At 45.8% G+C, this 126,694-nt stretch overlaps 2 protein-coding genes across 3 annotated transcripts; one reads left to right on the top strand and one right to left on the bottom strand.

Annotated features, from left to right (window-relative positions):
* The first annotated feature begins 43,782 nt into the window (after positions 1–43,782).
* Positions 43,783–108,637, top strand: ACSBG1 (acyl-CoA synthetase bubblegum family member 1). 2 transcript variants are annotated; one of them, XM_003413745.3, is made up of 14 exons: positions 43,788–43,986; positions 68,388–68,488; positions 84,859–85,079; positions 85,494–85,582; positions 85,936–86,056; positions 96,481–96,561; positions 96,651–96,800; positions 97,151–97,327; positions 98,059–98,240; positions 99,176–99,406; positions 100,127–100,344; positions 105,248–105,387; positions 105,913–106,156; positions 107,649–108,637. In XM_003413745.3, exons 1-14 carry the CDS (start codon positions 43,853–43,855, stop codon positions 107,732–107,734), a joined length of 2,175 nt encoding a protein of 724 aa, XP_003413793.1. In that variant the 5' UTR covers positions 43,788–43,852; the 3' UTR covers positions 107,735–108,637. The 2 variants fall into 2 exon arrangements, with proteins under 2 accessions (XP_023408730.1, XP_003413793.1); XM_023552962.2 differs by lacking the exon at positions 105,913–106,156 and having other exon boundaries at positions 43,783–43,986; positions 107,649–107,751.
* Positions 108,625–126,241, bottom strand: IDH3A (isocitrate dehydrogenase (NAD(+)) 3 catalytic subunit alpha). The gene is made up of 11 exons (XM_003413843.4): positions 126,165–126,241; positions 122,006–122,068; positions 119,639–119,722; positions 116,911–117,025; positions 115,795–115,982; positions 115,166–115,299; positions 114,167–114,269; positions 113,969–114,033; positions 112,508–112,592; positions 111,892–112,044; positions 108,625–110,202 (listed from the first exon to the last, which is right to left on the bottom strand). Exons 1-11 carry the CDS (start codon positions 126,189–126,191, stop codon positions 110,119–110,121), a joined length of 1,101 nt encoding a protein of 366 aa, XP_003413891.1. The 5' UTR covers positions 126,192–126,241; the 3' UTR covers positions 108,625–110,118.
* Positions 126,242–126,694: the final 453 nt, after the last annotated feature.

The following is a 126,694-nucleotide window of genomic DNA, read 5'->3' as shown; positions in this document are numbered from 1 at the left end:
ATGGAGGAAGGGCATGTAGCACAGACCAGGAAGTTAGAATCCCCTTGAGCAGAAGTGGGAGAGAAGGGAACCACGTGGAAGGGACAGCAGAATAAAAGCAGAGCAGAGTGTCAGGATGGATGGAGACTCTGAGTCTGGAGAGAAGCAAGGATAGATACACTGGAGCCCCAAATGTCTTGGGAAAGAGTTTGTTCCTCCTCTGTTGGGTGCTAGGGAGCCATTGAAGGTCTCAGAGCAGGAGCTGCGTCCGGGGTGGAATAACCAGCAGCAACCATCAGAGGCTGGGTATGTCTGGACCTCCTAGGAGAGGTCTTAATTGGACATGCAGATTTCAGAGTTCCTACAAAGAGGAGTCAGGCAGTTGACAGGCTGGCCCAGAGAGTGGATATAGAGAGAGGAAGAAAGTGCCTTGAGAAGCACCCACCTTGAGGAAGTGGGAGCAGAAGAGAAGCGTCAGAGAAACAAGAGAAACAATGGGAGAGTGGAGAGGAACTAAAACTGTGAAAGACCAGAGCAGCGAGCAGGAGCAGAGGGGACAGGGTACGGGCAGAGTGAGGCAGGGAATAGTGGAGTTAGTGCTTTCAGGGGAGCTCACCTTTTCTCCAGTTAAACCATACTCGTTGCCATGGAGTCAATTCCGACTTGTAGTGACCCTATAGGACAGAGTAGAACTGCCTCGTGGGGTTTCCAAGGCTGTGATCTTTATGGAAACAGACTACCACATCCTTCTCCCATGGTGCAGCTGGTAGGTTCAAACCATTGACCTTTCCGTGGGCAGCCAAGTGCTTAACCACTGTGCAACCAGTTCTCCTTTTGAGAGGATATTAATTTGCTGGGCCTCTATGATAGCAGTTATCACTCCAGGCCATTGTTTCAGGATTGCGGGAGACTTCTGCTTGGAGAGACCCTGCTTCTCAGTGGCCGTCTGACTTTGGGCAAATTACCTCTCTCTGAGCCTCAATTCCCTCCTTTGTAAAATGGGGATAAGAGAAAGCACCTACACATCACAGGGTTATTGTAAGGATTAATGAAGACAGCGTGTGTAAAGTGCTTAGCATGTGCCTGGTGGAGAGCAAGTGCTCACAAAATGGCATTTGTAGATTTCATCATTCCTGACACCTAGTGGGTACTGGCTGTGTGCCAGGCTCTGTTTAAGGTAGTGCCTGCCCTTAAGGACCTCTCAGTTTAGCCAAGGCTGACCACCTGAATCTAGCCACTCCATGTAACCCCCAGCACTCCAGCCCCTGAAAATTTCTAAGAACTCATATTGAAATAGCTAATTATTGCCACCTTGCTTTAACAGACAAAACCCAAGCTCCCAGTGACATTACTGTGGGATAGGGTATGGTCTCCCAGTGGCCACTTCCTCCTGGAACTAGGCCTTCACCTGGAGCCGTTGCCATCAGAAGTTGGAGGTGCCCCGGACTGGGGAGAAAGAACTAAGAAAAGTGAGGGGGGTGGTCACCCTGCTATATATGTATGCTTTACACACAAGACCCTAAGGTCCTACAGACAATAAAAACACATATAGCCCATAGGATGAGGGGGGCCCTGGTGGCACAGTGGTTAAGCATTTGGCTGCAAACCAAACGCTCCTTGGAAACCATATGGGGCAGTTCTACTCTGTCCTAGAGGGTCACTATGAGTTGGAATCAACTAGACAGCAACAGGTTTATAGCCCTTAGGATAGTATTTGGCATAGCTTTCAATACATTTTGGCTATTGTTCTTGATGCAAAAAAAAAAAAAAAAAAAGGTACATACATCATACATGTGTCTGCCTAGAAGTATCACATTTGGGACTATAAAAAGCCAAATAGTGTAGAAGGCTGAAAAACCTCTCGCTTGTCTGGGGGAATTGAGCGGTGACATCGACCTTAATGGTATCACTGTTCTAGGGTGCCCTGTGTGTCTAGTTAATGTTACACTTATTTAATGATCACTTTAGATCTTTCCACGGACTTACTTGGCCATTCTGTCTCACCAGTAATGTCCCATGTTAAAATATGGTTCCTGGCTAATTAAAGAATATTCCAGACCAGGAGAGCAGGGTTGGTTTCACTCTCAGTCACTCAGGCTCAAACCTCAATGCACCTCATCTATCCTTCCCTCTCTCCTCCATTACCAAGTGTTGTGGGTATTCCTCAGAAAATTCTCCCAGGTCTGTTGTCCGCCTTAATATAGGCCCTCATCCTCCTCCACTTGATCCCCCCTCCAATCACTGTCCTTCCAGCCCAGCTGCTTATGCAGCAGCCAGCTTACAAAACTCCCAGAAGCTCAATTCAAGTCACAGCCCTGCTCTAAAACTTTTGATGGGTTCCTGAATAGAAGAATCAAATCCAAGTCCTTCCCCTAGCACTGAAGTTTCTCCGTGATCTGAACCCAGCTCACTCTACTTGGCTCCAGGCCTTGCTCAGACCCTTATTTAGCACAGTGGAGGCTGAGAGAACAAGGCTGGAATGACTAGGGCTGGACTACCCAATAAGCAAGGCATGCACGGGCTGACTTGTGTTTATTTACTAATCTGTAGTGAAGGGTTATAGCAATCACGTGGCCTCCTGTGTCAGGAATGGCAACTTGAAGAGGGATGGCATTGTATTCGTCATCAAAGAGAACATTTCAAAATCTATCCTGATGAACAATGCTGTCAGTGATAGGATAATATCCATACGACTACAAGGAAGACCAGTTAATAATGACTATCGTTCAAATTTACGCACCAACCACTAAGGCCAAAGACGAAGAAATTAAAGATTTTTACCAACTTCTGCCATCTGAAATTGATCTAACATGCAATCAGGATGTATTGATAATTACCAGATGACATGATCTTATACACAGAATACCCTAAAGAATCCTCAAGAAAACTACTGAAACTAATAGAAGAGTTCAGCAGAGTATCAGGATACAAGATAAACATGCAAAAATAAGTTGGATTCCTCTACACCAACAAAAAGAACATTGAAGAGGAAATCACCAAATAAATGCCCTTTACAGTAGCCCCCAAGAAGATAAAATACTTAGGAATAAATGTTACCAGAGACATAAAATTCCTATACAAAGAAAACTAAAAGACACTACTGCAAGAAACCAAAATAGACCTAGACAAGTAGAAAAACATACCTTGCTCATGAATAGGAAGACTTAACATTGTAAAAATGTCCGTTCTACCAAAACCCATCTATAGATATAATGCAATTCCGATCCAAATTCCAATGACATTTTTTAATGAGTTGGAGAAACAAATCACCAACTTCATATGGAAGGGAAAGAGGTCCCGGATAAGTAAAAGAAGAACAAAGTGGGAGGCCTCACTGTACCTGATTTTAGAACCTATTATACCGCCACAGTAGTCAAAACAGCCTCGTACTGGTACAACAACAGGCACATAGACTAATGGAACAGAATTGAGAATCCAGACATAAATTCATCCACATATGAGCAGCTGATATTTGACAAAGGCCCAAAGTCAGTTAAATGGGGAAAAGACGGTCTCTTTAACAAATGCTGCTGGCGTAACTGGATATCCATCTGCAAAAAAATGAAACAAGACCCATAGCTCACCCCATGCACAAAAACTAACTCAAAATGGAACAAAGACCTAAATATAAAATCTAAAACAATAAAGATCATGGAAGATAATTACCAGTGATTGGAATGGGACAGCTGGAAACAAGGAGGATCAGCATTTGAAAAATAAGGCCTTGGTGATAGAAACGATGCCAGAGATCACATGATAGAATTTTGCCAGACCAATGGCTTCTTCACTGAAAATACCTTTTTTCACCAGATAAACGGCAACTATACGCATGGACCTCTCCAGATGGAATACACAGGAATCAAATCTGTGGGAAGACAATGGAGAAGGTGATTATCATCAGTCAGGACAAGCCTAGGGACCGACTGTGGAACAGACCATCAATTGCTCATCTACAAGTTCAAGTTGAAACTGAAGAAAATTAGAACAAGCCCAAGAGAGCCAAAGCACAACCTTGAGTGTATCCCACCTGAATTTAGAGACCATCTCAATAACAGATTTGATGCTTTGAACACTAATGACCGAAGACCCGATGAGTTGTGGAATGACATCAAGGACATCATACATGAAGAAAGCAAAAGGTCATTAAAAAGATAGGAAAGGAAGAAGAGACCAAAATGGATGTCAGAAGAGACTCTGAAACTTGCTCTTGAATGTTGAGTAGCTAAAACCAAAAAAAAACCAAACCCACTGCCGTCGAGTTGATTCCGACTCATAGCGACCCTATAGGACAGAGGAGAACTGCCCCACAGAGTTTCCAAGGAGCACCTGGCAGTTTTGAACTGCCAACCCTTTGGTTAGCAGCCATAGCACTTAACCACTACGCTAAAGCAAAAGGAAAAAATGATGAAATAAAAGAGCTGAGCAGAAGATTTCAAAGGGCAACTCAAGAAGACAAAGTATTAAAATGACTTGTGCAAAGACCTGGAGATGGAAAACCAAAAGGGAAAAACGAGCTCTGCATTTCTTAAGCTGAAAGAACTGAATAAAAAATTCAAGCCTCAAGTTGCAATTAGTGAAGGATTATACACGGAAAATATTAAATGACGCAGGAAACATCAAAGAAGATGGAGGGAATGCACAGTCATTATACCAAAAAGAATTGATCGATGTTCAACCATCTCACGAGGTAGCATATGATCAGGAATCAATGGTACTGAAGGAAGAAGTCCAAGTTGCACTGAAGGCATTGGGAAAAAACAAGGCTTCAGGAGCTGACCAAATACCAATTGAGATGTTTCAACAAATGGAACTGGAAGTGCTCACTCACCTATGTCAAGAAAACTGGAAGACAGCTACCTGGCCAACCGACTGGAAGAGATCCATATTTATGCCTATTCTCAAGAAAGGTGATCCAACCAAATGCAGAAATGATCGAACAATATCATTAGTATCACAGGAAAGTACAATTTTGCTGAAGATCATTCAAAAGCAGTGGCAACAGTATATCGACTATGAACTGCTAGAAATTCAAGCCAAATTTAGCAGAGGACATGGAACCAGGGATATCATTGCTGATGTCAGATGAAGCCTGGCTGAAAGCAGAGAATAGCAGAAAGATGTTTACCTGTGTTTTATTGACTATGCAAAGACATTCGACTGTGTGGTTCATAATAAATTATGGATGACATTGTGAAGAGTGGGAATTCCAGAACACTTAATTGTGCTGGAGAGGAACCTATACAGAGATGAAGAGGCAGCTGTTGCAACAGAATAAGGGAATACCGCGTGGCTTAAAGTCAGGAAAGGTGCGCCTCAGGGTTGTATCTTTTCACTACACCTATTCAACCTGTATGCTGAGCAAATAATCCAACAAGCTGGACTAAATGAAGAAAAACGGGGCATCAGGAGCTGGAGGAAGACTCATTAATACCCTATGTTAATGCAGATGACACAATCTTGCTCGCTGAAAGTGAAGAGGACTTGAAGCACTTACTGATGAAGATCAAAGACCACAGCCTTCAGTATGGATTACATCTCAACATAAAGAAAAGAAACATCTTCACAACTGGACCAATAAGCAACATCATAATAAAGGGAGAAAAGATTGAAGTTGTCAAGGATTTCATTTTACATGGATCTACAATGAACACCTATGGAAGCAGCTGTCAAGAAGGCAGAAGATGCATTGCATTGGACAAATCTGCTGCGAAAGACCTCTTTAAAGTTTTGAAAAGTGAAGATGTCACCTTGAGGACTAAGGTGGGCCTGATCAAAGCCACAGTGTTTTCAATTGCCTCATATGCATGTGAAAGCTGGATGATGAATGAGGAAGACCAAAGAAGAATTGACGCCTTTGAATTATGGTGTTGGCGAAGAATATTGACTATACCATGGACTACAAAAAGAATGAACAAATCTGTTTTGGAAGATGTACAATCAGAATGCTCCTTAGAAGCAAGGATGGCAAAACTATGTCTCACATACTGTGGACATGTTATCAAGAGGGATCAGTTCCTGGAGAAGGATATCATGCTTGGTAAAGTAGAGGGTCAGTGAAAAAGAGGAAAACCCTGAATGAGATGGACTGACACAGGGGCTGCAACAATGGGCTCAAGCATAACAATGATGGTGAGGATGGCAGAGGACTGGGCAGTGTTTCTTTCTGGCGTACATGGGTGGCGTAGCTATGAGTTGAAACTGACTCAACGGCACCTAACAGCAACAACAAAGTGAATGGTTTCACCATACGAGCAAATCCACCCATGCATACCTTGCTTTACTGGTTAGTCCATACCTGCTGGAATCCATTCAGAAGCAGACAGACACCACAGTTCTGTTGTCATGACGATGGTGAGGTAACATAAAAAAAAAAAATGCATCTAAGTAGGTAGCTTTGAATTGTTCTTAGAATGGGAACTGTCTTTGGAAAAATATGTTGATGAGCAGACTAGATAGAGAAGAGTTTGAGATTCGAAGGTCAGGGCTTCAAATGACAGTTAAATCGCCCGGCATGACAGAAGAAGGGTGAATTTCTTATGCTCTGTGAAAAGGGTATGGAGGAAAATGAGAAGAGAGGAGGGAGAAGGAAGAGAGAGGAGGTGGAAAGATAGGCTTGGACCAGGTGGGTCTGTGAACCTTTCCTCTGCCTCCTCACCTCACCTCCACCCCATCTTCAGCATAGTCTGCTCAACTCACAAATATTTGGGATGGGTGTGGGGAGGTGGAAGGCAGATATGAAATGAGGCCTGGGATGTGCAGAGGAGACCATGGGATCCTCAGCCCCTGGAAGGGCCTAGAAATTGTGGGAAGAGCTTTGGAGTGCTACAGGCCATCAAATTTGGGGGATTCGGTCCAATTTTACCAATCTCCGTGAGCATCTAATTCCATTTACTATTGTTACTATCACTGTTATTACAAAAATGTACACCCCCCCCCCCAAAAAAAATACTCCCTCCTGGGAGAAGCATAGAAGAAAAAAGAAAGGATGCTACAAAGAAAGATCCTGTAGAAAGCCTTGCTTGGCAGAAATCTACCTTTCCCTTCTGGTTAACTGACAAGTGGTTTGTGGAACATGGCCCTGTGAAATGTCAGGCTCCCAGCAAAGAAATGGAAATGGTCAGGAATCATATTTCAGAAGTTCAGTCTCACTGTTAATCAAAGAAATACAAATTAAAACCAACACGATGCCATATTTTTCCAGTGAGGGCTGAGAAGGGGTCGAGTCAGTAAGGGAACCATCGGTCCCTGCACATTGGAGGGAGAGAGCTCCCCACATGTTCACCAGTTGCAGGCCCCACGGAGGAGGCCAGCAGGGCCGGTGGGGACCTGGAGACAGGTGTCCCACCCTCTAGTCCAAGTCCAAACCCCCAGCCTCCACGAGGAAAGAGTAACTGTCTTTATATACCCAGAAGCCCTGGGAAGGAGGGCCTGGGGAGCCAAAACTCAGAAGTTGAGTATCTGTCTGAAAGGACCATTGCAACCTGAAAAGAGGCCAATTTGAATTTTTTAAATTTTCATAGTACTTGTTTAAAGTACAAAGTACATATAGTAAAATGCACAAAACTTAAATGGATTGCCCATGACTTTTTTACAAATGTGTATATCCATGCAACTACCACCCAGATCAAGATCTAGAATATTGCCTTCACCCCAGAAAGTTTCCTCATTATTCCGAGTTCTGTAACCGTAGATTGGTTTTACCTGTTCTTGAACTCCGTATAGGTGGAAGCATACAGTAGGTATTCTTTTGGCCTGGTTACTTTGGGTCCAAGTAATGTTTTTGAGATTTATTCATGCCCTTGCTTATATCGCTAGTTCATGTGTATCAATGAGTGGCCTTCTATCACTTTGACCGCAGTTTGCTTACCCATTATCTTGATGATGGGCATTTGAGTTGTTTTCTGTTTTAGCCAATTATGGATAAAGCTGCTTGTACAAGTCTGTGTGAACACAAGGTTTCATTTCTCAAGGGGAAATACCTAGGATTGGATATACTGGGCTGTAGAGCAAGCATGCGTTTACCTTTATTAAATAGGTTTCTGTCGAGTCACTTCCAACTCATGGCAACCCCCTGTGTGTCAGAGTGGAAATGTACTCCACAGGGTTTTCATGGCTCTGACTGTTTGACAGCAGATTGCCAGGCCTTTCTTCAAGGTGTGTCTGAGTGGACTCGAGATGCCAGCCTTTCAGTTAGTAGCCCAGCACTTAACCATTTGCTCCACCTAGGGGCTCCTTTAACTTTATTAGAAGCTGCTAAAAAATTATCCAAAATGGTTTCCCTACTTTATACTCCCTCCAATAGTGTATATGAGTTCCAGTTGCTCTATATCCTTGGCAACACTAGATAGTATCAGACACTCTAATTTTAGCCATTTCTGGTGAATGTGTAAATCCATTTTGTGGATTTAATTTGCATTTCCCTGATAACCTACAGTGTTGAGCATTTTTTCCTGTATTTATTGTTTCAAATGCTGTTGGAGGTGCATGTCAAGAACCCGGTAATCATAGAGTGAGGACCCTAAAGGCAAAACACCTTCAAACTGAGGAATAGGGGGTGAAATTTGCATTTGTAGACTGTCTCCTTCCTACCCCTCTTGCTAGTTATTAAGGGTGATGGTTTGTTTTGGTGATGGGGGAAGGCTGGGAAAGCTCTCTTGGCATATTCGGGGGCTGAATACATAGCAACCTTCGTGAGACTTTGCTGCTTTGAGCTACCTTGGGACTGACTCTACATGGCTCCTTTCCATGAGGCTATGGGACAATTTCATTTACCAGAGTGGCTTCTGGTTCTCCCCCCCGCCCACCCTATTGCTGCAGAAACCCTGTGAAGGCTATGGCCGCTGGGGTGGAGGAGGGGGCAAGAGGGGCAGGAGTGGCAGACAGAACAGGGGCACAGGCCCAGTAACACTGTACTATAGTGAAATATACAATATTAAAGATCGGTTTTTTGACTGTCCAGTACAAGCCCACTTTCCCAACAGCCCCTCAGAAAATTGTCTTGGTCTGGGTTGGGGGTGGGGGACAGGGCAAGGGGGGACAATGCCAGCAGAAGGAAGAATTTGCCTCCCCATGCCATGGTGAAGGAGCCAGATCCAGCCTTCCCTGGCCCCTGCTGCAGCCAGGGATGAGGGCATGATTCAAGCTTCACCAACCAGGTGTTCTCTTCTAGGCTACTGGATCCCAAGAGAGTAACACTAGGAGCCCAAGGAAGAAATGGAGGTCATTCTTGGCAGCAGTGGTGGGGGTGGAGGCAGTGGTGGGGCCCTGCCTGGCTACAAGGTGGTTGCCATGTTTTTTGTTTCTTGCTTCTTGGCACCTTGGAGTTCCTTGGAGACTGCTCAAACCTGGTGCCCAAGCCTGTCAATTCTGGAGTCCTCTAACAGCCTTCCTGTTAGGTGTGGCCATGTGACTGCATTCTGGCCAATGGAACATGAAGAAAAGGCATGTATACCAGTTGAGTCCAGCAAAATCCCCCCACATAGTTCTCCACTCTCTCTTTTCCTCTCTCTGCTGGCTGCATGTTGATAGGTAACCTAGGAACCATGTGTTGAATGGGTGCAGCCACCTTCAGCCTGGGTTCCTGTATAACTGTCTAACTGCGTGACACAGAGCTTCCCACCACATCCCTCCACCCATCAGGAACAACTGTTTGGGGCTTTATGTGAGCAAGAAATAAATTCATTTTATGTAAAGCTATTGTGGACCCTGAATGGTGTAAACGGATAACACATTCAGCTGCTAACCAGAAGGCTGGCTGTTTGAGTCCACCCAGAGGCGCCTAGGCTGAAAGGTCTGGTGAGTCCCTTCCAGAAAATCAGCCACGGAAATCCCTATGGAGCACAGCTCTGCTCTATCTAACACAGGTGGGGTCTCATGAGCTGGAATTGACTCAACAGCACCTGGACAAAACTATTGTGATTTTTGCATTTCTCTAACACAACAGCTAACCTTAGTAATATAGGTAGCCAGAGCTATGTAATAAAATATATCTATTTAATGATTATGTATATACATATGAAGAATACACACAAAAATGTTAACAGTCTCTAGATGATGACATTGAGAGTGAATTTTATTTTCTTATTTTACATTCCTTAATGTGTTTCAAAATTTCTTGTATGAACATATATGTATACATATAACATATTTGAAAAAACTAAGTGTTATTAAAAAGGAGATTTGGATTTTCTGAGAGAGTCAGGGATGGAGAAATAGTAGTCTCAACACAAAAGGCCAGAAAATCCAGAGAGCCCTTTGGATTTGCAAAAGCGATGACCCCAGGCCTCTTGGGTCTTCTCTGAGATACACTGCCCACCTCTAGCAGCTTCTCCAGCTGTCCATCATGTGTCAGAGTCCCCTCCACCCCCATCCTGGGACACTCCTTGAACACCCCCCTCCCATTTGTCAACAGTCTCTCACAGCATGGAGCCCAGAGCTGAACATAGTATCAGTGACTCTGTTGAGGGACACTTCACTGGCCACTGGAAGGACCATCCGGAGAGTGAAGACAGGCCCTCTTCCCAGGGTTAACAACACCAGCCCACCCACCTCCCCTGCCAGAGAGCAGTCCTTTCACTCTGTGGTCCCTCTCCTAGCTCCACCTCCCTGGGCTTCACGGCAAGAGCAGGGCTGAGCCCCCTCTCCATGACCTTCAAGGGGGAGAGGCTGTCCTCCCCAGGCTCCCAGGCTACCTCTATTTTATTCATTTAGTTTGGATCACCACATTGTCAGGATGATCAAATGTCTTCTTTGGTCTGGTCCCAGCAGGGGATTCACTTAATTTAGGGGCCTTACCAGGCATAGACAAAACAGCAGCACCTACCTAAGGGTGGGCACTTTTCATTTAATCTTTATGTCTGCCCATTCCGACTACAGGACAGAGTAGACCTGCCCCATAGTGTTTCCAAGGCTGTCAATCTTTATGGAAGCAAACTGCCACATCTTTCTCCCTCGGAGCAGCTGGTGGATTCCAGTTGTCAGCCTTTAGGTTAGTGGCCAAGTGCTTAACCACTGCACCACCAGGACTCCTAGGGCAGGCTCTGCCACCTTCATATTGTTGTTGTTAGCTACTGTTGAGTGGGCCCTGACTCATAGCAACCCCATGCACAACAGAAAGAAATGCTGCCTGCTCTTCAGATATCCCTATGACAGGTTGTGGATCAGGCAGTTGTGATCCATAGGTTTTTCACTGGCTCATTTTCAGAAGTAGATTATCAGGCCTTTCTTCCTACCTTTGTATTACCAGCAAGGAAGCTGAGACTCAGAGATGTTACGTAACTTGCCCAAATTCACACACTACTAAGATGAGGGCCCTGCCAGGACTCTGACCCAGACTGAATGATCCCCCAGCCCACCATGTTCTTTCCAGTCCGCCACACACCTGCCTCTCTGCCAAGGTCAAATAACTGGGGTGTTAGTAATGCAGCCAAATCGTAGCATGACAACCCTAACAAGGAAACAGGAAGCACGTCCAGTTCCAACCCAGCCTTGGGTTCTTTCTGTTTTTAACGAGGACTCAGGTTAGCATCCAGCATCCTGCAGAGTTTCTGCAGAAATCCTATAATCCGCATACCAGACCAGCTGCTGCCGAGTCAGCTCTGACTCATGGCAACCCCACGTGTGTCAGAGTAGAACAGTGCTCCATGGGGTTTCTTTGCTTTCTTTTTTTTTAACTAATTTTGTTGTTGTTGAGAATACCCAAAAAACCAAACCCAGTGCCGTCGAGTCCGATTCCAACTCATAGCGACCCTATAGGACAGAGTAGGACCCCCCATAGAGTTTCCAAGGAGCGCCTGGCGGTTTTGAACTGCCAACCCTTTGGTTAGCAGCCAGAGCACTTAACCAGTACGCCACCAGGGTTTCCTTGTTGAGAATATACACAGCAAAACACACACCAATTCCACAGTTTCTACATGTACCATTTAGTGACATTGATTACATTTTTCAAGTAGTGCAACCATTCTCACCCTCCTTTTCTGAGTCGTTCCTCCCCCATTAACATGAACTCACTCATCTTCTGAGTTGCTATTATCACTTTAAACCCATAGAGATAGTTATTAAGAGAGCACATTTCTAGAAAAAAAAAAATTTTTTTTTTTTGAGGCAGACATTTTTTTTCTAGCTAAGCTAAACTATTGTTTGGTTTTAAGACTTCAGGAGCTCTTTTTGGTTTAAGGTTTAGAGACTATCTCAGGGCGATAGCTTCAGGGGTTCATCCAACCCTCATGGCTCCAGGATATCTGGAGTCCATGAGAATTTGAAATTCTGTTCTGCATTCTCTCCCTTTTGGCTCAGGATTCTTCTATAGAATCTTTGATCAAAACGTTCAGTAATGGTAGCCAGGCACCACCCAGTTCTTCTGGTCTCATGGCAAAGCAGGCAGATGTTCATGGAGGTGATTAGGCACATATTCCATATCCTCCTCCTATTCCTGACTCTTCTTCTTCTGTTGCTCTGGGAGACTAGAGACCAACTGTGCCTTGGAAGATTGCTTGCAAGCTTTTAAGACCCCAGGCATTATGCAAGGAAGTAGGAGGTAGAACAGAAGCACTAAACATGTTGTTAGGCCAATTAACTGGGATGACGCATGAAACCATGACCCTAAATCTCCAAACCAAGGAACCAAATTCCATGAGGTTTCTGGCTGTACATAACCAGCCCCAGCAGCTACATTTTTTTGTCATTGTTATAAATATGTCTATCACACACCTTTTGCCAATTCAACTTTTTACAGGTGTACCACTTATTGGCATCAATTACAATAATCATCTGTGCAACCCTACCCTTAATTAATGCAGTATTTCCATCACTTTAACACCTTTCACTCCCTGTCTCTTGCCTCTGGTAACACTAATAAACTTTGTTCTCTATACATTTGCTTTCTCTTGTTTTTTTTGTTTTCTTGAATATAAGTGTGGTTATATAATATTTGTCCTTTTGTGATTGACTTATTTTACTGAGCATAATGTCTCCCAGCTCCATCCATATTGTAGCATGTATGAAGATTTCATTTCTCTTACTGGCTGAGTAGTATTCTATTGTATGTATGTACCACATTTTGTTTATTCATTCAACTATCGGTGGGCTTTTAGGTTGTTTCTACCTTTTGGCTATTGTAAATAAGTGCTGCAATGAACACCGCTGTACAAGTCTCTGTTTAAGTCTCTTCTTTCACTTCTTTTAGGTATGTACCCAGGAGAGGAATTGCTGAGTCATATAGTAGTTCTATTTTTAGTTTTTTGCAGAACCACCACACTGTTTTCCGCAACAGCTGTACCATTTTGCACTCCCACCAGCAGTGGGTAAGTGTTCTAATTTCCCCCATATCCTTGCTAACATTTGGAAACTCTGGTTGCGTAGTGATTAAGTGCTACAGCTGCTAACCAAAGTTCAAATCTGCCAGGTGCTCCTTGTAAACTCTATGGGGCAGTTCTACTCTGTCCTATAGGGTCGCTATGAGTCGGAATCGACTTGACAGCACTGGATTTGGTTTTTTGGTTTGGTTTTGCCAACAGTTTTTTTTTTTTTTTTTATCTTAGCCATTCTAGTGGGAGTGAAATGGTATCTCATTGTGGTTTTGATTTGCATCTCTCTGATGACTAATGACACTGAGCATCTTTTCATGTGTTTGGTGATGATTTGAATATTCTTTGGTGAAATGTCTATTCAAGTTCTATGCCCATTTTATGAATGGACTATTTGTCTTTTTGTTAAGTTCTTAAAGTTTTATATATATTTTCGTTATTGGATTCTTGTCAGATATATGGTTTCTAAAGATATTCTCCCAATCAGTAGCTTGTCTTTTTATTTTTTGGTAAAGTCTTTTGATGAACAAAAGTTTAATTTTTATGAGGTCCCATCTACTTACTTTGTCTTTTGCTGTTTGTACTTTTGTTATTATATTAGATAACCCATTGTTAAAAGCTAGGCCTGACAGCGTTGCCCTGTTTTTTCTACTAAGAATTTTATGGTTTTAGTTTGCACATTTAGGTCCTTGATCCACTCTGAATTTGTTTTTGGGTATGGTGTAAGGCATGGACCATGTTTCATTTTTCTGTATGTGGAAACCCAATTTCCTGGCACCATTTATTGAAGAGATGCTTTTTTTCCCATCAAATGGACCTAGTACCCTTGTCAAAAATCAGTTGACCATACATAACATAGTTTATAAAGAAAATGTTCTACATCTTACTTTGATGAGTAGTGTCTGGGGTCTTAAAAGCTTATCAGTGGCCATCTAAAATACTCCACTGGTTCCACCCCATCTGGAGCAAGGGAGAATGAAGAAAACCAAAGATACAAGGGAAAGATTAGTCCAAAGGACTAATGGACACCACAACTACCACAGCCTCCGCCAGGCTGAGTCCAGCACAACTAGATGGTGCCCGGCTACCACCACCAACTGCTCTGACAGGGATCACGTTAGAGGATTCCAGGCAGAGCTGAGAAAACTGTAGAATAAAATTCTAACTCACACACACACACACAAAAAAACGGATACATAGACCAATGGAACAGAATTGAGAATCCAGACATAAATCCATCTACATATGAGCAGCTGATATTTAACAAAGGCCCAAAGTCTGTTAAATGGGGGAAAAGACAGTCTCTTTAACAAATGCTACTGGCATAACTGGATATTCATCTACAAAAAAGTGAAACAAGAACCATACCTCATACACGCACAAAAACTAACTCAAAATGGATCAAAGACCTAAATATGAAATCTAAAATGATAAAGATCATGGAAGAAAAAATAGGGACAATGCTAGGAGCCCTAATACATGGCATAAAGAGTATACGAAACATTACTAACAATGCACAAACAGCAGAAGAGAAACTGGGTAACTGGGAACGCCTAAAACTCAAACACTTAGGCTCATCCAAAGGCTTCACCAAAAGAGTAAAAAGGTTACCTACAGACTGGGAAAAGGTTTTTAGCTATGACATTTTCAATCAGTGTCTTATCTGTAAAATCTACATGATACTGCAAAACCTCAACAAAAAGACAAATAACCCAATCAAAAAATGGGCAAAGGATATGAACAGGCACTTCACCGAAGAAGACATTCGGGCAGCTAACAGATACATGAGGAAATGCTCACGGTCATTAGCCATTAGAGAAATGCAAATCAAAACTACAATGAGATACCATCTCATCCCAACAATGCTGACATTAATCCAAAAAACACAAAATAATTGTTAGAGAGGTTGTGGCGAGACTGGAACACTTATACAGTGCTGTTGGAAATGTAAAATGGTACAACCACTTTGGAAATCGATTTGGTGCTTCCTTAAAAACCTAGAAATAGAACAACCATACAATCCAGCAATCCCATTCCTTGGAATATATCCTAGAGAAATAAGAGCCCTCACACAAACAGATATAGGCACACCCAATTCATCACAGCACTGTTTACAGTAGCAATAAGATAGAAGCAACCAAGGTGCCCATCAATGGGTGAATGGATAAATAAATTATCGTATAGTCACATAATGGAATACTACTCAATGATTAAGAACAACGATGAATCTGTGAAACATCTCATAACATGGAGGAATCTGGAAGGCATTATGTGAGTGAAATTAGTCAGTTGCAAAAGGACAAATATTGTATGAGACCACTATTATAAGAACTCAAGAAAAAGTTTACACACAGAAGAAAATATTCTTTGATGGTTATGAGGGCGAGGAGGGAGAAAGAGGGGTATTCACTAATTAAATAGTAGACCAGAACTATTTTAGGTGAAGGGAAAAACAAAACACAATGCAGGAGAGGTCAGCACAACTGGGCTAAAGCAAAAGCTAAGAAATTTCCTGAAGACAGCAGAATGCTTCAAAGGCCAGAGTAGCAGGGGATCTGGGGGCTATGGTTTCAGGGGACATCTAGGTCAATAGGCGTAACAAAATATATTAAGAAACCGTTCTGCATTCCACTTTGGTGAGTGGCTTCTGGGGTCTTAAACACTGGCAAACAGCCATCTAAGATGCATTAATTGGTCTCAACCCACCTGGAGCAAAGGAGAATGAAGAACACCAAAGACACAAGTATGAGCCCAACAGACAGAAAGGGCCACATAAACCAGAGACTCCATCAGCCCGAGACTGGAAGAACTAGATGGTGTCCAGCTATGACCAATGACTGCCCTGACAGGGAACACAACAGAGAATCCCTGATGGAGCAGAAGAACAGTGGCATGCAGACCTCAAATTCTCGTAAAAAGACCAGGCTTAATGGTCTGACTGAGACTGGAGGGACCCCAGAGGTCATGGCCCCCGGACCATCTGTTATCCCAAGAGTGGAACCATTCCTGAAGCCAACTCTTTGGACAGGGATTGGACTGGAGTATAAGACATAAAATGATACTGGCGAGGAGTGTGCTTCTTAGATCAAGTGGATACCTGAGACTGTGTGGGCAGCTCCTGTCTGGAGGCAAGATGAGAAGGCAGAGTGGGACAGAAGCTGATTGAATGGAAATGGGGAATATAGGGTGGAGAGGATGAGTGTGCTGTGTCATTAGGGGGAGCAGGTAGGAGTGCATAGCAAGGTGTATATAAGTTTTTCTATGACTGACTTGATTTGTAAACTTTCACTTGGTGTTGGTGAAGAATATTGAATATACCATGGACTGCCAAAAGAACGAACAAACCTGTCTTAGAAGAAGTACAACCAGAATGCTCCTTAGAAGCAAGGATGGTGAGACTGTGTCTTACATACTTTGGACATGCTGTCAGGAGGGATCAGTCCCTGGAGAAGGACATCATGCTTGGCAGAGTACAGGGTCAGTGGAAAAGAGGAAGACCCTCAATGAGGTGGATTGACACAGTGGCTGCAACAATGAGCTTAAGTATAACAACGATTGTAAGGATGGCACAGGACCGGGCAGTGTTTCATTCTGTTGTGCACAGCGTTGCGATGAGTCGGAACCGACTCAATGGCACCTAACAGCAACAACAACTTAAAGCACAATAAAAATATATATATATATTTTTGAAAAGACTAAATTTACTGGTCTGACAGAGACTGGAGAAACCCTGAGAGTATAGCCCCCAGATACACTTTTAACTCAGTACTGAAGTCACTTCTGAGGTTCACCTTTCAGCCAAAGATTAAACAGGGCCATAAAACAAAACAAGACTAAATGAGCACACCAATACAGGGGCAAGGAGAAGAAGGCATGAGAGGACAAGAAAGCTGGTAATGAGGAGCCCAAAGTCGAGAAGGGGAGAGTATTGACATGTCGTGGGGTTGGCAACCAATGTCACAAAACAATATGTGTGTTAATTGTTTAATGAGAAACTAATTTGTTCTGTAAACCTCCATCTAAAGCACGCACACACACACACACACACGAAATCAGTTGACCATAGATGTGTGGGTTTATCTGGTCTCTCAATTCTATTCCATTTGTCTACATGCATTTTGTTATACCAGTATCCATAGGGTTTTTAGTGGCTGATTTTTCAGAAGTAACTCACCAGGCCTTTCTTCCAAAGTGCCTCTGGGTGGACTTGAACCTCCAACCTTTCAGTTAGCAGCCAATCATATTAACCATTTGCACCACCCAGGGGTTCCATGTACATACCTTCCCAGTTTTTGGAAGACAAAACTGAGATCCATGGAGGGGTTGTGACTTGCCCAGGGTCACTGAGCCTCACTGAGCCAGTTGGAGCTAGAACCTGGGCTTCTAACTCCAAGCCAATGTCCCCTATATCTCATAACCACCAAAATACTCCAATCACTGCAGTACGCTCATCAACATTTTTAAACTTAACCTTTTATTGCGACAGAGTGTACACATAGAAAATGCACAGACCGTAAACATACAGCTCAATGAATGATCACAAAGTCACCCCTCCTATTTAACCACTGTCCGGAATTAGAATCAGAACATTTCGGCACCCTGGAAGTCCCCTGTGTTGACGCCCAGTCACTGTGCACCCACCAGGGCAACCCCTATTCTGACTTCTAACCCCGTAGCTTAGCTTTGCCGCTGTTTGAACATTATATAAATGGAGTCATGTTATAGGTATTCTTTTGTGTCTGGCTCCTTTTACTCAATATAGGTTTGTGAGGATTATCAGTGTTACTGGATTGAACAATGATTTGTTGATTCTCATTGCAGTTTCGAATTCCATTATATGAATATTTAGCCATCCATTCTACTATTGATGGGCATTTGGGTTGTTTCAAGTTTGGAGTGTCCAAATGGTTAATGAGCTCAGCGGCTAACGAAGGGTTGGAGGTTGGAGTCCATCCAGAGGTGCCTCGGAAGAAAGGCCTGGCAGTCTGCTTCCAAAAAGTCAGCCATTGAAAACCCTATGGAGTACAGTTTTACTCTGACACACATGGGGTCGCCTTGAGTTGGGGTCAGCTTGGTGTTAACTGGTTTTTTTTTTTACAGTGCTGCTGTGAACAGCCTAGTGTGTGTCTTCTGGTGCACATCTGTTCATGTTGGATATCCCCCAGGAGTGGAATAGCTGAGTGATTGGGGGTGGCACTTCATTGCCCCTCTTGTGTTCCCTCCAGCACACTCCCCTCCCCCGACTGTCTGTGGAGATTCCTACTTGGTGCTTTGAGAATCTCCCATGGGCCCCCTTATTGCCCATGAGGCCCTCAAACTGCCCCCCTGGGAAAGGTCAGTGGGCAACTGTGGGCACAAACTTGCCACAGCCACATGGCTTCCCGGGCTGGCCCTGGCACACCTGCTGGAAGTGTCCGCCTCAGAGCCGTTCAGGCAAACCCCTTTTCTGTTAGACCGAGGTCCTGTAGCTGCCGGTTGGGACCTAGCTCTCTTCAGGCTGCCAGTCAGTGAAAATCTGCTTATCTTGACTGGTTTCTAACCCAAGATGGCAGCTGGAGCAGCCCTAATGACACTGAAACTCCGCCCAGGGCAGCGGCTGCCTCTTTCTCTTTTGCCATTATCTCCACTGTGGCCTGGGGCCTAGAAGGTGCTCAGTTAACTGTTTGTGGAATTACATCCTGCTTTCTAAAATACCAATCAGACAATGTTGCCTAAAGCCCCAACGTGCCACATTACGCTCAGGCTAGAGCACTGTGGTAGTTTTGTATTGCTGCTATAACAAGTTACTACGCTTCGTGGCTTAAAATAAGACACGTTTATTATCTTACAGCTCTGCAGGTCAGGAATCCAAAATGGGTCTCACTGACTAAAATCAAGGTCTTGGCAGAGCTAGCTCCTCCTGGAGGCTCTAGAGGAGCAATCCATTTCCTTGGCTTTTCCAGCTTCTAGAAGCTGCCTGCATTCTTCCTTGGCTCATGACCACCTCCTCCATCTTTAAAGCCAGCAGCATAGAATCTCTCTCTCTCTCTGCTTCTGTCATCAAGTCTCCTCTCTCACTCTGGCCCTCCTGTCTCTGCATTATAAGGACCCTTGTGATTACATTGGGTCCACCTGGAAAATCCAGGATAATTTTCCCATCCCAGGATCTTTAACTTAATCACACTTGCAAAGTCCTTTTTGCCACATAAGTTAATATAGTCACAGAGTTTGAGTATTAGGACACGGACATCTTTGGAGGAATATTATTCTGCCTACCACAAGCCCCAGACCCTTAGCCTGGCATTCAGGGCCACTAACAACTGCATTTCCCTCCAGTCAGTCTGCATCCACACACTGCTCTGGTCACCCTTCCTTGGTCACCCTACATGCCTTGTACTCTTTTGCCTTCCACACCTTTGTTCCGAGAGTTTTCTCTCCCCAAAACTCAGTGCCTCCGAATCCAATCCCTCCTTCGAGGCACCACTGAAAAAGTCACCTTCACCAGGAAGCCACTCCTGACCCCCTCTCTGCAGTTGAGAATGGAAGAGTGGCCTCCTCCTGGCCCCCCAGATGATAGTGGCCTCCTTCTGACCCCGCATATGAGTGATCACTCCCTGACCCCCCAGATGAGAATGGCCTCACCTGATCCCCCAAATTAGAACGGCTTCCCTCTGACCCCCTCAGACGGGAGAGGCCTTCCTCTGACCCCCCACCAGATTGCAGTGGCTTTCCCCTGACCCCCCAGATGAGAATGGCCTCCCCTGGCCCACCCCAGATTAGAGTAGTCTCCCTCTGACACCCTAGATGAGAATGGCCTCCCCCTGACCCACTCCAGATTAGAATGGCCTCCCTCCGACCCCCCCAGATGAGAATGGCCTTCCCCTGACCCCCCAGATGAGAATGGCCTCCCCCTGACCCATCCCAGATTACAGTGGTCTCCCTCTGACCCCCCAGATGAGGGTGGCCTTCCCCTGACCCCCTAATCAAGAAGGGCCTCCCCTCATGAGTCCTATACACCATGATCATTTGCTGCCTGTGTGACCTTGGGCAAGTTAACATCTATGTATCTTAGTGTCCTCATCTATAAAAAATAATAGTAGTGGTTTTATAAGGTTGTTGTATGAGAGCTGACTGAGAGAATGTGCATAAAACACTTCACCACAAAGCCTGATACACAGTAAAAGCTTGACTTGACAAAAGTGGTACTGTTTTCATTGTTTTTGATGTCTAAGGCTCTCTTCCTAGCTGGGCTGCAATCCCTGACAAGTAGACAGTATTACTATCCCTATACTCCCAAGGTGCCCACTTGGCACAATCAGTATTATTGTCAGCTGCTGTCAAGTTGGCTCCTGACTCATGACGACCCCATGCACACCAAAAGGAAATGCTGCCATATCCTGGGCCATCCCCACAGTCTGGTGCGATAGGATGGCTGTGATCCATAGGGTTTTGATCCATAGAATTTTCGTTGGTCGATATTTGGAAGTAGATCTCCAGGCCTTTCTTCCTATTCTGAAGCTCTGCTGAAACCTGTTCATCATCACAACAACACACAAGCCTCCACTGACAGACAGGCGGGGGCTGTGCTTGAGGGGCAGTGGCCAGGAATAGAACCCAGGTCTCCGGCACAGAAGATGAGAATTCTGCCACTGAACTACCACCGCTGCCCTCGACACAATCACAGGTGCCCTTTAACATATGGAGCCCTGGTGGTGTAGTAGTTAAGAACTCTGCTGCTAACCCAGAGTTCAGCAGTTCAAATCCACCAGTCACTCCTCGGAAACCCTATGGGGCAGGTGTACTCCATCCTATAGGGTTGCTATGAGTTGGAACCTACTCAAAGGCACATAATAACAGCAACAACATTAATATATGTTGGAGGGATGGATTCATGGATGCGTGGCCACACTGACTTGAGCTCATCTAGCTAAGTATGCAATTAGACCTCAGAGCCAGCATCAAAGCCAGGCTCCCATGGCCCCATGCTGTGCAGCAGTGGCAGTTTAGCTGACAGTGGGAAGGATGTCTCATTGGAATATGCCAGAGGAAGTTGGGGAATGATGAGGCATCTGGGAAGGCTTCTCAGAAGAGGTGATCATGTCAAGCCTGGACTGGAGGAAGGCAGCACAATGCTGGCCCACTCTACCCGGGCTTAGCCCTTGAGGGTAGCACCTTGAGGACCCTCCCCACCCCTCAGTCCCTTTGCATCACCTTCTTCAGGCTCCCACTACCTTGCAGTGTGAATATTCTTTACAAAGATGGCAAAGCCCAAAGAGAAGTCACTTACAGGTGCTGGCGATGTCACTGGGGATAAGGTGGCTCCTCTGTGACCCAAATCAAGCCTGACCTCACCGATTCCCAACCACCAAAGAAGGGGTTCGTCCCTCATAGGGCTTGTCTTTGCATTCTTGTGGGGAGGGAGGGAGTCAAGGCCTGTCTGAGTTCTGCCTGAGGGAGACACCCTACAAAGAATGTTGTCACTGTTTTTGGGTGCTGTCAAGTCAATTTTGACTCATAGTGACCCCATGTGAGAGAGTAGAACTGCCCCATAAGATTTTCTAGGCTGTCATCTTTATGAGCAGATTGCCAGGTCTCTTCTGCAGAGCTGCTAGATGGGTTCAAACCATCAAACTTTCAGTTAGCAGCCAAGCACTTAACCACTATGCTACCAGGACTCCTTCCCATAAAGAATGGAGGGCCTGAAGTCCTACCAGGAAAGAGTGCTCCATTGGGGCGATCAGAGTCCTGTTTGGGAGAAGAAAAGAAAATAACGTTTGAGGCTCTTCAGCAATGTTACAGAACAGAGTGCCAATTCATTCAGCTATGACTATGCCCTGGACGCGACTTCCACCAGGTTCCTTGTGAACAAGCGGGGCAGATACCACCCCCCGCCCTCACTCCCCAGGGTCCACCAATAGTCTGAGTCAGGCTCTGTGTCTCTTGGGGAGGATTCTCTTTGCCCCCAGGACCCGGCTCAGAGTGACGTCCCACACTCTCACCGCCCAAGGGATGCAGAGGCCTCCTCGGAGCACCTACCCCACAGCTTGGCTGGCCCTTGGCACTGGGGGGAGGCCTGGGTGGGAACTCAGGCTCCCCAAATTGTAGCCCCATGTCTGTAACTGGCTTGCTATGGGACATTGGCATGTCTCTGCCCTCTCGGACTGTCTCCACCCGTAATATGGAGTTATAACGCTGCCTCCTCTTAGGACCATCAGGAAGCACATGTGAAACCTTGGATGCGAATGCCAGGCATAGCTTGGAGCCACCGGCACTGGTGTAACCTCCCTTCTCTCCCTTGTTCCGGAAGGCCAGGCTCCCAGCACCACTTCACCACTAGGCCAGGAAGCAGCCACCCAGACCTGAGTGTGAACTTACCTGAGCACTTCATTTTTCCCCAGCTGGTGTCCCCTGGACACCAAGCAGCATCAAAAGGTGGCAGAGGAACCTGAGAGGGCCCCAGGTTGGCTCAGCTGAAGATGCTCCGTCCCCATGCCCCACTGACTGGCTTAGAGCATCATCATTAAGCAGGACACAGGATTGGAACAGGACATCGTATTCTCAACGCCTGGATGTTCTGCCCCTGTGGTGAGCGGAGCCGACCTGCCCCGGCCTGCTTTTACCCTGCCTGCTGGCTGCTTGGGCCACTTGCCAGGACTCCGAGGGCTGGGCCTGGTTTTCTGTGCTCCCCATTCCCAGCCATCCCCTGGGGAGGTCACAAGCAGAAGCTGGGGAGGTCCCCAGACTCAGAGTAGAGTCTGGCTCCCTGGCTCCCTGACATTGGGGGCTGTTGCCAGAGGAAGGTACTCCCAGGCCAGCTCTCAGGCTCAGAGAGAGTGGCTTGTATATGTGCCCCTTTATCCCTGTGCAATGTCGCAAGTCCTTTCCTTCACGTTTGCCAGGTTTCTTCTCCCCTCTAGGCCTCCATTTCCTCATCTGTAAAATGAAGTCAGTGGGCTAGAAGAAACCTGGTCTCCAGACCCTTTCAGGTCTGACATTCACAGACCTGGCAGGCTCACTGGGCTTTTATTGAACTGATTTTCAAAGCTTTCTTGACCCCTGCACCTCTGCCACCCCAAGGGACAGGCATGAATATGAATGTAGTTATCTTACAGGTGAGGAAACCGAGGTGCTGAGACATGAAAGTCCAGGTTGTGTTGACTCCCCATCTAGTGCTCCTTCCCAGCCTCAGCCCACTCCCCCAACTTTGGGGACAGACAGCCCAAGGGAGGTGCAGCCTGGGCAGCACCAAGCACCCTCAGTCTCAAGGCTCTGTCACTGACAAGAGCCCTAGAGAAAGTGGCCCGAACTCCATTCTGTCCCTGCATAATGTACCTCTGTCCCAGTGTCAAGAGGTATTGTTTTGTAATAGCAATAACAAAAACTCTTATTGAGAACTTCTGTGCTGCTCACAGAGCTTTCTGGATATTCAACTCACTACAACCCTGCGAAATAGGAATCATCGCCCCGCAAAACCCAGTGCCCTCGAGTTGATTCCGACTCATAGCGACCTTATAGGAAGGAGTAGAACTGCCCCATAGAGTTTCCAAGGAGCTCCTGGCAGATTCGAACTGCCGACCCTTTGGTTAGCAGCCGTAGCACTTACCCACTACGCCACCAGGGTTCCCGGGAATCATTAGGATCTCCATTTTATAGATGAGAAAACTGAAGCACAAAGAGGTTAAGTGACATATCCAAGGTCACACAGCTCCCAAGTGGCTATCTTATCCCAAGTTCCCTAGAAAACAGGGCCCAAAACAAAGCTGATACCCTAAGACTTTGGTTGGGAGCACGTTCCCAGGGCACAAGAGTGAGGGAAAAAAGGAAGGAAAACAGAAAAGGAAGGAAAGCAAAATACAAGGTACCACGTGTTGCTGTGGATTCTGTCTCGTGGAGACCCCGTGGGTGTCAGAGTAGAGCTGTGTCCCCAGGGTTTTCAGTGGCTGATCTTTCAGAAGTAGATCACCAGGCCTTTCTTCCAAGGCACCTCTGGGTGGACTTGAACCACCAAACTTTCAGTTAACTGTTTGTGCCACCCAGGGAGTGAATGTTTTTTTGAGTTGTTCATCATTTCACAAGAAACCATAGCTCTCTGCTCTGTCATGAATGGCATCTAGACAGGCCCTGTGCACCACACTTTGGGCCATTCTGTTGAGAGGAGAAAGGGAGAGGAATTTCCTGTGGTCTTCTTCCCATCTCCTGTGTCTCCACAGGAGGGAGCCAGTCTGCAGGGAGTAAATGAGCCTGGCAGGAAGGGAGAACGGACCAGAAAGGTGGAGAGTGTGCGTCCAGGTGGCTGACCTGGTTCCAGTCTTCCCCCGCCTCCTATGCTTAGTTGTTCAATCCTGCCTTGTACTTAATGAGTTGTTTTATTGTCCTTTATTCCTTGTTAGAGTCTCCATCCCTTGCAACCAGGTGGAGTGCCCATTCTACAGATGAGGAAACTGAGTCTCAGAGAGGCGAGGTGACTTGGCCTAGGTTACATAACTAATCCCAAAGCCAGTGTGCTCAGCCTTTACCCTATACTGCCCAGATCCAGTACATACACCCTCGATCTAGATCTCTCCAGGCAAGAGAAAAAGTGCCTCTGCTGCAGAGGCTGGACAGGCTTCTGGGTTTGCTCCCTTCCCTCTCTTCTTCCCTAATTTTCTCCCCTAAAGGACTTGGTCCTGGGTGCCCCCTGTCCCCGTCGTACACTCCCAGCCCTGTCCCCACTCATTAGTATCCTCTATGCACCCACCTTCTGCCCCTGCTCATAGGAAAGCTCTACCCTGTGGCCTAAATTTAGGAGAATCTGAGGCCTTGGGAAAGGAGTTTGAGCCTCAGAAATCTCTGGGTTCTATTTAGAGCTGGCATAAACTCAGCTCTGATCCTGAGGCCCAAAGACTACCCCTTAAGTATACAAGGGGCCAGAGAGGACACAAATCCAGCCCAGGTCCCCATGCCTTCAGGGACACAGGGATCTTGCAGCTCTGGTTGGGACACAATGTCCAGGGCACACTGGGGTGGTTTACACAGATGTCTTGGGGGTGGAGGATCAAGGAAGGACATTTCTGGGTGTGGAAGTGGCGTTGGCAAGATCAGGTAGGTGGTTTTTGGGAAACTGGCTGGCAAAAGTCTCTGAGGCCAGCAGGGGTCAGCAGAGGCCTGTTGCGCCTATGGTCCTCCTGCGCTCTGGGACTGGATTGTGAGGCTTCAATCCCTAGTCCCTGGGAGAAAATTTAAAAAAAAAAAAATTTTTTTTTTTTTAATACCCAAGCAGTACAAGCAGGAGCCCTGGTGGCACAGTGGTTAAGAGCTTGATTGCTAACCAAAAAGTTGGCAGTTCTAAGACAGGGAACAGATGGGCTCCCAAATCTGCAAACAAAGTACAGGAAATAGGCCGGGGCGCAGAAACAAAGCCATTCCCCAGAACAATGGGACAGGGTACCAGAAAACAGCCCACGAACTAATTTAAAGTTGTCCTTCAGAAGCAGCTGGATAAAACCAGCCCCAGGGACATGCGCAGAACGTACACCTGTGACCGCTGTGTGACCTTCCACCAGGGGCAGTGAGGGGCTGCATCCGTAGCTGGGGAATCGAACTCAGGGAACTAGAGGCTGTGCAGGTGCAACACCCCATAAGTCCTGACAAGTGCGAAGAGCTGGAGATGGAAAACCAAAAGGGAAGAACACGCTCAGTGTTTCTCAAGCTGAAAGAACTGAAGAAAAAATTCAAGCCTCTTGTTGCAATGGTGAAGGATTCTGTGGAGGAAATACTAAACGTCTCAGGAAGCATCAAAGAAGATGGAAGGAATACAGAGTCATTAAACCAAAAAGAATTAGTCGATGTTCAACCATTTCAAGAGGTGGCATATGATCAGGAACCGATGGTACTGAAGGAAGAAGTCCAAGCTGCTCTGAAGGCACTGGCGAAAAACAAGGCTCCAGGAACTGATGGAATATCAACTGGGATGTTTCAACAAACAGATGCAGCACTGGAGGTGCTCACTCATCTATGACAAGAAATATGGAAGACAGCTTCCTGGCCATCTGACTGGAGGGGGTCCATGTTTATGCCTATTTCCAAGAAAGGTGATCCAACTGAATGTGGAAATTATAGAACAATATCATTAATATCACACACAAGCAAAATTTTGCTGAAGATCATTCAAAACCGGCTGCAGCAGTATATCGACAGGGAACTGCCAAAAATTCAGGCTGGATTCAGAAGAGGACGTGGAACCAGGGATATCATTGCTGATGTCAGACGGATCCTGGCTGAAAGCAGAGAATACCAGAAGGATGTTTACCTGTGTTTTATTGACTATGCAAAGGCTTTCCACTGTGTGGATCATAACAAACTATGGATAACATTGCAAAGAATGGGAATTCCAGAACACTTAATTGTGCTCATGAGGAACCTTTGCACAGATCAAGAGGCAGTTGTTCAAACAGAACAAGGGGATACCGATTAGTTTAAAGTCAGGAAAGGTGTGCATCAGGGTTGTATTCTTTCACCATACCTATGCAATCTGTATGTTGAGCAAATAATCCAAGAAGCTGGACTAAATGAAGAAGAATGGGGCATCAGGATTGGAGAAAGACTCATTAACAACCTGCATTATGCATATGACACAACCTTGCTTGCTGAAAGTAAAGAGGATTTGAAGCACTTACTAATGAAGATCAAAGACCACACAGCCTTGAGTATGTATTGCACCTCAACATAAAGAAAACAAAAATCCTCACAACTGGACCAATGAGCAATAAACGGAGAAAAGATTGAAGTTGCCAAGGATTTCATTTGACTTGGATCCACAATCAACAGCCATGGAAGCAGCAGTCAAGAAATCAAAAGACGCCTTGCATTGGGTAAATCTGCTGCAAAGGACCTCTTTAAAGTGTTGAAGAGCAAAATGTCACCTTGAAGACTAAGGTGCGCCTGACCCAAGCCGTGGTATTTTCAATCGCATTATATGCATGTGAAAGCTGGACAATGAATAAGAAAGACTGAAGAATTGATGCCTTTGAATTGTGGTGTTGGAGAATATCGAATATACTAAATTATGGACTGCCAAAAGAACGAAAAAATCTGCCTTAAAAGAAGCACAAACAGAATGCTCCTTAGAAGCAAGGATGGCGAGACTGCGTCTTACATACTTTGGACATGTTGTCAGGAGGGATCAGTCCTTGGAGAAGGACATCATGCTTGGCAGAGTACAGGGTCAGCAGAAAAGCAGAAGACTCTCAACGAGGTGGATTGACCCAGTGGCTGCAACAATGAGCTCAAGCATAACAACAATTGTAAGGATGGCTCAGGACCGGGCAGTGTTTCATTCTGTTGTGCATAGTGTCGCTATGAGTCGGAACCTACTTGACAGGACCTAACAAGAACAACAACGAATCCCTGAGGCCTCCGGGACAGGAGCCATCTTAGAAAGCTACTTCACGCACTCCTTAGTTAACCTATCCCCACCCGAAATGGGCTACTTGCCGGAAAACCCCGTATGCCTCTGAATAAACATGAATCTTTTCCCACCCCAAAGCCTTTTAAAACCCATGCAAATCCTTTTTTCCGTGAGTCAGGGGTAAGGGTAGCTTAGGCCCTCCTCGTCTCCACTTGCAAGCCTCTTCAATAAAGCTTTGCTCGTGTGGGAAAGTCTTCGTGCCTTACCGGCTCATTCTAAACCAGTGAGAGGCAAGAACCTTATTCGATTCCGGCAACATTTCCAATCCTTGGAGACACTTTGGGGGCAGTTCTACACTGTCCTATAGGGTTGCTTTGAGTCGGAATCAACTCCACCACAATGTGTTTAGTACAAGCACTAAACCGTAAAGTGGCCCAGAAGAGCTGATGCTAAAAACATACAGCAATGCTCCCCTATCCAAGCCCTGTTGCTGTTGTTAACTGTTGCAGATTTGGCTGACTCAGGGCGATCCCGTACACAACAGGATCTGACAGTCGTGATCCATAGGGTTTTCATTGGCTGATTTTTGGAAATAGGTTGCCAGGCCTTTCTTTCTGGTCTGTCTTAGTTAGGAAGGTCTGCTGAAATCTGTTCAGCATCACAGCAACATGCAAGCCTCCACTGACAGACAGGTAGTACCTGACACATATAGTACTTTCCACCCAACAACAACACAGTATACATTCTTCTCCAGTACACGTAGATCATTGCCCACACAGGCAATATATTAGGTCACAAAGCAAGTCCCGATAAATTTAAAAAGACTGAAATCATACAAAGTATCTTTTCCAGCCACAGCTGAATGAAACTGGAAATCAATAACAGAAGGAAAATTGGAAAACTAATCCATACTGAAGGCTGTAGTCTTTGATCTTCATCAGGAAATGCTTCAAGTCCTCTTCGCTTTCAGTAAGCAAAGTTGTGTCATCTGTATATTGCAGGTTATTAATGAGGTTTCCTCTAATTCTGATACCCCTTTCTTCTTCATATAACCCATCTTCTCAGATTATTTGCTCAGTACATAGAGTGAATAAGTATCGTGAAAGGATACAACCCTGAGGCACACCTTTCCTGATTTTAAACCACGTACTATCCCTTTGTTCCTTTCAAATAACTGTCTCTTGGTCTATGCACGGGTTCCTCAGGAGCAAATTAAGCATTCTGGAATTCCCTTTCTTTGCAATGTTATCCATAATTTGTTATGATCCACACAGTGGAAAGCCTTTGCATAGTCAATGAAACACAGGTAAGCATCTTACTAGTATTCCCTGCTTTCAGTCAAGATCCATTTGACATCAGCAATGATATCCCTCGTTCCATGTCCTCTTCTGAATCTGATTTGAATTTCTGGTAATTTCCTTTCAATGTACTGCTGCAACTGCTTTTGAATGATCTTCAGCAAAATTTTCATTGTGTGTAACATTAATGATACTGCTCTACAATTTCCACATTCTCTTGGATCACCTTTTTTTGGAATGGGCACAAATGTGGATCTCTTCCAGTCTGTTGGCCAGGTAGCGGTCTTCCAAATTTCATGGCATAGATGAGTAAGTGCCTCCAGCACTGTTTCTGTTTGTTGAAACATCTCAATTGGTATTGTGTTAATTCCTGAAGCTTGTGTGTGTGTGTGTGTGTGTGTGTGTGTGTGTGTGCACTTTAGGTGAAGGTTCACAGTTCGGGTTAGATTCTCATACAAATATTTATACACATATTGTTATGTGACCCTAGTTGCTATCCGTATAATGTGACAGCACACTCCCCCTTTCCACCTCTGATTTCCCGTGTCCATTCAACCAGCTCCTATTCCTTTCTGCCTTCTCATCTCGCCTCCAGACAGGAGCTGCCCATTTAGTTTTGTATACCTACTTGAACTAGCACACTCTTCATGAGTATTATTTTATGTTTTATAATCCAGTCTAACCTTTGTCTGAAGAGTTGACTTCGGGTGTGGTTTTAGTTCTGGGCTAACAGAGTGTCTGGAGGTCATGACTTCTGGGGTTCCTCTAGTCTCAGTCAGACCATTAAGTCTGGTCTTTTTACATGAATTTGAGTTTTGCACCCCACTTTTCTCCTGTTCCATCTGGGACTCTCTGTTATGTTCTTTGTCAGGGCAGTCATTGGTGGTAGCCAGGCACCATTTAGTTCTGGTCTCAGACTGATGAAGTCTCTGGTGTATGTGGCCAGTTCTGTCTCTTGGGCTATTATTTTCCTTGTGTCTTTGGTGTTCTTCACTCTTCTTTGCTCCTGGAGCCTTGTTTTTGCCAATGCCTTCAGCACAGCTTGGACATCTTCCTTCAATACCATTGGCTGTTGATCATATGCTACCTACTGAAACGATCGAACATCCATCAATCCTTTTCGGTACAGTGACTCTGTATCCCTTCCATCTTCTTTTGATGCTTCCTGCATCTTTCAATATTTTGCCTATAGAATCCTTCAATATTGCAGCTTGAGGCTTGAATTTTTTCTTCAGTTCCTTCAGCTTGAGAAACGCCAAGCATATCCTTCCCTTTTGGTTTTCTAACTCCAGGTCTTTGCACATTTTGTTATAATATTGACTTTGTCTTCTCAAGCCACCCTTTGTTCAGCTCTTTTACATCATCATTTCTTCCATTTGCTTTAGCTATTCTTCATTCAAGAGCAAGTTTCAGCATCTCTTCTGACATCCATTTTGGTCTTTTCTTTCTTTCCTGTCTTTTTAATGACCTTTTGCTTTCTTCATGTGTGATGTCTTTGATGTAATCCCACAACTGGTCTGGTCTGCAGTCATTAGTATTTACTGCATCAAATCTATTCCTGAGATGGTCTCCAAATTCAGTGGGATATACTCAGGGTCATACTTTGGCTCTCATGGACTTGTTTTAATTTTCCCCAGCTTCAATTGGAACTTGCATATGAGCAATTGATGGTCTGTTCTGCAGCTGGCTCCTGGCCTTGTTCTGACTGATGATAATGAGCTTCTCCATTGTCTCTTTCCACACATGTAGTCAATTTGATTCCTGTGTTTTCCATCTGGTGAGATTCAAATGTATAGTTGCCATTTATGTGGTTTAAAATTGGCATTTGCAGTGAATAAGTCATCGGTCTTGTGAAATTCTATCAGGTAATCTCTGGGTTGTTTCTATCACCAAGGCCATATTTTCCAACCACAGATCCTTCTTTGTTTCCAACATTTGCATTCCAGTCACCAATAATTATCAATGCATCTTGATCACATGTTTAATCAATTTCAGATGGCAGAAGTTGGTAAAAATCTTCATCTTTGGTATTAGTGGTTGGTGCATAAATTTGAATAATAGTTGTATTAACTGGTCTTCCTTTTAGATATATGAATATTGTTCTACCCCTGACAGGGTTGTACTTCAGGACAGATCTTGAAATGTTCTTTTTAACGATGAATATGATACCATTCCTCTTCAATGTGTCATTCCAGGCATAGTAGACCATATGATTGTCCTATTCAAAATAACCAATATCAGTCCATTTCAGCTTACTAATGCCTAGGATATCAGTCTTTATTTGTTCCATTTCATTTTTCCTACACTCATACTTTGTACATTCCATGTTCTGATTATTAATGGATGCTTGCCGCTGTTTCTTCTCATTTCAAGTCATGCCACATTAGCAGATGAAGGTCCTGAAAGCTTTACTCCACCTATGTCATTAAGGTCAACTGTGCTTTGAGGAGGCAGCTCTTCCCCAGTTGTATTTTGAGTGTCTTCCAACCTGAGGGTCTCATCTTCTGGCACTATATCAGACAGTGTTCCGCTGCTATTCATATGGTTTTCACTGGCCAATTTTTTCAGAAGGTGACTGCCAGGCCCTTCATGCTAGTCTGTCTTAATCTAGAAGCTCCATTAAAACCTATCCACCATGGGCAACCCTGCTGGTATTTGAAATACCTGTGGCATAACTTCCAGAATCACAACAACACAAGCCACCACAGTAAGACAAACTGACAGGTGAGTTTAATATGTTATGCAGTAGGAAATATGCATGTATGTGTAGTCCCTGGAGAAGGACATCATGCTTGGTAAAGTAGAGGGTCAGTGAAACAGACGAAGACCCTCTGTGAGATGGACTGCCACAGTGGTTGCAACAATGGGCTCCAACATAGCAACGTTTGTGAGAATGGCATAAGACCAGGTGGCATTTCATTCTGTTGTACGTAGGGTCACTACGAGTTGGAACTGATATATATAAATATACGTGTATATACAGATACACATATGTGGGTATGTATGTGTATATATTGAAGCCTTTAATTTGTGATTTCACAAATCTGTTTGCTTAGGATGAAGCTGGAGTTGATTTTTAAATTTTAAAAGTGAGTTGACATTGCAAACACTAAACACCATTAAATTGTATCTTCTCAATATAATTATATATTATGTGAATTTTACCTTGATTTTTAAAAAAAATGTGCTGAGGTGAAGAAAGCTATTAAATGATGTAAAATACTAAAAGTATGCAGCTATGGCAAAAATCATAAAGAAGGTTAAGAGATTGATTGGGAAGCAGTGATCTTGGTGATCTTGACCCTCAAAGTTGAAAATTAGTGAGAGTGGCAACTACTTTGTTATGTCAATATCATTCATTGCTGAGCTGAGCAGCTTGCCATGACCATTTTTTTTTTTTATTATTGTACTTTAGGTGAAGGTTTACAGAACAAATCAGTTTCTCATCAGACAGTTAGAACACACATTGTTCCATGACGTTGGTTAACAACCCCACAACATGTCAACACTCTCCTTTCTCAACCCTGGGTTCCCTATTACCAGCTTTCCTGTTCCCTTCTGCCTCCCAGTACCTGCACCAGGGCTGGTGTGTTCTTTTAGTCTTGTTTCATTCCATGAGGCTGTTCAATCTTTGGCTGAAGGGTGAATTTCAGGAGTGACCTCATCACTGAGCTGAAAGGGTGTCAGGGGACATATTCTCAGGGCTTCTCCAGTCCCTGTCAGGCCAGCAAGTGTGGTCTTTCTTTTTGAGTTAGAATTTTGTTCTACATTTTTCTCCAACTCTGTCTGAGACCCTCTATTGTGATCCCCATCAGAACAGTCAGTGGTGGTAGCCGGGCACCATCTCGTTGTGCTGGACTCAGTCTGGTGGAAGCCATGGTAGATGTGGTCCTTTAGTCCCTTGTATCTTTAGTTTTCTTCATTCTTCCTTGCTCCTGAAGGGGTGAGACCAGTGGAGTATCCTAGATGGCTGCTCACAGGCTTTTAAGACCCCAGACGCTACTCACCAAAGTAGAATGTAGAACATATTCTTTATCAACATGTTTTGCCAATTCAGCTAAATGTTCCCCAAGAGCCATGACCATATTTCCTTCACCCTAAGGCCAGTGCCACAGATCCGGAGCTACACAAGAAGCAATATGCTTGGCATCAAGGACATGTGAACTCTATTTTCTCAAACTCGAGGGCTTGTTTATAATCATGCCACAAGTTAGTTCGGTTCATATTTGTACCATGGCTTTTTTTTATTTTACTGTAGCAAAACACACATAACAAAAAAATTGCCATTTTAACCATTTTTAAGGGTACAATTCAGTGACATTAACTACACTCACTCTGATGTACAACCATCACCACCATCTATTTCCAAAGTTTTCCATCACAGAAACTCAGTACCCCTTAATCACTCCCCTTCCTCTCTGCCTCTGATAACACTAGAACTTTGGTCTCTATGCATTTGTCTGCTCTAGATATTTCCTATCAGTGGGATCACAGAATATTTGTCCTTTTGTCTGACTTATTTCACTCAGCATAATGTTTTCAGGGTTCATGCCATATCATGTATCAGAACTTCGTTTCTCTTTATGGCTGAATAATATTCCAGTGTGTGTCTATACCGCATTTGTGTATCCAATCATCTGTTGATGGACACTTGGGTTATTTCCACCTTTTGGCTATTGTGAATAATGCTGCAGTGAACATTGGTGTACACGTATCTATTTGAATACCCGGTTTCAATTCTTCCGGGTATGTTCCTAGAAGTGGAATTGCTGGGTCATATAGTAATTCTATGTGCAACTTTTTGAAGAACCGCCAAACTGTTTTCCACAGCATTATACATTGCACCATTATATGTTCCTTCCAGAATGCACAAGGGTTCTAATTTCTCCACATTCTCACCAACACCTGTTATTTTCTGTTTTTCTAGTACAAGCCATCCTAGTGGATGTAAAGTGGTATCTCATTGGGGTTTTCGTTTGACTATGACTTATTTTTGCAAGTTGCTTGTAATCACCTTTTATTTTTTTCTTATCAACCGAACACTAACGTGGTTTCAGCATATCTCCAGGTTGAGTCATCGTCTCAATCATCCACCTATTGCAGGGAGTCCCCCCTTCTCCCTGGAGACACCCAGGACCCATTTCCAAAAGGAGCTATTTGTTATGCAACAGTGGTTGTGGGTCCACACTCACAGGTCATTGGACATTCATTTGACAAATATTTATTGAGCATCTATTCTACATCAGGTACTCTTTGAGGCACCATGGATAGAGCAGGGAACAAACCAGATGGAAATTCCTGCCTGCAAGAAGAACCCATTCTAGTGGGCAGACAAATAAAGGATAGAACACTTGTTATTGTAGGATTAGATGATGGCAAGTGCAATGGGGATTCCCTGGGTGGCACAAACGGCTAAGCACTGAGCTACTCTCTGAGAGGTTGGTGTTTCTAATCCACCCAGAGGCACCTCAGAAGAAGGGTCTGGTGATCTGCTTCTGAAGGTCATAGCCATTGAAAACCTTATAGAGCACAGTTCTACTCTGGCACACATGGGCCCACCATGAGTCTAAATTAACTGAACACCAAGTGCACTGGAAAAAAATAAATAGAAAATGGGTGGGGACTGTTGGGTGGGGTGTAGTTTTAGATTGGATGGTCAGGGAAGGTCCCATTGAGAATGTGAATAAAGACTGAAGGAGGTGAAGGACAGAATCATCTGATAGTTGGGGAAAGTGCATTCCAGGCAGAGGGAACAGCCAATACAAAGGCCCTGAGACTGGAGTGTGCCTGGCCTATTTGAGGAACAGCAAGGAGGCCAGTGTGACTGGAGCGAAGTAAGAGAGAGGGAGAGTTGAGGGGCTGAGGTCAGAGAGACGGTGGGGCCAGATGACTTAGGGCTTTATAGGCCACTGTAAGGACATCAAGGAGCCCTGGTGGCCCAGTAGTTAAATGCTTGGCTGCTAATCAAAAAGTTGGTTGGAACCCACCACGCACTCCACAGGAGAAAGATGTGGCAGTCTGCTTCCACAGAGATTTATAGACTTAAGAACCCTATGGAGAAGTTCTACTCTGTCCTGTAGGGTCGCTATGAGTTGGAATCAAATAGACTCGAAAGCATGGGGTTTGGTTTTTTTTTTGGTAAGGACTTCGCCTTTTATTCAGAGAAGGGAAACCTGCGAAAGATTCTGGAAGAAGAAAGATGTGTTCTCAAACTTTGGTTATAACAGGTCCTTTAGGGCCTCATCCCTGCACAGGGGGCCTGAAACCACATTCTGTTCAGGGTGGCTCACCTGGGTCCAGGACATGAAGGCAAGGTATCTCCACTCACAGGGGACAGGGATCCACCCTCAGTACACACTGTCCTGAGATCCTCCAGCCCCGTCCCCTCCCATTTCAAGGACTCCTCACTCTCTGCTTCCCCCTTCCACTCTCCTTCTCCACTCTATTCTCACCCGCCTCCTCTCTCCTTTCCCAGGCCCTGTCTTACTTATCTCTGCTCTGGGAGAGGAAAGACTAGCTCTGCCCACACGTTTGCGTCATCCCTAAGCCAGGAGTTTCCAAAAGTCTTTGTTTCTGTCTCAGTGTGGACAAAGGGAGGGAACCTGGTCCCCACAGGGCACCAATGAGAGCAAAGAAGGCAGAGAAATATGCAGAAAACCTTGCTGTCACACCAAGGTACAACAACACCCCAGGGGACTCCCCCTGACCCCACCAACTGCTGGTTCTGTGCCAGGCACCATCTGACTGCCTCATTCATGCCTCACTAGCAATCCCAGGAAGCGGCTACTACTACCTATCCTCATGGTGACAAAGCTCAGGATCAGAGGGGTGAGGTCCCTTGCCCATCCAAGATCAAACAGCTCATAAGCAGAAGAGGCAGGAGTTGAATCCAGGTCTGTGAAACTCCTGCCCACTGTTCCACTGTTCCTGTGGTTCCCTGTCTCAGGTACAGACTTCTGGGAGGATCTACAAACAGATAAGAGCTTTCCACATCAAAAAAGAAGAAAGGGACAAAATCAAAACATTGGTTACACAACTTGAACAAATAGAAGGAGAACAGCAAAAGGAGCCCACAGCCACCAGAAGAAAGGAAATAATAGAGATCAGAGCAGAAATAAATGAAATAGAGAATAGAAAAACAATAGAAAGAATCAACAATACCAAAAGTTGGTTCTTTGAAAGGATCAATAAAAGCAACAAACCACCAGCCAAATTGACAAAAGAAAAACAGGAGAGAACACAGATAACCCAAATAAGGGATCGGGGGGTGGGGGGGGGGGCGGGGTGTCATTACAAGAGACCCAATTGAAATAAAAAGGATCATAAAAGAGCATTATGAAAAACCATACTCCAACAAATTTGAAAACCTAGAGGAAATGGACAAATTTCTAGAGACACATGACCTACCCAAACTAACACAAAATGATGTTGAAAATCTGAACAGACCCATAACAAGAGAAGAGATTGATAAGGTAACTAAAAAAACAAAAAACAAAAAACTCCCAATAAAAAAAAGCCCTGGCCCAGATGGCGTTACTGGAGAATTCTACCAAACATTCAGAGAGGAGCTTACACCAGTACTACTCAAACTGTTTCAGAACATAGAAAGGGAAGTGATACTTTTAAATCCATTCTATGAAGCCAGCATAACCCTGATACCAAAACCAGGCAAAGACACCACAAAAAAAGCAAATTACAGACCAATATCTCTCATGAGTACAGGTGCAAAAGTTCTCAACAAAATTCTAGCCAGTAGAATTCAATATCATATCAAAAAAATAATACACCACGATCAAGTAGGATTCATACCAGGTATGCAAGGATGTTTCAACATTAGAAAATCAATCAACTTAATCCACCATATAAATAAAGGGAAAGAAAAGAATCACATCGTCATCTCAATCAAGCAGAAAAGGCATTCAACAAAGTCCAACACCCATTCTTGATAAAAACTCTCAATAAAATAGGCAAGAAGGGAAATTTCTCAACATAATAAAGGGCATCTACGCAAAACCAACAGCCAACACCAGTTCTAATGGAAAGAGGCTGAAAACATTCCCCTTGAGAACAGGAACAAGACAAGGATGCTTGTTATCACCACTCCTATTTAACATTTTGTTGGAAGTCTCAGCTAGAGCAATAAGGCAAGAAACAGAAATAAAGGGCATCCAAATTCGTAATGAAGAAGTTAAATTGTCCCTATCTGTGGATGATATGATACTAAGAAAATCCGAAAGACTCCACAAGAAAACTACTGGAACTAGTAGAAAAATTCAGCAGAGTTGCAAGATACAAGGTAAACATACAAAAATCCGTTGGATTCCTATACACCAATGCAGAGAATGATGAAAAGGAAATCAGGAAAAGAATACCATTTATATAATAATAAAATACTTGGGAATAAATCTACCAAGGACGTAATGGACCTATACAAGGAAAACTACAAAACACTATGGCAAGAAACCAAAAGAGATCTACATAAATGGAGAAACATACTATGCTCATGTATAGGTAGACTCAACATTGTGAAAATGACAATTCCACTCAAAGTCATTTACAAAAACAATGCAATACTGACCCAAATACAAACAACATTCTTTAGAGATGGAAAAACTTAACATTTACCTTATATGCAAAGGGAAGAAGCCCTTGATAAGTAAAGCACTATTGAAGAAGAAGAATAAAGTAGGAGGACTCACACTACCTGATCTCAGAAACTACTATACAGCTATGGCAGTCAAAACAGCCTGGTACTGGCACAATGACAGATACATTGACCAATGGAACAGAATTGAGAACCCAGATGTAAATCCATCCACCTATGGTCACCTGATCTTTGGTAAGGGCCCAAAGTCCATCAAATGGGGAAAAGACAGTCTTTTTAACAAATAGTGCTGGAAAAACTGGATGTCCGCCTGCAAAAAAATGAAACAGGACCCATACCTCACACCATATGCAAAAACTAACTTGAAGTGGATCAAAGACCTAAATATAAAGCAAAAAACTATGAAGTTCATAGAAGTAAAAATAGGATCAACACTAGAAGCCTAATACACGGCATTAACAAGATACAAATCACAACCAACAACACCCAAGTTCCAGAGGATAAGCTAGATAACTGGATCTTCTAAAAATTAAACAATTATCCTCATCAAAAGACTTCACCAAAAGAATAAAAACAGACCCTACAGATCAGGAAAAAATTTTTGGCTATTACAGATCAGACAAAGGTCTAATCTCTAAAATCCACAAGAAAATCCAACATCTCTACAACAAAAAGACAAATAATCCAGTTAAAAAATGGGCAAAGGAAATGAATAGGCACTTCACCAAAGAAAACATTTGAGCAGCCAACAGACATGAAGAAATGCTCACAATCTCTAGCCATCAGAGAAATGCAAATCAAAACTGCAATGAGATACTAGCTCACTCCAGCATTACTGGCATGACTCAATAAAACAGGAAATAACAAATATTGGAGAGGCTTTGGGGAGATCGGAACTCTTATACACTGCTGGTGGGAATGCAAAATGATTCAACCTTTTTGGAAAACGACATGGTGCTTCCTTAGAAAGCTAGAAATAGAAATACCATTTGATCCAGCAATCCCACTCCTAGGAATATATCCTAGAGAAATAAGAGTCACCACGCCAATAGATATATGTACACCTATGTTCATTGCAGCATTGTGCGTAATAGCAAAAAATGGAAACAACCTAGATGCCCATCAACAGATGAAAGGATAAACAAACTGTGGTACATACACACAATGGAGTATTACGCAACGCTAAAGAACAACGATAAATCTGTGAAGCATCACATAACATGGATGCATCTGGAGGGCATTATGCTGAGTGAAATAAGTCAGTTACAAAAGGACAAATACTGTATGAGACCACTGCTGTAAAAACTAATGAAAAGGTTTACATACAAAAAGAAACAATATTTGATGGTTACGAGGGAGGGGAGGGGTGGGGATGGAAAAACACTTAATAGACAATAGATAACTGGTAACTTTGGTGAAGGATAAGACAGTACATACTACTGGGGAAGCCAGCACAACCTGTGCAAGGCAAGCCCATTGTAGCTCTATAGACACATGAACCTGAGGGAACGAATTGCTGCGCTGAGGGCTGTGGGGACTGTGGTCTCAGGGAACTTCTAGCTCAATTGGCATACAGAGTTTATAAAGAATATGTTCTACATTCTACTTTGGTGAGTAGTGTCTGGGGTCTTAAAAGCCTGTGAGCGGCCATCTGGGATACTCCACTGGTCTCACCCTTGGGGACCAAGAAGGAATGGAGAAAACCAAAGACATAAGGGAAAGACTAGTCCAAAGGACTAAGGTACCACATCTACCATGGCCTCCACCAGACAGAGTCCAGTACATCTAGATGGTGCCCAGCTACCACCACCGACTGCTCTGACAGGGGCCACAACAGACAGTCCCAGACAGAGCTGGAGAAAAATGTAAAACAAAATTCTAACTCAAAAAAGAAAGACGAGACTTGCTCGCCTGACAGAGGCTGGAGAAACCATGAGAATATGGCCCCTGACACCCTTTCAGCTCAGTAATGAAGCCACTTCTGAGGCTCACCCTTCAGCCAAAGATTGAACAGTCCCATGGAACAAAGCAAGACTGAAGGGGCACACCAGCCCTGGGGTAGGGACTGGAAGGTAGGCGGGAACAGGAAACTGGTAACAGGAAACCCAGGATTGAGAAGGGAGAGTGTTGATATGTTGTGGGGTTTGTTAACTAGTGTCATAGAATCATGTGTGTACTGTTTGACGAGAAACTAATTTGTCCTGTAAACCCTCATCTAAAGTTCAATTAAAAAAAAAAAAAGATAAGAGCTTTCTCTCTAGAAAAATGCACAGGCATGGACCCACACATGCGCGCGCGCACACACACACGTTGCCTGTGACTTCAGAGGGTTCTCAGATGCCAGGGAAGAACCATCCTGTGCCATCCATTAAGCTGCCTCAGGAGAATGTTCCCTTGGGGCTGAAGCCCACCTTGCCAAACTGCAGTGGGCCCTGGAGCCACCCTACTCCCAGCTGGCAAGCTCTCCTCACTCCACCCGTCCCCCAAGCTGCCAGGCCACAGAGCTTCTAGCTGTTGCAGAGAAATTAGTTTTGACCCTTACATATGTTGTTGTATGCCTTTGAGTTGATTCTGACTCATAGCGACCCCATGTGACAGACTGGAAATGCCCTGTAGGGTTTCCTAGGCTGTAATCTTTACCGATTGCCAGGTTTAGTAGATTGCCAGGTCTTTCTTCCACGGAGCCTCTGGGTGGGTTCGAACCGCCAGCATTTTGGTTAGTAGCCCAGCGTTTAACATTATGCTACCAGCGTAAGTCCAGACTTCTGCTGTTAACAAACTCAAGTGAGCAAAATTGCAACTGTATTTTTCTGTAACTCAATGAACCCTGTTTTTGTGCTCGCCCTCGCCCCTTTCTCCTAACGGCAGAATATGTAATCTGTCCATTTCACAAAAGCTCTGTCATTTTCAGGGTCAAACTTGGTCAGGTCCTGGCAGCTCCAATGGTAGGAATTTATCCTACAGCTAGACTAGTTTGAGCAAACGATGCCGGGATAAGGTTACTCATTGTAGCGTTATCTGTAACAGCAAAGGCTGAAAACCTAAATATTCATCAGCACCAGAAAAAAGCTCAGCTGCCATCGGGACGATTCTGACTCATGGCGATCGCGTGGATGTCAGAGTAGAACTGTGCTCCATAGGGTTTTCCATGGCTGATTTTTTGGAAATAGATCACCTTTCTTCTGAGATGCCTCTGGGTGGACTCTAACCACCAACCTCTTGGTTAGCAGCCAAGCGCGTTAAACACTTGCACTGCTCAGGGACAGGGCTGGTTACATGCATCACAGCCCAGTCCTTCAGAGCAATGCTCTGCACCCCAAAAGTGGAACCAGGAAGCTGTCAGGGCAAAGATAGGGGAAGCTCTCCATGCACACGGTCAAGCGTAAGAAACGCAACAACGTACAAAACTGCATATGCCGTGTGCTATCATTTGCATGTGTCCAGAATGTCTCTAGAAAAATGTGAAAGAATTTTTTAACAGTGGTGCCTCTGCGGAGAGAAAATGGGGGAGGGAAGGGGTGAGAAGACCGGGAGAAATTTTGACTTTTCAGTGTGAAGCCCTTTGTACCTTTTACAGTTCTACTCTATTAGTCCCTGGGGCGTTAGTGGTTCCCTGGTAGAATTCTCACCTTCTATATGGGAATTCCCGGTTCCCAGCCAAGGCACCTCATGCACAGGTACCACCCAGCTGTCAGTGGAGACGTCTGTATTGCTACGATGCTGAACAGGTTTCAGCAGAGCTTCCAAACTAAGACGGACTAGGAATAAAGGCCTGGCAATCTACTTGCGAAAATCACAACAGTCCAATCTGCAACCAGCCATGGGAGTTATAGCTCTAAGAGGGATGCAGCTGCTTCCAAAATGCAGCCAGCAGGCGGGGATCGAGAGGAGTGAAAAATCCCAGCTCTCTTTCTGTCTACTTTCTGTTCTCCAGGCGGTGACCCACATTGGCCTAACTCAACCAGAACCCAGGGGTCCGAGGAGTGGGTGATGCCCACACTGGTCATCTCCAGGGCACAGAGCGGGGCGGGGAAGGGTGGAGCGGAAATGTGGGGACATATGGAGAATAACCAGCACAGGCTTCTATTTTCCCACTCAAGATTAAATTAGCCCACCATTTTATAAAAGCTACGTCACACTCCACTACCCCCTGTACTTCTCTTTAGCATCTGTCCCTGCATCAGTCGTTTGCTGAGATGCACTTTGGTCCCGGTCCTCAGGTGGGGTCAACCCTCTGCCTGGTAACCAGTGAGATGACTGTTTGTTCCCATCAGCCTCTGTTGCCAGGCCCCCGACTCCACCTTCTCTTTGTGGGGACCATGAAAACCCCACCCACACTCACTGCCTGCTCTAAGGGCCCAGGATGCTGGAGGGAGAGCCCCTGGCCTCTGTGGAGAAAGTGTGGTTTCCAGGCCTTCTTACCCTTGGCTCCCTGGGACCATCTGTCCTCTGTGGTCACATCAGGCTGGCCCATGCTGAACACCTGAGGGCCTCGTCACCATCTTGGGCTCACTTGGAGGCAAGCTCGGGTCCTCACCACCTCAGATCTCCATACTGATCTAGACCTGGCCCGAGGGAGTTCTTCTCCAAACCTTCCCCTGAATCCCTCCTGGCTTTCCTTTGAACTCTCTTCCCTTTTCCAGCTCCCAGGACCCATAAAAATCTGAGCGATGGAGACAACAGGGGAGGAGTGAGGGACGGGGTTTGTTCTGCCTCACACACTTCTTTCCAAACTTTTGCAGGCTTTCATCTTCACCAAGCCTTTTGAACTTGAAAGTTCAAAAATTCAAGAATCTTAATTTTCTGATTGAGTTTCTCTTGGGGTGGGGGTGCACCGATTCATCACTCACAGTGACGTCCCACTCAGCACAGCCAATCAGTCCACGGGCACAGCTCTCCCCATTTCCGTCTCATGTCCAGTTGGAACTGGTGGCCACGTTGGCTGGCCTCCAGGCCAACACTCTCATGATCCAAACAGTTAAACCGAGGGCCAGAGAAAGGCAGAGATCTGTCCAAGGTCACAGGGGAGGGGCCAGGGGAAAATCCAGGCTTCCTATCCAATGTACCATCAGCAGTACTGGGGAGGCAGCATCCAGGGGCCTGAGGCCGTGCCCTCAATTTGCTTGGACACAGCCCAGCTCTTTCTCAGCCCCTTGCCTTCACCACAGTTAGGACAGCATGACCTGTGGCCCGGTTGGACCCATTGCCCCTTTTGGGGGACGTCTCATAGGAATGCCCACCAAAGCCTCCTGTACACAGTGAGCCTTGGAGGGGAGATTTCTGGTCCTCAGAGAAAGCCCTCTGTTCTCACAGCCCTATAGAATCCCCCACATCTGTTTATGGGTGCCTCAAATCCCACCATTAACGTCCTTCTTTCCTGTAACTGAAGGGTCAGATTTGTGCTTATATCAGGTGCCAGAGGAAAATCACATCTCAAAGTCCTAAACCAAACCCAGTGTCATCGAGCTGATTCCAACTTATGGCGACCCCATGTGTTTCAGAGTAGAAGTGTACTCTATAGGGTTCTTTAGGCTGTGACCTTTTGGAAGCAGATCGCGAGGCCTTCTTCTGAGGAGCCGCTGAGTAGTCAAGCTCTTAACTTTTTGCACCACCCAGGGAACCTCCAAGGTCGTAGGTCTCTATTAGGCCTGCTTCGGTGTGAATGCTGCTACCAACTAGATAAGAGCCGCTGGTGTTGGAGACAATCTTTCCTTCTACCAGACGAGGTCTTGTGAGGGCAGGAGCCATGGATATCTCCTCCTTTGGTGTCCAGTCTGCAGCGCAGGGCCCGCGGGAGGTTGGCTGAACAGGTGACCTCCTTGCCAGGGGCTGTGTCCAGCTACCGTTGAGGCAAGGTTATCACATGTGGGCAGCCGAGTTAGCAGCCACCTCAGGTGCGGGGTCCAGATTTGTGCTGAGAGCCCCTTTTACTCCAGTGTGGCCTTTTAAAGCCAGGGGGAGGTTTCCTGGGGGCCCAGATGCCCAGAGTCCATTGGCCAGAACTCCTGGGAGAACAGAAGTGGATTTGCATCAAAAAGAACACAGACTTCATTGAAATTCTCCTCATCCTGAGTGAAACAAAACAACAAAGAAAAGGAAAGTTTTAATCCTGAGCAACTTCACCGCTGAAGAGTGTTTTGAGCTTCTAAAAATAAAGAGGAAATGAGTCTTTTTGGGCCTTTCCAGTCTCCGCCTCCCCCACCCCCGCTGCCCCATGCCCGCCCCCACTGCCCACTCAAGGCCAACTTCTTGCCACTGGGCAGCCAGAGACCAAGCTGTCTTCAGCGGATGTCTGCAGCAGATGCCACACAGTTCTGGAGCTGGACGCAGCTTCTCCCCTCCCAGGGACCCCAGCATGCCTGACAGCAGAGAGGCCCCACAGGAGAGTGGGCAAGACACAAGCCTGGGGACCACGCAAGAAAACTTGGGGACCAGGTAAGCAGGTGGTCAGGTCTTCTGTACACTGAGCCTGTGGGCCAAGTTCTGGTCTGGACTCTGCTGTGTGAACCTGGGCTAGCTGCTTCCTCTCCGGGCCTCAGTTTCTTCACCTGGGAAATGAAGGAAGGGTCCAGATGATCTTTAAGGTGGAATAAGCACCGGACTGGGACGCTTGATGTTTGAAGCGGCAACTTAGCATCTGCTCTTCTACAGAGGGGAGGAGTTGAGGGTCTCAGCCCAAGAATGAGTCACATCACAGAGGTATGAGTTGGGGGCTGCAATTGGATGGGGGAAGGATTTTTCAGTCAGTAAGAATTTTCCCTGTCTCCCCAGTGGGGCCTTTGGCAGGAGGGCCAATGACAGACAAGGACAGGAACCAGAAGTCCCATCTCCAGCTTGCTGTGTGACATTGGCCAGTCCCTTACCTCTCTGGGGTGCAGTTTCCCTGTCTGTACATGAAAGCAAGGTTGGAGGTTTCCTGAAGCCCCTCTCCTGTGGGTCTCCTGCTAACCCATGGTCAGAGACCAGATGCCGTTGAGTCAATTCAGACTCATGGCAATCCCATGTGTGTCAGAGAAGAACAGTGCTCCATAGGATTTTTAATGGCTGGTTTTTTGGAAGTAGATTGCCAGGACTTTCTTCCAAGGCATGGCTGGGTAGACTTGAACCTCCAACCTTTGTGTTAGCAACCGAGCGTGTTAACTGTTTGCACTACTCAAGGACTCCTATGATTCAGAGAAAGTTGATTCAATTTGTCAGGCATTCACCAATGCTCATTCTGCCCCAAGTGCTGTCCCTCCAAGGAGCTGGGGGTCCTGAGAAGATGGGGACCTAGTCCTGGCCCTGGGGACTCCCAGGCCAGGAGACAGGGAGAAAGCAGATATAAATACCTCTGGAAGCTAGACATCTGTGATCCATGCCCGGGAGGGATGCAGACCCCAGTGGAGGAGGGGAAGAGATGTAACTGGGGTACTTGAGATGGGCCTTGGGTGATCAGGGGGCGTGGACAGCCAGAGAGGAGAGCAGTGCGGGCAGAGGGAAGAGCTTAGACAATACACAGAAGATTCAGAAGAAGACAGGAAATCCAGGGATGGGGGTCTAGGTGGCTGGAGTGCAGAGTGGGAGAAGGGCTGGAATAAATGCCCTGGTCTGAATCCTCTGTGGCGATAGGGAGAAATTGCCAGTGTTTGAGCTAGGCAGTATCTGGCTGCTGGCTCTGATGGGAGGTCATGAGGCAGGAAGGAGGACCCAGAGGAGTCAGTGCTGGTACGCCTCAGGGGTACAGTGGACCGGCCTTCCAAGGACTGGGGCTCTGAGTCCCACCCTGGGTCTCCTGAGACACCCGCTAAGCCATGAGTGGAATCCTGGCCTTCCGGAAGCAGCAGTTGCTCACCAGCAAGGCCTCCCAGCGTGTGAGGCCCAGCCCCCTCCCTGGACAGGCACAAAGAGGCTGATCCCACTGAGGGTCAAGAAGACCCAGGAGGCAAGCTGGCCAGCCAGGGGTGGATTCTGGATCTACTCTGGGGCCTGGGTATCCTGCCATCTGCCCTCCTCCCTGGGGACCCAGGGCTCAGGGAACAGGGGGCACAGGCCCCTCTGCCCCCATGACACTCACAGGCCTTTCTCAAAAGCTGTGTGTGTGGAACCAAGAAATAGGGTTTGCTGGTTCGCAAGGTCTCCTCCCCCCAGTGGTGAGGCAGGACTCCAGGTGGGGGCCAAGGTGGGGGTCAGGAACACCCCAGTGTTTTTTGAAGCCCACCTCTCAGGCCCATGGTGATAAGCGGTGGCAGAGGGGCCTGGCCACCCACAGGACAACCTGCAGGAGGCGGCACCTGGGCTCACAGAGATTTGGGCCCGCTTTGGGGACCACTGAGGGGAGGCTGCCGGTGCTAGGGCAGAACCGCAGCCTGGTGCAAGGAAGGACTGCCTCGTGAAGGGTTAATAGGTAAGGGGCTCCATGAGGGGAAGAGAAGGGCTGAAAGCCCAGAGACAGGTTTCCAGTCCCACTACTTTTTTGCTGCTTGACTTTGGGCAAGCTGTTCAGCCTCCCTGAGCCTCGATGCCATCCTCTGTGCAAATGAAAATGTAATGCCAGCCCCTCCCCACTGACCTTACAGAAAAGCTGGGCAGATTACATCTGCTGGTGTGTATGAAAATGTTCTCAAGACCAAGAGATTATCTGTCACAGACAAAGTAACCTTCATAGCAACGCCCTGGAACTCTCTTAGCAGCAACTGGAAGGACTTGGGTTCCAGTCCAGCTCTGTTCCTGGCTGACTCTGTGACCCTGAGCCTCAGTTTCCCCATTTGTCAAGTATTGTTGCTGTTGTTAGCTGCCGTTGAGTCAACGCTGACTCCTGTCGACCTTACATACAACAGAACAAAACGTTGCCCGATTCTGCGTCATCCTCACAGTCACCGACATGTTTGAGCCCCTCGTCTCAGCTGTTGTGCCAATCCACTCACTAAGGGTCTCCCTCACCCTCCTTGGCCCTCTACTTCACCAGGCATGATGTCTTACTCTAGCAATGGATCCCTCCTGATGATGTGTTCAAAGCGATCAAGTTGGACAATATTCTGTTGTGATCCATAGGGTTTTCCTGGGTTGATTTTTGGAAGTAGATCACCAGGCCTTTCTTCCTAGTCTGTCTTAGTCTGGAAGTTTCCCTGAAACCTGTCCATCAGGGGTATTTGAAATGCAAGTGGTATAGCTTCCAGAATCCCAGCAACACACAGGCCACCACAGCATAACAAACTGAGAGATGGGTGGTGGGTCTGTCAAGCAGGGGATGATGATACCTGATCTACTTGCTCTGCAGAGGAGCTGTCAGGACAGAACTTTAAACCTTTTGCTAAACTTTGCTCTAAAGTCACCGAGATGGTGATTGCTGCGATGCCCCCCTCTCCTTCTCTGCCCTCCAGGCTAGCCCCAGCAGCGAAGGACTCCATCGCAGGCTTACCCATCTGCCCTGGCCTTGTGGCCATGGAGGCTATTCCTGGGGGAGGTGGGCCTGTATTTTCCAGTAGCCTTATAGGGGCTTCTCTTCAGCCTCTGCCCCTGGCATTGTAGTGACCAGGGGCAGGGGGAGGCTGAGAGCTGGAGGAGGGTTTGCACCCTGGTCAGACCCACCTACTTGCTGGGCTGGAGCCAAGTGGTATGGGCAGTGTCTGGAGGCAAGGAGCCAGGCTGGGGCCAGGATAGGCAGAACCCATTGGGCCCGAGTTGACACCAGCCTGGCATTGGTCTGGCAACTCGTATTCTGTGTCCTTTGAGGCCGAGGTTGTAGACCATGCCATGCATCAGGGGCACCCATGGAGCAGATCCAGGGGCAGGCCTGAGGCTGGGCCTGGGCCCTATTCCTGTCCAGCCTTCTGCCCAGTGGAGAAAGGGCTTCACAGGAGCTGGGATGAAAGGTCGTGAGTGCCCAGGATGGCAGGCAGGAGTACCTTCGTGTGCTTGCAGCAGAGGTGCAGGTGGCCACCAGGCCCCTCAGGTTGGAGCCGGGGTAACTCCTAGGTCTGAATAGGCTGGTGTGGCCAGGCTGGGGGAAGTAGGGGGAAAGGCATGTGGGCAGACAGGGCCACAGGAGACAGAGGGGGAGCATCTGAGGTGTGGAAGCAGCAGAAGCCTGGGGAAAGCCTGGTTTTAGGGAGGTGAATCTGGCCATGTTGAGTACAGGATGGACTAGGGGTTGGCTGCAGGCAGGAGGTCAGGAGATGGGAGCCTGCAGGGTAGAGTCTGGCCCAGGGAAGGATGAAGGATGATGAGGCTCTAAATCAAGCTCACACCTTGGGCTCCAGCACTACCTGCCCAAAGACTGAGCCCAAAGAGGAGCCCTTCAGAGCCAGGGATGGGGGCAGCCACAGGAAGCTGCTGCCAGCTCAGCGAAGAAGGCCTTTCTCTCTGCCAAGCCTAAGAGGAGCAATCATAATGCGAACCCTACCAGAGGATGGAGGCAGTGGTGGTTCAGTGATAGAAGTCTCACCTTCCATGCAGAAGACCCTGGTTCAATTCCTAGCCAACGCACCTCATGTGCAGCCACCACCCATTTGTCAGTAGAGGCTTTTGTGTTGCTGTGATACTTGAACAGGTTTCAGTGGCTTCCAGACTAAGATGAACCAGGAAGAAAGGCCTGGTGATCTACTTCCAAAAATTAGCTGATGAAAACCCTATGGATCACAGTGGGTCCATCTGCAACCATTAATGCAGGTGGCGCAGGACTGGGCAGCCTTTGGTTCTGTGGTACGTGGAGTTGCGATGAATTGCGGGTAGACTAGATGGTAGCTAACAATAACAAAAGCCAAGAGGATACAGACATTTTTAAAAATATGGAATATTCTGGATCTTCTAGTTCTGAGATTCTCCCTCACTCCACCCCCACCCCACTCTCCTGTGGGATTCCCCCCCCCAATTTTTGATAGCTTGACAGCTTCTCTGTTTTCATACACACGCATTCATTTATTTATAAATTATTTATTTTGAATATGTGAGACACTGTGCTCAGCACTGGAGAACATCTTAGAAAACAAGACAAATCTCTCCTTAAGGAGTTCACATGCTTGCAGCAGAGACAGACATTAAACAAATAATTATACAATTACTTGTTAAGCTATAACTGTGATAGGTGCCAGGAAGGAATAAAAATATATGGAGGGAATACAACAGGGCCCTGACTTAGTCTTGGCGTCAGGGAAGGCTTCACTGGGGAAGCAACATTTAAGTCAAGACCTGAAAGATAAGTAGAAGTTGGTTAGGGGAAGAGCTTTCTAGGAAACGGGAAGATCATGTGCAAGGAGTGAGAAGGAGTTTGTAGTGTTTGCAGACCTAAAAGGCCAATGGGCACAGGGCAGAGGATTTGGGACTGTAATCTAAGAGCCACAGGAAGTCAAGGTGCTGGTATCAAGAGTCCCAGGACAAAGAGCAGGACACATTTGGGAAGCCTGTGGCCCTGGGGCTGACTAGCCCTGATCCCAGACATCTCATTAAAGATCTGGATGCCTTCCAGAGGCAGGTCAGCCTGGGCCAGCCCAGGGTCCATGTAGGTGCTGCTGACTTGTTAGCTGGGAGCAGCAGAACCGGAGCTGACCTGGAGTCAGGATGCTGGTCCTGGAGCTGACTCGCTCTGTTCCCAGGAAAGCTCCTGAATGGCAGACTTAGCCCTGCAGGGCATTTTAGGTCACTGAGCCCAACACACTCTACCACGACATTCACGTATCATCATCCTGCTCTGACTCGAATACCTCCAGAGATGGCGAACTTACTACTTATCTCTTCACCTTTGCAAAAGGTGTGGTTCCATCTAGAGTCAGTGGTGTTGGGAGAGAGCCCTATCTCACACTGGGCCCTATGAGAGACCCCCAGGTCTTGGGTCTACTCACTCCTCTCCAGAGACTCCTTGGCTCCTTGCAAGGGAGTCTGTGAGAAACACCTGAGATCAGGGCTGGGAAGATGCTTTGGAAACTGTAAAGATAGTGACTGTGTGAAGGCTACCTAGAGCCTAGCTTAGACTCGAGCCCCAAGAAGCTTTGAATAAAAATTTTCATTTGGAAAATTTCCATCTGCAGAGTTAATAGCTTGCTTCTTATTAATGGAAGCAAGTTTTTCACATGGTGAGTGGTACAGACATTAAGAGTAAAATCTGATGACTTTTGACAAATGTATGCCCCAGTGCAATCAATAACCCAATAGAAACACAGAGCTTTTTTTTTTTTTCATTGTCCTTTAGATGAAGGTTTACAAAATAAACTAGCTTCTCATTAAACAGTTAGTACACACACGGTTTTGTGACATTGGTTACCAGTGCTATGACATGTCAACACTCTCCTTTCTCGATGTTGGATCGAAAGAGGGATATTACCAGCTTCTCTGTCCCCTCCTGCCTTCTAGTCCTTGCCCCTGGGCTGGTGTACCCCTTGAGTCTCATTTTGTTTTATGGGCCTGTCTAATCTTTGGCTAAATGGTGAACCTCAGGAGTGAATTCATTTCTGAGCTAAAAGGATGTCCCGTGGCCATAATCTCAGGGTTTCTCCAGTCTCTGCCAGATCGCTAAGTCTGGTCTTTTTTTTTTTTTTTTTTTTTCTGAGTTAGAATTTTGTTCTACATTTTTCTTCAGCTCTGTTGGGGACCTTCTTTTGTGATCCTTGTCAGAGCAGTTGGTGGTGGTAGCTGGGTACCATCTAGTTGTGCTGGACTCAGCCTGGTGGAGGCTGTGGTAGTTGTGATCCATTAGGTCCCTTTGAACTAACTTTTCTCTTGTGTCTCTGGTTTTCTTCGTTCTCCCTTGCTCCACATGGAGTGAGACCAGGGGAGCATCTTAGATGGCCACTTGCAAGCTTTTAAGACCCCAGATGCTACTCACCGAAGTACAATGTAGAACATTTTCTTTTTGAACTATGTTATGCCAATTGAGCTAGATGTTCCCCGAGACCCTGGTCCCTACAGCCCTCAGCACAGTAGTTCAACTCCTCAGGAGTCTAGATGTGTTTATGGAGTATTCGTGACCTTGCCTTGAACAAATTGTGCTGGCTTCCCCAGTACTGTGTACTGTCTTACCCTTCACCAAAGTTACTCTTATCTATTGCCTATTTTGTGTTTTTCCATCCATACCCCTCCCTTCCCTTGTAACCATCAAAGATTGTTTCTTTTTTTGTGCAAACCTTTTCATGAATTTTTATAGTAGTGGTCTCATGTAATATTTGTCCTTTCATGATTGACTTATTTCACTCAGCATAATGCCCCCTAGATTCATCGATGTTGTGAGATGCTTCCCAGATTCATCATTGTTTTTTATCATTGTGTGTATGTACCACAGTTTGCTTATCCATTCATCTGTCGTTGGGCATCGAGGCTGTTTACATCTTTTTGCTACTGTGCACAAGCTGTAATGAAATGGATGTGCATATATCTATCATGTAACGGCTCTTATTTCTCTAGGATATATTCCTAGGAGTGGAATTGCTGGATCAAATAGGATTCTTATTTCTAGCTTTTTAAGGAAGTGCCGTATCATTTTCCAAAAGAGTTGGATCATTTTGCATTGCCGCCAGCAGTGCATAAGAGTTCCAATCTCCCCACAGCCCCTCCGACATTTGTTATTTTCTGTTCTGTTGATTTGTGCCAGTAATGCCGGGGTGAGATGGTATCTCATTGTGGTTTTGATTTGCATCCTTCTAATGGCTGGTGATCTCGAGCATTTCTTCATGTGTCTGTTGGCTGCTAGAATGTCTTCTTTGGTGAAATATCTGTTCATATCCTCTGCCCCGTTTTTTAATTGGATTATTTGTCATTTTGTTGTAGAGGTGTTGAATTTTCCTGTAGATTTTAGAGATTAGACATTAGATTTTAGTAGGATCTGACATAGCCGAAACTTTTTTCCCAGTCTGTAGGTTCTCTTTTTACTCTTTTGAAATCTTTTGATGAGTGTAAGTGTTTAATTTTTAGAAGATCTCAGTTATCTAGCTTATATTCTGGAGTTTGTGTGTTGTTGGGTATGGTTTATATCCTGTTAATGCCTTGTATTAGGGCCTCTAGTGTAGATCCTATTTTTTCTTCTATGATCTTTATAGTTTTGGGGTTTATATTTAGGTCTTTGATCCATTTTGAATTAGTTTTTGTGTGTGGTGTGAGGTATGGGTCCTGTTTCATCTTTTTGCAGATAGACATCCAGTTTTGCCAGTACTGTTTGTTAAAAAGACTGTCTTTTCCCCATTTGATGGATTTTGGGCCCTTGTCAAAGATCAGATGACTGTAGGTGGATGGATTTACAACTGGGTTCTCAATTCTGTTCCATTGGCCAATGTATCTGTTGTTGTACCAGTATCAGGCTGTTTTGACTACTGTAGCCATATAGTAGGTTCTGAGATCAGGTAGTGTGAGTCCTCCTACTTTATTCTTCTTCAATAGTGCTTTACTTATCCGGGGCTTCTTCCCTTCCCATATAAAGTTAATGATTAGTTTTTCCATTTCTTTAAAGAATGCTGTTGGTATTTGAATCAGGATTGCATTTTATTTGTAGATTGCTTTAGGTAGAATTGACATGTTCACAATGTTGAGTCTACCTATCCATGAGCACGGTTTGTTTTTCCGTTTATGTAGATCTCTCTTTTTTTTTTTTTTTTTGCAGTAGCATTTTGTAGTTTTATTTGTATAGGTCGTTTACATCCTTGGTTAAATTTATTCTGAAGTATTTTATTTTTTTAGGGGCTATTATAAATAGTATTGTTTTCCTGATTTCCTTTTTGGCATTCTCTTTATTGATGTATAGGAATCGAACCCATTTTTTTATGTTTATCTTATGTCCTGCTGCTCTGATGAAGCTTCCTACTAGTTCCAGTAGTTTTCTGGTGGAGTCTTTTCGGTTTTCTATGTATGGCATCATATCATCTGCAAATAGGGGCAACTCTACTTCTTCCTTACCAATTTGGATGCCCTTTATTTCTGTTTTTTGCCTTATTGTTCTAGCTAGGACTTCAGCACAATGTTAAATAGGAGTAGTGATAAAGGGCATCCTTGTCTTGTTCCTGTTCTCAAAGGGAATGTTTTCAGCCTCTCTCCGTTAGGAATGATGTTGGCTGTTGGTTTTGTATAGATGCCCTTTATTATATTGAGGAATTTTCCCTTCTACGCCTATTTTATTGAGAGTTTTTATCAGGGATGGGTGTTGGACTTTGCCATATGCCTTTTCTGCCTTGATTGAAATGATCATGTGATTCTTTTATTTATGTGGTTGATTATGTTGATTGATTTTCTAATATTGAATCATCCTTGCACACCTGGTATGAATCCCACTTGGTCGTGGTGTACTATTTTTTTGATATGATGCTGAATTCTATTTGCTAGAATTCTGTTGAGAATTTTTGCATCTATATTCGTGAGAGATATTGATCTGTAATTTTCTTTTTCGTGGTGTCTTTGCCTGGGCTTGGTATCAGGGTTATGCTGGCTTCATAGAATGAATTTGGAATTATCCCTTCCTTTTCTATGTTCTATGTTCTGGAATACTTTGAGTAGTACTGGTGTAATCTCTTCTCTGAATGTTTGCTAGAATTCTGCAGTGAAGCCAGCTGGACCAGGGCTTTTTGTTGTTGTTGTTGGAAGGGTTTTTTTTTTTATTACCTTTTCAATCTCTTCTTTTATTATGGGTCTGTTTAGATTTTCAACTTCAGTTTGTGTTAGTTCAGGTAGGGGCTAACACACCCAGATAGGTGTGTATCTAGAAATTTGTCCATTTCCTCTAGGTTTTCAAATTTGTTGGAGTATGGTATTTCGTAGTATTCTGTTATGACTCTTTTTATTTCACTTGGGTCTGTTGTAATGTCTCCCATTTCATTTCTTATTTGGGTTATTTATGTCTTCTCCTGGTGTTCTTTCATCAGTTTGGCCAGAGGTTTGTCGATTTTGTTGGGTCTCCCAAAGAACCAACTTTTGGTTTTGTTGATTCTTTCTATTGTTTTTCTATTCTGTATTTCATTTATTTCTGCTCTAATCTTTATTATGTTCTTTCTTCTGGTGGGTGTAGAGTTCTTTTGCTGTTCTCTTTCTCTTTGTCCAAGCTGTGTAGCTAATGTTTTCATTCTGTCCCTTTATTACTTTTTAATGTGTGCTTCTGTTGCTATAAATTGACCTCTGAGCACTGCCTTTGATGTATCCCAAAGGTTTTGGTATGATGTGTTTTAATTCTTGTTCAATTCTAGGTATTGTTTGATTCCATCTTTGATTTCTTTTATCATCCAGTTGTTTTTAAGCACAAAATTATTCAGTTTCCATGTATTTGATTTTTTTCCTTGCTCTTCCTGTTGTTAATTTCTACTCTGATGGAACTGTGATCAGAGAAAGATACTTTTTATTATTTCAGTGTTTTGGATTTTGTTGAGGGCTTCTTTGTGGCCTAAGATGTGGTCTATTCTGAAGAACATTCCATGTGCATTGGGAAAGAAAGTGTACTTTGCAGCTGTTGGGTAGAGTGTTCTATATATGCCTATGAGTCAGCTGATTGTGCACTTTAGATCTTCTACATCTTTGTTGAGTTTCTTTCTAGATGTTTTGTCCTTTACCGAGAGTGGTGTGTTGAATTCTCCTATTATTATTGTGAAACTGTCAATCACTCTTTTCAATACCGATATTTGTTTTTTTTTTTAATGTATTTCGGGACCCTGTCATTGGATGCATAGGTATTTATCATGGTTATGTCTTCATGATGGATTGTCTCTTTAATCATTATGTAATGCGTTTCTTTGTCTTTTATGGTGGATTTTGTTTTTTAAAGCCTATTTTATCCGAGATTAGTATTGCCACCCCTGCTCTTTTTTGGTAGCTGTTTGCTTGATATATTTTTTCCATCCTTTGATTTTTAATAAATTTATGCCTTTGTTTCTAAAGTGTGTCTCTTATAGACAGCATATTGATGGGTCTTGTTTTTTTATCCATTCTGTCACTCTCTGTCTCCTTATTTGTGCATTTAGGCCATTTACATTCAGTGCAATTATTGATAGAAAAAAACTAAAAAAAATTTTTTAGGTGTGAGCTTATTGCTGTCATTTTGTGGTGCTAATGTTTTCTTTGTTCCTCTTACTCTTTTGTGCTGGATTCCTTTTGTTTGTGGATTTTTTTTAAATTTCTTTCATTTTTGTAAATTTTGTGTTTACTGAAACTTTATGTTTTTCTCCTTTATTTTGATGAGTAGGTTTGTTAACTTTCTTTGTGGTTACCTTGAATTTTACCCTTATCTTCCTAAGTCTGAACCAGTCTGTTATTACTTGGTATCACCTTGACTTTCTTTCTTTTTGAAAGTTCTATACCTATGCCATTAGTCCCTCTTTTATTGTTTTGTTGTTGTTGTCATTTACAGATTAACCTCTCTGGTTCCTTGTTGAAAATCTTTTAGTTTTGTTTTATCCTTGAGAGTTCATTCCTAGGTTGGTATCTGGCTGATGTGGCCTTGTGTCCTAGATTCAGGCTGTTGTCTGATGTTGTTTGTTCTCTAACTTAAGGACTCCCTTAAATAATTCTTGTAAGTTTTGTTTGGTTTTTACATATTCCTTTAATTTCTGCTTATCTGGGAAGGTCCTAATTTCACCATCATATTTGAGCAAGAGTTTCACAGGATATTGTTCTTGGTTGGCAATTTTTTTCTTTCAAGGTTTAATATATGTCATCCCATTGCCTTCTTGCTTGCACGGTTTCTACCGAGTAATCAGACCTTAGTGTTATGTTTCCCCTCTGTACATGACTTTTCATTTTTCTTAAGCTGCTTTCAGGGCTCTTTCTTTGTCTTTGGTTTTAGTGAGTGTGATTATGATATGCCTTGGTGATTTTCTTTTGGGGTCTATACTATGTGGGATTCATTGAGCTTCTTGGATGGTCAGATTTTCATCTTTCATGATATTAGGGAAGCTTTCAGTCAGCAACTCTTCAATGATCCTCTCTGTGTTTTCCAATTTCTCCCCCTATTCTGGAACTCCGATCACTTGAAAATGTTTGCTTTTGATTGTATCCCACATTATTTTCAGGGTTCTTCATTTTTCTTTGTTCTTTCCTCTGATTTTTCCTCAAACAAAGTGGTACCCGAGGATTTGTCTTCAGTTTCACAGATCCTGTTTTCCATTGTTCCATACCTGCCCCTCAAACCTTCTGTGACACTGTCCATTTCTGAAATCTTGTTGTTTGTCTTTTGGATTTCTAATTGCTGGTTTTGTATGATTTCTAGTTTTGAGTTTATTTTGACATTTTCTTCCTGTATTATTTTCCTGAATTCTGTCCTTCTTTTTTGTGATTTTTTTCTGTATTTTCCATGATTTTGTCTATTTTTTACTCATTTTTGACTGCTTTTTTCCTTTATCTCTTGGGTAGCCCTGAATATTAGAGATTTGAATTCCCTATCAGGTAGTTCCAGTGCCTTTTATTTTACTGGAAGGTTATCTGCTGTTTTATTTTTGGATGTCTACTGGAACCATCCTGTCCTGCTTTTAAAATATATTTTTGATATTGTTTGTATATTTGTTTTGTCCTGCTTTTTTGTTTTATTTGGTTATATCTGAGCAGGCAGGCTGGGAATTCTTTGTTATTTGCTTGTCTGTGGGCATGATACTTCTCACCATCTTGTCCAATGGGCAGGGCCAGTTGCTCAGCTATGGTGCAGCAGGAGGTCCAGCTGAGGAGGAGGACCTGGGCTGGGTCGTTTGCAGCATGTGCTGAGGCCAACAGGATGTGATCAGAGGGTAGTGCAGGGCAGGTTCTGATAGGCTTTTGTCACTCAGGGGTGCAATGCTCAGTGCATGGTGCACATAAGTAGGAGGGAGGGGGGAGGATGTGGTGTGTGGAGCTCAGTGTTGGAAAGAAGAGAAAGAGGAGAAACAGAAGCCAAAAAAAAGTGCTAAAGGAGCTTGCTGTTGGAGAGATGCAGACCTGAGGAATCTGTGTGCCAATGGCTTTCTAGCCAGGCAGTGCAGCACAGTCCATCAAGAAGGGGCAGATACAGCACATGCAGCTAGGTGGGTGAGAGAAATAGAAGGAAGGATGAGAGAAAGAGATAAGAAATTAGATTTAAAAAGAGAGAGAGAGAGAAAGGTACACTTGGCCAGGTGGTCAGGAGAAGGGAAAGGAAGGAAGCAAGCAAGAGACAAGAAATCGAGAGGGGAAAAAAAAATGCCAGGTGGTTGGAAGGAAGGAAATAGAGAGAGACAAGAAACCAAGAAAAAAAATGTCCTAAGGGAACTCACCAAAAGCAGGTCCCCAGCCAAGTAGTGCTGCACACCCCATGGAGAAGAAGCAGAAAAGGCACACAGTGCAAGGTGTTCAGGAGAAGGGTAAAGAAGGAAGGTAGATAAAGACAAGAAACAGAGAAAAGAAGAGAAGAAAATGCCCGAGGGAGACCACTGGTGTGGTAGGGCAGACCAGGGACGGGGCTCCCTAGCTGAGTGGTGCTGCACAGCTCATCAAGAAGGAGCAGAGATGGTGCATGGCACCAGGTATTTGGGAGAAAGGAAAAGAACAAAGGTAGAGAGACAAGAAACTGAGAAATGAAGAAAAACAAAAAAAAAGTGCCCCCAGGGAACCAGCTGACATGGTGATGTGGACCAGGGAAGTGGCTCCCCGGCCAAGCGGCACCGCACAGCCCGTTAAGAAGGAGTGGAGATGGCCCAGAGTGCTAGGTATTTGGAAGAAAGGAAAAGAAGGAAGAGATAGAGAGACAAAAACAACAACAACAACAAACCTATTGCTGTTCAGTCAATTCCAACCTTTAGCAACTGTATAAGATGAAGTAGAATTGCCGCATAGTGTTTCCAAAGAGTGTTTGGTGGATTCGAACTGCCGGCCTTTGGTTAGCAGCTGTAGCACTTAACCACTATGCCACCAGGGTTTCCAGAGAGAGACAAGGAACTGAGAAATGAAGAAAAACAAAAAAGAAAAAAATGCCCTCAGAGAGCCCACCAGCGTAGTGGTGCAGACCAGGGATGTGGCTCCCCAGCTGAGCAGCACTGCACAGCCTGTCAAGAAGGAGCAGAGATGGCACATGGAGCCAGGTATTTGAGAAAAAAAGAGAGGAAGGAGGTGAAAGAGTGAGAGAAGAAACGAAAAGAAGCCAAAAAAGTAACAACAGCAACAAAAAAAAAATGGCACTGAAGGAGCCAGCCAGTGTGGGCAGGGCAAATCCAAGTGGCAAGGAGCTGGCGTCTCCCTGGCCAAGCAACTGTGGTCCACCAGGAAGCGGTGGAGACCAAGCAGTGGGAGGAAGGAAGGGAGTGGGAAAGCATATATCACTGGTTTCTGGGTGCTCTGTCTCCTCCTGGGAGCTCCATGAAGCTGCCTTCCTTTACTCCCTGTCTGACATTCTTGGTGGCTGATGGGTCCAACATGGCAAGTCTGTGCCCTGTTAGCTGATAGGGGACCTCAACTCCATGGCTCTCCTCACTCTCTGTTCTCTGTCCGTTTCTTATTCCATTTGGTGCTTGGTTGAGTTCTTTAACCCTTCATCTGATGTTTGTCTCCGTTTTACTTAGTTTTTCAGGTCTTCGCTGTGGAGGGATATCGTGGTACTTCTGTCTATAGCTCCATGTTGGCTCTGCCCTCCGAAAGTTTTAGATGAAGTCCAATGCATCTATTTTTTCTTTTTTTGCTTGTGCTTTTGGCATATTTAAAAAGGCTTTGCTTAACTCAAGGTCACAAAGATTCTCTTTTCTATTTTCTCCTAATCCTTTTACATTTTTAGCCCTTACGTTTAAGCCCATGATCCATTTTGAATTAGTTTTAGCATGTGGTATGAGGAAGGAGTCCCAAGTCATTCTTTTGCATGTGGATATCCGGTGTGCCGGCCCCATTTTTTGGAAAGACTATTCTTTCCTTATTCAATTGTCTTGGCACCCTAGTTGAAAATCAATTAACCATAAAAAAAAAAAAAAACTATAAATATGAGGGTCAATTTCTGGATTCTCAATTCTATTCCATTGATCTATATGCCCATCCTTATGCCAGTACTGCACTGTCTTGATTACTGTAGTTTTGTAGTACCTTTTGAGATAAGGAAGTGAGAGACCTTTAGCTTTGTTCTTTTTCAAGACTGTTTTGGCTATTCTGGGTTCCATATATTTTTATATGAATTATTGAATCAGCTTGTCAATTTCTGCAAATCAGCCAGCTGGGATTCTAATAGGGATTGTGTTAAATTTGTAAATCAACCTAGAGAGTGTTGCCATCTTTAAAATATTAAGTCTTCTGATGTGTGAACATGACATTTCTTTCCATCTATTTAGGTCCTCTTTAATGTCTTTCAACAATGTTTTGTTCTGTTCAAGTTTAAAATCTTCTCTCTATTCTTTAGACTGGATAATTTCTATTCACTGGTCTTCAAAATCATTAACACTTTTTTTTTTTGCTGTTTCTAACTGTTGTCAAGCTCATTTGGTGAATTTTTCATTTCAGAAATTGTCCTTTTTTATAGTTTTCATTTTTCGGCTGAGATTTTCCCATCTGTTCATTCATTGTGTCCATCATTTCCTTTAAATTCTTGAACATGAGTATAATAGATGTTTTAAAGGCCTTCTACGCTTATCCAAACATTTGTGTCACCTCAAGATTTGTTTCTATTAACTACTTTAGCCACAGTCCTCTGCCTGTTTGAATCAATTGCTCCTAGGAAATTCTATGTTGCTGAGGTGTGTTGAGAAATGTTAGAGCTCTCACAGAGCCTCATCCAATTTTAGGTAGTGCATATACTGGTTAGGGAGTCCTGGTGGCACAGTGGTCAAGAGCTTGGCTGCTAACCAAAAGGTCAGCAGTTCAAATCCACCAGCCGCTCCTTAGAAACCCTATGGCGCGGTTCTACTCTGTCCTATAGGGTTGTTCTGAGTCAGAATTGACTTGGGCTGTAGTGCTTAAGACATGGAATCTAAAGTTACATTGCCTGGGTTTGAATCCTATTTCAATTACTAGCTGTATAACTTACAGCAGGCTACTTCATCTCTCTGTGCTTCCATTTCTTCATCTATAAAATGGAGATTATAATATAATGACTATCTCATAATTGTTGAGATAACTAAATAAGCTAATACATAGAACAGGGTCTGGCACATACTATGTACTCAGTAAATATTCATTTTCACTTTTAGAAAAATGAAATTACCATGCTCCTTCTGCTCTGTGCCTCCACTTCATGAACTTTGCCTGCTGTGTTCACAGGTGCCTCTCACATGTACAGATCATGTATATATCTCTCCCCTTCACTCTCTTCTTCAGATTGTGGGCTCCTTCACAGAACATTGCCTGGCACACAGTAAGTGTTGAGCGTATGTTAGCTATAAGCTAACATTTTTTTTCTCTTTTCCTCCTGTCCCCCAGGCCTGGTAACCTTGGCGCACCCAGCCTTGTAGCCTTGTCCCTGCCTGGTGCAGCAGAATTCCAGCCCAGGGAAGCCAGGTCACCAATCACAAATAGAACATCAGAAGGTTTTTTATCTGTGACGTATTTGAGGAAACTGAGTCCCAGAGAGGGTGGGGGACTTGCCCAAGGTCACAGAGCCTGTGCTAGAATCCAGATGCCCTAGTGCCCAGTGAACTTTGTCTCAGATGTGACAGGCTGCCAGACAACTCCTTCCTGGGCTTTGTAGTGGGACTTTATGACTGACATGTTTATTTCCAAACAGCAGGCTGTGTTATTTGACTTGGAAGGGTTGGGCACGCTGGGTGCTACCAATTGGGTTAGAAGTAAGCTGGCTGACTTAACTGCCCCCACCCACCATGGAGCCAAAGTGAAGCTGGGATGAGCTTTTGAGGGTTGAAACCTCTCAGCAAACACATTCTTGTTGGGGACTTGAGCTAGTGACTTCAGTCATGAGTCAAGAATCCCAGGATGCCTGCCCCAAATACATTCCTTCTGGTGGGTGTGGGGGATGTACCTTAGACCACCCCTGCCCAGTCCTCACCTTTTCTGAGAGACCATGGTCCCCAGTATATCTGCCCCAGCCTCCACCTCAGCTCAAGGACCTACCCCTGTGAGTTAAGGGGCTCTGTCCAGAGGGCCCACAGCCTGGGTCCATCTCCAGGACCTTGGTTCCTCTCCTCTCTGAGTCAGCACACCCAATGCCCCATTGCCTGGGGCGTCTGAGAGGTCTGGGAGTGGGTACCTGCTATCTCTTGATGTGAGGACATTTTTACCACTCCTCCCCCACCTACATCACCTCCAGCATCAATTTCAATCATTAACGTCACTATTCAGTCCTCATCAGGAGAACTGGGAGGAGGAGGGAAGGAGTAATTCCATCTTTAGCTTTTTAGGGCAGAGGTGAGGTCTGAATTCCTTTCGGGGATTCACTAGGATTTTTTTTTTTTAGGGTTGTTAATATAGCATGGGCTTCTTGAAAAAAAAAGGTTATTAAGGGTTATTAACTATCCCCTAATTGTTGTTTTTCAGAAAAGTCTACTCTTACTACATTTTTGTTACAGCTTTTGCGGCACATCACCATGATTGGTTGAATCCCCAGGTTTCTTGTCTTCTCCTGGCAGGAGGCCAAGGCGCAGCAGGCACACTTACACGGGAATCCACCCACTAAATGGCCTTCCTGGGGTGGCAGTAGCGAGCCGTCTCCATTTTTTCAGGGCTGTGCACAGTATTTTTGGATCTGTGTGCAAAAACCCATTCACTAAAATTATGCAGACTGCGCAGGCCTCACAAGACTGAAGATCCTCCCCTCACCGTTCATACGTATGTATGTCACTCCCTATAAAAGGAGCAAACCAGTGCTGGTTCAGGGAGCTGGCAGCCTTAGGTCACAAGACCCTGCTTGTCTTCCAGTTTGCAAACTGTGAATAAATCTTTGTCCTCTTCCAACGGTGTGTCTGGCTCACTTCAATTCACTAGTCTGCTGGACAGGAACCTATTAGTTGACGGCTTCATTCTGAAGCCCCATCCCAGTTACCAGTTGCTGTCGAGTCAACTCCAACTCATGACAACCCCATGTGTTTCAAGGTAGAACTTCATACGGTTTTCAATGGGTGAATTTTTGGTAGTAGGCTGCCAGACCTTTCTTCTGAGGTACCTCTGAGTGGACTCGAACCTTCAAACCTTCAGTTAGCAGTCAAATGTGTTAACCATTTTCACTACCCAGGACTCCCCAAAGCCCTATGGGGACCCTGAAACAGCAGGAGAATGTCTGAGTGCAGAAGTGAATTGTTGGAGGGCAAGGGTAGGGCTTCCAGAAGGTTCTCAAGCCCATCAGAGGCTCAGGACTAGTGCCTCAGAGACAGAGGAGGGACAGAGAGGCATTCTGGAATTGTCAGGACATCCTGAGGTGGCATGGGCAACTATCCCTGGGAAAAGAGGTTTTTATGGGGATTTGGAGTTTGGCGAAGGGTAGAATTTTCTGGAATTTGGATGTGCTGGCGTTGACCTATGTCAAGACCTAGGTTTATAACCCACCAGCTCAGTGTGGCAACCTGGCAGTCTTCTGGCAAGTGAGGGTATTCGAACAACCTCCCACCCCATCTCTGCCCCTGAACCCTGTCACTTTGCTTTAAAATTAGGGCTTAAAATTGCCCCCTAATGGCAGGCAGGGCAATCTGCCAACCCACTCACCCCAAAGGCAGCTGGGATTTTGTAGGCATTGGTTTAGATGGTAATTGAGGACGAGGGCGTGGGCGAGCTCCCCAAGGGGGAGAGCAGGGGCAAGAGGTGAGCAGAGCGGCAAGGACAGCACCCAGGGAACTGGGTGGGAGGGTGGCAGCACAGTGGGTGGGGACAGGGTTTTCTAGGGAGCCAGTGGGGGCCTGCTTTCTCTGGAGTGGACGAGGAAGTGGAAGGGACATTAGAGGGCAAAGGGCAAGGTGCAGAGACATTTTTTACTGTGGAATAGGGCCTCTCAAGGGGGTAGAGGCTGAGATGGAATGGTTGGCTGAGTTTTATGATACAAATAATGGGTAAACCTAGTTGCAAGCTATCCTGGCTTCAGAGCCGACTGTGGTGACCTGGGTTTAAAATGCCAGCTCTGCCACTTGCTGGCTGGGTGACACTGAGCAAGTCTAGAGCTCTCGGGTCTCCTTTGCCTCGTCAACAAAATGAGACCATTAATAAAACCTTGGTGAGGATGCCAGGAGACAGTGCATCTTAGTACTTAGCACACTGTGTGTTTAGTAAAGAAAGGTGTAGAGGACAGATCTTCCTGCCATCCCCGGGGGCCAGAGTCAGCTCCCAAGTGGAGGGCCCAGCGGCAGGAGGAGTTTCTTCTGTGGAATGTCTGCCAAGGATGGCAGCCAACAACCTACCTCTCCATCCTACAGGTCCCTCTCCTGCCTCCTGCCCCTCTTTCTGTATGAGTCATGCAGATGGGCAGTTGATGTAGGTGCCATGTGGGTCAAAGGTTCCTGGGGCCACGCCTCATCAGCAGTCCCAGGGCAGGCTGGGGCGGGCCCCCATCCACGCCCAGTCCCACTGTCTCAACACCCAAAACCTGAGGCACCTGCAGTGGCTGAGTCCCGGACTCACGATGGCTTAGCAGTGTGCAAAGGAGATGCTGAGCCCCATGTGTGCCAACCACAAGAAGGAGGACAGGGAGGACCCCAAGGCAGCCAGACCCTCCTAAGCAGACCATCTGTTGTGAGTTCCCTGGCGGGGGGGGTCTTTGGGCAGGGAATGGGGAATGGGGAGAGAGCTATCAGGGGCCTGACCTTTGAGGTGAGGCAGTCCCTGAAGTATGAAGAGGTGAGGGGTGTGGAGTCCTTGGGCTGGCTAATGGAGAGGCCAGCACAGATTCAGCATTGCAGAAAAAGGTGCCGCTGTTGGGAGCATCATTCTCTGCAGAGGAACTGGCAGGGGTAGCCAGGAGCTGGGGTTAGGAGCAGGCATTGCTTTGTTCCCTGTTGGGGTTTTTAGGATACGGGGAAGTGTTCAGGCAGTCCCTCCATTGAGAACATTCTCCAGCATTCTGGGAGGAAGGTTCTCCTTTTGACCGTCCCCAGAGCAGAGAAGGGTGAGAACAAAAATGAGTGACAGTGGAGTGGTGAATGGTGGTGAGGGGTCTTTGCCAAGCAGCAGCCATGGAAATGTGGCTTGTTTGCTCATCCCAGGGAACAGCTGGCCCTGGGGAGTAGAGAGACTCAAGACCCCAGGAAACCACCTGCTTTGTGGTTCTTGTTTTCATCCCAGTATGGGTTTAAAAAAAAAAAAAGGGTTTAGGAGGCAATAAATTGGTGCATCGGGTGCCTGGCCCCAGGATCCATGAGTCATGCCCAGGAAGGAGGGCAACCACCCCTCACCCAGTCTGGCCAGGGGAGTGATTCACTCTGTGTCTCTGTTGCAGGGCAGTTTGGTGGAGCTGGGGCTCTTGGGGTCGATGTGGCTCTCCTGGGGAATGGTGTGATACTTCCCCTGAGGTTCTCCCTCTCTCCTGGGTGAGTGCGTGGGGTACGGCCGCCCCACAGGCACCATGCCAGAGGCGCTGCTGCTCAGGTCTGCCAGCTCCATCCTGAGGATTGTGTAAGGCACCAGGATCCCACCCTCCTCCCCGACTCGCAGCCCCCATCCTGTTCCCTCAAGGAGAGCACCAGGGTTTGGTACCGCACCTGGATCCCGGACCTGGGTTTGGGGTTTTTTATCCCACTTAGCCCCCCTCCCAGTCTCCCCAAAGAATCTTGCCTCTTCTTCTCGCTCCCTGAAAGACCCGCAAGAATCACCAGTAATAATGATGAGAGCTGACTATATACTAAACACTTTTCATGGGCCATCTGATTCTCACAGTAGCCGTAGGCAATAGGCAGAAAACTGAGGCTCAGAGAAGTCCAGTGACTGCCCAAGTTCACATAGGCAGTAAAGTGAGCCGGGCCCAGGCAGGCAAACTCTGGCAAACCTCAGTACTATGTTGTTTCAAGAAAGTATTAGTTGAACACCTACTGCATACAGAACAGTGGGCTGGCTGCTGAGGGCTGGAGGAGAAGACAGGGCAACAGAAGTAAATAGGAGGCAGGTCTCCGACGTTGAGAGGCTCCCAGGCAAAATGAGGACTCCCCTCGACTGCACATATGTAGAGACAACTTGAGAAGGGTTAGGTCCAATCAATATTTATTGGGCTCCAACTGTGTGCCTCAGAAATACTCATGATCGGAGGACAGAGGTGAATCAGGCACAACCCCTGCTCTCAAGGAGCTTCCCAAGCCATGTGTGACCTTCAAAGCCCAAGCCTGAGTATCTGAGGGCCACGAGGTGAGAGGGTGTTGGAGGGGTAATCCAGGAAGGCTTCCTGAAGGAGAAGTTGAAGAAGGCATGGGAAGCTCTGTCTTTAAACTGATTCCCATCAGCTCCTCTGGCAAGATAGAGTTGTGGAAGGAGGGGTGAAGAAAAGACCAAGCAATCAAAGGCTGGTTAAGAAAAAGGGAGAGTGCAGACCCCCCTAGACTCCTCCCCCTACCCTACCTCATACATATTTGCTCAAACATGCCTGTTGAGTGTTTTCTTTCTCTTCATGCTACTCAGTAGACAGTAAAGATGTTTTCCTGTGAAAGTTAGGCAAGGTGCTTATAGTGTGTGTGTGAGTTGGAGGTGAGAACAGATCCTTGTCCTCATCAAGGTGAAAGGGGGCCACGCTTTTATAGGAGCTTCCTCCTGGGGGTTAGAAAAAGAAACAGGTGCAAGTCAGCCTCTTCTGGAATGTCCCCCACCCTTCTTGTCATTCTATTATGTCAGGTGACTTATGCCTCCGGAATACTGAATTCCAGGAAGAGTCTGATCTTTTAGAGTGACAGGGATAATATGTTAATCACCTTCAACAGGTTCATTATGATCATAGGACAGTAGTAGCACCTCACCTGCCAGGTCGCTTACAGGCCACCCGTCCCCCCCAGAATAGCAGCAAGAATCAGGAGAGGGGCCCAAAATGCTTTGGAGGAGTCAAAACAGAGAATAGTATCTGCTCCCCCTTAGAAAAGACTCAGGTGCTTTTCTTTGAAGGAAATATTACAGGTTCCCTTTTGGAACCCACCTCCTCTGATTTCACCTACAATTCGACCCAGCTTGGTTATCTAGCTTGGTCATCTCACCTCTAAGTCCGCCCCCAAAGGAAACTGCAAGTTGGGAGGAAGTTGAGTTGCTAGAGGCCAGGACACATGCAGACTGGCCAGAAGTGGCTGCTGATAATGCAGGAGAGGCTTCAAAAATTTAAAAAACACAACCGGCAGCAAGAATGACTAAGTGTAAGGACTCAGGCAGCAGCCATGCTGGGCAGAGCCCAGCAGTCTTAGGTCTACAACAGATGGGCTACGTTCCATCTTACACCCCAGGCCGGTACACTCCTTTACCAGCCATAACCCTGAGAGAGCAGGGAAAAGTGACAGAGAGTTTCAGTGTATTCATTTCAGGTGACGGGGAGGTGTGGCATTGCCTTAATCCATTGCTGTTGACTCAATTCCAACTCATAGGAACCCTATAGGACGGAGTAGAACTGCCCTATAGGGTTTCCAAGGCTGTAATCTTTATGGAAACAGACTGCCACATCTTTCTTCCAAGGAGGGACTGGCAGGTTCAAACCACCAACCTTTCAGTTAGCAGCTGAGAGCTTAACCACTGCACCACCAGGGCTCCTTGGCATCCCCCTAAATCTGAAAGGCTCTGGCAAGTAGAAGGATGAGCTTAGCCTATTTGGAAAATTAGATTTCAGCCCAGTTTGACATTCTCTTAATCAGACATGCAACATTTTTCAGGCATTGAACATAGGGAGCTGAATAAGTTCTTCCAGAAGCCATCTACAAGGATAAATGAGGTGATCCTGTCACACTGAGTACTGGCCAATGGCCAGGACCCTCCCTCTCATTGAAAAGAGGAAGGAGAGAGAAGGGGAGCTGGGTGAGCACAGTGTCTGAGAACTATGAGACTTATTCCTGCACTGGGGCACAAGACACCCCAGAAAAGGCCCCTGCAAAGGAGAAGGAGCTTCAGGCAGCATTGTCCTTCCTACGTATGCTTTGCCCTGAGCTTCCTTAGGTGGCTGGCTTTTCATTTAGTCTTTGTTTAGCTGTTTTAAAACCACAACCAGTTTACAGAGATTGTATTAGGTGGGGGAATGCTGTCTGTACCTTTTGATGGTGAGGATTTAAAAACAGGCTTGTTTGTGAGGAAGCAGTTAAGGTTGTGGAAGATTACAGCCCATGACGGCCTTGGCTAATTTGGGGGTGACTGGCAAGCTGATGATTTTAAAGGATGATCAGCTTTAAGCACTGGGTTTGTCCTGTGGTTGGAGCTCCTTCTTTGAGAACACAGGCCAAGATGGAGCTGGACCCAGGGGGACATTGGCCCCCTCCTTTGCAGTGGGGTCTCCCTGATACTCCCAGTGTGGGACGCTGAGCCTTATTGTGTGTGTTCCCTCAGCTGCCTGGTATTGCTTGAGCCCAGAGCTCAGGGATTGTTTATAGTCTTTTTGTCCCCAAATGGAGACAACTTCTACCAGACAACCCAAGCTAGTCATGGCAGTAATCAATGATCCGAAGTCAGAAGGACAAGCTCCATGACCTTCGGAACCCTCTGTTTCCCTCTGCCTGGCACTGTAGGCCTCGCCCCAGAAGCCTGCTTTGTCATCTTTTCAGTCCTTCCGGCAATCTCCAGAGCAGGTCACCATAGCAACAGAAGGACTGCTCCAGCCCTGTGCTCACAACGTTTCCAAGAAAGGGGCCAGCTCAGCCCTGCACTTATCCCCCTTCTCCACATCCCCCTCCTTGCATAACCTCATGGTGTCTTTTGCTTTAAAACCAACCTCAGGTTCTTAAGCAGACTGTCACCGTGTGGGCCTGGGTGTGTTCGCAAACTTAGTTTGGGCCTGCAGCACCAAGAAGGAGTAAGGCCGACTGGGAGAAGCAGGTAACTGGAAACTGGGCAGGTATGGGGCTAGCATGACCCTGACAGAATGGACTCCCTGGAGCCAGGGTCCTGCCCTCAGGGCTGCCACGACCAGCTGCACAGGTTGTGTACTGCACAACTCCAGGGGACTCTGTTTGCATAGTTGATGACTTTGAAATATGTGTAATGCTGTAGCCCTCTTGCTCCTGAGGTATGCACTGATACCCATTTGCTCACCCACTCAGGGGTTGAAGTCTGACCAGTTGAATCCTGAGGAGGAATGGTGCTGAGGAGCAGAGAGGACAAGTTGATAAAACAGCCCAGTAACCCCATTGTCCACAGGCCACCAAGCCTGGGAGGCAAGGGGAATTTGGGCCATGGGTGAAGGCAGATGGCACTGAACCACAGGTTTCCATGGTCCCGCGTTTGTCTCTCCATGAACTGAAGAGACATAGGGAGCACCACCAAGAGGGGGGCACCAACAGGAGGGAAGGGCCTCATTTTGGGGCCTACTTCTGGCTCCTGAGAGCCCTCGGAATGCACTCAGCCCCACCATGAGTTGCTAAGCATGGCTCTTCTCAGTGCCTGAGTTATGGTGGATGTGGGATGGGTATAGGGGGCTCTCATCCCAACCCTGAGAATATGCATTCTATGGGGTAGTTCTAAGAGCCCGCCACTGCCTAAGCCCAACCCCTTCCTTGTCCACACGGGGACACTGAGGCCCAGAGAGAGGCATGAAATTGCCCAGAGTCACACAGTCAATGAGAGCAAAGCAGGACTTGATTTTTCTTACTGAGCCCCAGAGGGGCTCCATGGCCCTGCCTTAGAACCTGCAGCGAGAGGCTGGGGAGGGAGCAGATTAGGGCCTCAACCCAGGGAAACAAGGGACTGTCCCTTACTTAACTCCTGGAACTACTAAGGTCTTGTCTCCTGACCCCAGCTGGGATACTTCTGCAAATGGTCCCGGGAGTCTTCAGGAGGCAGATCTACCAGTGTCACCCCTCGGGGAGTACTGAGATGTCTGCCAGGCCAGAGCCCAGGAGCCCAGGCCAGTCCACCAGGCTCTAACAAGTGCTTACTCTCTCCCCCACCAGCCCCCGGACTGACGGGCAGACGATCTCCAAAGAATCCCTAAGCCATGCTCTTGTTCACTCGTCCCCAGAGAAGGCGAAGGACACCCAGTTGGATTGTCCAGGTGAGCCTGCTGGGAGGCTGCTGGGGTGGGATGGGCAGTACCAGAGAGCTTAGCTGTGCTGGGTATGGTGAAGGGGACTGCTGGCTAGAAACAAGCTGATGAGCCACAGGCCAGGACTGTGGGAAGGGGCAAGTGGAAGCCCACTGATCACCATGCCCCCAGGGACTCCACCAGGCCAGTTTCTTCGTCACTCTCGCCACTACCACCACCACCACCACCGGTGCCATCAGGGCCAGGCATGATAGAAAGTAGGCGGGGGGAGAGTTCTTCTTCAAGAAGGCCGGGGAGGAGAGGAACCAGAGACAGGGAGACAGCTCAGACCTCACCCAGGGCCAGGCTATCGGTACTTGGGAACTTCAGCTGGGGTTACTGGAGGATGGGAGGAAGCCCAGGCAAACAATGTCCTGGGAAATTGGGGCAAATGACAGGCAGGCAGGTGGAGGCTAGTGGCATTTGATTTGGAGGCTTAGAAAGGCATGTACCCTTTAATAATGACATTGACCCTCAGATAATTGCACAGGGTTAGCATTTACCCTGAAGAGTCATCAAAACGCTGATGACAGTAATAATGCAGCTTTTGTCCGTTTTTATTGGCTGTACAACCAATATTGCAGCAACAACAGAAATTGAAAAAAAAAAATGAAACAAAAGGTGCTGGGTGCCCAGGGTCACTGCCTCCTGTATGTGTGCTGTCCTTGGGACCATACGTTGTTGCCATCTTATCTCTGGCCAGTCTCACCTCTGGGGACAGAGAGCTTCCCCCGAGTCACTGGTCTTCCTGGTTGTGAGTTTCTTCGCTGCAGACTCCTCCTCAGAGTAAATGCGCTGTGATCCTCGTGACCACCCCCACTGCCTTGGGCCTTTGGGTGGGAGCTAGTTGGGGGAGATGATGAGTTGGCTGATGGATGGTGAGGTTTGAGGGGTACTGGATGGGTGTTTGTAGAATGTCCTTCAATTTGGGTATGCCTGGTGTTTTTCTCACAGTTAGGCAGGGGTTGTGGGTTTAGGAAGGTCTCTGGGTGATGCAAACGGTTTGTGCTCAACTACTGACCTTAAGGGTTTCATGGTTCCCACCCACCCAGCAGCGCCATGGAAGAAAGGCCTGGCAATCTGCTTCTGTAAAGATTGCAGCCAAGAAAATCCTATGGAGCAGTTCTACTCTGTAACACGTGGGGTTGCCATCAGTGGGAATCGACTTGATGGCAATGGGCATGGTTTGGTTTGGGGGAATAGATGGTAGTGTTTGAGATGGGACTAACTGGGGAGGAAGGAGTGGGAGGAGGCCAGTGCCAGGGGTCTTTGGACTGTACAGAGTGGTGAGGCCAGGGCCAGGGAACAGGAGGAGGAGGCATCTGCCCTTTGCTCTCGTTTTCCTTACTCAGCTTTCTCAGGGTCAGGGGGCGGGGAGAGGAGGGCCCGGTGTGAGGGTGGACACAGTCAGCACCTCTATCCCCTGTCACAAGCATTGTCATGGGCTGGATGGTGAGAGGCAGGGCAAAGGTCACTACGCCCGTTTTCAGTCAGGAAACTGAGGCATAACAAGCCCCTCAGCCAAGGCTCCGGGGGTGCGCTTTCCAGGGGTGAAGCTACTTCTCATGCTCTCCTCAGAGATAAAAGAGAAGGAATTGGGACAAGGAGAGGGCCAGATGGTTTCTGAGGGGAAGGATTTGAAAGGCACCAGAGATGGACCAGGCAGCCTCCACTTGCTGTATGACCACAGGCCACCCCACCAGCTCTCTCGGGCTGTTCTCTCAGATTTTATAACCCTTCTCTGCTGTGCTCAAAGAGATGTCTGAACCAGAAGGCTCGCACACAGTGATGCCCTGGAGTGGGGAAGCTCTGAGCACTGCGATGGCATTGTCAGTTCTTGAGATTCGAGCGGCAGGAAGGGAGTGAATGTGGGAGAAGCTCTGTGTCCCCCACCAAGCCCCAGAAAAGCCTCTGGTGTTTGCAGGAAGGAACAAGTCATCCCCAACCCTATGGGCTTCAGTTGTGTAACATGCTTGGCTGTCGTCTCACAGCCTTGAGGCAGTGAGCACGCAGAATGGGCAGGTTTTAAATAGATCAGGGAGGAGCCCCTGGGTCACACAAAAGGTTAATGCGCTTGGGTGCTAAATGAAAGGTTGGAGGTTTGAGTCCACCCAGAGGTGCCTCAGAAGAAAGGCTTGATGATCTACTTCCAAAAAATCATCCATTAAGAACTCTGTGGAGCACAGTTCTACTCTGACATGCGTGGGGTCATCGTGAGTCAGAGTTGACTTGAAGGCAGCTGGTCAGGTCAGGTCAGGTTAGGTTAGGTTAGGTCAGGTTGGGTTAAACAAGTGGGGTGGGGAACTGCAGAAAGGGTCCCAGCAGATGGGCTGCAGCAGGGGCATCTAAGCGCCCCACAGCTTCTGGGCACTGGATTTAATGAAGGGGCGGAGAATTGGTAGGCGACTGAGGGGGAGGTGGCAAGGCCACCACTCTCTTATTTATCAGGACTTTGGGAAGCTGGGTAGGGACAGCCAGGCTGGCTGTGAGCTGGAACCAGGTAGGGTAGGGTGGGACTCCCTCCTTCCATCCATACCATGTATGGCGCATGGCTGCTGGGGGTGCTGAGATGGAAGCGCCTCCTTTCCTGCCCTCAAAGAGCACCAGTCTGGGGCAGACAGGCCCTGGGTGAAGGACACAGAGAGTCAGACCAGGGAAGGAAGGCCCACTACCTGGGGACCAGGGACCTTCCTGGGTGATGAGGACCTCAGTTGGCCTCAGAACCTTAAGTCGCCCCTGTGCCTGGATCCAGCGGTCTGCCCTTGTTGATAAGGAGGGCAGGACAGTCTGGGAGGGGCTAAAGGAGCCACCTGGTACTACTGCTGTCAGCAGGCACCCCTCAAGGGGCCCCAGGCACCGCCCAGAGCTTTGCCGGGCAGGCCTCATGAGGACCCACAGGCCTTGCGTGGGCTGTGCTCTGCCCAGCTCCCTCTCAAGCAGCCCCCGGTGTCCCTGGAGGTGGATGGAGCTGCTGTGAAATCCAGGTTCAGCATGAGATTGAGTGCCCACTGTATGCCAGGCCTCAAGATGGGGCTTGGGACCCTTTAGCTCTTTGACTCCCTAGCAGCCCCAGAAGCCGTGGCGTTAGACTCCGTACCAGAGAGGAGACTGGGGCGGCCACCTGTTGAGAGTGGCCTCAAAGCTGCTCCTTCACAAAGCACTTTTCATAATATTAAGAGAAGTTAGCTATCCATGTCAAAGACTCTTGGGGTGAAGGGGTTGTAGGATTATGCGAGGGATTAGAGCACCCTCTCCCCACCCAGCTGCCCCCCCTTAAGAAGAAGAAGAAAATCTTATTGAACTTAGCACGTGCTAGGCTCTGTGCTAAGGGCTGCTATTTTATATTGACAGCAGCCTTGTGGGGTACATCCTTCTATCTTTCCCATTGGTTAGAGGATACCAGCCACACTGCCCCTTTGGGACCTAGACAGCATCGTGTACAACGTGGTCCCCTCCAAGTCTGGCCCTGAGGCCTGGCCAGCCCCTGCCTCGCCCCCACCTAACTGCTGAGCAGGTGGCACCTCTGGGAGCTCTTGAAATTTTGCCTCCTGGGATCAGGGTTTACCCTGGAACCCTCAGAGGCGCTGGGGCTCCTTCTTGAGTTCCCAGAAGTTTGTGGGTCCCCAAGCACTGGTCTTTGGGCTAGGCACTGAGCTGCCCACAAGCCTGTGCTCCCAGGCACAGCCCCTCCCGCCCAAGTCAGGCCACAGAGCTGCAGTTCTGACCTCCACACAAAGGCAGCCTTATCCCCAGCCTGGAGACACATTTCTTTCTCGACATTTCTAGGTTGAACATGAACCCCAGCTGGAGAAGGGCAGCTTCGAGGCTGCAAAGAAGGGTAGGAGATCCAAGGAGAGCACCCCTGGGGATGGAGCTAGTGGGGGTGCTGGCCAGGGCCTGTTCCCCACCCCCACTCTTCCAAGGACATGCCCACACCCACTGGGCAGCTCTCAGCTACAAGCTGGGAGGCTGGGTGCTTGGCCCAGCTTGGCCTCCAGCATGGTGAGGTCAACCGATTTACTGGGTGTCCTCTGTGCCTCACTTCCCACCATTCCCAAACGTTCCAGTGGCATGAACAGTGTACCAGGCTGGAACTGTGAGCTGGGGAGCCAGAAAAGAGACTGATATGACCCCTGTCCTCAGGCAGGGAGCTCACAGCCTGAGGCTGGAGAGAAGGAAGAGGCCTGAGGGACACTGGGAAGCAAAGGACCCTGCTGCCACTTCAGCCCCCAGAGGGGAGTGGGTTTGGAGAAAGGTCAGAAAAAGCGAGGGGTCAGAGGAAATTAGTGTAGGTGGTTCAGAATGACCTCAATTCCTCATCTGTGAAATGGGTACAGGTATAATACAAGCCCTTTGGCAGAGAACAGTGGAGCTCTGTAATCCTTGGAGAAACATTTTACTTGTCAAAATATTCGGTCCTGCCAAGTCACAAGTGTGTATGAGGCCGATCTCTGTCCCCAAGGTGCTGGCCACATGTGTGTACAAGACTGGGGCTGGGTCCCAGGGGTGCTCCTGAAGCACTGCAGGCAGAGAGAAGCAGATCTCAGCAGGGCTGAGAAGTCTCAGGGGCTTCCTGGAGGAAAGTTACCCCCACAGGGCTGGGTGCCTAACTGGAAGCCCAGCGACCTAGGTGCCCCCCGCCTCTGTATGGGCATTGCTATCAACGGGGCCTTCAGACATTGCTTGAGTGTTCTCTACCTGGATATGACCGGTCGCCAAGGCGCTGGCTATGAGGGGCAGGTCTGGGGCAGCTCTGCCTTAGTGGCTCCAGGCTAGGATGCTAGATCTCACTTTCTCTAGCAGGTGGACCTCTCCAGGGTCACCTGTGTCTCCTGGGCACTCCCACCACAGGCCTGGGGAAAGCCCATTGCCAGCCCTGCCACCTCCACTCATCCAGGCCTAGACAAGTGGAATCCTGGGGGGCAGGGGAAAAAGACCAAAACAATGGCCGGGGAGGGGCTCACAGGGACCATCTTGTCCATCCCAATTGTAACTGAGATAGGAAAACTGAGACTCTCCTGCAGTGGCCAGAGCTCAGGGCTCCTGGCCCTCAGGTGAGAAGGCTGGGGAGGGGCCAGCAGCTACAGGGCCTCTCCTCCAGACTCGTCCCTGTCTGCCAGGAGGCCTCAGACACAGTAGGGATAAAACCACTGGTGTTCTGGCAGGTACATTCTGTACCACTCTGCCAAGCTCCTCATAGACTGTTCTGTCTCAAGCCTTGTGCTTGTCTCCTGTCATGTCCTGAGGCCGCTGTGACCCTTTCCTCTGATGTATCCCCAAGTGGCTGGCATGGAGCTGACCAGGCCCAGAGACCCTCAGCAAAGAGTCCCTGTGTAGAGATGGGATCCCTCCCGGGCCTGGTCCCAGACTGACCCCTGGGGGAAGGGGCTGTGGGATCTGGGTGCCCAGAGGGAGTGTTCTTGGAGAGAGATCTGTCTCAGGCCTGAAAACCACCTTTCCCTCAGGACCAGGTTATCTCTCCATCTGAACAATAAGCTCCATTCCTATGGCCTGTTCCCACAGACTACAGAAAACACCACGGGCCTCCCACTCTGTTCTCGGGATTTTCTCCTTCCCAGCTAATTGAGAGTGACTTCCTCTGCTGTTCAGACCCCTTTATCCCAGAGCTCCAGAACACGGCTCCCACCCTGCCCAGCAGCCCCCAGCATAATGGATGGATTGATAAGACACAGACCAAGGTCAGGCCAAAAGTAGCAGCAACATGAGGGGGAGGAGGAGAGGGGCAAAACAGGCAACGGGAAGTGCAAGCTAGGTCTTGGGAAAGCCCGCCTACGGCACTCAGCTGACATGGTGTAGATGGTGTGGAGGCAGCTTCATCCGGAGAGAACTTTAATCACTTTATCAGCATCGACAGGCCAAAGCTGATGGCTGTGAGGCAGAGGTCAGACATCCCTCCTCTCTCCAAACTTTTTACCAATTCTAACACCAGCCGTTCCTCCCATGGCATTCTCTACCTCTCTGATGGGTTTGATAATTTATTGCAATGGCCACACAGAGCTCACAGACCATACTCATTATTATGGGGTTTATTAGGGAAGTAACAGGTTACAATTCAGGGTCAGGATACAGTTCTTCAATCAGGACAGCCTCTTCTCAGCAGTGCCCACAGGAAGGCCTCCCTTTGGCCTTCAGCCCTTTGTTCCCTCGGCCCGGCCTCTGCCCTGCTTTGGCAAGTGTTACAAAGTTCTTTAGCTCAGCCAATAAGTGCCTGGAGACAACCCACTGCCCCAAGGTGACTCCTGCCTGAAGAAGCTCAGCTCTTTCCCCACAGGTCAGCACATCCACTGTAACCACCTTATTCTGTGGGCTGGGAAGCTCACTGCGTCATCTTGTGCCAGTCTCCTGGTTCTGCTGCTACCATGTCTCTGCTGCCACTTCTCGCCATCTTGTATAGTCTCCTGTGCCATAGCTCCCTCTCTCTCTGTCTCATGGGTCTAGGAGATTCTCAGCAAAGGGACCCCAGGTTTAAACGATGTGCTCTGCTCTTGTCTCTTCTTGGTAGTAGTGAGGTTCCTACCCATCCGCCTCTGGGATGGCTCATTTTTAGCCTAGAGGGATAGCAAAACTAACCTATCCCCTCATTAGGGCCCCATACACTATATTTGCGTTGTCTTGCCCCCACAAGTGTGCCATTATTAGTTATTTGCATTATTAGGAAGCCACCCAATCCCCGTGGTGGGCCACAAGTACCTCATTTGCTAGTCTCACTCGGTCATTTGGCAGGAGTTACAAGATGGTGAGAGAAAGGCCATATAAAACAATCCATCACAGCACACAGGATCATCGTCCTGGTGGGCAGCTTGGCAGTGTTTGAGTGGGATTGTTGGCTGTTGGCTGCATTGCAAGCTTAAGCATTGGTTGCCTTTTGGGGCCTTGGGGGCCTGGCTGAGTGATCGAGACCATGATTGGGTCCTGGCCATGTTCTTGCTGTTATTGCCGCAGCGATTTTGGGCACAGGAAGGAGTTGATGGTTATGCCCTTGTGGGGCTTCCATGAGGGTCTGGGGAAGAGACAGCTTTAAGGGGCTGGTAGCTTATCCTGATTTCTTAAGTCTCTCCTGTCATCCGAAGGAGCCCTGGTGGTGCAGTGGTTACGTGCTAGGCAGCTAACCGAAAGATCTGCAGTTCAAACCCACCAGCAGCTCCTTGGGAGAAAAGATTTGGTGACCTGTTCCCATAAAGATTACAGCCTAAGAAAAACTCTGTCACATGGGGTCACTATGTAGCAGAATCCACTCAAAGTCACCTAACAACAACTTCTATCCCTCAAGAAACTAACACCAGAGAGGCAGACCAAGAGGTGACCACAGCAGACCTGGGCCCATTCACAATTCCTCCGTCCTGCTTGGTTCTGAGCAGTCTGTGTGGCAGAGGTCCAGGGACTCGGGCACTGTTATCTTCCCCCCAACACCATCCCCTTCAAAATAGACAACAGACCCCCAAACCTACACCCCATTTCCTGACCAGCCCCCATCCCCCCTCCCCAGCCACTGGGTGCAAGGCAGCTGCCGGGACTGGCCAAAGTCTTGTCCCAACTCAGCCCCTAATCTGCTGGGACCTTGGCCATTCCTGCCGCCACTGGTACTCAGTTTCTTCATCTGTAAAGGGACCATCTACCTCTGAAATACTACGTGTGAGAATTTCCCGCCCCTGCTTTTTTTTTTTTTTTTTTGCATTTCAAGGATGCCCCATGTGGCTGAGGTCGAAGCTGACATTCCTGCTGGGGCTGGAGGTGTTATGTGCGTGCTTATTCTTCTGACAGGCATTTATTGCAAGTCTACTGTCTGCACCGGAGGAAGCTCTGCATCTACTCAAAAAGGATAGAAAGAAATTTCTTGAGCCCCCGCAATGGGCTAAGCCTTTTAATCATAACAATACAGTGACACGTATCTTTTCTGATGTGTCTATACGTTTTACATGAACTTTTATTTCCACCTTTTTTTCACTCAGTGTTATATGTGAACATAACCTCATGTCATTAAATACATTTTAATATCTTTTTTTTTTTCATTTTTATTTTGGTGAATACAAGAACAAAGCATTTTCTGTTTCCATCATTCTGACATAACAATTCAGTTGACATTATGTCCCCATATTGTGAAACCATCACCACTATCCATTCCCAGATTTGTTCATCATCCTTAACAGGAGCTCTTGAGCAATACCTCCCCATTTCCTCCTCTCACCTGCCCCAGGTGGTGGTGTTGTTGCTAGTTGCCGTGAGCTGACTGCAACACATGGCAACCCAGTGTGTTACAAGAATAGAACACCTCCATAGGGTTTTCAAGGCTGTGAGCTTTCAGGAGCAGATCGCCAGGACTGTCTTCCAAGGTGCCTCTGGATGGGTTTGAACCTCCAAACTTTTGGCTAGTGAAAAAAACCAAATCTATTGCCGTCGAGGCAATTCCAACTCATAGTGACCCTACAGGACAGAGTAAAACTGCCCTCATAGGGTTTCCAAGGAGCACCTAGTGGATTCGAACTGGCAACCTTTGGTTAACAGCCGTAGCTCTTCACCACTATGCCACCAGGGTTTCCTTTGGCTAGTAACGAGTGCTTAATCATGTGTACCACCTTAGTAACTACCAGCGAACTTTGGTCTCTATGCATTTGCCTATTAAGTAGGTTATTTTAATGGCTGCGTTGGAATCCATGACATGGCTTTATTATAATGAATTTAACCAGGCCCCTATTAGACATTTGGGTTGTTTCCAATGACTTTGCTAATAGAAACAGAGCAGCAAAGAAAATGTCTCTAATTGTTGTCCTTGGGTAACTTCCTAAAAGTATGTGATTACTGGGTCAAAGGATCAGTCCTTTTTAAGCCCCTTGATATATATTGCCATATTCCCCCAGGAAATTGGTACCAATTCATGCACTCACACCGCACAGCATCCTTGCCAACCTGGGATATTGTCTTCTTGTCTGGTTACATCTTTGCTGCATCAGGTTCTTTCATTTGAGAAGAAGCCCAGGTAGTAACCAGGTTGGGAGGTGAGTTCAGATGGCTCCAAGAGATGGCGGTTACCGTGAGGACAAGCAGGGAAGAAAAGAAAGTGGTCAGTGAGGAAGGGGAAGAAATTAATAGGCCTCGTGGTTCCCTACTCTGGTGACACCACCATTACTCAAACTCAGCTCCTCTTTCTCCTGCTGCTACCACTGCTGCTCTCCACTCATCTCACTTGTCCACCCTCATCTCTGCAAGTCACTTCCAAACTCAAGAGAGGCTATGATTATATCAGTCGCCACCCACAGAAGTGTTCTTTCTAGGCAGCGTTCCTAGGCAGGCAACATCCTGAGCCTCCGGGCAGGGCATGGGGCACTGGTTCCATTAGTGTGGTTACCAAAGCTCAGCACCTTGGGGCCAAGGGTCCCTTCCAACTGCTCTGCTCAGGCACTTGACGCACCTTCATTGTTGTTGTTGTTAGTTGCTGTCCCTTTGGGTCCGACTCATACTGACCTCATGTATAAAAGAAGGAAACGTTGCCTGGGTCCTGCACCATCTCTATAATCTTTGATGTATTTGAGCTCATTGTTGTGGCTATGGTGTCACTCTATCTCATTGAGGATTTCCCTCATTTTGCTGACCCTTTACTTTAGCAAACTTGATGTTCTTTTCTAGAGATTGGTCTTTCCTGATGACCTGAAGTTTTGCCATCCTTGTTTCTAAGGAGCCTTCTTGTAGTTCTTCCAAGACTGATTTGTTTGTTCTGGCAATCCACAGTATATTCAATATTCTTCGCCAACACCACAATGTATGTTGTGGTGTATTGTGGTGTCAGCGCACTTCTCTGATAGCTAAAGGCTCCCAGCCCAGGCCTTCAAGCCTCGTGTTCAGAGCTCTTTCACCTTCTCTGACAGACATGGGGGTTGAATGCATGCACATGAGACGAGAGGGGTCACCCAGACCAGGTGGTTATCCTGTCTTCCCTTCTCTCAACTGCTCAAGCCCAAGGGTGGGCTTGGACACTGGCACCAGAGGCTGAGGCCACTGAGCTGTGGTGGGCCCAGGACACTGAGCAGGGCAGGGCCGCACTGGGACTACCTGGGGCTGGCTCTCAGGCATGCAGAATGGGGTACAGTCTGGCAGGCCCCATTTGGGCAGGCACCTACAGTGTGGGCCTGTCTCTCTCCACACTTGAGTGACATCACCAGGCCATCCTAGGGTACAGAAGGTGAGGCAGAGATGAAGGCTGGGTCCCCTAGACACACAGAGCCCTGGTCCAGCCATCCTGGGATTGGGATTGGAAGGGAGGCTAACTCGTTCTGCCCCAAAGGCCCGCTGATCTCTGCTCTGAGCAAGACTGCTGCTGGAGCTTAGGACCCAGAGAAGGTCAGATTGCTGCAGGAGCTTCCCAGCCTGGTGGGAGAGGCAGACCTCACCCTGACTAAACCCTGGGTTAATCTTTAGTGATGACAGGTGCTTGGGCCTTGAAGTGCAGTTAGCGTGTGGCCATGGATTAGAGGGAAGGGCATTCTAGACAGAATGACAGGAGGGGCAAAAGTTCAGGGGTGGAGAACGAAGGAAGGCTGGGAGCCGGTCAGGCTGGCTGTAAGGACCAGTATGTGCTGAGTTGGGAAAGGTGGGTAAGCTCCTTTGGGAAGGCCTGCCTTAGAGGTCTCAGAGCAGACCGCATCCTGTGATCAGTGGGAGCCATGGGAGGCTTTTGAGCAGGTCAGACCTGGGCTTAGAAAGGTTTCTCTGGGGGCCTCAGGAACAGGGAACAGCCGGGGGTCAGAAGTCAGAACTGCCCAAGATCACCCAGCCTGAGCCCCAGGACCAGATGGGCCGCACTGGTGGCCCTTTCCCAGAGGAGATGAGGGTGCTTGGGGTCTGCCTTAAACCCCACCAGGAGAGGCAGCATGCCCAATTGGGATGGCGTAAGTTTGAGTCAGACCCTGTGGGTTTGAATCCCAGCCGTGCCACCTGCCAGGAGTTACTTAACCTCTCTGAGTCTCATGTTGTAAAATGAGGTAATACACCAGCCTCAGGAGGCAGTGGGCATAAAAAGAGATGGCACACAAGCCTACCTGGCACATGGCAGGAACTCTGTAAACAGAAGCTGTGAAACCATTTAAATTTCTTCACGGGGAGGAGAATGATCAGGGACTCCTGTGGCGAGGGAGAGGATCAGGGAAGAGGGAGAGAGTAAGCGAAGAGGATCCCGGGCCCCTTCCCCACTTTCTGGCTGTTCTAGGGGCAGGAACAGGCCTCTGTGGTCCTGCTGGCTCAGCTGAGCCTATGGAGTAAATGCAGAGAGGAAAGGCCAGGCCAGAACAGAACCAAACCCACTGACCAGCAAGCCTTGTCACCCTTCTCAAGGGGTGTGGGATCCTCCAGGGCCCAGGGCTCTCATCCCCATCATGAAACTGGTGAGCTATGAGGAGACTGAACTCTCAGACCAGTCAACCTTCCTTCTTTTTCTCATGACTTCTTTCTTCCTCCCAAGAAGGATTTGAGATGATTTAACACACTTATAATTATTTAAACTATTAACACAGAGAAAAGAACTATGTGATTAATGGCAGAGGAAAAATCAGATGAAGAAATTCTGTCCACTATGTCCATCAAAATTTAAAGCGCCTTTTTCTTTTGCTCCAGCAAGCTTAAGTCTAGAAACCTATTCTTTGGAAAGCCTAGAGCAAGGGCTGAAAGCTGGGAATCGTCTGAGAATGCTGAGTAAGTTCTAACCCAGCCAACAGTGGAGTCCTGTGCAACCCCACACACACGGAGACACACAGTGAGGGAAACACAGTAATATCACAGAAGTTCAAAAATGAATGATTTGGCTAATGGCTATGTTTTATTTGATTCACATAGTTTTTTAATTTGAGCCAACATTTAAAAATCAGGTGATTACTCTTTCAAGAGTTATCTATATAGGGTGCAAAGGAGCCCTGGTAGTGCAGTGTTAAAGCGCCTGGCTGCTAAACCTAAATGTCAGCAGTTCAAACTCACCAGTTCTCCACAGGGGAAAGATGTGGCAGTCTGGTTCCATAAAGATTTAAACCCTTGGAAACCCTGTGGGGCATTGTACTTTGCCCTACAGGGTTGCTACGAGCTGGACTCCACAGCAGTAGGTTTGGTTCGTTTGGTTTATATGGGATCAAACTGACAACAGCAACTCAAAAGGTCAGATAGGAAACTTAGGGAGCAGTGAGTTTATGTTAATGGGGGAGGAACAACTCAGAAAAGACAGTGAGAATGGTTACACAACTCAAAGAATGTAACCAACGTCACTGAATTGTACATGTAGAAATTGTTGAATTACTGTATGGCCTGCTGTGTACATTCTTAACAACAACAACAAAAATAAAATAAATTATATATTTTGTAAAAAATCAGGTGATTACACATAAACACCCAGATTTCCAGCAACTCTGGGCCTCCATTCCTTCTGGCACCAAACCCTAGAGCTGAGACACAGCGTTCCCTTTTGATGTGAGCTCTCCCGTGTCCACAGTCCTCATCACTCCCTGTTGCCTCCCTGACATCGAGGCTGGGGTTGGTACAGTTATCATTGCACTTGTAACGAAGTGCAATTTCTCAGAATAGAGAAATATTGCATTGTTCTTTAACAAAAGCAGAAAAATGAAAGGTGGACTAAGAGGGCCACGTGTCAAAGGAAAATGAGGGCGCCTATTTCTCTGTGGAAGTGAAGAACGAGCAAATCCTGGTGCATTTCATTCATTATTTATTATTATAAACTATCTATTATGATGCTGGTGGCACAGTGGTTAAGAGCTCAGGCTGCTAACCAAAAGGTCAGCGGTTCAAATTCACCAGCTGCTCCTTGGAAACTCTATGGGGCAGTTCTCTACCCTGTCCTATAGGGTCGCTATTAGTCGGAATAAACTCCACGGCATTGGGTTTGGTTTTTGGTTTTATTATGATACTGACACAGAGTTGTGCAAACGGCACCATCATCCTGTTTTAGAATATTTCCATCGCCCTAAAAAGATCCTTTAAGCTTGTTTGTGGTCACTTCCTGTTCTCATCCCCAGCCCCAGGCAACACTAATCTGCTTTCTATTTTTACTGCCTTTTCTGGACATTTCATATAAATGGAATCCTACGAAATGTGGTCTTTTGCATCTGACTTATTTCGCTGAACGTGTTTTTGAGGTTCATCCATGATGAGCATGTATCCATCCGTACTTCATCCCTGTTCACAGCTGAGTAGTATTCCGTTGTATGGATAGGCCATATTTTTTCATTCATCCTCTGATGGATATTTGGGTTCCTTCCACTTTTGTCTATTACGAATAATGCTACTATGAACATTTGTGCACAAGTCTTTGTGTGGACATATGTTTTCATTTCTCTTGGGTCTGTACCTAGGAGTGGAAATTGCTGGGTCAATGGGGTCGCTGTGAGTCAGAATCAACTCCATGGCAACAGGTTTTGTTTTGTTTTAGTTTTGGTTTTGATGGTAAATTGATGCTTAATTTTTTTATGCCTCTCTGTCACTTTTAACTTTTTTTAAAGAACACATATGTTTACTTTTATTATTTTTCCATTTACTTTTGTAATAAAAATTGGTTTATTAAAATGAGAAAAAATATAGATCGACTCAGTACATCCAGGGTAGAAATGGAAATTTTCAGCAGAAGGTCAAATTGAAAATAACTGGTTCGAAGTTCTGGAATTGAGCACTCATCCTCTTTCTTCCTGAACCCTTAGTCCTGTGACCAGCAGATCAAGGGGCTGCTTACTCGGGCCACCTGAGCTCTCACTTCTGAAGCAGAGGGACTTGGCCTTTCAAGGCAGTAATTAGAGACAACAAGCCTTTATAGACAACAAGCTTCCCAGTCAATGACTTCCATCTGAACCATGCCTTCCAGTTATCAAGGAACTTCTTCTCTATAACCACAGGCAAGTTACTAAATCTGCCGGAGCCTTGGTTCCTCCATTCAAAAAAAGGAAGGGGCATGAATCAGGATCACCAGCCCTTAGCCACAATTCCAAAGCCCCCAAAACTCTAAGATCTAAAGTTTGATCAAAGCTCGTGTCTGCTTCCTACTGTGGAGGGGAAGTTTCCAGTAAGATTTTTATCTCCTTTCACTATGGATTCCCTTAGGGGGCAGTGAATTTATGTTACTGAGCGAGGAACAATTGAGAAAACACAGGGTGAGAATGATTGTACAACTAACTGTAATCAATGTCACTCAATTGTATGTGTAGAAATTGTTGAATTGGTATGTTTTGCTGTGTGTATTTTCAACAACAAACATTTGGTGGCAAAATCCAACCTGAAAAAAAAAATTTATGCTTAATTTTTTAAGAAACTTCTAAACCGTTTCCCAGTGTGGCTGTACCATTTTACATGCCCACCAGCAATATATGAGGGTCCCAGTTTCTCCACATCCTTGCAATACCTCCCATTTTAAGATGAGTAAAATGGGGCTGAGAGGAAAATGACCCCCCCACCCCAGGTCACACAGCAGTGAGTGACAGAACTGAATTTGAACCCAGGTTTCCTCAACTCTGCAGTCTGTCTCCTTTGCGCTGGTCTGCTCTGTGGAGAGACTGTGAGTGAAATCCAGGGAGTGGACACTCTGAAGAGTCTGGACATTCAGGTCTGCCAGGCTGGGGCTCTGGGATCTGGGGAAAGGGCCTGGAGGAGTCTGAGGAATGACTGAAGGGGGTTCCTCAGCAGTCCTTGGCTCACACCCCCACCCAAGGGTGCTGAGCTCCAACAGCAGCTGGTGGCGGGGGCCTCAGTCCCAGGAGGTGGCAGTGGATGCTGTCCAGCATGGTCTTGGCCTCTGCCAACACCTAAGACCTGTCAATGAGTGCCCTCCCTGCCCAGCCTGCATCCCACAGGCTGCCATGCCTCTGCCTCATAAGCTCCCCTCTTCCGTTTGGACCTGGACACATGATTGATTCATTCATTATTTATTATTGTAAGTTATCTATTATGATGTCCCTATCACTGCCCCCCACCACAACTCCTGGCTCTTCACAGGAGGAAGAGGAGGCTGTCCTCCCCCACCCCAGGATCATTACCTAAGAGTGTCAAAGGAAACAGTCACTCAGTTCATCTGCAGGCCATGGGGAAGGGCCAGTCACAGGGCACCATGTCAGTAGCACAGAACGGACGCTAGGTGGCGCATCTCCACCCCAGCTTGGGCGCAGCCAGCAAGTGGCAGTGCAGCCCCAGCCATCCTAGGCAGCCCTCCCTCCCCATCCCAGGATTCCTCGTCTTAGAATGACCACCCTGACCCCAGGGAAAGGAGGCCCCAGGTGCCCAAAGGGTCCAGACCAACCACCCTACCTCTTTGCAAACCATTTGGAGAGTCTGGAAAAGGAAGGAAGAACAGAAGTGTACATTTATTGAGCTCCAACTGTATGTCAAAGCTCTTTGATGCACACCACTTCTCCTGATACTTGCATGAACCCTGAGAATTGAATCCTCACTTTACCCCTGGGGAAGTAGACTCAGAGGTTAGTGGTTTATCCAAAGCTGCACATATTGAGTGGCAAGTCTCTTTCTCCACCCATCACAACTATAGTAAGCCCCCTGACCCTCAGAAACTGGGTGGTATCCCAGGACAGTGTTCCCAGTATGAGCTGTGGTGTCAGGCATGTCTGGGTTCAAGTCCTGACACTGCCACTTCCCTACCGTGTGACCTCGGGAAAAATGACTGACCCTCTCTGAACTGCAGCTGTCCCATCTGTAAAACAGGCTATTCAGATACTCCACGTGAGGCATCCCACATGGTGCCTGGCACTCAGTAAGAACTAGCAAATACTTTTGTTCTGCTGTTGTTATTTCTCAGGCTGGAGAACAGGGCCTGCTGGTCTTTCATCTCCTGTAGACCATGGGGAGGGCCCCACTCTTTGATGCTCTGACCTTCTGTCCATTCGGGTCTGTCCCCACCCATTCGCAGGCATCAGAGGAAGGGTGGAATCCTGAAGGCTTCTTGAGATCTAACAATCCTACTCTTCCAAGGCAACCCAAGTTCCACTCCCAGCTGCCCAACCTCAGGGAGCAAATTCCAGCTGGGATGAAGAGGACATAGGAAAAGGTCTAGTGACCTCAGTGTCCCAAGGGCCTCTGCCTCTCCTCCAGCTACTCACTCAGCTCTTCCTTGCTGCAAGCCCAAGCCTTGCCCATCCTTCACAGCCAAGTTAGACTTCTTTCTCCAGGTAGCCTTCCAGCCTATCCCAGTTCCTAGCTCACCTGCCAGCCCCCACAGCCCAGTGCCCAGGGCATTGGTGGCACCAGCAGGGCCGGGAGCTCAGCCAAGGACAGGACAGGTTCCCCCAGTGACAACCCCAGCTGACCTGATCCAAGCTCTGTCTCTCCACCACCAGAGGAGGCGTTGTGGACGACTCAGGCTGATGGGCGGGTCCGCTTGCGCATAGACCCCAGCTGCCCACAGCCTCCCACCACCGTGCACCAGATGTTCTACCAGGCCTTGGACAAGTACGGCAACCTCAGCGCCCTGGGCTTCAAGCACCAGGGCAAGTGGGAACGCATCTCCTATGTTCAGTACTACCTGCTGTCCCGCAAAGCGGCCAAGGGCTTCCTGAAGGTGAGGGGGCCCCTCCCTCAGCCCCTGACCTGCCTTCTAGGTCTGGCCCACCAGGTGCGCCTCCCCCAACCCCTACCAGGCAAGGCCCTTTGAAATCATAACTCCACTGCCATTTACTGAGCGAATGCTACGTGCAGAGCCCTGTACTTCAGGTTTATTTGTTGTGTTCAAGGTGGGCTAGAAGCCTTGTGTGCTGGGCTGAGGGACTGGACTCCCTGGAAACGCCCCGGGCAGGGGCAGCAAGGGCTGTTGAGTGACGGATCCCCCAAAGAGTTCTCTGACTGGCTGGATCCTAGCAGGGTGGTCCCTGGGACAGGCCTGCAGGGTCCTCTGCAGTGTGCACTGAGGGCGTAATGCAGGTGGGAGGTCCCTTCCCTGCCCAGCTGACCTGGGCTGTCTGTCTTTGGCCTGCAGCTCGGCCTAGAGCGGGCCCACAGTGTGGCCATCCTCGGCTTCAACTCCCCAGAGTGGTTCTTCTCGGCTGTGGGCACAGTGTTTGCAGGGTGAGTGGCTGGGGTGGGGCAGGGTCTCCAACGGGTTAGAGGTGGACAGAGAGTGGAGAGAGCAGTGTTATCTCTTATTTAGAATCTGGGAATGTGTCCACCTTTGGGGGCCCTGGCAGACCTCCCACCTTCCTCTTTCCCTGCCAGGCTACCCACCCCTCTCCAACATCCCATCTCTTCTCTGGGCCTTCTCCTAGACTGCCTTTGGCCTCCTCTCTGCCTGGGGTGGCTGTCTGAGATGACTGGGAGCCCTGCCTGGCCTGGGTGCTCTCTAGGGTGGGGGCTGTAGGTGAACCGGGGGTGGGCGGCCCCTCTGCACCAGCCGAGACACAAACCCTCCCTGTCTCCTGCAGTGGCATTGTCACCGGCATCTACACGACCAGCTCCCCTGAGGCCTGCCAGTTCATTGCCCATGACTGCCGCGCCAATGTCATCGTGGTTGACACACAGAAGCAGCTGGAAAAGATCCTGAAGGTTTGTGGGAAAAGGGGTGGAGTAGCAGCAGCTGGGCACCCTCCTGGGCCTCCACTCCACCTGACGAAGGCCTTTTCTACCCTCCCATCCAGTGTCTCCCCTCATCCTCGTCAGCAAGTCCATGCACCCCACCGCCATGCACACACACATAGAGCAAGGCCGGGTAATGGTTACCTACTCATTTGACAGGTCAGGAAATTGAGGCCCAAAAAGCACAGGGACTTGCCCCAGGTCACACAAGAAGTTGGTGATCAGGCCCTGGACCAGGAATCCTGGCCAGACCACTGCTTCCAATGGCTTTCCATTCAGTGTAGGGTCTTTCCTGGGGGGTAAACGGGGACATGGGGTCCTCTGCCTATGGAAGGATTACACACTGTGGGTGGCTCAAAGCTCTACTACCTTGGGCATTCAAGTCTGACTCTAAGTGGGAGGTGGGGTGAAGGTTGCCACAGGGTGAGGGCTGGACCACAGCAAGTGCCACAGGGTCTTCTAAAGACAAGGGGAACATGGCAGGAGCTCGAGTGCCCCCTGAGCTAAGAAAAAACAAATTTTTTCCTGAGCTAGCTGGGTCTTTTCTGAGTGTGGATGATGCCTCCTGAATCACTTCAGGTCCACCCCTGACTAGCTCTGTACCCACACGCCCCACACTGGAATGTGGTAGCCCAGTGACACCTCTGTGCCCCAGTGACCTGTGAGGCTGCCAGGGCTCCCTGTGTCCTAGAGAAGGCCTTCGTGTGCTGGCTTGACTTGTTGGCAGGGCTCTGGTGCTGGGGGTGTCACCTGGGCCTCAGCCTTCCCATCTGTACCTGAGGGTGGGAAAAGTGGCCTCCAGCCTTCTAGGACTTGGGACCTGGATTCCCAGAGGAACCAAAGCAAACATCTTCCCCCATTTCTAGTGGAGAGACCTCCTCCAGCATGAAAGAAAGAAGCTTGGGTCAGTGGTTCCCAACAGGCTTGCCTCAGAATCCCTGAGGCAGGCCCAGGCTGCAGCCCAGATCCCTCAAGGCAGAATCTCTTGGAGGGTGCCCCAAATCAGGGTATGTTTTTAAAGCAGCTCCCTCAGGTGAGGCTATGAGCAGGCCAGACCAAGAGATGTTGATTTATAGTCAAAGAGAAGCCCTGGGAAAACCTAAGAAGTAACCAGGCTAGAAGCACAAAGGCCTCTTGCCAGGGTTTACAAAAGACATTACCTGCTCCAGCACTCTAAGCGTACCCCTCCTCATTAGTCGTGGATGCTGTATTCACAAACCCAACTGTTCACAAAAGCTACTCCTGGAGCTCTCTGTCAGTCACAGAGAGGCGCATGTGCAGAGCTGTAGAAACATCCCCTCAGGTGGACCAAGGCTGGTTCAGCAGTCCCTAATTCAGTGTTCGTGGGGACTTTATAGGTCCTGTCACAGATTGTGAGAATCAGCGGCATATAGTTTATGGCTGCCTCCTCACAGCCCCTAGAGCCCAGAACCGCTATGCGAGGGGGACTGAGGGAACCCCCAAGTCAACCACCAGAGCCTGGACAGGGAGGCTCAGTCACACAGGACCCCTCGCCTGGTTCAATGCTCCACTGTCGCCATCTTAAAATTCTTAATAACTTACCAACAAGGGGCCCCACACTTGTTTTGCACTTGGTCCTGCAAATTAGGTAGTGGGTTCTGCCCTCAAGTTCCAGACCCCTCTCTCTCAGTGTTTGTTCTTATCCATTTGCGTGCTCTCTCTCTTTTGTCATTTTAGGATTATTTTGAAAACCCTGTTTTCACGGGCACTTTTGACCTACTTTTGTTTTACTAGTAGAGATTTATCAAATGGGCTTTGCATTACCAATGACAGTATAGCTTTGAATTCTTGAGGGGTCTTCTTAGCTCCTTTGGAGCCCTGTGTTTTCAGATCTCTAATTCTGAGCGTCTCCATTCTGCCTGACTTGGATAAATGCTTGAGATTGGGGGAGAGGGTGTGGGTGCGGATTCTGCGGCCCAAGATAAATTGCTTTGTGAGACCATGTCAGCCTGAACTGTCGCCGGTTCCCTCCTTCTCACCCTCCCTCACCTCCAAACCCTCAGGTGGTTCACTAAATATAAAAAAATATATATATAAAGGGGGCAAATATTTAGACAATAATGGTCAGCAGGCACACACCATTTTTGGCCTGCCCAGGCACCCTAGGACTTAGTGGGGCCCTGATTTCCTCAGGTTTGGATGTTTCCAAAAGGAGCCCTGGTGATACAGTGGTTAACTGCTTGGCTGGTAACCCAAAGGTCAGTGGTTCAAACCTACTAGCCATTGCACTGGAGAAAGATGTGGCAGTCTGCTTCTGCAAATCACAGCCTTGGATACAGTTCTACCCTGTCACATGGGGTTGCTATGAATCGGAATTGACTCCGTGGAAATGGAGGTTTTGGAGGTTTCCTAGACCCCAGTGATCTCTGAGGCAAATGGGTCATTGGGACAATTCCTAAGCCCCTCTCCCCACCCAGGCTCCCCTCCAGGCCACCTTCAGGCTGATGCCTCCATGGCTTAAGAATTGCTCGAGAACCAAATTGGCAGGGACCTTGACTGCCAGTGTCCCAGTGGCTATCCCCCCCCCGCCCCAACCTTCCTGAAGGAGTCAAACCATCCTCAACGTCAGCGCTCATATCAGAATCCCAGGGCCGGGGAGGCCTCCTGAGCTTTAAAAAAGTCCCCCGGTAGATTCTGCCATGCCCCTCAGGGACTCAGGCCCCCTCTGATAGGTCGTCAATCTAATCCAAATGCTCCCCTCCCCATTTTGCAGCTGAAAAAACTGAAGCTCATGGTTAGGAAATCACCACCCTAGATTATTATTTCAAATAAAATTTGTATTATGAAAGTTTTCAAACCAACAAAAATAGAGAGGATAGTGAACCCCCACATAGCTATCATTCAGATTCAACAATTACCAACACTTCACCACACTTGCTTCCTCAATGCCCCGTTTTTGCTGAAGTATTTGCTTGAAGGAGCCCTGGTGGTGTAGTGGTTAAGAGCTACAGCTGCTAACTAAAAGGTCAGCAGTTTGAATCCACCAGCTGTTCCTTGCAAACCCTATGGGGCAGTTCTGCTCTGTCCTATAGAGTCACTGAGTGGTAATCGACTCGACGGCAATGAGTTGTTTTTTTTGGTGAGGGGGGAGGATTATTGGCTTGAAGGCAAATCTCTGACATCAGGTCATTTCATCCCTTAAATATGCATCTCTAAAAAATATGGAATTTTTCTTAAATATTTACAATAACTTCATCATACCTAACAAAAGGTGATTCGATGATTTTATGTCATCTAATACCCAAAATTTCTTTTTACAGTCGGCTTGTTTGAATCAATCTAAACTAGGCCCACGTGTTGCATGTGGCTGTGTCTCTCATGTGTCTTTTAATGCGAAACAGTCTCCATCTTTGGTTTCCCATGCCGTAGACCAATGTGGTCCCTGGGCCAGCAGCATCAGCATCACCTGGGAGCTTGTCAGAAATGCAAATCCTGGGTCCCCACCCCAGACCTGCTGAATCAGAAACTCAGGCTGTGGGCCCAGCACTTTGTGTTTTAACCAGCCCTCCAGGTGATTCCGATGCACGCTCAAGTGTGAGACTACGACCACAGACATGTCACAAACTAGTTTGGTTGTCTTGTACCTTGTCCCACATTCTGGATTTGTCTGTCTGCTTCCTCTTGACGTTGTTTAACTTGTTCGTCTAACCTCTGTAGTTTCTCTTGGATCTAAAGGCACGATGCCTTTTTGGCAAGAACACCCCGCAGGTGGAGCTGTATTGCACCTTCCCATGAGGCACATGGTGCCAGGCTGTACCACTTTTAGTGACACTGAGATTCAGTGGATTCAGGTGGAGAATACTTGATCTTCTATTGTAAAGCTCCTCATCAACCTTTCTCCTAATGGCTTTGGTATCCATTGATGATCTTTGTCCAAATCAATTATTTCATTAGGGATGGTACGATAGTGATTTTCTAATTCATCAGCTGGTATTCTTCTTCCAAAAGAACTTTCCTTCATTACCTGGAACCTGAAACACCTGTGCATACAAATCAGGTGTGATAGAATAATGGCCTACAAAAGATGTCTATATCCTAATCCTGGGAACCTATGAATATGTTAATTTACATGGCAAAAGGGACTTTGCAGGTGTTATTGCTAAGGATTTTGAGACAAGGATATTATCCTAGATTATCTGGGTAGGCCCAATGTAATTAAAAGGGTCCTTATGAACAGGGACAAAAAAGGACCATAGTCAGAAAAGGACGTGATGACTGAAGCAGAGGTCAGAGAGAGAGAGAGATTTGAAGATGCTACGCTTCTGGCTTTGAAGACGGAGGGAGGGGCTATGAGCCAAAGAATGCAGGCTGCTTCTAAAAGCTGGAAAAGGCTAGGAAATGGATTCCCCCTAGAGCCTCTAGAAGGAACACAGCCCTGCTGACTCATTTTAGACTCTGACCTCCAGAACTGTAAAATAATAAATTTCTGTTGTTTCAAGTCACTGAGCTTGCAGAAATTTGTTACAGCAGCAGTAAGTAACTAATAAGACAGGCAAGATAAAGGCTTAGTTCTTTCTATTTATTTACCAATATCAGGACTGTCTCAGTTATCTAGTGCTGCTATACACAAGTGGGTGGCTTTAACAAAGGGAAAGTTATTTTCTCACAGTTTAGGAGGCTAGAAGCCCAAATTCAGGGTGCCGGCTCTAGGGGAAGTCTTTCTTTGTTGGTTCTGGAAGAAGGTCCTCGTCTCTTTGACTCTCTGCTCCTGGGTGATCTTCATGTGGCTTGGCATCTCTCTTCCCGTCTCAATCTCTTCCCCTGTTTTAATCTCTTTTATATCTCCAAATAGATTGACTCAGGATATACCCTATGCTAATCCTGCCTCATTAACGTAACAAAGACAACCCATTTCCCAATGGGATTATAACCATAGGCATAGAGTTTAGGATTTACGACACACATTTTGGGGGGATACAATTCAATCCATAACAGTGACTAACGGTTGTTCTCAGATTTGTTTGGGTTTAGTTTGTCTTGTTTTTCAGGTTTTTTCCTTTTACCATTTTTCTCTCTCTCAAAGTGTCATTATGAACTTATAGATCTTTATATATAATGTGTTTCCATCAATCACGGTCATTATTCAAATTTTTCCATCTGTAGTCAGTGGGAAAACTGATGCCTGTGTCCTTTTGAACTGTCCCCATCATTCTTTGAGGACTTATTTTCTGGCACAAGACCTCAGGTTCATCTTGTACATTTCCTGCCCCAGACTCCAGACCCAGAATCAACTATTTCTCCAGGATACACTGATTCTTTTTAGTGAGGAATGATATTTAGAGACCACAGTCTGAACAATCTGGACACCAGGAGTGCCTAAAGCTACTGGGTAGAGTCATTACTTTCAGTCTTTTTCAGTGGCCAGAACTAGGAAATAAATTATATATATATATGTATATATATATATATGTATTTTTAATGCACATTTGAAAAGAATGTGTATTCTACAGCTGTTGGATGGAATGTTCTATAAATGGCAATTAGGCCAAACTGGTTAATAGTGTTAATAAAGTTTAAGTCATCTATGTCCCTACTGATTTCCTGTTTACTTGTTCTATCAAATACTGAGAAAGGGAGTGTTGAAATCTCCAACTACTATTGTGGATTTATCTATTTCATTTCTAACCGTTTTTGCTTCATGTATTTTGAAGCTCTGTTATTTGGTACTGTACAGACATATTTAATTACGTCCTCTTGATGAATTGACCACTTTATCTTTAAGAAGTATCCCTGGTAAATAGCTCTTGTTCCAAAGCTACTTTGTCTCATTATAACCACTCTAGGTTTCTTACGATTAATGTTTACATGGTATTTGTTTTTATATCCTTTTAACTTAAGGAGCCCTGGTGGTGCAATGGTTAAGTGTTTGGTTGCTAAACAGAAGAAAGGTCAGTGGTTAGAATCCACCAGCAGCTCCAAGGGAGAAAACACCTGGTGATCTGCTCCCCTAAAGATTAAAAACGGAAATCGTATGGGGCATGTCTAGTCTGTCGTATAAGGTTGCTATGAGTTGGAATCGACTCGACAGCACACAACAACAACAACTTTTAACTTATCTATGTCTTTATATTTGAAATGAGCTTCTTGCAGACAGCATATAGTTGAGTGTTGCTTTTTTATCTAGTCTGACAAAATTTTCTATAAATCTACCATGTTGTTATTTGTTTTCTATTTGTCCCATTTGTTCTTTATTCCATTTCTCCTGACTTTTTTGAACTGAGGGTTTTTTGTTTTGTTTTGCCTGTGTGTGTGTGTCTGCATGTGTTTGGTTTGTTTGTTTTGGACATCACATTTTATCTGCACCACTGGTATATTAGCTATTCCTCTTTATTATGTTAGTGTTTGCTCTAGGATTTACAATATGCATCTTTAACTTATCACAGTCTACTTTCAAATAACATTATACCACTTCACATGTATATAGGAGCCTTACAGCAGTATATTTCCATTTCCCCTTCCATCCTTTGCATTACTGACATCTGTTTTACTTCTACATGTGTTATAAACCCCACAATATATTATTATTCTTGCTTTAAACAGTTAAGTATCTTTCAAAAAAATTTTAAAAGAAAGAACATTTATATATTTTCCCAAGTATTTATAGTTTCTGACACTTATCATTTCTTTATGTAGATCTGAGTTTCCATCTGATAGCATCTTTCCTCTCTCTTAAGAATGTTCTTCAACACTCCTTGTAGTACAGGTCTAACGGCAACAAATTCTCTCAGCATCTTTTTGTCTGAAAATGTGTTTTTCCTTAATTTTTGAAGGATATTTTAATTTGGTCTAGAATTCTACATTGATGCAGGTTTTTATTTTGCTTTCAGCACCCTAAAGATGCCAGTCCAATGTTTTTTAGCTTGCATAGTTTCTGGTAAGAAGTCTGTGATTCCTTATCTTTGTTCCTCTCCACATAAAGGTAACTTGTTTCTCTGGCTGCTTTTGAGAACTTTTCGTTATTCCTGGTTTTCAGCAATTTGATTGTGTGGTGTCTTTGGTGTGATTTTCTTTATGTTTATCCTCCTTGAGGTTCATCAAGGTTCTTGAATTGGTGGGTTTATAGTTTTAATCAAATTTGGAAATTTCTCAGTCACTTCCTCAAACATTTTTTAAATAGTTTCCAAGACTCCAATTACATGTATGTTAGACTTCTTGATATTGTCACACAGGAAATTTTTTCCAGTTTTTTTTTTCCCCCTTCTTTCTCTCTGGACTTCTCTATGAAGTTTGTGTTTAAGCTTTTTCAGGGAAGGTCTTTAGATAGCTTTCTTAGTTCCCTAGTGCTGAAGTAAAAAAATATTCCCCAAGTGGGTCGCTTTACGGAACAGAAATTCATTTTCTCACAGTTAAAGAGGCTAGAAGTTCAAATTCAGGATGTCAGCTCTAGAAGAAAGTTCTTCTTTCTTTCTCTCAACTTCTAGTAGCTACTGGCAATCTTTGGTTTTCCTGGACAGATGTATCTGTCTCTGCAGTCTGTCTTCTCCCTGTGTATGTCTCTCTCTCTGTCTATTCTGCTCTTTTTAAGACATCATTCAGAAGTGATAATGTTTAGGATCCACCCTACTCTGGTATGACCTAGTTAACATAACAAAATAAAATCCCTTTTTCCAAAAAGGGTCATATTTACAGGTACAGGAGTCAGGATTTCAACATAACTTTTTGAGGGACACAGTTCAATCCAGAACAACAGCCTTTAGCCCCACTAGTAAGGTGTGACGTTTTTGGGATCTTTACTGAATGTCTCATGTATTTAATGAGGGGCCTCCATTCTGGCTGATGGAAACATAAACAATTCCTGGCCTTATATGAGCTCTTGTTTATCTTATAGCCCCAGTAATTGTCCTTTATCTAGAAGGTTTTTTCCCACCAGATTTATAGAGTTTCACCTATAAATCTGCAGATTGGTATTGAGCCAAAGACTCAAGAGGGCCTGCCCCTAAACAGATTTCTGGAACTCTTTTTCTACATAGTTCTCTCTTCTCTGATATTCTGCTCCACATAGTCTAACCATTTCCACTTACCTGAACTCTGATCACTGTCTCCTCAGCTCAGTGAAACAGCCAGGTTCTATATGAGATATCTTCTACTTCTGCCATAGTCTAGAAATTGCCTGCAGGCAGAAAGCTCAGGCAGCCAGAGGCTTTAAATCACTTGTTTCCTGTCTCAGAGATCATAGTCTGTGCTGCCTATAGTCCAATGTCTGAAACCGGTTGTTTTACATGTTTTGTCCAGTTTTCTAGTATTTACAACAGGAGGATAGGTGTAACTTCCTTGTGACCAGAATCAGAAGTCTCACAAATACATACTTTTTAAAAGTAAAAAAAAAAAAAATCATGAGTTCACACTTTTTCTGATTCAAGGTTATATTGTGGGGTTTTAACTTATTTTCTTTGCATTCTTTTTGTCTTACCTTAAATCTTAGGTCCTAATAATATTTGTCTAATTATTTATTTTCTATAATTGTTGTTGTTAGGTGCCATTGAGTTGGTTCCAACTCATAGCGACCGTATGTACAACAGAACGAAACACTGCCTGGTCCTGTGCCATTCTCACAATCGTTGTTATGCTTGAGCCCATTATTGCAGCTACTGTGTCAATCTATCTCATACAGTGTCTTCCTCTTTTTCACTGACCCTCTACTTTACCAAGCATGATGTCCTTCTCCAGGGATTGATCCCTCCTGATAACACGTCCAAAGTATGTGAGACGTAATCTTACCATCCTTGTTTCTAAGGAGCATTCTCATTGTACTTCTTCCAAGACAGATTTATTCATTCTTTTGGCAGCCCATGGTATATTCAATATTCTTCACCAACACCATAATTCAAAGGCGTCAATCTTCTTCGGTCTTCTTTATTCATTGTCCAGCTTTCACATGCATGTGAGGCAACTGAAAACACCTTGGCTTGGGTCAGGTGCACCTTAGTCTTCAAGGTGACATCTTTGCTTTTTAACACTTTAACGAGGTCTTTTGCAGCAGATCTGTCCAGTGCAATGCATCTTTTGATTTCTTGACTGCTGCTTCCATGGGTGTTGATTGTGGATCCAAGTCAAATGAAATCCTTGACAACTTCAGTCTTTTCTCCATTTATCGTGATGTTGCTTATTGGTCCAGTTGTGAGGATTTTTGTTTTCTTTATGTTGAAGTGTAATCCATACTGAAGGCTGTGGTCTTTGATCTTCATTAATAAGTGCTTCAAGTCCTCTTCACTTTTAGCAAGCAAGGTTGTGTCATCTGCATATCATAGGTTGTTAATGAGTTTTCCTCCAGTCCTGATGCCTTGTTCTTCTTCATATAGTCCAGCTTCTCGGATTATTTGCCCAGCATACAGATTGAATAAGTATGCTGAAAGGATACAGCCCTGATGCACACCTTTCCTAACTTTAAACCATGCAGTATCCCTTTGTTCTGTTCAAATGACTGGATCCTAATATAATACATAATAGGATATATATAAATAATTTCAAAATAATAGCATCAATACTATTACCAACAATAAGACTACTGAATAAAGCTTGGAATTTCTTTTTTATTATAAAATATATGCCACTAAGGGAGGAAAATCAAGATGTAGTGTTCTAAAATCCCTTGATGTAATTCTTTTGTGTGATTATATCACCAACTTGGTACATAGGTTCATTTCTTTCAGTTTGTTTTCAATTTTTAGGGAACCATTTTCTTGCCCCTTCTCATATAATCTTATTTTTCAAATGATTAGAACACTTACCTGATTCTAAAGTCAAAACTATATAATAAAATACACTCAAAGGAGTTTTACTTCTCATTCCTTTCATCTTGCCCCATTCCCTTCTTCTGCCTATAATCAATTTGTTTAGTTTTTGCTTTAACCTTCCAGCATTCCTTTTTGTAAACAGAAGCTAATGCATGCATACATACATATTCATATATTCACATTCTATTCATTTCTTACACAACGGTGGCATACTACATACATTTCTACACATTTCTTTTTTCACTTAATAATATATCTTAGAAACCACTCCATGTCAGTATGTAGACATTCCTATTCCCCTCTCCCCCTAACTTTCTTTTTCTACAGTTGCATAGTACTCCATTGTGTAGCTGTATTATAGTTCATTCAGCCAGGCTCCAGCTTGTTTGGAGGTTTTCCTTTAGTAGGGAGACATTCCCAGCCCCTAGCCTATCCCCACCTTTATTCCCCCAAAGTTCTCATGATGGAAGAACTATGGGAGAGGGTGCCAGTTCTGCTGAGGTCAAAGGTCGGAGATGGGGAGCCCAGAAGCCTTTGCCACAAAGTGCCTGCCAAGCAAGCTAACACCTGGAGATAGGGTCTTCTCAGGAGGTGACATTTTTCTTGTTGAAACCTCATTTGTGTTTTCTGTCAACACAGATCTGGAAACATTTGCCACACCTGAAGGCAGTAGTGATATATCAGGAACCTCTTCCAAAGAAGATGGCCAATGTGTACACGGTATGGGTAGTGGGGCATTGGGCATCAGCTGGGGCCTGGCTAGGTTCACCCAGTGACCTGGAATGCCCATTCTCCCCATCTGGCCACAGATGGAGGAATTCATGGAGCTGGGGAATGAGGTACCGGAGGAAGCCCTGGACACCATCATCAGTGCCCAGCAGCCCAACCAGTGTTGCGTACTGGTCTACACATCAGGCACCACTGGGAGCCCCAAGGGTGTGATGCTGAGTCAGGACAACGTAGGACAGATGTCCCACATGGGTGGGGTTGGGCTGTGGGTGGATCTGGGGCAATGGCCCTGCCCTGACAGTCCCTGGGAGGGCTCCTTTGGGCCCTTGGCTCAGAGTACTGGGATAAATAGGACAGTCTGCCAGTCTGTGGTCCAGACTGACCCTAGTTAGGGGAGGTGGAGGAAGGAGAGGCCTGTACCCAGGGTTTTCCAGGGCCTGTGGAGATGCCTGGGAGGGTGCCCACTCTGGAGGGGGTCCCTGAAGGAGTAGCCCCAAGCCCCGAGGGCGGCCACAGTTGTAATAAGCACTGCCAGGGCTGGCTTGTGGACATTTCTGGGGTACACCTGCCTATCCTCCAGATCACGTGGACAGCACGATATGGCAGCCAGGCCGGTGACATTCAGCCAGCAGAAACCCAACAGGAGGTAGTGGTCAGCTACCTACCCCTTAGCCACATTGCTGCCCAGATATATGACTTGTGGACGGGCATCCAGTGGGGGGCCCAGGTCTGCTTTGCTGAGCCTGATGCACTGAAGGTCAGTCTGCCTCTCTGCCCATGTGGGTGTCTGAGTAGGTGTGCAAGGGCATACCCAAGTGTGCACTCATGTTTGTGGGCCTTGTGTGTGCATTTGTGGGTGTGCTATTCCCTGTCCCCTTACCAGTCAGAATTCTTTCAGCAGCAATTAGCACAGCCTTATTCAAACAACCAAGAAGGGAAACTGATCACATGACATAAGGGAAAGTTCAATCGGAGTAGTTCAGTGAGTCCAGAATACCATCAAGCATGACCCATCCTCAGAGGTTGGTCACAAGATGGTCACAGACCCTCCCTGCACCCCAATCTCTTACAAACATACCTACTCTTTGGATCCTTTTTAACAGTGGAGAAAACTTTCCTGGAAGCCCCCAGCAGACTCCCTTGCAACTCATTGGTCCAAGCAGTGTCACATGCCCATTCCTAAACCAATCACTGCTTAGGGGTATGGAGAGTCTCCACCCCCTGGGCTGAGAAGGGACTGAGGTCCTTTTGAAGCATCTGACCACCCTGATACCTGAATGACAGCAAAGAAGGGTAAAGAGATGGCTGATAACTGGGCAGCCAATAGTATGTGCCATAAGTTCGGTACAGGTATGTAGGTGCACCTGTATGAGCCTGTGTGTGCAGGCATGCCTGTGAGGTGTGTGCATGTCTTACTGGGGAGAGGCGTCTCCTGGACCCCAGCTGGCCCTGAACTGGTAGGCCTACCTTCTTGCTGGCTGTGAACAGGGGAGCCTGGTGAACACATTACGGGAGGTGGAGCCCACGTCCCACATGGGAGTCCCGCGGGTGTGGGAGAAGATCATGGAGCAAATCCAGGAGGTAGCGGCTCAGTCCAGCTTCATTCGGCGGAAGATGCTGCTGTGGGCCATGTCAGTGACCTTGGAGCAGAACCTCAGCTCCCCGGACAGGTACAGGGATCAGGGAGTGGGCGGACTGAGGAGGCAGCAGGGCTGGGTCATAACCTTAGTGTCCAGCCAGAGACCTGATAGGTCGGGTATGCCCCGGCCCATTGACCTGCCAGTTCTAGGGACCCCTGTGCAGAGGCCCTGTCAACAGCTGGGCCTGAGCCCCCATCCTTTTCCCAGGCCCCACTGGGGACAGTCACCCCATTTTTGGCTTCTGCCTGGGAAGAATGACTTATATCCTCTAAAAGAGTTCACCACTCTGGGAGCAGCTCCTGACCTCAGTGGGTGACTACAGAAGTGGCCACAGTGGTGGGGGCCACCCTTCCCCAGACCATCCAAAGTGACCGCTAGGATCTTTCCCCTCACACCCTTTTGATTGCTTTTTCAATTCCTACAGCACTAGTCTACAGGAAGATCAATAGGGAAAATGTGGCTTGGTTTCAATTTAGAAATATTTTCCATTACCAGGGTATCTTTCAAACTGTATCACATTTCATGAGACATGTATACAAGCATCTGCACACCTACAACTTCATTTGCACAGACAGAAAAATGAATATGCATGAACAAAACACTCATGGGCTTCAAATGGGATACACGTGTTTGTACATGTACGTCCGTGCATGTATACTTTCAGTGTCTGCACATGTGTATTGTTGTGTGTGCAAATTTGCATGCATCTGTGTTGTTACCTATACAGAGCTGAATCTGATTGTGTGCCTTCCTAGCTCAAAACACACTTGTACACAAGTGCAGGCATGCATACCTATATCTGCATTCATGCCGCAGGGCAAATATTGGGCAGGGCCAATATCTGAAATATTCAACAGTCGGAACAGACAATGGCAGTGGCAACACGTACCCACTGAATACTCGGCCTTTTAATGTGTGAGTATGTGTGTCTTTTCTTCTGTGGACCATTCTCCCTCTCCCGTCAGCGACTTAAAGCCCTTCATGACCAGGCTGGCAGATTACCTGGTGCTAGCCAAGGTCCGCCAGGCGCTGGGCTTTGCCAAGTGTCAGAAGAGCTTCTACGGAGCAGCCCCCATGACCGCAGAGACACAGCGCTTCTTCCTGGGCCTCAACATCCGCTTATACGCGGGCTACGGGCTCAGTGAGACCTCAGGCCCCCACTTCATGTCCAGCCCCTACAACTACCGGCTCTACAGGTGAGGCTTGAGGCTGTGGCACATACGCTTGCCCACATATCCATGTGTCCTTGAGACGACCGTTGACGCCCGGCCTGCTGGAGGCCCTGGGGACCCTTTCCTCTTTCCATGTTCATTGTGCCCCAGAGACCTAGCCACTGGTGCCGACATTGCCATCTTGGCCAAATCTCTTGCTTCTCTGAGCCTCAATTTTCTCCTCAGTCAAGCGGGGTGGGGTGGCAGTAGTCTCTACCACTGTATCACATAAATCTGTTAAAAACAGCTTAAACACCCAGGCACCCCCCGCCATGGTTCCTGTGGTGGAGCAATTTCCCTTCGCCCCCTGTCTCCAATGGGGTGGAGTGTGTTAGAGGTGTCCCGGGATAGTTGATGGCCCAGGTTCCAGTTGGGGTGGGAATGGGGTGACAGGGCCAGTGTGGGGAGTGATTTGAAGGCTCATCTGTTGTGCTTATAAATACCTCCCCTCTCTGCCGGCCCATCACAGTGCTTGAAGCTCCACTATGAGCATCCCATTCATTCATTCGTTCATCTCCCCAAAAAGCGTTTATGAACCCCCACCTTTCAGCTCTAAGACCCCTATTAAAATAAAAAAGCCCCGAGAGGGGACACTTTATAGGCATCAGGGAAGGCTGAGAGGTTGCCCCCTGCCCCGGGGGAGCTCGCCCTGGACTGGGAGAAACCGACTCCCTCTGACCACGCGCCCCCGCTCGGTGGCCCCAGTTCTGGCAAGGTGGTGCCAGGCTGCCTCGTGAAGCTGGTGAATGAGGACGCGGAGGGCACCGGCGAGATCTGCCTGTGGGGCCGCACCATCTTCATGGGCTACCTGAACATGGAGGACAAGACGTGTGAGGCCATCGACGCCGATGGCTGGCTGCACACGGGCGACGCCGGCCGCCTCGACGACGATGGCTTCCTCTACATCACCGGGCGACTCAAAGGTGAGCGCACCCCGATGGCCTCCGGGGGTTCGAGGCCCGGGAGGAACAGTACTCCGGCCAATAAACCCGCTACTAAGTACCCTTTACCCGCTACCCTTACCCTTTCCAAGCACCTTTCCTGACACCATTTTATTCACTCTACGCACTGGTGGAGCAGTTATTCTTATTACCCCAATGCGTTGATGAGGACACCAGAGAGGCTAAGTAACTTGCCCAAGGTCACTCAGCTGGGATTCAAATCCCCTAGGAAAACAAGGTAAGTTTTTTCCAGAAGATTTGAAGGCCTAAATACTGTGTATGTATTTCTCTATGCAAACAGAGATATGATATGGAGCTGAACACAAACTGGATATTAAATTAAAAATAAAACATGAGACTTAAAAGAAATTTCCCCGCAGAGAACTTGGCTCCTCCCAAGAAGTTGGGGATTCTTCCCTGGAAAAGGTGCTTTGCTTACTTTGCCCGAGTGAGTGTAATATCCGCAGTAACCACGCGGGAATCCCATTGCACAGGAGAAAGTAAAGCTCGAGGAGCCAGTAAACGACTTCCAGGAAATCACCCACACAGGCGGGCGACGGAGCCGGGATTCGAACTAACGGCCAAGCTGGGGCAGAATCTCACAGTGTTTGGGATCTGGGACCCGAAGGGCAGTGAGCCCTGGCCCGTACTCTCGCGAGGCTCCGGGCGAGCGAGGTGGCCGGAACTGCGGGTCTGCTTGTGCATGCCGCGGGCGCCGCCTAGTGCTCTCCTCGGTAACGGCAGTCCTAGGGACCTTGGTGAGGAGGCCGCCTCTCTGAGGGCTCTCGCAGTGACTCGCCTCCTTGCACCAGAAGGGATAGTACTCTCCCCTCCCACCAAAAAAAACAATTTTTTTCAGAGTTGGTCCTTCTTTTAAAAATAGTGTGGTGAGAGGTTTTGTTGTCCTTGTTGATTGCCCCCCGTTGGCTCTGACTTATGACGACCTTATATGTAATAAAAGGAAATGTTGCCAAGTCCTGCTCCATCTTCATGATCCTTGATACCTTTGAATCCACTGCTGTGGCTATTATGTCAATCCACCTAACTGAGGGTTTCCTTTGTTTTCGTAAACCCTCTACTTTACTAACCATGATGTCCTTTTCTAGCTATTGGTCTTTCCTGATGACGTGTCCAAAGTAAAAGTCTCTTCTAAGGCGCATCCTGGTTGTATTTAAGACTGATTTGTTTGTTTTTCTGGCAGTCCACAGTATATTCAGTATTCTTTGTCAGCACCACAGTTCAAACGCTTCAATTCTTCTGTCTTCCTTTTTCACTGTCCAGCTTTCATGTGCATATGAGGTAAGAGGTAGGGGTCCAGAGGTATTTTCTCCATATGCATATACAACTGATCTAGTACCACCTCTTCAAAAGACCACCCTTTCCCCCACTGCAGTACCACCTTTGTAACAAGTCAAGTGGCTGTGTACGGCAGGTTGGTTTTTGGACTCTATTCTGTTTCATCGGTCTGTCTATCCTTGCACCAGTACCCTAGTGTCTTAATTCCTGTAGCTTCATGATAGGACTTGGTATCTGTTTGTGTAAGTCCTACAGTCTTGGACTTCATCTTCAAGAAAACCTGGGATATTTTTGACCGTTTGCATGCCATACGAATTTTAGAATCATGGAGTCAATTTCTTAAAAAAAAAAAAAAACTGTTCAGAATTTCTATTCCATTGAATCTATAGATTGATTCGATGAGAACATACATCTTTACAATATTGAGTCTGCCAGTCCATAAACCCATACCCATACCCCATTGCCACTGAAATCGATTCCAACTCATAGCAACCCTATAGGACAGAGTAGAACTGCCCCATAGAGTTTCCAAAGAGCAGCTGGTGGATTAAAACTGCCGACCTTTTGCTTAGCAGCCATAGTCTTAACCACTACTCCACCAGAGTTTCCAAATGTGGTATAGCCCTCCATTTATTTTTTTAATTTTTCTCAGTGATGTTTTGCGAATTGCAGTGTGAAGATTTTTGCACATCTTTCCTTAGACTTACTCTTAACATTGTTTGATGCTATTGTAAATAGTGTAATTTAAAATTTTTTGTTTTCTATTTGTTGCTGGTATATAGGAATGTGATTGATTTTTTTTTTTATATGGATGGACATGGTATTCAGTGACCTTGCGGAATTCACATATTAATTCTACTAGTTTGTAACTTCTTTTAGATTTTCTAAGACATGATCATGTCATCTGCAAATAATGAGTTTTGTTTCTTCCTTTCTGCATTAGTTTCCTAGGTCTGCTGTAACAAATCACAAGTGGGGTAGCTTAACACAACCGAAATTTTTTCTTTCACATCTGGAGGCTAGAAGTCTGAAATCAAGGTGTTGACAGGGCCGTGTTCCTTCTGAGGGCTTTAGGGAAGCCTCCCTCCTTGCCTTTTCCTAGCTTCAGGTGGTTTCTGGCAAACCCTTGGTGCTTCTTGGCTTGTAGTTGCATCACTCCCATTTCCGCCTCCATCTTACACGGCTATCTTCCCTTTGTGTGTCTGTCTTTGTGTGTATGTCTGTAAATCTCCTTCTCCTTATAAAGACACCAGTTATTGGATTTAGCCTAGCCTAATCCAGTACGGGAAACCCTGGTGGCATAGTGGTTAAGTGCTATGACTTCTAACCAAAGGGGTGGCAGTTTGAATCTGCCAGGCATTCCTTGGAAACTCTGTGGGGCAGTTCTACTCTGTCCTATAGGGTCGCTATGAGTCGGAATCGACTCGACAGCACTGGGTTTGGTTTTTTTTTTTTTAATCCAGTATGACCTCATTATAACTTGATCACAGCTGCAAAGACCTGATTTCCAAATAAGGTCATATCAACAGATACCTGGGGTTACAACTTCAGCATATCGTTAAAAACCCACTGCCGTCGAGTCGATTCCAACTCATAGCGACCCTATAGGACAGAGTAGAACTGCCCCATAGAGTTTCCAAGGAGCACCTGGCGGATTCGAACTGCCAACCTTTTGGTTAGCAGCCGTGGCACTTAACCACTACGCCACCAGGGTTTCCCAGCATATCATTATGGGGACACAATTCAATCCACGTTTTCCAATCCTTATGAATTATCTTTTCTTGTCTTATTGCACTGGTTAGGCCCTCTAGAATAATGCTGAATGCAAGTGGTGAGAGTGGTCATCCTTGTTTTGTTCCTGATCTCAGGGGGAGAGCTTTCAATATTTTAACATTAAGTGTGTCTGCACTGGATTTTTTGTAGATATTCTTTATCAGATTAAGGAAATTCCTCTCTATACCTAGTTTGCTAAGAGTTTTTATCATGAATAGGTGTTGTTAAACTAGTAGTAAAAGATGCTAGTAAAGATGGGAGAGAGGTAAGAAAAAAGGGCAGGAATGAGGTAGTAATGATGAGTTCCACATGTGGGCAGCTGGATTATGTCTTTCCACATTTCCAGAATTTATCTTTCCTCTCCATCCCACTTCTGCTGCCCTAGATTAACCCTGATTGCCTGGACTTCTGTCATGGTTTCCCCTCTGGCCAGCTTGTCTCCTTAACCACTCTTCATCCCAGTCATCAGTTTGCTAAAACTTTGACCGCAAACCATTCTGTGGTTCCCACCTACTCATAGTCCTGTTCCTCACACGGCATTGGAGGCCTCTGTGATCAACCTTCCTTCCACTTCAGCCTTTCCTCATTGTATTACCTTTAGCTAAAGTCCTTTGTGCTTCTACGTATGTTGTACTCTCTGCCTGTCAAACCCCTATTCATGCTTAACATTCAGTTGGATCAGGGTATGCTCCTCTGTCCCACTGCCCAACCACACTGGGATCTCCCTGCAGCTGGAGACCATCTTGTTCTATTCTGTACCTGATGTCCAGCACAGGACCCGCACACAGAATGTGATCAACTAATCTTTGCTGAATTAGAATTAGGGGAACAGGAGTGCAATCTAGCTACTGTCAGTCAAGGTGCATTTATTAAATACCTACTTATTACCATATAGTAAGTCATCATTCAGAAAACAGAAGGCCAATACACTGAGTGCCTAAAATGCTGGCCTTGCACACAGTAGACACTCAATGAATATTTGAATGAAAGACTGAACCAATGGATGAATAGGTGAGTGCTGTAAAAGCTTAGAGAAGGGACTGGTCAATAGACTGGAAGAGTAGAGAAGTCTTCCTGAAGGAGGCAACTGAGCTGCTCCTTGAAGAATGCAGTCTGGAGGACAGACAGAAAGAAGGGGAGAGGGCATTCCAGTGGGGTAGGCACAAGTGAGGTGAGAGGCAGAGTGGGCAAAAGCACAGGCTTTGGGACTGGACTGCTTGGATTACTTATTAGCACGTGGCCTTAGGCAAATTACTTAACCTCTCTGTGCCTCAGCTTCCTCATTTGTAAAATGATAAGTGTACTGCTTCTTCATAGGCTTATTGTGAGGATTCAATCAATCACTATATGTAAAGCACTAAGCCAGATGCCCGCACATGGTGAGCGCTATGTAAGTGATAGGAGTGTTTGGCATTAAGACAGTGGGGGAAATAATAATAGGTTATTCAGAGGGTGCGTAGGAGGTCCAACGAGGATCTCAGTCTGGCAGAAGGGAGCCAGGATGTCTGAACAGGCAGAGTCTCAGTTGATGAGCAGAGGAGTGGCACCCCTAGGGGATCATTTGTCCTCTGGGGACCACCACTATTGCCCAGCAGGCATGAGATGCTCCTGAGGGCCTGGCACTGCTTCTTGGCTCCTTGGCTTCTTGGCACTGCTTCTTGGCTTCTTGACCTCCTCCCTAGGTCCTGAAGCCCAAGTCTCCAATAATGCTTCTTGCTGCTCTGGCTTCCCCAGACTGTGGCTGAGGGTTGAGTCTTGGTTCAGTCAGGGCAACTGGACTAAAGCCTGTGCCGGGGCCCTGGCCTTTTCTCCCCAGAATTAATCATCACAGCTGGTGGGGAGAATGTGCCTCCTGTGCCCATCGAGGAGGCTGTGAAGACAGAGCTGCCCATCATCAGCAATGCCATGCTGATTGGGGACCGACGGAAGTTCCTGTCCATGCTGCTCACCTTGAAGGTGTGTCTGGGGGGTTCTGGCTCAGGAGGAGCAGCTGGTGGGTGGCCTGTGGGTTGGCCCAGGCAGAAGCCACGTTCAGCCCAGGCCACATCTGGATCCCAATCTGGAATAACTGCAAATAGTGCTGCCTGCCCTAGGGGAGCCATTGCACATGGAAATCCTTTCTGTCCTCAATGGCACAATTAATACACTACCGTGATGATCCTTCACACGTGACTAGTACGTTCCGGTTTACAAAGCGCTGCTGGCCTCATTCCCTTGGCAGATAGTCTCCCAGGGCAGTACGCAGGGCAGGAGGTATTGTCCCTGTTTCACAAATGATGACTTCATTGGCTGAAATTTTCTAATTCTCTGACCATTGCTCCTTCCACACCACGGGGCTCAACAGTCAGGACAGCATCCTACTCATTCTAGAACCATCTCTTTCAAACAGAGTTCACAGACATCACCAGTAAGACCTCCTGGAAGACCAGGGCTTAGCTCTTCAGATTGAGGCTTGGTCCTGACTGATATCTGACTTTCCAGTGCACTCCAGATCCAGACACATCTGAGCCAACTGATAATCTGACCGAACAAGCTGTGGAGTTCTGCCAGGGGGTGGGCAGCAAAGCCACCACAGTATCCGAGATCGTGGGGAAGGATGAGGCCGTGTATCAGGCCATTGAAGAGGGGATCCAGAGGGTCAACCTAAATGCAGCTGCCCGACCCTACCATATCCAGAAGTGGGCCATTCTCGAAAGGGACTTCTCCATTTCAGGTGGAGAGCTGGGTAGGTATTTTCATTTTATCGAGGCCTAGGAGTGTCGGGGAGGTGCCGATTAAATGAGGCAGCCCTGGCAAGCAGGTCATTGTCAGCACTTTCGTGACACCCACTTCCTTCCTGAGGGAGGATATTGATTTCTCTGTGCAAGGGTTTGTTGTAGTGCAGAGCCTGTTGAATACATGAGATATGTGCTAGAACTTATTAATTAGGACAGACGACATTTAACTTTGCCTTGATCATGGGACTATTTCCCCAAGATCACAATGAGAACATGAAAGCCCTGCTACCATTTAGGCTGGAGTCACATGGCTGTAGGAATAAGACTGCTATGGCCTTCTGTAGTCAGCTCATTTGACAGTTTAGAAACATGAAGCTCCTTTGGACGATGGTACCTAGAACCAGAAGAGGCCTCTGGTTTAGCCTTAGCTGGGAGGATGAGGTCGCTCTTGGCTGTAGTATCATGGGGTGTTCATGACACAAGGCAGAAATGGAAATGGAGTCTTCAAGATTCCCTCAAGGCTGAACCCAGAGGCAGCTCTCCTCAGCCAATGCTGAGATGCAGAATTCTTGAACATATCTGGTTGGCTGGTGCTAACAAATTGAATGCAAGGTCAACCAGATGGAAGATGTCCTAATATTTCATATAAATGACTTTGATTTTTACATCTCCAGTTACACAGCCAAGTGTGAGGCACAAATGCTACCCAGCACCTCAAATCTGAGCCGTTTCAACCTTGCTTTACAGGGGGAAGCCAAGGCCAATAAAAATGACTAGGGGAAGACCATGACAGGGCCCCTCCCTCACCAGGGCTTGTCCTCTGTCCCTTCATAATCAATCAAAGCATAATGTCCGACATCCACATGAACTTTCACTGAAATGGAGAGATGATTTGTGTATTATCTATTGCTGTGTAACAAATCACCCTTTAAAACCTAGCAGCTTAAAACAACATTTGTTATCTCTCTGTGGGTCAGGAATCCAGGGGCAGCTTAGCTGGGGGGTTGTGGCTGAGGGTCTGTCAAGAGGTTAGTCAAGATGTCATCTGGCGCTGGAGTATCTACTTCCAAATTCATGCATGTAGTTGTTGGCAGGCCTCTGTTCCTTGCTGGCTATTGGCCAAAGACCTCAGTTCTTTGCCAGTGGACTTTTCTATAGGCTGCCTGTGTGTCCTCACAATACAGCAGCTGGCTTGATCCAAGTATAACCCAAGAGAGAAAAGCCCAAGACAAAAACCAGTCTTTTTATAACCTACTCTCATAAGTGACGTATCATCACTTCCTCTGTTCTCTATTGGTCACACAGACCATCCCTGGTACAATGTGGGAGGAGACTACACAGGGTATGGGTACCAGGAACAGGGGTCATGCAGGCATCTTGGAGGCTGGCTGCCAGTTTGTCTGGTTTAATTTGAGCTATAGGATTCATTCAGTCTGGATCTTACCTTCTCAGATTTCTCAGAGCCCAAGGCTCACTCATTTCTTTCCCTTTCTCTGCTAGGTCCCACAATGAAACTGAAACGGCTCATAGTTCTGGAGAAGTACAAAGACATAATTGATTCATTTTACCAAGAGCAAAAAAAGTAATCAGGGGCTCCCCTTGCAGTCTCTATTAAATAGATGATGGTAAGCCTTTGGGAGCATCTTGCTGCCTCCAGGGTCTTTTCAGTTTGGGCATGTGGACTTCTGGCACGTCTGAGGTCTCCCGGTGAGGAAGTATGGCTCTGCATTTCCATTTGTGATGTCTTAGGCCAACAATAGCTGAAAATTCTGAAAAGCTGACATGTGGATTCTTAGTTTTAATTCTGTGTTTAAGTATTGCTTTTTGTTCAGGTGACAAGTGAAAATCAGTCCTTCTCCAGAACAGAAGGGCTGATCATTTTCGGGTAGTTCCAGGTAGATTTAACAAGTGGCCAGCTTACATAACAGGCAAGCTGGAGAGGACTGTGTGTGGGGGATGGGGAGGTGGTTTGTATTTCCGGTGTGTGCTGCAAGGAGAGCGGACAGCTGTAACTCACCTAATGACCTGACTTCCGGCCTGAGTCACCTGGGATCCTACTGGATACTGCCAACCCTATAGTTCCACTACCAGGCACTCCTCAGCCACACACATGCCAACTAACTTGACGCTTAATAAAATGGCTGCTGTCTATTTGATTGTTATTTAATATGTGATCTGAATATTAAACTTTTTAACAGAGCTGTTGACAAGTACCTGAACTGTTTGTCATCTGAGCAGGTGAGATCCATTTAGAGTAGTGGGTCAAATAAAACAGGTCCATGTGCAACAGGAGTGACCGTTAGTGCCCTGGAGTAAGCGAAGGTGTAGGCAGGGTGTCAGTGAAGCATTCTTGTAAAAGCAGCCAGCTTGTCACCCTCCCACTCTGAATACCTTAAGCAGCCCCATTCTTAGTAGCAAGCTGAGCCAAAATGACCTAAGGTACCTGTATAGGAAACAGAGAAAGCAGACATCTCAATCAGTTCTGGAATTCTTTATTAGTATGAACCCAAGAGCCACTGATAATTAGCATAGCCCAATAAAACGGAAGAAGCAGCAGTGTAAACAAAGTAAAATATATATACTATTGTAAGACTGGTTACAAGCCTAAAAGAGGGCCCAAACAGGCCTATTTTTGGCTAAGAAATTCCTTTGTAACCTGGGTACATGACATAAAGCCAAAGGTTTGCAATGTTACACAAGGGCCAAAGGAGGACATGAGTTGCCTTTGGTGTGGGGCCAAAGAGTAACTGTTTATGAAAATAGTGACTTCATGTCTGAAGTTTAACAAAAATCATGCTAGGGAACGTGATATGGGGGAGGAAGGTACTAGAATGTCAAAAGCTGAGACCAAGCCCCAGTGTGGCACAGCTCTGTGAATCAACTCAGGCTGAGTCTGTGCCAGTCTCTACAATCTCATCTCTTACTGGCGGTGCTGAGGTGGAAGGCAGTGATTGGGTGCTTTGGGGAAGGTGAAGGAGCAGCTGCCGAAATATAAAATTAATAGCCAGCATCCCAAGTCCCTTAATTGCAGCTGAAATCTATGAACTCAGTCCCTTTAGTAGTATCACCCCCATCGGTCTCAGTGGGAGTGTGGTTGTTTTCAGAGAGTTACATGCACAACTCACAAGAGTAAATATACACTAGAGGTCAGCTCCATGGCCCAAGTCAGGATTGAGTAGAGTGGCTCAAAGGCTGTTACTCAGGATGCTCGATACATGTCCAGTTAAAAGGAAGTACCACCCCTCTGCTTCGTTAAGTTCTCACAAAAAGTATTAAATCTCAAGATAACAAAATAATGAACACACAACGCGGGTGTGTGTTTGTATCTATTATATCACCTAAATTTTATGAATAAAAATTACATCTCTCGTTACATATATTTCTTGGATCTGAAGTCTTTATTCATATGCGGTAATTCACGTAAAGGACAAACCTGTCTTGATTTTTCATGTCACTAAGAAATAGACCAAATTTACTGTTTTTGAGGTAAACTTTCCCAGGAAATTTCTCTGTGTCCATTTCGTTTTATGAGTATCATTTGTGCTATAATGTAAGTATCCTGTTTTATTCCCATTATATTTTTTATAAACCAAAAAAACAGCTTTTCTTTAAAAAGTTAGATGTTTTCTCTTATTAATTCTGTATCATGATATTTACAGCTGAGGAAAAAAATCTTTTAACTGCAGTTTAAAATGGCTAACAATGGCAAATGATACAATCCTCTTAGAGTTTATAAAAAAATGTTTACCAGATAAACATTTAATAAATAAAACAGCACTCAGAAAAAGTCCTTTGAAAGCAGGCCTAGGGATATCACCTGCATCTTTTGCACAGATTTTAAGAGGCCAGACCCAAAAAATGTACTGTCAAGAAACAAGCAAATTAAATGCATACATACTGTAGATTTTCTAAATATAGATTTATATAGTGTCCATTAGGATGACTGGTACAAATACCACTGGTAGGGGTGTTAATCTAAATCTTTTACTCGGCGACAGATTTCCTCTGTGAAGTCTGAGCACTTGGCGTTGCCTCCTAGATCTTTCGTTAAGCTCTGAGAAAAGGAAAAGATCAAAATGTATACATGCACTAAACCAAACCAAGGCTATTTTTTACTTAAAGCCCTCAGTGAAACACCAGCTGAGCCAGTTAACTGGCTACTCTCTCCTATTTCCTTCTTCATTTCACAGTGAGGCCCCACCCCACCACTGTTATCTACCCCAGGAGGACTGGGAAAACCCAGCAGAATGTGTACAAGAAAACACTCTGAAAAAAATTAGGTGTTGTCACTACAAAAGGAAACAGGGAGGCTGTCACACAAAAATTTCCCTTTGGACTTTCAATAGACCCTAAGGAAAGATTTGTTGATTAGGGACATTTAAATAAAGGCAGATCTAAACAAAAGGTTTCACAAAGTCCTTGGGGAATTTTTGAAACTTAGGATATGTTTTGATCCATCTTTGGAGGCTAGGAAACAAATATCAAGGAATACTTAAATCACGAACCCTTAAACTTCTTTCTTTAGGAAAGAAAGTTTCATAAGGCCCATCTGTTTTCTACCAGCTTATCCCCTCTTTACCCCCAAACAGATTCTCCTGTGCCATTGCATCCTACACAATTAAAAGGGCCCACTGTGTCATTTAGGTCTCTCTCTGCTGGGTTCTATAGTGTAATGTCCCAAATACAGCTTCAGAATAAAAAAAAAACCAAAATCATACGCCTCCAATGTGACTATCGGGCTATTAAAAACAAGCCTGGATTCCTTGCATTCTGGTCATAAGAAATAATTTCAAATTAAAAAATAAAAATTATTATTATTATTTTTTTTTTAATTTGAAATTACAGAATGTTAAAAAAAGAAGGGACCCCAGACTAAGGATCAGCCTTCAAGGCCCGGCCTTGGGAAGCCATGGCTTCTCCCTTCCTCCTCCCACTTCCAGAAGAATCCACTGCACCCTCTTCCATGGGCCAAAGCTGCTTATGGAGGCAGTGAAGTTTGCTGAGCAAGAACCAGACTGGATGTGAACCCTGGCTTTGCCATTTAGGAGCTGTGAAACCTTGAACAAATTACTTAATCTTTCCATGCCTCAGTTTCCTCATCTATAAAATGGAATTACTTATATCTGCTTCCGAGTTGTAGAGATTTACTGAGATGATATTTATAAAGAACCGAGGGTTTTGTAAGTACAATTAATATTAGCCATTATTATTACTTTCATGAAAGCTTTGTATTACAGATGTATACAGTATAACATAGAATACCACTGTCTTACAGACACATTGCATCTGTATTCGCTGTTAGATTCTGAGCCCCTAGAGGCCCAGGACCTTATACTATTCATCATTTTATTATATTCTTCATACCCTATAATGTAAACTCAACAGATGTTTGTTGAGAGGAGGAAAAAGCTACCTAGAAAATTAACAGACTTGGCCAAGATCAAACAGCCAGTTGGGATAAGACAGGATAGGCCAGGACAGGATAACTGGGCCTTAATCCTGACTCTGACTCCCAAACCACTGCTTTTTAACCTTTATCTGATGAAATACTTCATGCTCACCTCAGAAAACGCACACATATGCTTGCACATACGCCCTAGAGTTTAATCAGGGAACCTACACCAAGAAGCCCTGTTCCAACACCAAATCCTTCAACCCTTTTGAGAACAATTATCTCCACACAGATAAAACACAGGGAAGAAATACATTTTGCCCAGCAAGACTCACTCAAGATTACCGATACCTTTCCGTCTTTAATTGTAGCAAAACACGCAGCCTCGATCTTGGCAGCTTGGTCAAAAAGCCCCATGTGACGCAGCATCATCACGGCGCTGAGCAGGAGGGCCGTGGGGTTGGCCATGTCCTTGCCTGCTATATCCGGGGCGGTTCCATGAACCTACGTGGTAGGAAAAGCCGCATAGTTGGGAGGGAGGCAAAAAACAAACAGCTCTCTTCTGAATGAGCTGGGGGGGTTAACCATCTTTCTTCACCAATAGAAAATATATACTAAATAGCTACTGGGAGCATTTATCAGACACAGATCTTAGAAACAAAAACTCAAACAAATAAGGAGCTTAGAGTAATAAAAATAATTTTTTTTAGGTAAAATAATGGCCCAATCAGCTTTCCCAATCAATTTGTGGTAAAATATTTTTAATGTGAGGAAGGATATGTAATAAAGAAATACCTGGGGGGAAAGAACCACCAAACCAAGCTTACATAAAAAAACACAAACAAAGCATCATTTTCTTTTGAAAATTTGAAAACCTCAAAAGTTACAAAATAGTTATGCAGATAATACCTCCCAAGTGGTCATGCCACTCTGACCTGAGGTCTGTTTCAGGCATCACCATCCTTACCGACTCGAAGATTGCAACTCCATTGGCTCCAATGTTGCCACTTGGCGTCACGCCAAGACCTCCAATCAGTCCTGCACACAGGTCACTAGGGGCAGAAGAGCATTTCAAAAACTATTTTGAAAAACAAAACATCTTACCTAGCAACCCACATTTTTGTTTGTAAATACCATTCTTCACTAAACAGAACCAGGGCTCCTTGGAGAAATGGCTGATTCCAGAGCTGGAGTTAGGAAAATGCAGGTTGAGCTTGGAACACCCTGTAGTGCCAGAAAGCACAACAAGGCTCAAAAAAAAGATAGGCTGTTTTAAAAACACACAGTAATATTAAAAAAAAAAAAAAAACTGGCATAGCGGCACTTACGAAAATACCTCGCAGTGGGAGGGTGCAGTTGGCAAATGCAGAAAGCGCATGTTATTTGTGTAAAAATATGGTAAATAAGAAAGAAGGAAAAGTTTTCCATATAAAAGAATGCCAATGAATAAATGTAAAAGAACTGATAAATTTGAAAATCTACCATTTGGCCTACATCATATGTCTGTGTGTGTGTGTGTGTGTGTGTGTGTGTGTGTGTGTGTGTGTGAGACAGATAACACTTTTTCCATATTCTATTCATTAGAAGCAAGTCACTAAGTGTAGCCTACTTTCAAGAGGGGGAGGTACTAAGAGAAGAATATGAAAAGAATTTGTGGACATATTTTAAAACCACCACTCTGTGTGTGTGTGTGCGTGTGTGCGCGCATATGTGTGTGTTTTCAGCAAGATGGGGGGAAGGGAGAGAAAGAGAGGGAGAGATGGGGGGAGGGAGGGAGGGAAAGAGTTATATGGTAAAATGTTAACATTTGGGGCATCTGGGTGCCAGGTATACCAGATATTCTTTGTACAATTCTTGCAATTTTTCTGTAAGCCTGAAATTATGTCAGAAAAAATTTTTAAAAAATTGTCAAAATGACCACCCACCTACAAGTTATACATAACAGAAGGCTGAAATCACTCAATAAATAAAACATCTGAAAAATTGGAAGAATTTAGGGAGCAATAGATGTGAGCTGATCTGATACATAAGTGAAAGAGTAACCCACCCAACACTGAATCGTTGATATCACTACCTGTATTGTTAGAATTCAATTCGTATCGTATAACAAATGCTGTATTTTATAATATTTGATTAAATTTTTAAGCCATAATTTATTTCAGGGCATTTATAAATTAAAAAAAAACATTGCCGTCATGTCGATTCCAGCTCATAGCAGCCCTATAGGACAGAGTAGAACTGCACTATAGCGTTTCCAAGGCTATAAATCTTTACAGAAGCAGACTGTCACATCTTTCTCCCACGGAGAGGCTGGTGGGTTCGAACCACTGACCTTTCGGTTAGCAGCCAAGCAGTTAACCACTGCACCACCAGGGCTCCCTGTGTAAATAAACCATAGGCTAAAAGAGAAAGGTGCAGCTAGACTCACCTAAGGATGTCTCCATATAAATTTGGCATAACAAGCACATCAAACTGGGACGGGTCTTGTACCATCTAGAAGGAAAGCATTATGTACATCAGCCACTGCAACAGCACACCACACATACACACACACACACTGCACACCACACATACACACAAACTGTACACCACAAAAAGTAGCAGGTAAGTGTAAACACATACTTACATTCAGACATACTGTATCAAGGTACATCTCATTAAATTTAATATCTTTACAGTTTTCTGCAACTTCCCTGCATTTTTGCAGAAAAAGCCCATCTGACATTCGCCTGTATTTAATCAAATAAAAAGTGTTGAAGACTTGCAGAAGAAAAAAAGGATCAAACCAAAGAAGCAAAAATAAGCTCAAGAAATTTACGTTCCAAAAGCCAAGATGTCTGATTTCACAATTACAGTAAAACTAATTTTTAGGTAGGTACTAAAATACAAGTTGAAAATATTCTGGAAGCACAAAAGAGAGAAAAAGGAAACCAGTGTGATCATAGCGGAGAAGACTGTTTTTAAAGTGTTATCTTGTGAGAAGTAAGAAATATCCGTTCCTAAGAAAATACTAAACTTGTTTTAGAAGGTTAACTTATTTATTACTTATATGGTTTTATTATGATTTTAGTACTTTTCATGTTCAACACTTCTTAGCTTAGGAAAACTTTCTTTATACGTTCACAGATAGTTTTTAGTAGACTGGAGATGAAGAGAATTTAAACTGCTAGAGTAATGCATCAGACAGTGTTAGCACTATTAGCACTATTTTAAGCCCCTGAGCAGGTGGCAATTTCAGAAACACTCCCACTATTATACCTCTAAAACACAAATGACCCTGCCCTTAGAGCTTTGTTGCATTTGCTTAACTGGCCACAGCGTCTGGGGATGCAAAGACTCCAACTTCCTTTCCAATAACCCTCAGTCCCTCCCTAAAGGCACAGGACCTGTTTTCCTGCCCCCTCCAAATGTTCTCCTGCCATTCACCCATCAGAGAGAGAGGCACATCAGATAGGAGACCACAAGGCAGAAGAGAAGATAACTAACGCTTGACCCTCCAAATGCTTACACAGCTATTTTTCAGAGACGTTAGAAATCAATGAGCAAGCTAGAGAGCAGAAGGGGAAGCCCTGTCACTGTGCTCCCCGCACAGTGAGACAGCGCGCTGGCCCTTGCGGGGACTCACATGATGTTGGCTTTGTGCACGGCCGTGACGTTGCTCCGGTGATTGTTCCGGGCATACTCAAAGGCAAACTCAGCGATGCGCTTGCTTGCCTGCTCGGTGATAAGCTTGATGCTCTGCACAACTCCGTCGACAATCTGAAAGAAGGGAAATACCACCTCACTGGAAAGAAAGGGGCAGCAACTCAGTGCTCTACAGCCAGCTGCATGTGGACAATACCATTTGTGGTGTGCTTGCACAGCGCTGGCTACCAGGGTCAGCACCTCACATACACTATCTCATTAAATATTAACACCCCCCTGGTGAGGTGGGTATTATAAGCCCCACTGCACAGATGAGGAAAACTGAGGTAGAGTGATGGTCACCTGCCAAAGAGCAAAACTGCGAAGTGGGGGGATGCAGGATTCAAGCAAGAGGGCCAGTCCCCACTGCTGGGCTCTGAACCATCATGCCCTGTTGCTGCTGACATCCACTGGGACACTGTCAGCCAGAGACCAACACAAACACCCACAACTCCTCACAGAAGTAAAACTGTCTTAGAGAGATAATGTCACCTGGGAGTTTGTACAGCTGTCCCAGGTGCACAGAAAGCAACCCAACTAAGAGTAAAAAAGTCTCTGGAATGAACTTACCACATGCTCAATGCCACTGTATTCTCCTTCTGTGTTCTCGCGAATGGTGACAATATTTACATCGGTGTAAGGGGTTTTATAGCCTTCGATTGAGACACATGGCCGGACGTTGGCATAAAGGTCAAATGTTTTACGCAGCAATAAATTCATAGACGGGTGACCAGCTGCTATTGGGGTCTTTAAAGGGCCTGTAATAAAGAAGAATACTCAGATGACAAGACTCTAATCAGTTCAAGACTAGGACACATTCTGGTCTGACATGTCACCTACTAACCCACCTGGGCTACCTTGTAAAACGTGCGGTCTCTAACTTCAACGTCTCCCTCAGATTCAAACGAAGGAAGAACACTCCTCATGGAAGCTCTCTGGGACCCTAATGCGTTCTTTAATAACCTTAAGCACCTAGTGACGACATTATCTAATCCTTACCACCACCCTATTAGGCAGCAGCTACAGCGAAACCTGGGAAAGCTGGAACTAAATGAGGCTGCCTTATTTTTCCGGGTCTCTCAGGTTTTCCACCTTTGACAGGGTGCAGTCTTATCAGTTTTCTATCGCGATTAGTGGAAAATATTTGCATTTTCCTTCTCTGACAGACTTCTGCCTTACAAAGGTTCTGGCTTTCGCAGGTTTTACGTACTATTATTATCATTAGAAAAAAAACAAGAATAAGACATTTGCCCAAGCTTCCCAGCCAGTAAGTGACAGGGATGAGATTCAAAGTTAGATCTGTCTGGACTCCAAGCCTGTGCTGAACGTGAATCTCTCACATGCTAGCATTTTGAATCTCGACCTTCAAAATATATTAATTAAAATAATAATAAAAACATAAAAATTAAGCAAAAGATAAATCTAGTCAAGGATAAATACATTACATCACTTGATGTTGGCCAGTAATACTTAAACTTTTTTTTTTTTATTAAACATTTTTACTGAGGGGAAAAAATGTTGCAAAATGAAACACAAAGCTTCTTCTTATGAGTAAATTGCTTCGTAAAAGGATGGCTTTACTTTAGTAGATGGTCAAGCCTTACTGAGCTTAAATGTATAAACTTTCAAAACTATAAGACCTGTAGCAGAAATCAGCAGTAACCACCTTATCCACTTCAGTGCTACCTTTCAAGCCCATCTTGTTCTTATCCATGGACTCTTTGGCTTCTGGGGGGATCATCCACTTTCCTCCTGGTCCTTGGATGGCAGTGACATTCCGCTCCTCCCACTGAATAGGTGCCTAGAGGCCACAACAGAGAGCACAAGTGAATAGTCAGACTACAAACACTTCTTCAACAATGAATGCAACCAGTAAAAACATGTACAATAAAAGTCCAGAAAGTTCCGGGCACACAAGAAGAGATGTCATTCTCCAGTATGCCCAGGGAGATTCTCAATATTGCCCTTGCCCAGTCACTCGCTCCTAGCTGCCACCTGCCCACTTATTTTTTTCACAAGGATTCTTCAGGTGCCTATAATTAGAAGAGCACAAGGAGCAGAGAAATATGGTTCGGAGAAACACTACACCGTACTGATACATGCTACTACATGGATAAACCTTGAAAACAGTACGCTAAGTGAAAGAAGCCAGTCACAAAAGACCATGTCTTTTATGATTCCATTTATATAAAATGTCCAGAACAGGCAAATCCATAGAGACAGAAAGTAGATTAGTGGTTGTCTAGGATGGGGAAAGGAGCCCTGGCAGCACAATGGTTAAATGCTTGGCTGTTAACCTAAAGGTCGGCGGTTCAAATTCACCAGTAGCTCTACGGGAGAAAAGACCTGGTGATATGTTCTCATAAAGATTCAAAACCAACAAAACCCATTGCTGCCAAGTTGATTCTGACTCCTAGCAACCCTACAGGACAGAGCAGAACTGCCCCATAGGGTTTCCAAGGCTGTAATCTTTATAGGAGCAGACAGCCACGTGTTTCTCCCACAGAACGGCTGGGGGTTTCAAACCACCAACCTTTCAGTTAGCAGCTGCGCCCTTTAACCACTGCATCACCAGGTTTCCTTTCTGTAAAGATTACAGCCTTGGAAATCCTATGGGGGCAGTTCTACTGTGTCCTATAGGGTCACTATGAGGAAGAATTGACTTGACAGAACACAACGACAGGGCTGGGGAGAGGGGAGAAGTAGAAGGGTACGGACAGTAACTGCTGATGGATGTGGGGGTTTCTTTTTGGGTGATGAAAAATGTTCTAAAATTAAGATTGTGGTAATGATGGCACAACTCTGTAAATATACTAAAAACTAATGAATTGAGTTGTACACTTTAAATGGATAAATTGCATGGTATGTGAACTCTATCTCAGTAAAGCTGTTAACAACAACAACAAAAAAATAGTGCCTAGCCTGTCGAGGTAACGTTTTAATGTAGAAACTACAGTGTCACCACCCTTTCTCTCTACCTACATCCTTCATGTATATATACACGTGAAAGCCAGCACACAGATGGAACATGTCCTAGGAACAGGGACACATAATAAGACACAGGCCTTGTTCACAAGGGGCTCAAGACTGCTAAGTGAAAGAAGATTGTATCTCAATTCACTTGGGGGATTTGCCACTTTATAAGCATCATCTCCTCTGTAGGAATTTTAGTTATAAACTCGTATAGAAAAAAAAATATGTAAACGTAGTTTGAATAAACTGAGTGCCTCAACGTACACGTGCTGGCATTCTAACAGCCACTAATTTCATCTTACACATTATTTTATCTGGCAGCTATACTTAGCAATAACAAAACATCATGTCAAGCAATGCTCAAATTTCTTATATCTCTAAAAGTATGTTAAAATATCTACTTGTATCGAAGGCTGGGCTGTTAGAAGTAATTACACCTCATTCTTGATAATAATACCAATAGCCCATTAGAAATTCAAAAATAAATCTTTCAAAATCTCCGATATAATTTTTTGAAACATCAAATCTATTCTATTTCCTGGCAAGAAGGTAGAATGAAGTAAGAACATTCCTCCTGGAAGCTCTCTGGATCCCTAACTGCATTCCTTAATAACCTTAAGCACCTAGTGATGACATTATCTAATCCTCACCACCACCCTACTAGGCAGCAGCTACAGCGAAACCTGGGAAAGCTGGAACTCAAAGAGACTGCCTTGTTTGTCGGGGTCTCGCAGGTTTTCCACTTTTGACAGGGTACAATCTTATCACTTTTCTATCACGATTAGTGGAAAATATTTGAGTTTTCCTTCTCTGACAGGTTTCCGCCTTATGAAGGTTCTGGCTTTCGCAGGTTTTACTGTGCTATTATTATTATTAGGGGAAAAAAAAAAAAAAAAACAAGCATAAGACATTTGCCCAAGCTTCCCAGCCAGTAAGTGACAGGGATGAGATTCAAAGTTAGATCTGTCTGGACTTCAAGCCTGTGCTGAATGTGAATCTCTCACATGCTAGCATTTTGAATCTTGACCTTAAAATAATAATAAAAATGTAAAAATTAGGCAAGAGAGTCCATGGATAAGAACAAGATGGGCTTGAAAAGTAGCAATGAGGTGGATAAGATGGTTACTGCTGATTTCCACTACAGGTCTTATATTTTTGAAAGTAACTTTGCAGGGCTCAAAGATCTACAAACACCGCAGTACTCCCTTGGTTAATTCGTATATAACTGATGCAATACAACTGCTTAAACTATCAACAATGACAGTGGCAAACAACAATGTAACATCCATTTAGAGTTCAGTAAAATCTGTGAGGATTAACCATGGACGTCATTAACTTTAGAGGTGCATGTACAACTCATCCTAAGAGTTCACAGGATCCAACTGGCAAAGAAAACTTTTCTATGAATTATTTTTAAATGCATTTTTTTAAACCCACTTACTTTGGCAGCATCAAAAATCTTCATAACTGCAGCTGAGATTTCTGGGCCAATGCCATCTCCTGGAATTAAAGTTACTGTCTGAACCTGAATATAAGAAATCATCAAAGAAGACAGTAAGAATTGATTTTTGAAGGTTTCAAAAAGAGTATCACTGATAAGAGAAATCCACTTTATGGGCGTCTCATAAGACCCAAATGCTCTTTGGATCATCAAAAGGGAGGGAAGTAACAATAGCCAAGAAACTCCACAATTCTATACTATCCACATTAGAAGGTTTTAAAAAAGAATTCAAACAATGCTCTTTAGATAAAACAAAAGTAAAATAAACTCCCAAGTAGACTAGCCAAATGATTTCTTTTCAGATGAACTACAGAAAGTCTAAGTAATTGAAGTCTGTAAAATCGAAGACAGCAAAATATTTCAATAATGTTCTCTCACTAAAATTTAGAGGGTTTCTCATGAAGGCAAGCGCTTTCCTTTCCATTGTGATCCTGGAAAGTTTAATTTCTCATGCAGCTTCTTCAATCTTACAAAACACTTTCAGACACATTTTCAGAGTATCACTGAGGTCCACTAGAACACTCAGAGAAAAACCAGATTTCAAATCAAAAGCGGGCCTCCATCTCTCTTAGTTATTCTAGAAAATTAGCTGCTTCAATGTAATCTGAATAATTAAGCTCATCAAAGCTTATTTTTAAGCAACATGAATAGCATATGTGATCACACCTGTAGAGTCTGAGTTACACGGAGAATGACAGCAAGTGCATTTATAACATAACGTCAAAGATTTACTCCAATGGCTTGACACAAAATGAAGCCAGCACTTCAAACACAGAAACAGTAACAACAAAAAATCTAAAGAGAAATAATTTCAGAGGCTTTTAATGAGTTAAGATAAAATTTAGACCCTCTCTCTCTCAATTTGAGAACTAGACATTTTGTTATTTGGGGGCTTTCTCCCCACCTTAGGGGTATGGACCAGACAATGGTACCTGACCTGTTTTATTTCCAGTTGCCTGAGTTATTTTTTTTTTTTTTTAAGTCGCTGATTCAAGTTTCTCTGGACCTTTGCCTTCCAGTGAGAACCCCTGGGCAGGCAGACTGATTATTTCTGAATGTTTCTGTACAATGGAAGAAATTTTCTTTAGAAGTATTATTTTCTCTTATCTCTTCCAAATATAACCTCTTCCACCAGGCTAAGATTTTAAAAATGGGCCAGACTGAAAATTAAATAATAGTAGAGAGCAACAATCACCTTATTCACTTTCAGAATGTTTGAAATGCCAGCTGAGCCATATTTCAGATTAAAGAGCAAGCATCATTCTGCGTCTTTCGCATAAGCAGAGCCAAAAGAACCTTTGTGTGACATAAATGCCATCAGGCCACCAGAAGAAATCGACTTTCTTTCCCCAGTACAGGAAGCAAATGGGAAACAATATACTATGGTCTTATAAATTCCTCATAGCATAAGTTGTTACATGGGAGTATACAAAAGCCAAACCAAACCCAGTGCTGTCGAGTCGATCCCAACTCATAGCAACCTTATGGGACAGAGTAGAACTGTCCCACAGAGTTTGCAAGGAGCGCCTGGCAGATCTGAACTGCCCGCCCTTTGGTTAGCAGCTGTATCACTTAACCACTACGTCAAAAGGGTTTCCTATAGGGGAGTATAGGAATTATGAAATCCAAACTGGATTCCTTAAGAAGGGGGTAAAATAAAAACGAATGGGAAGTCACTGACCCACAGCCTCAGAATGTTCTAAAAATGTGGTATCGGCTTTTAACGCACAAAATTAATAACGCCAGGGATTCTAAAAGCTGCAGATTTAATGAGAAATAGACAAATCACTAGCACATAACCTATAAAGACTACATAAGGAAGGGAAAATAATACAGGGCTTACAGATGTTTACGGTATTCCTAATTGGCAACCAATCTACTGTTTTTAGGGGAGCTCACAAAATAAAAATGCAAAGCAAGTGTTGAAGCTTCTCAACAATTTTCTCTCAATTTGCACTACTTTTGAAAAAATCGTCTTACCAAAATGAGACCATGAAATAAAGTTAACAGGCTCCAGGGTACTTTCTGTTTTTAACAAAGCTTCTTCAAGATATTAAGATGACAAGCTTATAGAGCCAGCTGTAATACAATTCTTTAAATGTACAAGTAACCTGATAGATTTACGCATATGTCAGCCAATCATTTTAATATACAGTATAAGTATGGCGCATTTTCTCTAGTTTTAAATAAATGGAGACAATGCTATATGATAACATTAAAATGCAAATAATATAATACGAACTGATTAGAGTATCTTTCTTGAGAAACTTCTAAAAGGAAAGAAAATAAAAATGTAATTATACTCACGCCACCAGAAAAACCTCTGGTCACCTGTTTTGGGTTGTGGAATGCCCCCAGCAGCCGAGAGACCTACATTAACACCAATGGAGAAATGTCACACTGAGCATTAGGCCACACAGAGCAGAAGGGGAGACGGAGGCATTTCTGACAGCTGATAAGGCTGCAAACTTACACAGGTCTCTCTGGAAACTCCCCAGGAATACTTTTCCCCTGCGGCAAGCTCTCTCAGATTTGAAAACCTAAATATTCAGTTTGTCTTTGCCCTGTGAATTGAAGTACTATACGCTTTTGGTCAACTTCATGCACGCAGGTTGCCAAAAGATGCTGAGGGTAAAATGAAGCTGTACCTTTTTAGCTCTAACACTGGATTTTTCTCAGATGATCTGAAAAGTTGTACACCAACCTTCTTGACTACTGGGGTCAGTTTGGGCATAAGACTTACTCTAAGAAAATCATCGCTAATTTTAGAGCCAGGAGGGTCCTTATAAAATCCAGAGCCCACTCATTTTACAGGTGGGGACACTGGACCCAGAGAGTTAGAATTTGCCACAGGTCACCCAGTTGGTAATTGGCAAAATGGAAACCAGGTTCTTGTCTCCTGACTCCTAGTCCAACTACACAATATGACTCTTCTCCTGTGAACATAAAGACATTACACTTTGTAATAAAAATCTAAGAAAGTTTACTTAATAACATTTAACACTTGTGCCATATAGAATAAGGACTTCCAATAAATTATGTATTTCTTCTGATAATAAAAATAATATGTGGTCCATTCTTGTTAATTTGCTAAGGGCAGAAGGAAGACACACACAAAAAAAGAAAAGAAAGTCACCCAGTAATCCCACCACCCCAAGATGTTATTACCACAGGTACATTTTTTTTCCACTTAACACTCATACACCAGATATGAGAACTGGTACAAAGTCATATTGCATTATAATAAAAAGATAAGATCAAAGAGATTAGGTACACAGATCAAAGGAATCAAAATTCAATAAAAAGTTTAAAGGTAACTTTTTGTCATGCTAGATACATAGGCAAAGATACACTTGTTATATCCTCTTTTAGGCTTCGTTTTCAAAGAGTTCTTACAAGGCTGGAACCTTTACTGAAATAGTGGCCTCTACTAATGATTTTTTTTTTACTAATGATGAGACACCAACCAACAGCCAAGAAGGTATGAGTGAACTGTATTCTCTCATCCTCCATTCTGGCACCCACAAAGTCATGTTGCTGAACTGAAAATAAAAGATAGGGCCAGACCCAAAAGAACACTCTATGCCAAAACCATTGGCCATAACCTTAATCCTAGGACATGATCCATTCACCAGCAGACAGGAGGCCATTTAAAGGCTACTCTGTGATAAGCACTGTTATATAATTTTGCATGAGTCCTTCTTACCACCCCAAAAAGAGGGAGCAGCCATCCACACAAAACAGACACACTGATTAAGAGCTCAGCTGCTAACCAAAAGGCCAGTAGTTTGAATACACCATCCGCTCCTTGGAAACCCTATAGGGCAGTTCTACTCTGTCCTGTAGTGCTGCTATGAGTCAGAATCAACTCAGTGGCAACGGGTTTCATTTGGTTTGGTCCTTGTACCAGAAGACCTGACCAAGAAAACTGATTTCAAATGTAAACCCACAAGCACAGGGATTTTTGTTTTGTTCACTGTTTCATCTCCAGTGCCCAGCTCATATTAGGTGCTCAAAAAATATATGCTGAATAAACTGAGGACAGCCTCAACCATCATCTCTATCTGATGAGTTTTTAGCCCAGCAAACAGCTTAATACTTGCAAAGATTTTTCTGTAACAACCAGTCTTTTCCATGTTTGTCATCTCTCCTTAGATCTTTTAATAAGGTGGTGGTACTACATCTAAGTCATTAGAATGACCCAGAACTTTAAGTAAAATGAGATTTTTTTAAAGCAGACTATCTATTTTATGATAGACTTGTACATATATTACATCACAAAGAGACAGGTAGTAGTGGCCCCTTTCAGATGAGGAAAGCGAGGCCCAGAGAGGCTTCAGGACTTGGCTCACAGAGCCTGGACTGGAACCCTGAACTGGAACCCTGAACTTGTGACTCCAGGTCCCAAGCCATCTTAACCCACAGCTCCTCATTTCCTTTTTCACCTTCACACTTCAACTTGAAAACATAAATACAGCACTGGATGTATGGCAGGTGCTCACTCAGTAAGTGCTTGCTGATGGGAATTGGCTCATTATAACCATAGTACTTTAGAGCCTGGAAAGTCTTTAGACACCCACTATTTTTTGTGTGAGAAAAGCTTTTTTAGCCTGTAGATCTCTTTTTTCAAACAAGATCTTAAATGGAATCCCAGTAGAGGAACTGCTCTGATTGAAATCCCCACCCAGCTCGGCCCCGCCCCAGGGCAAGCCTCAGAAGCACCCTCCACTCCAATCCCTGAAGAGAGAAACTGGCCCACAGTGGTGAAATGACTCTTCCAAAGGTCACACAGGGAGTTGGTGTCAGAGAACAATCACAATTCAACACTTCCTGAACACCTATTTTTTTCTTTCCCCTTGTAGACCACACTAAAGGTGAAACAAAAATTTCCAGCACATTCACTATCAACAGTGCTGCTTCTGTCCCTCATTCTGAAGACTTAATGTACCTACCAAAGATAAATCAAGTGTTAAGTGTGAGCTCAGGGATGAAAGGACAGTGGCATGGATTTGCTTTACCTTCTTCAGCAAACATGACGTAACTTGCCATCACAAGCAAGTCTGGTCTGATGAGGGTAAAAGAGCAAACCCAGTTACTGAGAAACACCTGGTTATTGAGGTCCAACTGTCTGCTTTGTGACCACAAGATAAGTACACTGCTAGCTAGAAAAGCTTTAGATTGTTGTGTTCCTTCTACATGTACTAGGTGCTTTTACATACATTATTTAATCCTCAAACAAGTCTGTAAGGCAAGTACAGACATTTAATGGATGAGCACATTGAGGCTCTGAAATGTTAAGTAATTTGCTCAGGATCACACAGCCCATCAGTGGCATTCCTAAGATTCCTAAGACTCCTGAATCCCAGTGTAAAGCTCTTTTCACTAAATAACAATGCACCCCTGGCCCTCTCTTTAAACTCAAAAAACAGAGAAAAGTACTATATTTTATAAGAAAAAAAGTGCTTCAGGTAGATTTCTAGGTCATTCATTAAGAACAACAGGAGACCTGTGGCCTGTTATTCCCTGTACCCATAATTTGCTGTGTGCCCTTAGCCACAAAGCAGGCAGAACAGGGCTGAGGACTGGGAATCAAGACATCTGGGTTTCTCTTTCAGCTATGACACAATCTGTATGACTTTGGGCAAGTTTTGTCTCCAGGCACAGGTTTCCTCCTCTGCTGAGATGCTGTGAAGCCCTTTCCAGCTCTGGCATCCCAGCTGTCAGGGAGAGCTAAGTTGTTCATATCGCAGGACTCCCACCAATAAAAGGCAAAGGAACGCGCCAGGGGTCTCCCTCCCCAGGGTTCGAAGGGGAATTCCAAGGTGTAAGGTGCCTTGTGTCCTTTGAAGGGAAATAGCTACAAGAGCACCAGAGGTCAGACTGGGGAGCATTCCAACAAGAAAAAAAAACTGGCAGGAAACCGCCTCGGGATTCCCTCACCTGGGAAGGCCTCCCAATCCCAAAGCCCATGCTCGAGGCCGCAGTGGTCACCGGGCCGAGGGCCTAGCAGACACCGGGGGAAGGAAGCAGGCCGTGCTGGGGGGAACTCTCCGAGCGATCAGCACTGCAGCGGGCCGCAGCGTCGGAAGCGGCCGGGATGACCGGTCCGGGGGCAGCGGTTCCCATCACTTTCCCGGGTTCGGCGCGAGGCCCGGGCCCCGGCCGACCGGATGCGGGTGGCGGCACCAGGGTGTCGCGGGGAGTGGAGCCGGTACCCCAGCCTTGACCTTGACGCCGTCCCCGCCTCAGGCGCGGGTGTCCTGGCGCAGAAGTGCCCAAATCCAGCGCGCGGGCCCCGGCGCCAGGGGCACGCGCGGCCCAACAGGCGCCCGAACTGTCCCCGGCTGGCCGCGCGCGCCACCCGTCCAGGCCCGCTCCCGCCCAGCACGCGCCCCGCTCGCCCGCCTGCCCTCGGGGCCCGCCCGCCGCCACCTGCCCGCCACCCGCCGACCTGCCGGGAGCTCACCTTGGAGATCCACGCCGGCCCAGCCATCGCGTCGCTTCCTTTCACCGCGGCGACAGCGGTGGCAGTAGTGCGCAGCCGCGCGGCTCGCGCCCGCGCCCCGCCCACGCCCCGCCCCCTCGGAGCCCCGCCCCTGGACACGCTGCCACCCTTCTGGCCAATCCCCGGGCTCGCCTCGCGGTGACGCACGAAGCAAGCGTGGAGTTGTGGCCCGGAAGGTGCCTGGTCCGGATACGTGGGAAGCAACCTTTGTGATTTCCTCTGTCATTCATTGATTTCACTGACAAGTGAAGATGTTTTTGTTTGGCGCCCACCAGGTGTCAATCACTCTTCTAAGTTTTGGACCTAGAGCTTCTCTCACGGAGCTTACAATCCAGTGGAGGGATACAGTGTAGTTATTACACAATTATTTATTTTCATTTTTAACAGTCCTACTAAGGTATAATTTATATTCCATAAAATTCATTCTGTAATTGTACAAGTTTGGTGATTTTTAGTAAATGTACCCAGTTGCACAACCATCACCACAATCC

The sequence above is a fragment of the Loxodonta africana genome, chromosome 13 (genome assembly GCF_030014295.1).
Source record: "Loxodonta africana isolate mLoxAfr1 chromosome 13, mLoxAfr1.hap2, whole genome shotgun sequence".
NCBI classification, from domain to species: domain Eukaryota; kingdom Metazoa; phylum Chordata; class Mammalia; order Proboscidea; family Elephantidae; genus Loxodonta; species Loxodonta africana.
Note: the sequence above shows the minus strand (reverse complement) of the source record. Positions and strands in the feature narration are given on the sequence as shown.

Excerpts from the sequence above, each read along its gene's own strand:
- IDH3A (XM_003413843.4), bottom strand. The coding sequence starts at position 126,191 with ATGGCTGGGCCGGCGTGGATCTCCAAG. Across the intron at positions 115,983-116,910 it reads GAACAAGATGGGCTTGAAAG|GCCCTTTAAAGACCCCAATA; the intron begins GTAGCACTGAAG and ends TCTTTATTACAG. Across the intron at positions 110,203-111,891 it reads CTACAATTAAAGACGGAAAG|AGCTTAACGAAAGATCTAGG; the intron begins GTATCGGTAATC and ends TCCTTTTCTCAG.
- ACSBG1 (XM_003413745.3), top strand. The coding sequence starts at position 43,853 with ATGCCACACAGTTCTGGAGCTGGACGCAGCTTCTCCCCTCCCAGGGAC. Across the intron at positions 85,080-85,493 it reads CGGCCAAGGGCTTCCTGAAG|CTCGGCCTAGAGCGGGCCCA; the intron begins GTGAGGGGGCCC and ends TTTGGCCTGCAG. Across the intron at positions 98,241-99,175 it reads AACCTCAGCTCCCCGGACAG|CGACTTAAAGCCCTTCATGA; the intron begins GTACAGGGATCA and ends CTCTCCCGTCAG.